The sequence below is a fragment of the Diadema antillarum genome, unplaced genomic scaffold (genome assembly GCF_040938485.1).
Source record: "Diadema antillarum isolate AM-2024a unplaced genomic scaffold, OU_Dant_1.0 seq00000682_RagTag, whole genome shotgun sequence".
Classification (NCBI taxonomy): domain Eukaryota; kingdom Metazoa; phylum Echinodermata; class Echinoidea; order Diadematoida; family Diadematidae; genus Diadema; species Diadema antillarum.
The window spans coordinates 2,364,968-2,509,146 of NW_027271587.1; the positions used below are offsets into that span (position 1 = coordinate 2,364,968).

The following is a 144,179-nucleotide window of genomic DNA, read 5'->3' on the forward strand; positions in this document are numbered from 1 at the left end:
AGAGAGATAAAGAAGGAACAGAGAGAAAGCAAACAGAATCTACGGGGGGGGGGGGGGTACAGAAGAGTGAGATGGGGGGGGGGGGAGGGAGAGAGGGAGGGTGGGGGTAAAGGTGGCGATTGAAGTGCTAGGTATGTTGTTCTGTCGTGTATATATTGACAGGTTGTACATCGAGGACTGATAAATATCACGTATACATTTTATATACTATAGTATGTTTATGCTGTATATGATTTCTGATTGAATCCATTCCCACAGTGGCGGATCCGGGGGGGGGGGGGGCGCACCGGGCGCGCACCCCCTTTTTATTTATTTGCGCCCCCTTTAATTTTGCAAAGGCGCCTCCCCTTTACGGAATTCCTGGATCCGCCCCTGTCCCATCAGATTTTGACATTTTCTCTTACTAGTACTTTGCACAGTCCTCGTTTCAGTTATTTGAGACACTGGGCTAGACCAGGGAGGGCCAGCTCTCTCCCCCTGGGTTATCCTCTCTCACTAAAAGGCCTCCCTGGTTGAATTATCGCATGTCATAATACTTATCCAATTGCTGTCAAATTCAGCTCGCTATCATACTATTTCGTGTGCAGAAAAAAACAAACAAACAAACAAACAAACAAAAACAAATTAGCAAAACATTACTTAGGAATTTCTTCAAGCAGCTATTGTCTAATTGTTTCTCCACTCCCCCGTCCTCAGCCCAGAAACCTTACATATTAGTATATCATAGTCTCCCTGCGATATTAGGATGAACAAGTACTGAACCAATTTTACATTGTTCTGTCATTATATCAGCTTCAGAAATACGTTTAGGTCCTACAGACACTTTTCGAAGTTTATATGGATAACTCATGCAAAGTTTTCATTTTTCTTTGGGGAGGGGGGTCTTCTAATTTGAGACCCACCTTTTAGCCTTTTCCAGAGAATAGGACTTAGAAATGTTGTAATCGTCAATACCGCTTTAAATATATTGATTATGTTATTGTCAGTGGCTGTTAATTCTGTGAAAAGAAAAAAAAATCCCCCATCAAAAACGCAAAAGTCATGCACAAAAAGGTGACGTGCAAGATCGTGTAAATATCCGATTAGATTGTAATGTGATACCGATGTTTATTCCACTGAAAATTAACGACTTATAAATTGTTCTTATACAGTTCAGATGCATGCTTCATTGGGCCTTCATTGATTATTTCATACACTGCACCTTGATGAGATAATACTAGTATTGGAAATGAACTTTGTTCCCTACATTTTCTGCTCTGTCTGCCGATTCTTGCGTGACGATGTGTTCACACAAACGATCGATTACTTGCGCATGCGCCTTACCATTGACTGACGCTATCGTTCATCAACACTCGATTCCCATACGATATGATGCGATGCGATTGAACTGCTGAGCTGGCCTCGATGGTATTAGAAAAAAAAAGTGTGAGAAGATCTAGAGTGACGTCCGTCGTGAGCGAGGAGATATAGGACACGACGCTTTGACATGTCTCATTTTGGATGCACCTACCTAGCTAATTAAAAAGAAGACCCACGGGATCTGTAGTATTGTGACTAGAGATACAAAACACATGAGGCCGAAACCATTGTCAGTGAGCGGGGTGTGATGCTTCTGCTGAATGGAACCAACTGTCAGTCCTTTCCGTGGCTACTCGTATTCCTGCGGTGAGCTAAAGCTAGCAACGCTAGTCAACGGCCTACTGCTGGGTACGGAGTGATGCCTCAGCCGCTTGGCATAGATATCCGCAAAGTGACACATTGCATTTTAGAATTTCATCTGTGACAGTAATGTTTACGCATGCTTGGAATTAATATTATGTTTTTATGTTATTTACAGTTTCTATCATGTTGTTTTTAAGCGCCTGTGTGATGTCTTCGTTCAATTTTGTTGAATTTATTGTGGAGTAAGCGAGGTCAATTTCAGTATGGCATCTCGTGGGAACGGCTACAGCGGCTATCACCACCAGCAGCAGTGGCAGCAGGCGTCGTCGGCAGCTTCGCGACGCCGGCGCTTGGGCCCGGCTACTCCCCAATATGTCGGCGGAAGCAGCAGCAGCGCGGCGATGCCTGTAGTAAGCTCCAGAACTCAACCACGACGGTATTATAACATTCCGCCTCACCTGTATCGAGGGAGGACCACATATGATTCAAGGGATCATTCATTCTCAGGGAACTACGTACCTCGTGGCAATTTTGCCACCGATTTTGCAACTTATGAAGACGATGTTATTGTCGAGGAAATCGAGGACAAAGATTGGGAGGAGTATGCAGCAGAGCCAGAGAGAGGCAGAACTTGTAGTAGTAGAACTCTCCGACACAGCATCAGCTATGACTCGGACCTCTCTGGGAGTCCATCGAACTCCAGCATCAAAAGGGGCGCAGAAGATTGGCACTTATTGTTTGATACAGGAATGTCTCAACAAACAAATGAGTTTTCTGTGACAGCAATTTTACCCAAAGGACGAAGAGTAACGGTAAGTTTATCACTAGATCACGGATTATCAGATTATGATATCATGATACCGGTAATTGCATTTCAAGTTACTGTCGTTACTAATGTTTGTTCTCTAGATCAGATGGATATCAGTCATCAATAATCTTTGACATATTTTGCAGTGTGGAATGTTTTCTCATCCTCCAAATCTAGTGCTCATGTCTCTCTTCAGCAGCCAGGAAGCCATGTGATGTAGAATCTATCAATAGCCGCCCATAATTCAACCACAAGACCGTCCAAAATTTGACCGCCTGCTACCTACATGTAAAACCTATGCTTTTGCGCCTGGTCGAACCTTGGCAGGGGAGGTACATGTGTACATGTACATACATTGTATGAAACCTTGGTGCGGGTGCCAATACAGCAGAAGATGTCTTCCGTCTATTAATGTGAATCCCATCTTGTCTAAGATCTGAAGAAATTACAATTACACTGTAGCAGCGACAAATGCCTTTTCATGCTCAAACATGGAATATTTGCCTATAAAATTTGATATGACCGTATGCCCCCCCCCCCAAAAAAAAAAAAAAAAATTACAACGGGACTCTCTGCAATGATAACTTTAAAAATAGTGAATCAATCCATACAATTTCAGGGTACGAAACTATAACTCATCGCCCACATCTTACAGAAACCCATATTTGATTTGCTTCAGTGGTCAAAGAGAAATGAGGAATTTGTAGAGCATGTCAGGAATCTCTTCCCTCCAAGTTCTGTCCATTGTGTTCACAGTCCAAGAGCATCCAAGTGCTAAACTTAAAAGAATCAGACTCTTGACATGCTTTACAACAAGCCACATTTCTCTGTGACTGTGTTTACAACCAAATTGAATGGGGTTTTCTGCAAAACAGAGCTAAGATGTTATATTTCAAGACCCTGAAGTAGCATTTAGACAGTTAATAGTCATATTGGGAGTTATCAATGCAAAAATCTGATTGTAATTCTTAAATTGTAGACATACTGTATGGTGGCTTTGGGAGAAAGCAATTTCATTATCGCAACTCCTATCTATTGTACCTTTTCACTGGGAAGGCCATGAACGCAACTCAGAAATGGACAGATTATTATCTTTTTAAAAATCATCTGTAATAGGAAAGAATGACACAAGTTCAAGATACAGAAGTCACATTGTAATACCCTGGTACAGTATAATATGTATTTCTGCCAATAGTTAGTGAGGATTTTCTGTGGTACCTTCTACCAAGAAGATGATATGAAAAGGGGTTTGATAGGATCTGATTTGTCAAGATGATACATTGTAGTTTAAACTGCCATCCTTTGACTAAATTTTCGCGCTTGGCCAGGTAAGAAGAGTTTCACGTTTTTTTCATGTTTTTTTTAATTTTGCGTTTTTTTAACTCCGCATTTTTTTAATTCCGCGGAATTCCGCGGACTCAAGACACAAATCAGACTCAGAAGACTCAACCTTACCACTCTGGAAGTCAGAAGGAAGAGGGGCGACCTCATTCAAGCGTACCGCATCATAACACAGTTAGACAACATCGACCCAAATTCCATCTTCCAGAAAACAACATATCAAGGTACTCGAGGACATTCCCAGAAACTTGCAAAGACATGCCCTAGACTGGATGTAAGAAAACACTTCTACAGCCAACGAGAGGTAGACAGCTGGAATAAACTCCCAGAAGATGTCATCCAGTAACAGACACTCCTCACCTTCAAAATGAAATTGTCTAAATTGGGTTATTAATGGGCTAAAAAGCTCCCTAAACCCTGCCACACTTGCAATCTATCTATGTGAAGATGGAGGTATGGCACTTCAAGGTAAATCAAAGTACAGGAACAAAGGGCAAGCAAAAATATTCATGATGTGCTTTTATTTTCGTGCTAGTTTCTGGTTGCGTGAAAATGTGCAAAAATTTCACCACCGCGAAAATTTCCACTTTTACAGTATAGCAAAATCAGCCCGTCCTCAACGGTTAATCAGGTTTGGATTCTGCTCCTCCGTGCTTGTTAACACAAAACAATGTTAGTCATCTCACCTCGTTAGCGCTATGACAAAAGGGCTGTTGGTGCTGTCTTGTTTATGACTGGCTTCCACAGGGAGAGGATGGCTGTATTATTAGGCCGAGAATATGGACGTCTCTTCTATTTTAAAGGACTGCTCTGCGGTGTTTACATCATGGATGTAGCGAAGGGGAAATCAGAGCATGCCACTAATTAGAATCACTCTGGGTGATAGAGATTGAGGGAAACCAAATGTGATGCTGTCTCAAACATGATTAATGCCGGGCGATTTATGGATAGACATGAACATATACACACGTGTACAGCTGTATGGAGAACAGGAAATGTACTGAGAGAGAAATAGAGAGAGAGAGAGGGAGGGGAGATTGTCTTGGAAGGTAAGGGATTGATACTGAGAGATAGGATCTGTAAAATTGACAAGATAAAGGACAATTTAAACAGTGTCAGTAGGCAAAATTATATCGGTAGTGCTTTGTTACAGAAAAAGGAGAAAAAGATGATAATGATGCTTTTATCATTTAAAGTTTTTTTTTTTTTTTGCATTTACTGCAGTATACATTGTACTCTATAGAATCTGTTGTGCTACTTGAGATTGGGACTCAATTTCCTTCAACAATAACCCCCCCCCCAAAAAAAAAAAAAAAAAAAAAAATGCTAATAAATCTATGTATTGATCCCATGCATACTTCATGGTCCACAACTGCCAAGAGGATTGCTCTATGGGGTTTTAGTTTTCTGCTGTTTCATATCAATATGTTGCAACTATTATGAAAGTGTCAGCCAAAAGATACTTTATTCAACATTATCATTGTTTGTTCTTTCTGTTGACGAACTGAAGATGCACTAGCTTCATAAATATGGAAGATCAAGCCAGGTGCAAGTAACTCAATTTGAAACCGCAGACTGTGGGAAAGAGAGATGCTTGATTTTTGCCCACCGTAACGGCTGAATTTTACATGCTGACAAGCTATAAAATTACAATGGCGTAGCGTGTGTGTACAAAGAAAAAGTTGTTGTCAAGAGTCCTGTATCAACCTTGTTGCCACTCTGTGATTTTTGTGATCTTTATGTAGATCCTTTCATACCTTCAGAGCTCATTGATGTCTTTAAGTTACAGCATACTACAGATCTCTACAAACCTATGTGTATCATGCACTCATAATTTGTAATGTTGACACAAAGTCAAGGGCAAGGTGAGTGCTGGATTCAACTCCATTTCAAATGGTCGCCCGAAATGCTCGATATTGACGAAGTAGCGTCAGCAAAATACTGCCAGAGAGGCTTTCGGATTTGTCAAGTGCAAACATATCTGATCCGGACAGCATCAAACAGAAATTGTATTCATGAATTATTTCTCAGCAGCAATTGTGCGGACATTCAACCAGAACAAGTGGTTAGAGGGGAATATGCTTTTGTGTGTATGCTGTAGCAGGTTATGTACATAGCGTGTGTGTGTGTGTGTGTGTGTGTTTATATGTGTGTACATGTCTTTTTCATTTTTTTTTTCTTCTTTTGGTTAGGGGAGAAGAGGTAGAGTCATCAACATTGTGATGTGTAGTAAGTATGACAAGAGGAAATCACAGCCAGCCTGGTGAACCTGCATGGTCACTATTGCAGCATACTGTGTACTTTGTGTTTGGCCAAGTAGGACATACAGTTGTACATTTGTAATACATTGTACAACTGTCCAGTGACTGTACAGGCAAGCCTTGGTATCTGTTCCTTTTTATGACATGAAAATTTATATCTGTAGATTGATGATGGCATTGTCATTTCAAAATTCTTTAATGATTTGTACACGACAATATTATTAAATGTAATGCGATTGAATGATGATTGAAAGCAGCCACAACCTCTTCTCTAAACATCATTTTTGCTCTGTTGTCATGACACACACATACACACACACACTCACAAATTGATGCATAAGATTCATTTTTTTTTTAGGTATTAAGAAAAAAAAAAGAGAATGTATTTATTGGCATGTACAAGGGAGACTTGTGAGATGATGACCATCACTTCATCGAATGCCCTTGATAGTCAGCACTAAAAATGGCACTGTTTCATGTAAACATGTACATATGTGCACACCTTTAATTTCTTGCACTGTATGTACAAACTGTACTTCACACTAAATGAGAGTTTCAAGTAAAAGTAGTAGTACCATGGGGGATGTGTATGTGTACCATCAAGTTCATGTTGTATAAAAGCCAGTATGTGATTGTGATACATGGAGTGTGTGATGTATTCCATTTGCTGTACCCTAGAAATACAGTGTATGCACAGTACATTATGTGGGTATACTATTCAGGTATTCTGTTAGTATTTAGGGAATACTGGAAGCACCTAAAATTGGGACAGAATGCTCTCTTGGTGTGCCTTATTTAGGTTACAACTTCCAAAGAGCTGCAGAAATGCTGAAATGTCCAGAGTGTGTGGTAGCTTACATACGTAGATGCAATCAAGCTACAGTAGATGTCATTTTTACTCAGCTTTGCCTCATTAGCATTAATTGAACCAGTGGGACATGCCACTCAACCAGCTCAGGTACAGTGATGGACTGTGCGTATAGAAAACAACCTGTCATGAGGCTGAGCAATTCAAAATGTGGGTTAGGTAGGCTCTAAACAATGTACAATGTACATCATAATTATGCCTAAAAGTACAATGACAGTCTGTATTGCACATGAAGCAATTAATTTAAAAGAACCTAGTCATGCAAGTACATGTATGTAGGTTGTGCGACCGTCAAGTACAATTGTATATTGCTGACTTGTCTTTCGTAGCAATGCTGTAAAAGTTAACCCATTCACAGTGGCTGTAATAGATAAGGTAGGCCTACATTACAAGTACAGATGATGGGAAAACAGCCATGTTATGTTGTCAAAAGGGATTCATGAGTTGTTTGCCACAAGAAATGTGGTGTTGCATCTACAATATTAATTCATTCCTGCGTAGGATCAGCAATTGATAGTGAGAGAAACCAGAGCTCTTGTATTTTGCATATTTCAGTGCTTTGTTTGTTATCTTTGATGCAAGTCCTCTTCTCAATCATTTTGCAAAATCAACACAAGGAACATATTGTACATTGTACAATGTACTTGTGCACAGTATTGTATGTGTGTACATTTGTATGGAATGTACAATGCAGAAATGGTACAATTTGCTGAATATTGACATGGATTCCTATATGGGGGAGGAGGGGGAGCGGCTGGATGGAGCTCTGACTTTTTGTCTTCTTGTTTCAACCACCATGTGAGATCATGAATCAGATGAAATAGAATTTTGGCCTTGATATATAAAATGATATCCTTTTTTTAGATAACCTGCATATAAAGCATTCTGTAGGCCTATATACAGAGGATATGTTTCAAAGTTTACTTGAGTGTTTTTCTCAAACTGTACATTATGCACACATATGAAATGAATCTCACTCTGACAATGTAATAGCTGGTAGAAACTGAAATGTTATACCAGGGAGCTTTCTACCTCCCTGGTTTCATTATGTATTTTTTTTTTTTTTTGTACTTGGACATGTACAATGATTTCCTCCGACATTGTTCCACATCCTGTGATTACCAACAGAATCCTGAGCCTAATGAAGCAAGTCATTTTGTTGCAGTGAGAAAACCAGAATATTGCACTCGACATCCATGTACAACTTACAATGTTCATAGTACAATAGCATTGATATGATGTATACCATAGGTGCATCCCCGTCAGTTGCCTTTGTATGAAATGAGATTCTTTTTATTGTACATGTCTAGCTTTAATACCACATTGGGTAAGGTCAAATGATTAACAATTTGAATTTACAGATATTCCAGAAACCAGATATCTGAAATGTAGAAAGAATGTTGATGTTGGAGTGTGCATGACATGAAGGTACAGTTAATTATTTGTGATGACAGAGTGCAAAGATTGCAGAAGAGATAAGAGCTGCCGTACATAGTGTCACTTGTGAAGTGTGCACCTTGGTGAAAGCGTGGACCTTACCGCAAAAGTATAGCAAATGCAGAAATGGTTGGGAATGGAGTAAGGAAAAAAAAAATTGTTGAGACTCCCTTGTAGGGCTCAGGGGTCATGCAGGGCTGACTGTGCAGGTATGCAGGAACCATTCCTGTCCAGATCAAATGTCAAATTATGTCAGCACCGAAAAACAACCCCATCTACCAGTTTTCTGCCCGAGCCTGTTGACAGCTCACATCTACACACATGTACAGTACTACCGGTACTACTACTACTACTACTACTATACAGTACCACCTCAGGAATACAGTCCTACAGTGTACCAGAATGGGATACCATATGTCATAAAGAACATAATTTGTTGTATTCTGTATTCATGAGTTATGCATGGAATAAGAAGAAGGGAAAAAAAAGACGTCAACTCATTTAAGCATTTTCATTGCGTAGATTGTTCTGTTGTGAACAAGTACAATTGTAGGTCTGATAGAAGACTTACATGTATGTGTATTTGTGAATAATCGCTACAGGGATGACAAGGTGCAGCATTATAGGCCTACATATGTCACACATTGAATTCACTTTCTTAGCATTGACCGCACCGTGCCAGTGTATCTGTAGTATTGCATGCATACATTCACCCTCTTCAATTTTAGGAAAGTTATATGTTGTGCAGACAAAGAAAATTCTGCGCAAGGAATGCTGTTCTTTAGGCCTTTTTAGTTTGTTTGTTTGTTTGGTTTTTTTTGCTGATACTTTAATAGCTCATGTACACATGTACCTGTATGCAATGTTGAAGCCAAAAAGGTCATCCTCAAGTAAACATTTCAAAGGTAAAACATGTATGTAGTTCTGGTAAGGGGTTTGAGAACCTGTCTTGCACCATTTCATATTTGCTTTAAATTCATAATGGTTTACCATTAGTACCAAGAAACTTACCTGGCTAATGCGATTTGCCAGGATGACAGGTAATTTTGGAGTATTTTGAGATTAAAAGAACATAGAATAATAAAAGTCTGTATAACCACTTTTATTCCATGGAGAATCCAGGCTGACTCAGACTCGGGGACAACCCGGCCCTATTTCATACAATTTACAAGCTGTTTGTGATCGCCATGAGATAGGCGCACATTCAGTTTGTGGTGTGCCAAAGGGGTTCTTTTTTAGAACCTCTTAGATACATGTGCGCGTTGTGTCAACTTGGCCCCTGACTGCTACCAGCCAGAACGTGAAGCGCTCCCATCGTACAACTGTACAATCCAGAGGGACAACTCGGCCCCGCCGTAAGAGCGAGGCCGAGTTGTCCCCGAGTCCGATGGTGCAAAAGGTTGGTTATTGGAAATCAAGTGTATGATATAGGCCTACTGCCAGTCCAATTATTCCACAAAGGGAATGGGATGTGATGTGTAGAACAGGTAATATTCTTTGAGGGTTTATTTGAACAGCTGTTTAGTAGTACCAGGATACATGTGATTCGGTATACAGTCCCATTGCAGATGCACGGTGTATTGTCGAGTTCTCATCTTATGATCTGTAATTTGTCAGGGGAAAACAACATTTTTTTCCCCACACACATTGCAGCAGTGCCAATGTACTGTGTGTCTGCATGTAAGTTCAAATATGAATTCTCACAGGATAGAAATTACAGTTGCATGTGCGGTTGCATCATTGCAATGACAGGACAACATGTACATGTAGTTATGGATTTCTGTTGATGAAGGACAGACACATAAAAACTTGCCATATTAAAGTAAAACATTGTCTTTCTTTTTTTCAAGTGTCTGTACCATTTCAGTGAATCATTGTGTAACTAGAGATTGTAATTTGTCATCACTGACAAATTAAGGTGATCCGATTTTTTTTTAATCAATGATTCGAGTCCTGATCGTAATAGGCATGACAATACAAGTTTCATCTGTGTTTAGAGACATTGGCCGTGTGAGGTTTGGATTCTCATTTAGAAAAGGGAGTCATATCTGCCATCTTTGGTACCAATTCTGTATACACTGAATAACGAAGATACAGCAACGAATACATATGACCTTTGACCCACCTTTACACTCCCAAGATGGCATCTGAGGAAAAAGTGGTTATTTTGTGAAATGATTCTTGCGACATCGTCTATATTCGTGTGCAAAATATGGCAAAGATAGGACAGGTATTCACCAAGATGCAAAATGCAAAGTCTTAGGTACAACATAAAATCTGGGAGAAATTCACCGAAGGGTAAGTGAGAGCTAGTGCTCGATAAAGAAAAGCATGTCGATTTTCACATTAAAAAAAAATCCCTCCCATAGAGATAACACGTCATAACGAAAATACAGAAAGAAGTACATATGACCTTTGACCTCACTTTGCACACCCAAGATGGCGTCTGAGCAAAAAGTGGTTATTTTGTGAAATGATCCTTGTTACATGGTCTTTGTGTGTGCAAAATATGGGAAAGATAGGACATGTATTCACCAAGATACAGGATGAAACATTTATGACCTTTGACCCTAATTTACATACCCAAGATGGTGTCTGATCAAGTAGTTGTTATTTTATGAAATAATGTACGTGACATGAACTAAACATGTGCAAAATATGGGATTGATAGCCATTGTTGTTGTTCATCTATTGCACAGAAAGTAGTAGAAAGAAAGAAAAATAAAGAAAAAAATATGTTATTTTATAGAAATTTGAAGGAGAAGCATAAAAAAATCAGAAAAAGATAAAGTTAGGAAGGGAGATTAAGACTAACTAAAGAAAAAGAAGAAAAAAAGTGTTTAAAAAAATGAAAAAAAAATATTGGCAGGGGTGAGCCTCGAACCAGGGACCTTAGGATTACGAGTCGGATGCGCTATGCAATGACCTATTTCATGCTCCATAGGCCCTGTGTATTAAGCAAAATGACGCTGCATCGAAGCCACGTGCCATTTTTAACCAAGTTTTTCGACGTGATGCCGACGTCGTATGAAAAAATGAAGGGCACACTTACGATAGCCCAAAGTCTCAGCTACAACATACTAAAATCTGGGAAAAATTCACCGAAGCAAAAGTGAGCTAGTGCTCGAAAAAGAGAGTCATGTCAATTTTCACTGCCAGAAAAACTGCTCTCCCATAGAGATAACACGTAAACTGGTCAAATTCTACAAGGATACATTCAACCCATTTTTACGAGGCGATGACGTCATCCAATCAAAATGTTGTTTTTACATTAATGAAAGAACATTTCATAAGCTACAACATACTGAAATATGGGAGAAAATTGGCAGAGGATAAGTGAGATACGCTCGAGTAAACTTGTAATTTGATGACGTCATTTTGAAAATTTACTTTTTTTACTTTATTAAGAAATTTGATATCTTTTAATCATTTTGTCAGCATTGCCTACCCATGAAATGACATGTACAACTCATCAGCTTTTAATATATGTAAAGAAAATGGGGGGTCACCGTCCATCCTGACGAGTAAAATCGGATTTAAAATTGGCAGTTTTTTGGCATAGTTGCACTGTATATCGCCATTGACGCGCGCGCGGAATTTCAACTTTGACGGCCCCGTATGACGTCATATTGAGTCGGATTGACTTGAAACGTGGTATAAATATTCCTTGACATTTCAGACATGCGATCAAAGTGAAAAAACTGGAAATTTCAATTGCATATGAGCTGTGCGTGCGTATATGCGCGCGCGCGTACGCGTCCGTCCGATTTTTTCAATTTTTCAAAAAATGCTCCAAATGGTCTGAAACGTGTGCAAAAAAATTTTGAGCTCGATTGGAGCATACAAATATTTCAACGCGCGCGTACGCGCACGTTTTAAGAGAAAATATGAATTTTGAGAACATGAGTAGAATGCGCATAACTTTAAATATATGTGACGTAAATTTCATTGAAAAATTCTATTTCATTAATGAGATATGATTGAGAATGTGTTTTCATATAATGACGTCATAGTGACGTCACGGTCGACTGATCACAATGATACATTAGATTTGCCGTCTTTGGGACATGATGCATACATGATATAATTTTGAAATTGACAGGCAGCGGACTTTCTGAGCTAACCTCTGCACAACTTTTGAGGAGAAATAAAGAAGAAGAAGAAGAAGAACAAAGAATCCGTACAGATACAGAAGGTGATCCGAGAGGATACTCGGATCACCTAATTAATGTCTGGGGCCAGTGATGAATGTAGAGTGTCAGTAGTTGTTGCCAAGTAGATGGTTGTCAAGCTTTCCACCAGAGTTGATTTTACCATGGACCTATTCGTTGTAGGTCCATGATTTCACAAGGGTGATTAGTAGGGGTGTTCTCAGGGTCATTAGAGTTCAGACAAGGTAGTAAGTAGATTTAATCCTCAGCTTCCCACACTGTCTGGTTGTCAGGTATCAATACCCATGTAATGCACAAGCAATGTACAATGTACCATTGTGGTTTATCATTTGTGCACTCACTGTAATATAGTCCACAGAATTCCATATTGCATCAGATATAGCAGAATGCTGCCAAGTCTCCCTGATTTTGCAGGAGGCATTCTGAGAACTTAAAGGGATAGTGTAAATTCTTGTAGTTTTGGTTGAGGAGAGGATTGAGCTTTTTTGCAAGATACTAAGAAACCACTTTATGAAATGATAAAGAGCACACAATTTCTATTTGCAGAATTCAAAGTTTATTCTATGAAAATCAGTTTTGAAATGGCTGAAATATCAAAAAACAAAGTAAAACAGGGGATCCTAATGAAAGGGTGGTCCCACTTTTCATTGGGGTCGCTTCGTTTTGGATATCTCAGCCATTTGAAAACCTATTTTTATTGAATAAACTTTGAATTCCTATTAGAATTATATGCTCTTTCATATTTCATAAGGTTTCTCATTATCTTCAAAAAAAAAAAAAAAATCATCATCAAAAACCGTTGGAAACCCAAAGCCCCACCTCAACTGAAACTGTTCCATCCCTATTAAATATGTCTGTCATGTCCAGATAACAGAATAGAACAATCTCTGTGATTCAGGACTTAAATTTGCCAATTGAAATGCATGCAACACGCATGATTCTCCCTGATTGCTCTTTGGAATCTCCCTGATATCAGTGGATGAATGTTGGCAGTTTTGTTCTAAAGGCCCTTCTTACCTCATGTAGAACAAATACGATATTTCAATGTTTCTTCATAGATACTGTTTGCTTTTTATAATGCAACTATTCTGAGGCTTTTCATTCATGTGCTATTATATGACAGGAGAAATAAACATTCTGAAACTGCACCAGTACTGAAATATCGATAAAGCATAACAAGGCGCAGCGCACTGTTTAGCACATGACAATGTCCAACAGCTCAGCATAATGACAAGCCCATGAGGTCAATGTACTTTCAATGTGCAGCTGTCATGTACAATATTGTACGAACAGCTCCTCATGTACAAATGTATGATCCTGCTGCTCTGTAGTCATAGAAATCAAATGAAGTAAAATCTCTACAGAAAAAAAAAACAGTTCATATCATTTTGAAGAGCGGTTAGCATTTGGAGCGTCATAACTTAGTTTACAGTGTTCTCCAGGTGGGTACTGGTACATTATACAAATGTCCCTAACAAAAGACAAAAAAAAAAAATGTGAAGGCAAGCCCATTTGTGTTGTGCAGCAAGGGCAGTAAGAGCTTGCAGTTCTCATGTACAGTGTAGAGAAAGCCAAATCAGTTTTCGATTGTGTGATTGAAAACATAATGGATTGGGATGAATCACTCGAAAAGCCCCCCATAATGATGATACATACAGGGGGGTTGAATGAATGATAGGAACTGAATGATTTTATCCTCGCTTGATTAATGGCTGCATCTTCACCAGGTGTCTAGCCATGTGCAGCATCAAACATACCCCACAGTGATGTTTTCTGATTACAGTGTATAATGTGTAGACTTAAAGCTAGTCTAACATACGAGACCCTTCTGCGTACTGTGTGTAATGCTCTTAAACACATTGTATTTCTTGTAACAATGGAGTCTGTAGCATGTTCTCTTGCTTTTTATTGCAGTGTGGTCATGCCCTGTTTTTACTTCTTTGATTCTGATGAGATCTGTCCAAGGGGCATATCATGATATAGGCCTACTGTCTTATCTCAATCTCTGTAGATCTTTTTTTTTTTAATGATAGTGGTCCTTGAAACATTCTTAGGCATCATTTTATTTAAATTCCACTGTGTTTCAGTTTACTCATCATTAATTTAGTAGTATTGTATGTACCTTGGAGATACTGAAATTTTGAACTTTATTAAAGGCAATACAATTTCTCTTTGATGTGTGCAAAAAAAATTAATATGGGAGAATTGATTGGCAGTTGTTTATATCCATCGAGTAGTATTTCATAATATGTTTCGATTAGCAGCTTGTACATAGTACATTTCATGGCCAAGCTTTGGAGTGAATCAATCTAGGATAAAATGGCAACCATTTCTTAAAACATGATTCCTGTCTATTGCTGAGGTGAAATTTGTGGATAGTTAGTAGAAGTTGTAGTGCAAGAGTAGAGAAACCTACATGCTATTCTTCCATTGTGATTGGCATTCTGATGTAAAGCAATCTCAGTTTTTCAAAGAGAAAGAAGATGGCATTTGGTATGCAGAGAATATTTCCAGAATTTCAGTTCAGACTAACATTTGTGTTGATAGTGAAATGCATTCTTCTCATATATAGTGTGCATGGTGTGCATGTGGACAAAATAATGAATACTGTACATGCCATATACATTTGTATTTAGCGAGTCTAATATTTCCCAAATTGAGACAAATTACATCTACAATTTCGCGAATGTTTAGATTTACTAAATTATGGAGTACAGTTCTGAACCTGTGGGGAAATGTACACATGCACATTTCATTCACATCTGGATCATAGGTACAGTACTCTCCGCATAATCGGGTGGGCTCGGGCAGAGCGTTTCTTACAGTACCCGACTATTAGGCGGAGTACTCAGTTAACAGAAGAACACGTATCATTCACATTGACACACACAATGTGCATGTACATGCATTGTACACTATACTAAACACCTATGGTACACTGTATGCTTAACACGCGCTTGCACGGCACATTATATGTACCTTACACTTGCTCAGTCACGGGCAATAATTTATACTCTTTTTTTATGGACAAATATGTAGTTATTGTAGTTTGACTATAGACTCCATGCTAACACGCATGTGTTTTCCGAAACGAACATGTCTCTTTGCGTGCGCTAGTTATGTAGAACATTGGGCTACTTTTCGAGAAGTGACTGGGGAAAAGTAAATTATGGAGCTGGTGCATGGCCTGATTTTTGTTGTAAACTTCTTGTATGGTGAGTGTTGTTGCGGAGCAAGGGAGGAGCGCAAGTGTGTTCAACTCATGTCTGTCTATGTAATCGTGAGTGCCAGCTACATGTGTGATGTTCGTTTACGTGTGGCAAGTCAGTACGTGTACATGTGTTTTCATGTTTAATCACTCCCCAAATGATCGGTCTTCTTTGCAAATTAAGCAGAAAATGCGATTAGCCATGGAAAATTTGACATTCATGATTTCTTAAAGTGATATGTCAGCGATAAAATGTGGGTAAAAATTAGATTAGAAGAAAATTATTTACCCATTTATGCGGAGACGCAACCCGATTATCAGGTAATTATAATTTGCATTGGAAGTGATCGATTGTGACATTACTGCCCAGTTACATGTAAATGGAGTACCCGTTTAAGCAATACCCGATTACACGGAGGGTACTGTAATATGCTCGCATGTTGTTACACACCATAAGCAACTTGTTAGTTCCTAGTCTGTGACAAAGTATTTTGAAAATGAGGCTGGCCAGTTAAAATCTGTCTCACCTTGTTTTTGCACACAAGGTGTGTTTGTTTTGTACTGTTTTCTGCATCACACCTTGTCACCTGGCAGTCCAGAGATGGTCTGGTCAGTCAGTCAGTCGGTCATGAGTGGTCAAACATTTCACATTCCTTCACCTCTCTGGAGGGCAGGTGAGCTGTCTGCTGATGGTAGACTGATAAGATACCAACTCATCTTCTCTTAGATTGCTTCCTTTGTGCAGTCATGCATGCAGTTTGAGATGATGCAATGGCTGTTAGACACCTGTTGTTACCACTAGCAACCATCTTAGACGTACAATATGTGGTACATATAAACAAGCAGTTGAGGGATGTAAAACAAAACTTGCATTACATTGTGTGTGTGTGTGTTTTTTGTTTTTTTTTCTGTTTTTTGGTTGTTGTTTTTTTTTACCGTAGCAGGTCCAGATCATGCTGCCAAAAAAAAAATGGTTTTTATTCTACAGCTTTGCATATAAAGTTATAAGGAATGTACTTGGAATATACATACCATTTATAGTAAATTTCACATTTTACATGTACTTGAATGATGTAGGCATTTCTACACACCAGTCAATTTGTGATGCAATTTTTCCAACCTGGGAAAAAGAGGCACAAAAACTCTTGTCTAATTTCCCATCAGTCACGTCAATGTCTGTAATATGTAATGACAACTGACGTTTTATTGCCACCCAATTATGCCTGCCCCATTTCTAGAGGGTTTAATTTCTGACGTGTATTGAATCTGAAGTGAGTGGAATTAATTGTGTAATACTGTAATGACAGGCAAATAAACTTGTCCAGGGTTTTCATTGTGCGGTCTAATGGAACAGGTGACTCATTCACCATCCACCTAGAGAACAGCAGAATTTACTGTGTACAGAGCATTGTAGTATTATAATATGCTATTATTATTATTCCAGTTGATGGGCTTGTTGTGCGTATAAGTACTTACATTCCATTTCGTAGTTCAGTCCCAAATTAGGTGTCTTGCATGATGGACTGAGACTGGTTAAAACGTAAACCAAGAATGGGTAATAAATTTGCAATTTATGCCTTTCAATACACAGTTCTGTATCTACTTTCAAAGCCCCACTACACGTATTTCATCAATGAAATGTGGTGCAGTTTGATGTGAACATGTGTCATATTTCTGAACATTTTCTTCTTTCAATATGTTTTGCTCTGTGTTTTGCTCTATGCTGAGAAGTCTGGTTGCATTCAGGTGGTGTTGCCGAGGTTTAAAACCATTATCAATTCAAACATATTTTAACCTAAAATTGGAAAAATCAAAAGGGGGGGGGGGGTGGTGCTATCTCTTCATCTTCATGATCTCTTTTATTTGTTAGTATTTTTCATGAGTTTAACAGGATGTCAAACTACAAAGTAATATATTTCTGCCACAGTAATCTCCTGGAGCTGGTTTGCACAATTCATCATTAATATTGAATATCGATACTAAAGTATGACTTCTTCAGAGATATGTGTACTGTACGCATGCATAGATGCCATATATTTTGCAGGGCCTTTATTGTCATGAATTTTGTGAAATTAACAACACAAAAAAAAATTAACTTTGATCTCAACATGAATGTGATGTACACGCGTATATTTCTCTGTCATTACTGTATTCCATGATTGCAAAGTCAACCACTTGCAAAATTATTGGGAGGTTGTGATTTGTGACAAATTAGACTCACTGCAATGCCATAAAATCATCATATTACAATTGTACATACAGACTGTACCTATGGATGCATTGTATCTCTCTGACATTCCCAAAAATATACTGTACGTACACAAGTTCTACTACAGGTGAGGTGACTGACTGTATGACATGCTATGATATTCTGTGGCTTTCCATACAGTTATTTGCTATATCACCCTATGATCACTCAGTATGTGACTTTTAATGTCTAGGCATTCTGTCTTCTGTTAGTTACAGTATATAGGTCTGTATTGATTTCTGCAGGCAATAATTTGTGATGTATGCACAGTGTGTATATCCATATATAGCATATGGGAGCGAAGTATCTGGGGGTGTGTGATGAGAAAACTCGTGGAGTGTTACACTATTGACTCTTCAGCCTTGATTAACGCTGAGTGAAGTCGTGTGTATAATATTATGTACACTGTCGTGACATCAATAGCTCTACACAACCTGAACAACCCTTGTAGAGGTAGTATCCCTGGTAAGAGTACATACCTGCCTGTCAGTATCTGAAAATTTGTATCTAGAGAGCTATTGCATACTGTGTAATCAGTGAAAACGTGAAAGGAGAATTTTGGCGCAGAGAAGGCTTGAATGTGACCAAGGAAAAAATGCTCACAATGGGTTGTCAAATTGTATTGGATGATGATCATCATCAGGATGTGAACAAATCAAAGTGCCCTGGGAATTTGTTTTCCAAGTATTCCTTGTAGTGGGTGAATGTGTTTATAAAGAGGAATACTAAACTATGTTTTTTATCAGTAAAGAAACATTATATTCCAAACCACAGGTGGTCACTGAAGCAGTACTTCATAATGGACTACGATATGGACACTACGATGTGCAGGTTTCACCCAAACATATTGAAGGTCTCAGTTTGACACATTGAAGATTGTAGTGTGAGAATTTAAGGCCTCTGATTCCTTCATCATATAAGTTATCATTATCATAGTTATAACTGTTGTCACCTTGTTGGTAAGGTGCAGACAAATCAAAGAATTATTGCAACTTACATCCCATACTGACTATATCCATGGGTGCCTTGATGGGTTTGTGGAAGTGAGTGAACTCATTTGAATTTCAGCTGAATGGTTCCTTTAAGTTTCTTTTCACCATGCACCCACAGCGTTTTTATTTTGTGTTTGTTCTTCTTTCTTTCTTTCTTAGCTTTAACAATAATGGAGACATTGGTCAGAATGACACGGAAGAGTTCCCTTGCGTGCATTCACACACTTATTATGGAGCCACAAACTCGCACGTCACTACTCCGGTTTCTCAACCTGTACTGTAGAGACATGGGCAGAGAACTGGTGCGTGTATGGTGTATTGTTAGCAGTCGTCAGAGTTATATGCACTCTTCCAGGCTTTAACCCATCATCTACACAATGAGCATTTTGTTGTTGTTCTTTGGTTTAATGGTAAGGTCTACGGGGTGAGATATGGGTTCAAATTAGTTTCCCTTGGTTTCTCATGATATATCTCTTTGTGACAGCAAGGAATGACGATGTATGCTGTTCCCTCTTCAAGAGGCAGGCTTATTCGGTAGACTACTTTGTAGTACACAGCCAAATGTTGTAGTCTTTTTAATTCCGTATTAAATGTTGTCCGTGGCAACCCACTAGTAACCTTGCCGGATATAGCATCCACCATGTAGCTGCATTCAGTATTATGCAACATTGCACTGAATTCAAACAATAGAATGCTAGTGGTGTGCAATGTGTGAGCAGGGGGAGCCTACTGTCAAGGGCTGTCAAAATGGCAAACCCAAACATATAGTTTCTTTTTCTATGCAATTGCAAAGTACAGTTGTGGCTGGTCTATCGTGTAATCCTGCTTGCTTTTATTGAAGTACAATACTGTGAGTACATTTTGTGAGACAGAAAATTTTAGTCTACTCTTTGCATCCCATTTCATTCAACAGTACTCATAAAAACCATTTCAGCGTACAATGTACCACTGTTTCAGTTTTGCTGATAGCATCAGTCGACAACTGACGAGTTTCAAGTATTGTAGTCTGTTGCTGTCATGTTTTGTTTGAAACTGCCATTGCTGCAACTTACAATAACTGTGAATCTCTTTGGGGGGGGGGGGAAGAAGCAGGAGATGTCTCGACGATCTTTTGCCAGTGTGACCATCAATGGCTAGTGTCTCATCTGGGAGAGGAGAGGTCTGGATGGTCTTTACAGGCAATAAGCCAGTTTGCAGCTCCACTTTGCGCATGAGCAGAAGAAAGGTCATTCGTATCAACATCTTGTTGGTTTTTTTAATTCACTGGGATAAGCATCTGTGATGTAATGATTATTCATGTAATCTTTATAAATGCTGCTTGCCAGCACATCCACCTGACTGCAAAAGTGGTATTTGGCAATATCAATAGAAAGAGATTGTTAATACATCCAATGCAAAATAATGAAACGGATGCTTTCCCAGGTGCTAATTGACAGCTCATTCTAGTCATCTGGTCTACGCAAGTTCATTCTTTTGTTGGACAGGTTCAATGAATTCCATAATATTTGTTACTTTAAGTTTATGCATTATGTCACTAGAAAATGACTGAAGTGCCCCTAACCGACTGAAAAAAAAAACCCCAATGGTCATTTGGACCAATGTGCCCATGAGTTAACTCTGAACTGGCTTATTATAATCTTGCAATTTTTATTTTCATTGTAATTATTGTATCTGTACAGAGTTTATGTACATCCTGTCAAGCATAGTGCGTATTATTAGGGTCATGTGATGAGAGGAAATACCGAGTACTACTTGTTGTGTATTTTCTTCATGGATTTTTTTTTTTAAGGTAATGCATTGGGATTGAATCATACAATACTGTAAGTTGTCAGCTATGACAAGACGAAGGGCATGGCTGAGCTTTGACTGGACATGGACAGTTGTATTGCTGCACTTGTATCTTCAGCCGCAGCCTGGCTATAGTATTTGTTTAATAGGAGAGCTTATCTTGAAAGCAGAGTAGGGCTTCACATTATTTACTTCTGGCCAAGAAAGTGCTTTGCTAAAACATTAGCGGTGGGTAAACATTGCTCAGTGCTGCATTTTAATCCCCCCTCCCCCTTCTCTCTTTTAATACTGGACCAGCATTTCCCCCCAAAATAGAGCAGCTTTTGTCATCGGGCATCAAAAGATCTCTGATTGTAGCAATATTTCTGGCTTGGGTTTTCTATGCTCCCACTTCAAGAAACGCAGTCGTCTGCAGTAGAGTGTGGCCGGGCCTGGGGTTGTCTCTTTTGTACTGCAGAGTGCAGACTCGCCCAATATAGCCTGATATAAAATGGGAGTCTCTGAAAGTAGTACGTACATTGTAGGCTATTAGACGACGACGGCATGATGGATCGAGTTTATAGTGAAAGTAGTAGGCTAGGGAGCAAGCCTTGAGCGTGCCCATAATATCTGGCTGCCCTGAAATTGGTAAATAAACCAAAATAGCCAAAAAAGGGCACGAGACAAAAAAGTGAAACAAATCAAAACAAAATGACAGAAGCTTGCTAGTGAATGTCTGAATGTATGTGGGAAGAAGTGAATAATTGGACCTGCAGTGAATGTGACACCTCTGATGTATAGCCTGCATTCAAACCTTTTTTTTTTTTTTTCTCTCTCTCCCTCCCTCTCTCTCTCTCTTTTAGAGCAGAGTTTGGGATCAATAAGCCATAAGGGTAATGATGTGTAAACTGTAGAATATCTGTGATAGTGAATATGATATTTTCCACGATTGTAGAAATGATAACAGTGAAAAAAATGACATAATGACATCCATGATAGTGTGATGATAGTGATAACAATTATAAAGATATTGATAATGTTGATGATTACAGTTTGCGCTTATACATTTTGTTAAGATGAATAGGATCTCAACAGGAAAATGTAAGTTACCATGCCAGGATTGTCATGCTAGAGTAGCTTGTCCTTGATTCCCCTAGGCATTTAATGTGAAGACGCACATCAATTGTACTAAGGTGTGCTTGTTAATTGATTAAGTGAGCTCTTGCTTTCTGGAGGCTATACTGTTTGCCACCAGAATGTGTCTGAATCGAGGTCAGCCCATGTTGCGGCTTGTTTTGATTCGGGGAGAGTTGTTTCTCGTGTCATTGATGATCCAAGAGAATGTTTTCAACATTAAATAGTTGAAAGTTAGTGACACAGAAGATAATAACTCTCTTAAATCAAGACAGAGGCAGTCGAGTGCAAAAGTGCAGTTGAAGTATATCTTGGGAAATCATTGCTCAAGCGGTTTCATTTTTTGAAATGCACATATGCTTGAAAAGAGAAAGTAAATATTTTGGCAAGTTGATTGTGATTTATAATATAATTTTTGCCATTTTTCACACATTGTTTCAGAGTAAACGTGGATGATAACTGTTAACAACATGTACGTCTTGCCAATAAGCAATTTTACATGTGTGTCCACAAGTGTCCACTTTAGTAATTACCGTACCACTTTTGTGACCAAAAATTTGTCATGTTCTGATTTTTTTTGCTGCTCCCCAACATTGGATTTTATTCAAAGGCAGTTGAGTCCAAAAAGGCACCTCAGCCAAATAAGACCGAAATGAGAGGACGGTTCTTTAGTCAGTGACGATGCGCAACTACACGAGTACACAATCGTTATTGTCCAGACATCTGAATGTAACTCATCAAGATGGGCATAATCAGGTGGTGGTGACGGTGATGATGGATCTAAGAAAGACCTGCATTCACACTCCATGTGTTGTAGGTCCACATTCATACCAAGTAATATAAAGTTGTACCATGGAGCTACAAGCTTCGTGGCTATACAGAAGATGCAGAAAAGCAAGTCATTTTCACAGATGACAGCGAAAGGGGTCTGTACCTTGAAACTAAGGAGCAGTTGAAGCCGTGTATCTAAAAGTGGACAATTGGGATAAAACTGCTGTTTTCTTCTTCTTCTTTTTTTGTCACAAGGGAGAATCCTTGATTCCTTGTTCGCCAGCCGAGAATGAGCATTGGCCATTCTTACTCACCTTGCCGCCCATCTCTAAGCAGCTTAGTTTCGCGCGAGATTCTTTGGGTTTCCGCATTTTCCCACCAAAGAGCGAGAGAAGGGATGAAAGAGAGAGAAAGGAATATATGCGGCTTCCCTCAGTTTGTGAAAAAAGAACAAAACTGGGTCTCACCCGGTAAACAAGATTCCATACAGCAAGCAGTGTTGGTGTGCTGCAACATCCAAATCAGTGATAATCACTCAACCCTGATCCAGAGAAATACTACCAAACTTGTATCATGTGCCCAGAGGGGTACTGCATTGGTATTCTGCTACAGTGTATCCTTCAACAGCTACAGTTGAGTTCTCAGTTTTTTCCAGTGTACCTGGAATACCTGAAATACAACAAATATGGTTGTTCCCATGATTTTTCAGTCAATATACAGTATCACTTTGATATGACCTTCTTTTTTTTCTGATACAAAATTGTAAATTTTGGAAAAAAAGTATGTATCATACATATCATATCCAAAACATTGGTACTTAATTCCTTTGAATTAAGTTCAAGTGTTAAGATAAAACCTTTGATTTCCCTGTTTGCATTAAACTCAATAAGAATTCTGCTGATCCATTTACAGTTTACTATGGTCATGTGACCATAATACAGCATTGAGATTTAATTAATTATTTTTTATTAATTAGATTAAATTCCCTGTGTGATGCCACAAATTTAAAAATTATTTTATTTACTTGTGTTTAAGGGTCTTTTATCTGTTTGAATACTTGTCTAATTTTGCTCAGTCATTTGATATGACTGCTCTTGATTTTATTTTTTTACCAGTACTATCTAACACAAGTTTCTGTCACCAGGTCTACAACCAATTATTCCTTTAAAGTAGCAGTGGTGGTGACAACATGTTACAACTGAAAGGGTGAAAAGACCTTAGAGAATTCTTTGAGTAACTTGAACTATGCCAGCACCAGGAAACCCTATGGTAATTGTGCAGTCATTAGGGAGTGTTTGATTCAGATCAATCCATCAATGTCTGCTACAAAGCTTTAGAAAGTTATGCTCTTCTTGCTTTTGTTCCTTGATGGGGTGCCCACCCCAAATCCCATTGTGAAGCATTTAAATGCTTGCCGTTCCTCAGTGTTTAGTCACATCCTACACAAAAAGTGGGTGGTATGTTGGTGCACTTGTATGAATTCATTCACAGAATTAGTGAAATTCCGCACCATTTGTTTCAGCGGATAGGGTACTTGAATCCACATTACTCGCTTTCAGGGGGGGCAGGGAAGTGAATGTCCGGTACAAGGAAACGTGTGAGATTTTGGAGAAAATTGGGAGTATTAAAGTGCGCTGATCCTTCCTCATTCTTGTCACGGACACATTCATCTTCTTTGGCCAAGAATGTGGAAGTAAGAATGTCAAGAATTACAAGTTTTTTTTGTGTGTATTACATAATGTGATTGAAAGGAATGTGGGGGCATTGCTCCAATACATGTACTTTGTAGTTTTCCAGGACGAACTGACCAATGCTTCAAAACTAATTTGATTTAGATGATTTGGATAGATATGTTATATTGTACAAACATACGCAGTATAGTCACGTGTAAACTTGTCATTACTAGAATACTGTATTGATTCATATCATTAGCGAGAAAATTAAAGGAAGTGGCACACAGTTATAAAAAAGCTTTATGGAAAATTAATATAGAAACATAGAGGGCTTAAATATTAATTCTGACTTCTAGGAAGGCATACTTATATTATCATTTTTTATTTTTTATTTTTAGGTGGGGGGGGGGGGGAAGAGGCAGTGGCAAAGACTTTTGACAACAGGCAACTTGGTTGTAATTCTGGTTTGTCTATTATCTGATAAGAAATTTGTCAAAGGTTTGTATGAATGGTTGATTTCAAAATAGGCATTGAAATATTTGAATGGTGTGGGTGAGCATATATCTGAAATAATATAAGGAAAACTTGCAGATGTTGCAGTTGTGCTAACCAGAGAGAAAATGGCATGGTTAGGGTATGCACTTGCTTGATATTCCATTTTCCAGCATTCAAGGTTGGATTGCACATAAACAGGTAGGTTGCTGTAGAAACCTACATGAAGGAGCTTTTTCATTGTGTCTATGTTTTGGATGGTATGTAGTATGTACCTTTTGCTTTCCTCTGTGGTTCTATTACCCAAGATGAGGAATGTTACGCTGTGTTTGTTCTCTGGACCTTGTCCGGATGTTGTCAGACAAGGTCAGTTCAAACAGCACTTCAGCCAAAAAGGAAAACTACTCCGTCAAGCAGTAATATATAGTTAGAAACACCACAGCCATGAAGAATCGGTGGTTGATTTGATTTCTTCCCTTGTACTCAGCAATTGGTTGCATTGTCAGCAGTAATAGATGTCTTTGTTTATTTCTTTTCAGTTGTAGACCTCCTTGAAGTTTTTCAATATGAGACTTACAATTGTACCACCATTTGATGCAGAAAACAGGACTTTTTGGCAACAAGATATCGGTGGTGATGTATGAGCCATGGTTCAGGAGCATTATGTTAAATACACTACAGCTGTGATAACAAACACGGCTCATAACATAGCAAACAAACTGCCAAGAAGAATATAACACAAATCCAACCCAACTCTGAATTCCCAAGTTTTCATTTTTTGTTAATGCGCAGTGATTTCGTGGAAACGATATATCATATTTTTCTTGAGAGTTTGTACATGTAATAGTAAAGGAGTTTTCTTCCATCGTTGAGAATAGTCGAGTTTTAAGCCATTCTTGTTTGAAGCCGATGCTGTAGGGTGAATTAGAAGCCAGCCAACAATGTGACCGAATTGATTTCTTGCTCGGCAGTTATTCTCCGCCCGGCCGAATTAGTTTTCACAACACAGGGATAAGAAGAAGGAGAACAAGGGCCGTGTGTGCAAACTGCCCGTGCCCGGGCTGATACCCACCATTCACTGACCACTGCAGCCCTCATTGATTTAATCAATTTCAGAGTTATTAGGATTCCAGCGAGAGACTTTTTGTGCCCATTCTTCCAAGACCTTTGTTTGCCCTCTGAGCAGTGACAAGCTTTTTGGCACGTACTTTGTAACTTGGCACAAAACTTTGCTGTGTGCCCCAACCCCCTTCCCTTTAAGAGATACCCCCGACTAGTCTCCCCTATTCAGACTTCCATGTTGTCAAGTTGTCTTTCTTGAGGACTGTTGAAATATTTGCTGATTTGTGCTGATATCCAATTCTCACATCATCATACTCCAAAACAACCTGTCTTTAGAAGATACTTTGTAATGACCAAAGAAGTAACATACTTATTATCGCTAGAGGGATGACTATATAAAACTTCTATCCACCATTACTGACTGGGGCAGAAACGATGTTACAATCCAAAGAGGTTGTAACCTATGTCATATAGGCCTATAACCTCTTTGTCACAAGTTTGCCAGATACAGATGCTTTGTGTGAATGCTATTTGTTACGAATAATGCAAACCGATAGATAATTCATATTAGTAAAGAAAAGAAGAAAATTGAGAAGGAAAAGTTTTGCTTGACAGCGGAGAAACTACATGCACATATTCAACTTGTTGAACGACACCAGGTACTTTGTGGGAGATGTGGTCATCTACATTGTAGGTAATGGCGGAATTCACTCTGTGAACTCACAGAGTAATTGTACAGGCTGTCATGCAAGTCAACACTAATACTACTGTAAAACATGATATATTCGCGGCATGAAATTTTCGCGAATTGGAGCCGACAGCCTTTTTCGTGGCATGAAATTTTCGCGAAATGCTACTGGCATTCAATGCATGTAGTGTAGACAAAAGCTTTTGCGTGCATTTTAATTTCGCGAATTTCGGCGTGAATTTGCGAAATTAAAATGCACGCGAAAATTCCTCGTTTTACAGTATTATGAGTATATATATGTAACCTCTGTTATAATATAGACCCAGAGACTCCAACCCCAAGCACCTGCTGATCTGGAGATTCTCCCGCCCGAAACCCCAAGCAAACGGGAGACTCCAAGTTGATGTGTGCAAAGCACGAAGTTCCTAGGGTTCTAGATGTTCTCTGTGCTATCTAAGGCTTATTTTTTCAACATACGATAGCAATAAGTACGAAATCCTTTCCACCGGGAGACACAGAGCCAGGGCGGGAGAAATCAAATCTCCAGCGGGAGAACGGGAGATTTTGCAAAAATGGGTTTTCGGCGGGAGATCTCCCGTCGAAAACGGGAGAGTTGGAGTCTCTGTAGACCATAGACGGAAAATGCCTTTTCATGTAGAATGACTTTGTCATGGAGAATTATGATGTCCCCCAGTTATTATGGGTGTGCTTATCAACTCACTTCTGGTATAGAATTAAGGTTTCAAACTTGCAAGGAAATTGGGTACAGTAGTTGATAAACATGAAGCTGTTCTGGTTATAGGGTTAGAAATTCTTGTGTGTTTTTGAACTTCGAAGGAAGTTTGATTGGGAACACAAACACGTTTCTGGAGAGATGATAAATGCAAAGATGTAATATTGAAATGTGTATAGCTTGGACCTGCCCACGCCAACCTCTGCTTACTACACACTCTCCCATCTTCCACAGTAGAGCTGTGCAGTGACAAGGCCTCCAAATCGACTCACAATAGAGATAATAAATGCTAAAACTCGAGAGACACAATACAAAAGGCTTTTGAAAACATGTTTTGATAGTGGGTATTGAAACATGTTTCAAACATGGGAAAGGTGATAAATGCAGCCTACAGGGTGTATGTGATGGCGTTTGATAATGCCCATTTGCAGCAGGTACATGGGGTACATTGTAGCCATACATGTGTGAAATGTTATGATGTGTTTGCTCACATGTTAAAGTCAACATCTGTAGCAATAAGGAGGCTATTACAGTTTAATGACACCGACCCCGCTTATGTCATCAAATATTGAGGACAAACTAACTAATTAAATGCATGTGCCAGACTACAAAAACCAGGTTTAATGCAATTTGCTGGAGCAGTAAGGAAGACAAGAAATAGGATGGTGTAATTTCTTCATGAGAAATTTCATGTCATATCTTTTAATCTACTTTGATGGATTTTGAAGTAGTAATTTCATCCCGGTTAGTGGCAAAGTGTTGTAGGCACACCTAGTTGTGAAAACATGGTCTATGATTTTAGTTCCTGAGGGGTTTGCCGTCCAGCTGGAAGTGACACCACTTTGTAACTGGTTCCATGTGATCCTCGATGGTCTGATGTCAGAATGCCGCCACTGATCGCTACTAACAAAGTCAGCATGAGATCAGAGTAGATGTGGGCAATGGGCGAACTGATGTGATTTCTTGGCCAGTGGATTGGGCTTGTGAGAGCAGGCATGGTGTGTGGGAGGTCACACCATGGGCGGATTGAGTGAGAGATGCCTGTCAGATTAGATCCATCAGTCAGTACTAACAAGCTACTAAGATTTTTTTTTCCCTCAAAAGTGTACCAATACCTTGGAAATTGAATTTATGTACAGCTAGAATACTCCAAAAACAGCCATGATTCACCTGTGATAACCCCTGAAAGTATACATATTTCGATAAATCGGATCATAAAGATCTCTTGGCACTTGTGCTCCATGCATACAATGTACTTCCACTCTGCTCTGCAAGTGGCGGTACTGATGTGTTCACGTTCTAGCTGTACGCATATGTTTTTACGAATAATATCGAGATTTCATGTCGATTTGTTAGCCAAATTGCACACACTCATTGCATTTTTATATCTTCATTTATGGTTTTAGACATATTTGGACAAAAATATCAATAGCGCAATCGTTTGATTGAAAGAATCAGGTGATTGACTACTATATTTCAAGTCATTTTTATTTTTGTATGCTCTACTCTTCAAAATTAACATTTTAAACCCAATAAACCAAAGTCAGAGTGACAAATATTTTGCAGAGGGCATGTCTCAAGTATATTCTAGAAATATAGCAAACATTATACTCAGGGTATTGGTACATATACCATGGAAACCATGGGGAAAAACCTCTGAAACGTTTTTCTGTATTTTGCCATCAACACAAGGAGTACTGCTAATATAAAAAGTTTGATAAAGTTTTGACAGAGCTACACTGCGTTGAGAGCCAAAGTACAGTTTTAGAAAACAACCTGCAGAAATGTTTTTTTTTTCCATTTTAATGGAATCATGTGAAAGAGAAATCATGTGACCTGTATATATTATCCCCATTTTGCTTAGAATTTATATTGTAAGTACTTCTTTGTTTATTCATCTTTCTTTCTTTCTTTCTTTCTTTTACCGAAGAGGACTGCTATACATTGTATATTGAAGCCAGTTATCAATTTCCACGTAAAAATAATGTAAGGCCAAACTTACACATAAATGTGTGAACAATTTGGTAATGTGGGAATATATTACTTTGGCCTGAGATATCATAATGATCGCCATGTCCGGTCTCGCAAAGTTTAAGTGGACCACCTTGCTTAACTCAGATACCATTCCAATATGATGTGAAATACCAAGACAGAAAAAAGCGACCAAAGTTAAAGTAAGTCTTGATATACTACAGCTTATACAAAATAACCAATCACTTTCTTTGTTTGCTAGTAAATTTATAAAGGTGTGTTCATACTGCCTTGTGGATGTATAAATTCGTTTGTGCTGTTGATTTGTCATGATTGCTTTGCTAAGTTTGTAAGATAGTATTTCCTTTTTCTGTGACTGATCGCCATCAGCTGTGTGTGTTTTGTTTTCCCCCTTGTGTCTGAAGCCTTCGTGATAATCTCCAGTCACCTTGTATGAACAGCTCGGCTCCGTGTTTTGACAGCCATGTGTACTTTTCACTTGTACCGTCAATGGGCAGCCTCACGCCAGCCCAGTGCCGTCAGCCCGCGGGCGAGGCTGTCTCCCCAGCCAGGGGGCGAACGCTTATGTAACCTTCTGCCGGCATTCATTCGGGGTACATGAAATGATTCTCCTTTTAAATTCAAATCAACTGTCCTTTGATTCCGCCAGCCCTCTTCCATTGTATCCCGTATCCTTCTTCTCTTCTCCCTATTCCCCACCTACAACCATGGTTTATCCGCCGAGGTGTGAGGGGAGCAAGCCGCATTGTGTTCCCCTCTAACATGACGGGAAGGGGGAGTCGCATCTCCTTCATTGATTGACCGGGATACAAAAGCGTCCCTATTGATCCATTCTGACCTCATCTGCTTGAACTTTTGTAGATTCTCTCTCTCTCCCTATCTCTCATTCTTTCTCCTTTTTCATCTGTCTTATCAATGTAACCACTGGGTGTGACGCTGTGGGGGTACTAGCACAGCCACACTCCGTGGAATGTTAAATGCCGTTAATGTTACGTGTATGAGCCTATGATATTGCTTTGTAAGAGGAGAAATGTGTTTTACTAGTGAATGGCCTGTGACTATTGAAAGGGATCTTGAATGTGTGAATCTCACTGTACTGACTTGCAGTAAAAAAAACCAAACTTCATAAAGCATTGACACGACAAGATATTGTACTGTAACTTGCAGTTTACTGTATTTTACATACATTGTAAGAATCAACGAACACACTCTCAAAGAAACAACAACAAAAACAAATCAACAGCATCCAGGCATATGTTGTAAGCAACAAAAGCCTCATTTATAATGCAATTTTAAGTATTGTACAGAAGGTGCCCTATCACATGCACACTAAGAAAGAATTGCAAATTAAAAAGGAATTGAAGTAGTATTCTTCAATTGTTTTTTATTAGTTCTGCATCCTTTTGTGCAAGTCTCCCTGATTCTGCAGGAGTCTCCCTGAAAATGTCAAAATTTGTTCATATCTAAATAAGAGAATATTAAAATCTCCCTGATTTGGGAATTATTTTTGCCCATTTAAGTGCATGTAACACACAGATATCTCCCTGACTGCTGTGTAGAATCTCCCTGATTTTGATGTGAGAATGTTGGCAGACCTGATGTTGTACATGACATCCCATTTTATACCGGTCATTTAGAGCAAAGTACTCCAGGGTGAGCTCCTGAAGCACTCTAAATACTGTATGAACAGATGATTAGGCCCTGAAGCGCATTTTTAAGTTGTGTCACTCTCGAGGCTTTGTACAGGACCATTCTAAACTCTTTATAAACTATCACCAATGTTTGAGCGCTGTTCAAGCGTAAATGTATGCAAAATTATTTGCTAAAAAGACATGCTAGCTAAATGTAGTAACAATGTACATACTGTAGAAGCTGTTATTTTGCGCATTTTGCAAAGAACAGTGGGACTGCGAAATTAACATCATGCAAAAATATTGTCATGTGCTAGGTTTATGGCGCATTGACAATAGCCTTGGTGTCAATTCAACATCTTGCAAAAATGTCTGTGACCTCCCAATTTGTGAAAATATTTTTAAAATAACAGCCTAGTAATTTACCATTGTAGTTATGCCTCATTCAACTACTTCATGAGTAGTCTTGGTGGACTGACTGTATGAACATATGAAGGTTCAAGAGATGGAGTTCCAACTGGTTATGATTATTCAACCAGCCATCATTTTTCTATGGATGCTCAAAAGAATTCCACAGGTGCATATGTGCTCTTGATCTCGGCAGTTGGTGCTGCAAGCTTTCTGAGCAATCTGTAGATTCCTTTTGAACGGTAATATAATGTCGGGCATATTTTGCTTGTTTATTAATTGGATGATATGAAACTTTACCTCAGGTTAAAGCAAATGAACAAAAGTCATGCTTCAGAGTATATGTAGACATTTCTATCTATCATACTTGTGTCGCATTACACAATAGTCATGGTCTCTGAAGTTTTGATAAAATAGTTATAGTGCACTGGATGCAAAATGTAACATATTCAGTTTATATTGCTGTTTAAGAATGCAATTATATTGAGCAAACTTTACCCAATCTCTCTCTTTTACTTAAGAATGTTTGTCATCGACACAGTAATGGGACTTTGAACTGAAACCTGAACCAGAACTGTAGCCACATCTGTTATCTGAGGCTAATTCCAGTTTAACTGTCATAGTCATGTTCATATTTACTTTATTGTACTTATCAAATATCAGCTGATAACAGTTGTCTGTTCATGTATCCCTAGTGAAATATTTGTAGAGTATGATTGTTTATTTTCATTTTCTGAATTGCAGGGTTTGACAAATATCCTGTATAGTAAAGTGAGCATGCTGTGTGACACTATATCAAGGACAGTTTGACACATATCCAAAACCAATATAGATGGATATCCTTTCATAAAGTTCAAAATTTCATAATTTTTCTTTTTGGTGTATGAAATTTGACATATCAATAGGCAATTTTTGTTTTCAAATATCAAATAGACGCATACATATTATACACAGTCAAACCTGTCTATAGCGACCACCGTCTAGCAACCACCGCCGTATGCGACCACATAACACAGTTCCCCCCAAGAGGAAAGCCATATATAATTACCTTGTCCATAGCGGCCACCTGTCTACAACAGCCACTTATTTTTTTTGACTCCCTTGGTGTGGCCACTAGAGGCAGGTTTGACTGTATTTTTTTTCCTCCTCTTATATACACTGTTAGAAAAACAAGTGGGAAAGAGTCTACCTTCCCTCCAAGCTAATGTTTAGGGCAAGTAGTGGGCATACCCAGCTCCTTGTCATGGAACTTTTTTTGTTGTTTTTTTGATGGAGATAGTGACCCAATAGGTACATTCATACACATGAATAGGGGGGTTTTGCATCGCGATGCTAACACTTGTTTGCCACCGTTCACACATGTCAGACGGACAAACAAACAAACAAACAAAAAATCACTTTGCTGCAAATGAAGTGCTTAGAACCTCTAGACTGTGAATGCCTTTACACACTACAATAAGAGCATTAACCTGGTCACTGTTGTGTGCAGATCTAGTGTATATTATTAGATTCAAAGGGATGTTATAGTTTCGGTTCAGAAAGGGATGCAGGTTTCCAATTTTTTTGTGTGTTTGTGTATTTGTGAGATAATGAGAAACCTCCTATGAAATATGAAAAAACAAGCAGTTCATAGAAGAATTCATAACTTACACTGTATTTGATGAAATTTGGTCTTGAAATGGCTGAGGTAGCCAAAAAAGCAATCCTAATAGAATGCGACAGGCCACAACATTTATTAGGATCTCTTTGTTTTACCTATATTTTTGGATATCTGTCATTTTAAAACCAATTTTCATCAAATAAAGTTCAGTTTCCCTTAAAATTGTACGTTCTTTAACATTTCATAGAGTGTTTTCTAAATATCTCACAAAACGTTCAAAGCTAAATCCTCACCTCAGCCAATAATATATAGGCCTAGTCCCTTTAAAAGAAAAATCTTTTGTTCACAAATTATTGCTAAATTTAAAAGAAAACAAAACCAAAGCAGGTTGGAATGATTTTAAACAATTCCCTGCTTATCTTAAGAAGTAACTTGTGTGTGTGTGTGTCTTTTTGCAAAAATCTATGAATTAAAAACCTGTGGAGTTTTGCTGTGTGTGAAAGCAGCTCTTGTGACGAGTTTGCCAAAACACTTGACTTGCTGTGACAGCGGATACAGTGCAGCAATGTCAATCAATTGGAAGATCAATCTTTGCTCATCCAGCAACCGAGGTCAGAAAAAGTGAAAAACACCTTAAAGGGATGCAATCTTGAAGTGTTACAATTTAAAGAATTATGCTACTGACCTGTATACAAATTTGAACTAATGTTGCTCTTTTGAAATGAAATCCAAAAAATAGATTGCCATTTTATCAGTGTGATTATTGTTGTGTGATTATTGTGATAATCAAGCAAATGTGACTCTTTAGGGGAAAGGGGTGCATTTGCTTTTATAAAAGTTGATCATGAAAGGTGATTATGATTTGTTATACATCATCCCTTCCAAGAGTTGTTAGAAGACCATATTGGATCATCAAATTTGCGTTGTGTATGTGGTTGCATCAACCACTTTTAGAAATCACACAAGATTTGCTATGAATTCTACATGATTTCAAAGAAACTTCTGCCATTCCATTAAGTTTGAGTTTGGCATACCTATGAAAGTCAACATCAACATGAAGTGGTTTAGCACTTATATAGAAAAGAAAAGATCATAACTGTACTAGAAATGATACTAAAATGATATCCATGCTCTTGTCCTACCATTTAAACAGAGGATATAATCTGTTCATGTTTTTTTTTTTCCTAAATTAATGAAATAGCAGTATACATGTAGTTGAGCACAATATTCAAACCATGATTACTGGAGATATATACAGGGTACCGGTAGGTATCTATGCAAGGTCTTCAGATGGAGGTTGGTAGTCCCACTGTGCAATGGGTGGAAGTGGTCTTTTCTTCTCTCAGTGAAAAAAAAAGGGGGGGGGGGGGAGAAGAACCTTCTGTCTGTGTTGATTTAGATGAGTTGAGAGATCTTGGACTCAAGTACATAACCACTTTGGCAGATTTCAAGGTCATCGGCGGGGTCATTAAAACGTTTTAAGGGCCTCCAATAAATATTATCCTTTCACAAGATTTCTATTTGCCTAAGAATTACCACTCCTGGATGCATCGCTTGTACTACAAGGGGAAAAGATGTGTTGTACATCACCGACCAAGCTTGCCTGATGATCAGTGTTGATTTTGGAGATTTTACAGAAATCTTGGTTGAACTTTCATACATGTTTTACAAGCTTTGTAGTGCATCTATACTTTATCCCCAAATTGCCAGGATGGCTGTAACTCTGCTCCTTTTGTGATGAATCTCTTTAGTTTATAAATGCTGAGATAGCAGAAAATGGGGTTCTGTCTACGGGTCAATATTTCCCAAGTATTCGTATGCTTTGAATGTGCAGTGCATTCTCTTGTGCAGCTTGAAAAACATACAGACTGTGTAACATGAATTTTGCAGAATTTTAGCAACCATGGCAGTACAGTTACATTCAAAAAGGTTTATTTTTGTGTTGGATTCTATGAAAATGTACATCAATTTAAAAAAAAACAGTCTGTGTTTGAAGTTTCTTCATGCATATTATATAAAGGTTGAATTGATATTAAAGTTTCTTATCTGAACATGAAAACAAGACCATAATTGTACTTGTACATGTACACTAATATATGTCTAGTGTTGTAATTTAAGGTAGTAGAGGTTAATACATGAATTGCTGGTAATTATTTGAATTACTTTCTGTTCACTGTCTCTGCCAAGAATATCCATATGTAAAGACCTCACTCTAAAAGCTTGCAATCTAGCTGCAAAGAGTGCAATATATGTGAGGCATCATTTCAAGAAGTAATTTTTTATTCTTAAAAAGAATATGCTTCAATCCCTTGAGTAAATCTGCATCAAAATTCTACCATAGTCTTTATTGTTCAGGTTTACCATTGTGCATTATATGGGTTTGTGATGTCAGCCATATTAGCGAGGTGACTTTGCAACAGATTTTGTAGTTCATAAATTCAAAAGATGTGGGTGTTTCCAATTTAAGGTTTGTGTGCTTTTGAGATCATAAGATATGATGTCACTGATTGAATCTATTGTGAAGTTTATCAACAAGTCATGCTTTTGTGATTTTAAGTGGAAATCATTTTAGAATTACTGTAATCCTTCTTCACATAATTTGACATTGTGCAAACACAGCTTCGTGAGGATGTGATACAGGTTTTATTTTTTTTTTTTTACTGCTTTGTGTTTCATTTTCTCCGAGTAGCAGATTTGTTCAAGACAAAATAAAATGGATCGATACCAATACGAACAATGAGCCAATGAATAAAATTTTCCACCCGTATGATTATTGCATTAATTCCACACCACAAATACTTTGTTGCACTGTAATCATTCAATGCCATTGGCATTACAACTGGAAATCATGATTCTTACAGTACATCTCGTCAGCAGATTTTGTACTTGTGCTATTGTACAGTTTTGTGGAGGTTGTTTCATTATGTTTAAGTAAAGTGGCAGATACTGTGATAGACTGAGTAAAAGACTAGGTCAAACTACAAAACATTATGTGCAGCAGCACATAAACACACACAAATAGATCATAGAGGGTTTCTTTGACTGTGATACAATAGGAACTGCAGTTGTGTTGGAAAATGTGCCTGGTATTTTAAAGATATCCTGATACATTGTACATCTTGAGGTGTTTTGCACATTATGTTCTGTAATAAAAGTTCTATTGGTTCTGTAATAAAGGTAATGCATGATATCATGGATAATTGAGATGAAATATGATGACCAGAGTCTGTAGTAATACAAACTGTTTATCTCTTTTCAAATTTATCTCACATTTCAGGAAATTTGATTATTTTTCTGCACTTACAATGTATACCTTCCTTATTGTTGATTCTCCTTCAATAGAAACAGCAAGGTTATGATCATTAAGCAATTCGCAGAAAGACTTCCTCATCCAGAATTGTTCTCGGAAAATTATTTTAGGTTGGTTGAACAACCCACTCAGGAGCACCACATACCATATCTGGTGTGTAAACAGATAAATGATCTTGGAATTTTTGATCAAAGGACATTTTGGATTTGCCTTGTGAATACAGAGGAAATCAATTAAGAAAATATAGATAAACACACTGGTGGCTTAACTAACAGGTCATGTGATGTGACTCTGGTGAATGAATCGATGAGTACGTGCCAAACTGGACGCTTGCTCTCTCTCACGACGACAAGGCCCGGCGTAAACTGCGCCGAATGTTTGCGGAGATCACGGGTCAATATGAGAAAAGATTTTGCCACAAAGGAGCGAAGGGGCTTAGCCTGCTCAGTGCTCTGCTGCCATTCTCTTTCATCCTCTCCACAGACAGAGAGTCGTTTAAATTCTCCGGCTTCTTTAGAACTGACATTGGACTTTGTTTGTTGAGTGGTACTATTGGACTGTGCGGATATATTCCCTCTCCCCACCCACCCCACCTCCCATTCAACCTTTCTTTTCTTTGCAGCAGATGAGAATTTGTGTTTGTATTTAGCAAGTACATTTTCTTTCTGACAATTATCTGACCAACAAAGTTGGCGAAAATTGCGCAGTGGCCCAGAATGGTGATAAGAATCTTGCAATTCTGGATGGAATATTTAAAAAAACAGGAATTCCGCTCTGATTCCTTACGCTTTGGAAGATGGAAAAATGTTTTACTTATCGGTATTACTTTGTTCTTATTGTTTGTTAGGGGTCTGGGGTTAGGAGGGGGCAGGTGGGGTTTGAGAGTTTGTTTTGGCACTCGCTTAGCCTCAGGATTGTGCATTCTTATAGTCAATGAAGTTTGTTAAAGTAATCGTATAATGTATTGCTGCATCAGTTCATCCTTTATTCATTTATTTATGTTTTGTGGTTTTGTGTGTTTGTTTGTTTGTTTGTCTGTGTTTTCATGGACGAGGGGTAGAGTTTAGTGGATTGGGACTTCGGCTGAAATGAATTTGGATATGATCAAGAATCAAGTCTGTGATGAATTCATAAGTATTAGGAATCAGACTCAAAGGCATCAGTGCACCATTGTTTTCTGAATGAAGGGTGAATATATTTGTTAATAGTGCTAAGTATAAGTGGCAGTAGAAGTATTGTTGCTGAATTTCAACTGCCATCCATGTTTTGTTTTCAGTTATTATTCTCTTTAGAGAGCTCACAGATACATTTCAGTTTTTAACATTTAGAAGCTATCATGTGAGAATGAAGGATGTATAGAAAATGTGGAATATTGTCTCTTTGAATGTTATTCCATACCACCCCCCCCCCCCCCCCCCACAGCTTGGTCACTTTGATCCATCAGGCTTGGTCGCTCCTCTCCCTCATAGTGTCTCATTCCAAACTTTCACTCATGGTTGGCAGTCCTGATGTCAGTTGGATGTGCATTATATTATCTACATGTTGGACCATGTAGCTCTGAACTAGAAACATCATTTAAACATGATCATATCCAATCATTCTTCTTTCTCTTTCAATCTCTTTCCATCAGCTTCAGTGTATAGACGGCATGCGGGTACGGGACCTGACAGCGGCAGCCATGTTGGAATACAAGTTGCCGGACTGCAGGGTGCGGCTGGCCTCAACGAGGGCGCTATTGAATGAGGACGCCGAGGCCTATCTACTCAGGAATAAAGAGATTGAATTTGAAGAGAGACTGCTAGAAATACCAGTAGAAGGTAAGAGAATTATAGCTCTGTTTGAGCTCCATATAAGTCTTGAAGTGCGTAAACTCCTCCTGCAACTACCACTCAGAATACAATGTATAACAATTATCTGTCTATCTGCTGTTTTATCATTCATCTTTGATCCCCCCCCCCCCACACACACACACACACCTACTATGTCATGATGCTCCTCATGTTATGTGGTTTGTTTGTTTGTTTGTTTTTTTTTTTGCAGTTAGTTTAGCACAATTTTAGGGAAATGATAACTGTGTTCAACCCTCCTAAAACTGCAAAATCCATAAAGTTTATTGGAAGAGCTGATATCAGATATTGTAACCAATGTGTAACAGTACAAGTTGCATGAACTTTAAAAAGGTACATGTAGTTAATGTGGTATGGTTGATTGAGCACACTTTAAAGATGAAGCAAGAAATTCAAAAAATGTGCTGTTAATATCACATAGGGGGTCGATGAGGAGGATGAAACAACAGTACTTACCATATGTCCGAAACAGAACTTGTTGAAATCTTTAAAAGACAAAGTCTCCAATATGACTCTTGTGACTTTTGAAAATTGACCATTTTGTGTACAATGTGTCCTCATTCATGCACGACTCAACAAATCATTCTCATTTTCACAAAGGTATTAGTCAATAAGTGTAGGAACATCCCTGCTAAATTATTTTGCTCAAGACTTTTTTGTTGAAAAGTTATGCCATTTTGAATGGGGGGGGGGGGGGGAGAAGGTCTATGTATGTGTATCTTATCAGCACAAATCACAATTTTTGCTTTGATTTTTGCTGATTGTATGTAACTGTATATGTATGTAAATGATATGAAATAGCAAATGATGAATGAATACAGTGGCCTTTCATGAAACTGCCGAAAGCACAAGGCAATAGTGCACTATTCTTTCCTGCAACTGTTTCATTCTCACAAATATCTCTTCTTTCTATACTCTACAGGAACTTCAGAAAGGTGCTTAGCTCTGCTGCTTAACTTTGTCATATCCCAGCGAGACTACTGCGACTTGCTTCGAAGCTATTTCAACACATATGAGGAACCCCTCTGGTGAGTTTTCCTTTCAATACCAAGCACGAGCTAGGAGTTGTACTGGGACACTTAAAAAAGAAATCATTCTATAATGAATAAACTTTGAAAAAAGAGAAAAATATTCCCTGCAGAATGAAACAAAAATGACAAAAAGTGGATAAGAAATAAGGAAGTTGTGACATTTGAAATTTCACATTTTTTTCGGAAAACATTTCTTGACTAGTCCTTATGAATGTTGTGGTCTTGAAAGGAGACACATTTTAGTGCCTTGATTGTCTCTTAACTGTGAGCATAACATGAAAAACGTTTCGCAGAAATCATTGCACATGGAGGCTTTTGTTTTGTTTTCATTTTGTTCTCGCAAAACAGACATTTGTTAAGTATTCGCTAGACTCTTATTGTTTATTGTACGCTCAGCTGACAGTTTTGCCAACAATAAACTTGCTGTAAATATTAGAAGTCAAGATTTATTAGTGCAGACTGTGATCCTGCTGTGAATGGGATGGGATAGAAACCAAAACTAGATAGTGACTTGGCTGACGCCAAATTTGAAGTGATTTGACAACAATTGGTGTCTTGTGTCGTGCCCTTGTCATTGACACTGGTTGCATCCCACTCCCATAGATTACAGTGAGTTGACTCATGGTCATAAAAATGTGTTGAATTATGTCCATTAGGCCATGTTTATTGGACATCTTTCTTCCTTTGTGTGCCACGATAAAGTCAAGAGTTTGCACTTTCCATCATGTTAAGTGTGTGTTTACTGTCTCTGCAGTTCTTTGTGTAAACCGATATTCAATATCAAAATTGAAAATGTTCTCAACAGCATATGTCTTTCAATTATTGACACCAGGCCATTGTTTTGTTTGGCAATCAAATCATGCATTTTGTAATAAGCAACTTTTGTGGTAAATTGATGGTGAAGTAGAATTTACCTCTCTGTGAATGATCTTACGAATTACAACGAGTTACGAGGTAAAGGTTGAAAAAAAGAAACATTCATCTTTTGTAAAAGAACAGTTGCTAATGAAGTATTAAAAAAAGCAGCAAATCTGTGAAAATATGCAAACTTAGACATATTATGGAACAACCAAGACTGTTTACACTTGAGTACCAATAATTCTCTTGCATGATGCTGCTGTAAAACCAGAAATTTTTGTGTGCATGAAATTTGGGGGAATTTTGTGAGAAGCCAAGATTCACAAAATTTAACTTCTCGCAGAAGTTCATGTCTGCATTATATGCATTAAATGCCGGTGGTAAATTGCGAAAATTTCATGCTGCAGAAAAGGTTGTCAGTTCCATTTCACAAAAATTTCATGCCGCAAATAGTTCTGGGGGGGGGGGGGGGGCGTTTCATGAAGGAACTTGTCGGATAAAATGTCCGACAAGTCAATTATATCCGACAACTTCAGAGAAATCAGCCAATCAGACTAAAGAATTTCTAAAAACTTGTCGGATATAACTGACTTGTCAGATATTTTATCCGTCAAGTTCCTTCATGAAATGCCCCCCCCCCCCCCCCCCCGGTTTTACAGTATTTTGACACGTCAAAAGGCCCATCATTTGATCTGATGTTTACTCGTATAACTGTTGATATTTTTGTATGCAAGACTCCAAAATTTATTTTAACACTATATAGGGATAGATTTACTTTCCCCATCAATTTGCTGCCAGAAAAAAAGAAAAAATTGTGTTATCGTGATGCCATTGATAAACACATACTTTGATCTTGCATAGTCTTTACTAGTATGATTACATTGTGATCATTTGCATACTGGAGTAACAATCTTATTGAGTGAGCTATGTAGCAGATTTTTAAGTTGATACTGTTACAATCAGTTCCAGTGCAGTCATGAATATAAGCTCAACAACAAGCTTTCTCAATGTTGTATCATACACAAATCAAAGTTCAACACTCTACACCATGTTCAAGACTGATTGTATGATGAAATAGAATGAAATCAGAAAAACAAGCAAACAATTTCCATCAGAATTAGATGTAATAGAATAGAAAAAATCAGAAAAGAAGTACTTAGTTTTCTGTGTTTCATGAGACATGATTATTATTTTCATCACTTATGAAAATAAGGAATTTTATGAAAATATATTTTTTTGGGGGTCAGCAAGCTATGAACTGTAATCCCTTTCTCCCGAAGTTAGCCTAACATGAATTTGTTTGGAGGGAAGCATATTTTTCTGTGAGTCAAATTTGTCTGATTGTTCTGATATCCTTGTTTCACATCAACATGAAGCTTTCAAATGTTTGACAATATCATTTTGATGAAACTTCCACCATTCTGTGTATTAGATTTTCCCTTTTCTTTTTAAACTCAAAAGACAATTGGACAGAAAGGAATGACACATTAAAAATTATTCTGTGTTTTCTTATATCTTTTTTTTCCCCCCACAGCCAACTACCATCATTATTAACCACCCACAAGAAACTCCTGTTTTCTGACCTCAGACCCCTTGTTCGATACAGCACAAGATTATTAGCGCAGGTAAGATTGATAAATTCATTTATTTTCATGCCAAGATAACATGATTAAAGGAATGGATTATCATATAACAACCACACTATGTGGCGTCACTTCAGTGACAGGTATGGCATCCTATCATTCATACTGTCAAAGATGTACAGAGAGCTAGACAAAAGTACAGTAGTGAAGTTGTAAAGATGCCTTCCAAAGATGAGAATGTAAAATGAGGTGTGTGACAGGAAAATAAAGGCTGTATTATCGAGAGGAAGGAATTCTCACTATATTCTTGTGTGTGTGTGTGTGTGATGTGGTCCTCAAATTATTTCTATGGAAATGAATTAAAACCATTGACAGAAAAGAAAAGAAAGGGTGGTATATGAGTGTGTGCATACTGTGTAGGTATCGATATCCTCTACAAATTGCAAGTGGTTTGACACAGGTAAACTAGGTAGCAGGACCAAAGTGAAATGCTGCCCTCTTGTGTCCACTCTCTGGCATTCTCATGCTCACTCAGAAATAACAGTACATCCATAAACAAGTGCTAGGGTAGTTGTTTGCCTTGCAGTGCACATACATGTAATTTCCAAGAACTTAGATATTTTGTGCAAATTTGGCTGAACAAAAAAAAAAAAAAAAAAAGGAGAGAGAAGGCATTTTGCATTTTGCCCCTTGATCTTTTTATTTATGATGCATGCCTGACAGAGTCTGTTGTGTTGCCTTTTCCCCTTTCAATCTGTCAGATGAAGTACTTATAGTGCAAATGCTTCATCAATGAGCCCCTGCACGTATTGTGGTCTAGCGCCCTCTTTTGTTTTGAATCAGATCTGTGTGAGGTGTTCTCAAAATCTGTCAAAGCTGTGGTTGATAATGGCAAATGAATAATTTTTCTGTTTGTCTTTTCATCTCTGTCCTTAAAAAAAATGTCTTAATGCAAAAGATTTGAAATGAAAAACAAACATCAGAAATCAATTTGAAGGTGGGATCATATTCTTGGTGGTTTCATTTGCCCCAAATTTCCAGTGTGAAATTATGTGTTCCCGAGTGACACATACTCTATCATTTTCTCACCAGCACATTTGAGTCAGTGCGAAGTAGATATTAATGTGTGTTTGAAGAAGAAGAAGAAGTGCAACCAATTTAATCAGAGAGGGGATTTCCCAGTGTGTCAATGCATATAGCATATATCTCCATTGGGGTGAACCACAATCCATTCTTAATATCAAGGACTTTTGTACTCATATACAAAACATCCAGGAAATTTGACAGAAAAATGAGTTCATTGTAGTCCAGGATGACAACCTATGAGGGTTAAAATGTCAGGGCAAGGAGGCTCATGTGCATAAGCACAAGATAATATTCGTATTATATGATATAATTTTTTTTTTCCTCTGGACAAAATGAAGTTAAGATAACCAAGCATTGAAGAAAAAAAAATCTATGGAATGGTGGCAATACGCTTGAATAAATTGGGGCAAAACAGGAAGATAGTGTATTTGCAAGTGTAATGCATCTTATAGTGATGTTATTTGCTCTCTGAGGTAAGATTTCATAGAATTCTGATGGGCTTCCCAATGAGCATGCATTCTAAGCACATGTGAAAGGATGCCCAGTGGTACAACGGATCTGAATTTGGTTTCGTGGCTAATTGAAGTTTGTGGTTTTCTCTGATTATCCACAGTGTGCTTTCCAAACCAACATCCTTGTGGTAGCTTCCACATATATGTCATGTTCGCTAAGAGAGAACAGCTGCTAAATGTATTGAAGGTATATAGAATAGTATTTCCTTATACTGTATTGTAATCATTTGATTTATTATTTTTTTATTTCATCCTTAAGTGTTGATATATTTTTGTGGATTTCTACAGAATTGATTGAGCTTTACCTTCCACAGAGCCACCAAGTCTCCGTGATTCTGCAGGAGGCTCACTAGAATCTGAAAATTTCCTCGTGTTCTGAAAATAGAATATAAAACTAACCAATCCAACCAATATCTCCAGGAAAATGTTGCGACGAAAGCATACCTGACATATCTTATCGTATATCTATCATCCTAAATTTCGCAAGTTGATGGACAGGCCTATGTGCTAGCTAACATTAGAAAAGATTTAAATTAATTGCTTCATGGATCATGATGCAATGTGCATCATCTCCAATGTGGGAAATCACAAAGTGCTTTGTAGAAATGGGGTAGGCCTGATACTTATGATACAAATTCCATCACTGCGTTTCTTAATTGTAAATTCAACCTCACACAAAGTTGTCTTGTAAAGTCCCAATAACCGATATCTATGGAATGTACGGTGAAGATTCATAACCATTTCCCGCCAGCTAGCCCCCATCCATCCTAGTACCAGGCCAAGTACCAGCAAAATATGAGTGGAGTGGGTAGGTCCAATCAGAGCAAGCTAAAAGCCAGCAACCTTGAGGGAGGGAAACAGCCCTGCTCTTGGCTCCACACTCTTTTCTTGATGTGGGGGCCCCATTCACACTGACAGTAAAACATCACAATATTTGGATTCCGATACCCCTTTCTCTAACTCTGTTGGCTTAGGACCGTGCCCGAGCTAAGTTGTTAAATTTTGAGTTGACGAATGGGTCAGGCCAAAGTGGCCCGTGCCAGGCTCGGGCTATTTTGGCCCTGCTGTAAGGTAGCACTAGGTGTGCGCCAGGCTCGGGCCTGGCACTGATCAAAGAGTTTATGAATGATAGCAGCACAAGGCTCAGGCTAAAGTTCTTGCCTGGTCAAAGGTCTCAATTACCTGGCCTTGCCTCCGTAGGAGCGTGCATTCAGTTACCATGGTAGTTATCCCTTACGTGGCCGAGTTCGTGAATGGGTCATCGTAAAAGTAGCGTTGCTCAGCTATACTTACTGAATGCAATCTTTACTGCTTGGTGCGGGCCACTATTTAGCTCTTGCCAGGAGCTGGCCAAAAAAGCATGAGTTACTGAAAGGGGTATAAGTTGCTAAGCAACCCCTCCAAAAGTCATCTGAAACATGACGAGAAATATTGCACAGCAGAGCATGAATCTTTCCTAAGTTTCTGTGAAATTTCACTGTTATGGTTTTGCAGTGAAAACCTTCTCATGAAAGAAAACTTGTGATTTTTGCCACATGACTTCCCTACATCCAAATTTTGAATGCTGAGATGTTACGTATAGCCCAGTAAGAAATGGGCCCAAAATGTTGGGCTAGTTTGGACCACGGCCCAGTATGCAGCTTCCTGTCAGCATGGTGTGGTGTGTCAGTGCACATATTGTATGTCATCTTGCTGAAACCACTTTGGCAGGAGGGGTGAAGTGATGGCATACCCTCATATGTCATTTGTCATCAATTTTAAAGGGAGCAGTCCACTTTGTCATGGCCCTTCCAATATCTGCAATCATTTCATGGCAAGATAGAAGTTAAAGTACAATGTATTTTCAATGATTTAGCTGAGTATAGCACAAGAAACATCTAAATTACAAGTCCAACAAAACAACATGTAGCATTTCTAAGCTTGTAAAATCAAGCAAGGTTTAATTACATTTTATTATGAAAGTTTTGGTTCTGTTAGTAAACTTTCTGTCAGTGTTGTCCTGCAGTGACATTACCGTACATTGTAGTCTTCTCATCGAAACTTCAGGAATTTGTAACTTTTTGAACAGATTGTCTGATTTTCAGCAAACTTCAGTGATGCATTCTACTGATATTGTTCCATTCATTCAGCCCACATATTTTGTTATCGTTCTCCTTTCACCTGTCGAGGACGGGCTGATTTTGCTATAACATGCATTTCCCATAGACACCTGCCCGAGAATACTCAGGACTCATCTTCAATAGGTCAACATTTAAAAAAAAAAAACCAAACCCCAGCACCTTTACCAAACAGGTTTATATAAATCTAAACTAGTGGCAGTAGTAGAACTGAATGCCCAAATACCATCACATTTTCATGCTACGGAGTCTTTCTTGGTGTCACATCTGGTTGGTCACGACCTTTTATTATTCGCAGATTTGTACGAAAGTTGGAGGCGCTTGAAAAGCTATGAACATGTGTTGGATCTCAAAACCCAAACAGAAGTAATCTCTTTGTGCATTTTTTCTCTCTCTGTCGCTCTGATGGTTGTACAAGACAGCAGCAAAATGAATTTTACTTTTGTGGGAAAGAACCCTCAAAACTGTGAGTGTGTTTGCTGTGAGAGTTGTGAGTTAATCTGGCCACCCCGTTCTTAGGTACACACATAGACCAAAATTTCATTTCATTTCATTTCATTTATTTCCACATCCTGATAAAAAGCATACAAGGAATACAGGAACAATACATACACAGTAGAACCAAGGAGGTTCGAGAAATGGAGTCACAGCAGTCTTATTCGCTTTGATCCCATGCTCGAAGCCGCCACTCAAAAATATTTAAGTATGTGTCAAACTGGATCTGCTGCTCAGATGCGAAGACAATTGACTCGTGTCTCATTGCATAATCACCAGCCACTTTCCAAGGAAGATATGTCTTTGTGATGGTAATTAATTTTCGCTATCCCTACTTACAAACGATGGGTGGTAGACAATGGTAAAGGCACGGGGGTGCGCGAATAGAAATTGCTCAAATATTGCCGAAATAGATATCAAAATTATTCGAATGTACGTGATTTTACGCTAATCTGACATATTAATTTATAAAGAACTATACTTGAAGATGATACCATATTAGTTTCATTTTGCGGAAATAAGGAGAAAAGTGATAAAACCGGCTTTCCATGAGGGTAAAATTTCAAACACTTTCACAAAATACAGCTCAGATTTACACTTTTGCACACATTTTCGAACGGAATAGACTTTTGTTTTATATTCTTTATCATTAGGTGAAATTTCATTGCATTTGATATATAAACGAGCAGCATATACCTGATATTATGTTAAGCATTAAAAATGAATCTTCAGATTGCTCAGAAAGATGGCGGCTTCAAGCATCAAACATCAAAGGCACAAATGCACCTGTGGAATTCTTTTGTCCATCCATAGAAAACTGACAGCTGATTGAATAATTATAGTCAGTTGTAACTCCATCTCTCAAACCTCCTTGGTAGAACATTGGAACAATACAGGAAAATGTTCAACTTGTAACATATTCCACACCAGACAAACACAACATAAAAGCAGTTGGTGGCATCATGATAATGATGATGATGAAACAAACAAACAAACAAACAAAAAACATGAGCTATTATTATTTCTCAGTTGCAGACCTTTTTAACAAAAGCTGTCATTATTAACAGAAATGTACCAGACTCTAGCAGCAGTCAACAATGTGAAATTAGTCGTAATCTCACTGGCATTGAAGAGATTCTTTGGTAAAATATTCCATGCGTAACTCTGTACGAAGTCACATGAAGCGGTGCCCAGGTGCATAGCTTTCTGTGAATTATCTTTTAACCTCCAGATTTCTCAAGTAATACCTGGCATGCCTTTTCCCATTGTGCCTTGCCGTTTCTTAGAAGTTTGAAAATGCCTCTTGCAGAAGCCGCAGAACTGAGAAGGTACCCATGCTCTCCCACTGTTTCGTCCCCGCATAGTTGACGATGAAATTTCCAGAAGACGAGGGATTATTGGTTTCACGAGTCAGCTATCTCATCTCACCTGCCTCTCTACCTGCCAACTACAGATAGTACTCTTCTCTGATGGATACTTGGCTAGCATATTTGCGGTCTTAACTCCATTTAACAATTTGTGCACTCGTACAGATTCCATTAGTGCTCGGGTAAGGAGGTGTAGAAAGCAATTACGCAATAGAGGTCAAAGGTGAAAAGAAGAATCCCAGAAGTTTGGGAGACTCGTTCCTCAAGGGACTATCAAGAATTTCATTAGTGATGTAGAAAGAGTGCAGAGAATACTGGTTTAGCTAATTGGAAAAACTGAAATATTTGTTGGAAAAGGAACATTGCAGAGGAAGCCCTGAAAATTGTTGGCTAAGGATGGTGATCAAGAAAACACATTTCTATTGAAAGGTTAATGACATGGCAGAGTGTGCTTTGGCATGTGAAAAGTTATGTACCAAAGCTCTGTTTAGGTTTTTATTTTCTTATAGTTTTGATTCTTTTCAAATCACCATGTATGCAGTCTCTTTTTCCTAGACCCAGCCTTCTTATCTGAAGGTGACATTGATATTGATTGGATCAGCTGGAGTCAAAATTCAGCTGAAACAAAAGTTGTATGCAACGCTGAAAGTGATTTTTGCATTTACTCTGAATGTGTAGTCTTGGCCACGATAAAGGCTGAAGGCACTTTGTCAACTATGTTCAAGTTGTTGACAGTGAAAGGGCAAAAGGAGGGATGGAAATTGAACTCAATATTGAAGTTACTAAACAAAGTTTCACTGTAAATGAATGGGGAGGTTAGTTGAGAGGTAAGGGGGGCCATCCAAACTGCAAGAGACAAATTCCATCCACTCCCCCCCCCCCCCCCCCCAATAAAAACAGACTAGAAGAAATTTATTTTTTTTTTCAATGTAAAGGGATAAGCCTATATCTTGATTTGGTAAATAATGCATGAATAACCTTGCAATAGCATGTAATCCGTGAGTGTGATGATGGTACTGATTAGGAATGAGAACATGCTTATAAATGCAGCTCTCAGGGCATTGATAATGAAAAATATCGAAATGATTTACCGGTAACCAAACTCAAATGTCGATATTAGTTCTGAGTAAAAGTTGCATAAAATGTTTTTTTTTTTTTGAGCATTGGGGTCAACAACCTATTCAGGAAGTAGTAGGCCTATTCCCTTGAAGATGGCAACATAGTTTCTTGCAAATTTAACAATGCGGTGACAGCAAGAATTCTGCTGATTGTGTTCAGCCTGTCATGATGCTCCCTAGCCCTTTGCTGAATGGAAAAGATGCAACAACCACTACAATAAAATGAAGCTTGAATGTGTCATGTTTTTACCTCTAGGCTTTGTGATCTGTAATTTAAAAGCAGTTATGTTACTTCGATGTTGAATCATGTTCTTAGAAACGTGTTGGCCTGGGAATTATGTTCAATGGCAGAAAAAAAAAAGGTAAAAAGGAAAAAAAAAGGAGGTGGGGGGGGAGAAAAGGAACTGTTTAGAGAGTTGAGTAAATGATAAAGAGGTTTAGGTAACACCTCAGTGAAACGTGACCTTTACTAAACTCCTTTCAAGTCTTATTCCTGGTAACTTGGGGTTGACAGGTTGCAAGAAGAAAGGCCGAAATATTTCTCCCTTTTTGTCTGATTATCTGGACAAACGGGACTCTCTAATCCTGGCGGGGCATTGACTGGTTCTGCACAAACCAGCTCTCTGTTGCCTTAGCAGAACTTTCGTCATCGCAGCCCGCCACAATGGGATGAAATGTAGCCAGAGGAATGCTGAGTTATTGATTTTATTTCCTCCGTAAAGTCGGGAGATTAGGAAACAAATGTCCGTCATAATGAGCCACACTTGAGTTGAAATGTAAATCAATGAGTGCGTGAAATGCCCATTCAGGAGCACTGGAAAGTCACAGTAAGTACGTTAAGCATCCCTAATTGCATTGCGTGAAATTAGGCCCAGAAGAAAAAAAAGTGCAATCACCCGAGAGGTCGTACACTTGTCACAACGGAAACAAAAACACTGCAGGAACAAGTGGAAGCCTGTGGATCATATTATAGCAGTTCAAGTAGCCTATTATCAGTAATAGGAATAATATTGTGCATCTTGTTAGAAAAGATAAGGAAGACAGGCCATCTCTACTAGTATTTGAATGCTTCTTCAGCAGTTTCACTCATTACCTACCAGATGGATTTTTTCCTACATTTGCTAGTCTAATTTCCTGTGACTGCAGAGTTTTCATGTTTCTACTGTATGTTCTGGTTGTTCAAAGAAAACTGAAAAGGGGGGGGGGGGAATATGCTGTTATTGCTCAGAGAAAGGCTGATAAACAGAGAGTGTGTGAAGTGGTGAAAATTTCCAACTGCTTGAAACTCAATTTATGTCACATGAAATTAATGACCAGAATTTGTGAGTAATTTTTTTTGCTTAAACCTTTGGAACTTCTTGTCATCGCAGAAAAGCTTCAAGGTATACACCTGCATTTATTTCTCAGGGTTTTCAGGATCAAAAAGATGCTTCCACCTGAGAAACGCTTGTAATGATTTGGAACTAAAATGAAGTATCAAAAGAACACTCTGAATTTTACCTTCTTCTTTTTGAAAGATTGATTACATTGTGCGAAGGGTGTCATGTTGCCTGAAGTCTGGACACCTGCGATCAGCGTGTATGAATGAGATCGTGTGTCGGATTTGTAAACAAACCGGTCACGTCGAAGCTGACTGCCCAACCCATGACACACCCACCTCTCCAGCCAATCAACAATCAGGAAAGAGACAGCCCTCTCGATGGTCTCGCACAGAAGACCAAAGAGGTCGCCACGAAAACCGCCAAGCAGATAATGCTCTATCACGGGACCGGTATGAGACAGACTTCCCTCCTGCCGAGAAACTGACCCATCGAAGAAGCAACAGCCTTCCCCGGACAACACGGAGTAGCAGCAGAACAGCATCTTCTACGTCTTCATACCGACACCATGCTGGTCCACGGAGAGATCACGAGGACAGCAGCAACATGCGATCTTCGGATGCAGTGAACCCCCAACAGCTGGAATCCACCGCTGCGTTTCGTCCCGCTGAACAGAAGTCAGAGACAGCTAGTCAGACCGCACCCCAAAAACCGTCCAATCAGCAGCAATCAAAAATTACGCAATTCATCGAGCAAGCTAGGCAACACAGCGACGCTATTCGCGAACACAATGGAAAGCCAGCTGACACCAACGCACTGAGCGACCAACACTCAGCTGACAACAGTGCCTGTTCTGAAGAAGACGAGTCCGAATCAGGTGAATATTCAGAGTGCGAGGAAGATAACATCACTCAGCACCAGTCTGATCTCTCGGCAGAGTCTCCAGAAACAGGAAAAGTGCGTGGTAAAGTGAACCAGACATCTAAAAGAAAGCAGAAACCCAAGAAGAAAACCGCGAAAAAAAGATGAAAGCATCCACTCCCTAAATGTCTTCTTCTTTATGTCATTTGCTTAGTCTGAATGTGAGAGGATTAAGGAACAAACTTAAACGAACTCAGATATATAAATGGTGTAAACAGCAAAAAGTAAACATAATGTTTTTGCAAGAAACATACTGGACAAAAGATATGGAGACAATTATCCAAAGTGAATGGAGAGGTAAATGCTTCTTCTCACATGGAACCAATCACTCTTGTGGTGTGGCGATATTTATAGATAATAGATTTGACATAGAAATAAATAAGATAGATTCACAAAATGATGGAAGAACTCTACTTTTAGATGCTAAGATTGGAGGTTATGATGTTATCTTAGTAAATGTTTATGCACCCGCTAAAAAGATGAAAAGAGAAAGTTTCTTTATGAAAATTGATAAATGGTTGAGTTATTATACTTCAGAAAATGAAGTCCATCTTATTGTAGGTGGGGATATGAATTGCGTTCTCGATATAAAGAAAGATGTACGTGGTAGTCAAAGCTCATATTATAAGACACCACAAAGTTTGCGCCAACTTTGTAAAGAAAGAAAACTGATTGACGTGTGGAGAAATACTCATACCGATATCAGACAATTTACTTGGAGAAATTTGTCGTTAAATGTAGCATCAAGACTTGACTACTGGTTAGTCAGTAAAAATGCACAGGCAAAAGTTTTGTCAAATGATATAAGACCATGTTATAAAGCTGATCATAATGCTATTTCTCTTAAGTTAAAGATTTCAAATATTTTTAAAGGTCCAGGGTGTTGGAAAATGAACACAGAAATATTAAAGGATGAAATATATCAACAAAAAGTTAAATCGCTCATCAGAAGCATTCCAGGTAATGCATGTTTTTCCTTTACACAGGTATGGGAACTCATAAAGATTAAAGTATGTGAGTTCACGCAAAAGTTCTGCAAAGATAGAGCTTTAAGAAAGAAAGAAGCAAAATTATGCTTAGAACAAAGATTCAGTGAACTTCAGAGAATGATTGATGTAGACAGTGACGTCAAGATACTGAAAGAGTATATATATGTTAAGAAAGAACTTGAACAGGTTAATGAAAGAGAATGTAGAGGCGCAGCTGTTAGAGCAAGAGTTAGGTGGCTGGAAAAAGGGGAAAAGTGTACGAAGTATTTTCTAGGCTTAGAAAAATATAAATCAGAAAGAAAAGAGATGAACCAGTTGTTTTCAGTAGAAAAAGACAGATGTTTAACTGAACAAACAGAGATACTACAAGAAGTAGTGAAATTTTATTCACTGTTATATAAGAAATCTAATGCTGATGAAAATAAGCAAAATCAGTATATAAACTCAGTTCAAATTCCTTCATTGAGTGAAGAGGGAAAGAATAAATGCGAACGTCTGCTTACAATTGCTGAATGCAAACGTGCGGTTTTTTTCAATGAATAAAAACAAATCACCCGGTTCTGACGGTATACCTATAGAATTCTATCAAACTTTTTGGGATGAAATTCAATTTGTATTGTTAAATTTTCTTAATGAATGTTTCAAAAAGAAAGAAATGTCCGAAACTCAAAAAAATGGACTCATAACATTGATCTATAAAAAAGGAGATCAGCGATATTTAGAAAATTGGAGACCAATTACACTGTTGAACTGCGACTACAAGATAATTGCCGCAGTTTTAGCCACACGCTTGCAATCAGTGATTAGTGAAATTGTAAATGAAGATCAAACTGGTTATATAAAAAATCGATTATCCGCTTTTAATATACGAATGACAATCGATGTTATTGAATATATGAAAAGAAAGGGAATAGATGGTGCGATAATGATGGCAGATTTTTCAAAAGCTTTTGATGTAATTGATTTTGATTTTGTGTTATTGTGTTTAAACAAGTTCAATTTTGGTAATATTTTTCAGACATGGATAAAAATACTGTATACAGATATTCGCAGCTCAGTGTTAGTAAATGGCTGGATATCTGAGTCTTTCTCAATACAAAGAGGCATTAGACAAGGATGTCCACTTTCAGCTTTACTCTTTGTGCTTGCTGCAGAATTTATGTCGACCCGAATAAGAAATAACAAGTATATAAATGGTATTTCTGTTTTACAAATGGAGGAAAATTTTGAAGTAAAATTACTACAATATGCAGACGACACTTTATTTTTTGTTTCAGATAAACAATCATTAGAAAAAGTAAGTGAAGAGTTGGAATTATTTGGAAATGTAGCAGGACCAAAACTGAATAAGAGTAAAACATCTGTTATGTGGCTGGGAGCTGCCAAGTCAAAATGGTCACTCGATGATCTTGATTTAGTGTGGACAGACACACCCACAAAGTACCTAGGGTTTTATGTTTCACCTGATATGAATAAAGCACGAGCATTGAATTGGGAAAACAAACTTACGAAATTGCAAAGACTTTTGGATAATTGGAGAAAAAGAAAACTTACTCTTTTTGGTAGATTGATTATTGTCAAAACCTTAGCTTTAAGTCAAATAGTTCATATACTTATGGTTGACACAATTCCTGAGAAAATATTGAAACAATTGAATAATCTGTTATATATTTTTATTTGGCAAGCAAAAACTGAAAAGTGAAGCGAACTACTATGATTAAAGAGTTTGAAAAAGGAGGCGTTAATATGATCGATCTTTTTAAGCAAAAACTCAGTTTCCGATTGAGATGGCTTGGTCGCACTATAGGTGCAACGAAAGGAACATGGGGTAAAATGTGTTTTTATTGGTATAACTTTTTCGGTGGATTAGAATTGTTGCTAAATTCTAATTTGGATTGTTTGAATATGAAGAGAATAAGTAAAGATCAACTCCCATTGTTTTATATTGAAATATTAGAAGCTTGGTTAATGATAAAGAATGATATTTGTTTAAAATTTCAACCCATGGTACACGGAGTACAATATGAAATTTTGTGGCATAATAAAAATGTAACCTTTCATAAAAAGACCTTATTTTATGATGGTTGGTATCAAAGTGGAATTGTATTTTTTAAAGATTTTTCTAAGAATGGTAAGTTTATATCCATTCCAGAAATTTTGTATCAACTTAAACGACAGAAAAGTAAGCGAACATTAATTTTTGATTATATTTTATTACGCCAGGCTATCCCAAAAGCATGGATAAGTAATTACGAGGAATCATGTATAAAGTTTCATAATAGGTTATTGGAAATTCCTAAAATAAGAATAGGAAGAAGAGAGCAGAAAAGAAGCATTCAAGATGTTTCAACCAAACAGTTTTACAAACTATTGTGTACACAATGTCCCGATAGTAACAGATGTTGTATATACTGGGAAAAGATATTCGACTCATCATTTGATTGGATGAATATATTCAAAAGAAACTTGTGTTATTGTAAAGAAAACAAATTGAAAGAATTTAATTTTAAGATTTTGTATAATCTACTACCAGTAAAAAAGAATTTGTACAGATGGCAAATCAAAAGAGATGGAATATGTGAACATTGCGGTGTAGATGAAGATAATCTACATGCGTTTATTGAGTGTAAATTGAATAAGTTTTTCTTTTCGTATCTAACAGTTATAATTAAAATTATATATAAAGTTGATTTTAAGATAACAGGAATGCATCTGTTAAAAGCTCATAAAGAGACTGAATTAGATTTGTTTTTGACAATTGCCTTTTGGTGTATTTATAAATATATACTGTTAAGAAATAAAACCGGAAAAGAATGTCGTGAAACTAATTTGCAACATTTGTTTGGAAGAGAAATTTGTAAAAGAATAGAGGATGATCTAAATAGTAAGAAAACATATTATAATTTACCAAAGCAAATGAAGTATATTGTGTAAATAGTTTGTGGTTTCCTTTGATCTCAGGAACCCCTTTTGAAGCTCATTGTATTTTTTTTCTCCATTTTTTGTATAATGTGATATAGAATGTTGAATTATGGAGGCAATAAATACCCTGTTGGGGTCAAAAAAAAAAATGTTTGTACACATCCTCATTCCTGTATATAGAGGGGCAATTTGATAGAAAATAAGATGAAATTGCCTTGAAAAAGACAATATGTTTGATTAACCCTACTCAGCTAACAGACTCCGACCAAGATGACGATCCTCCAATGTACCCTTTTCCATACTTTTCAGTGCTTTGCCAGTCTTCAAGTGGCTCTAACTTTTGTTATCGATAGACCATTTCCCCCAAAGATACCACTGTTATGTTCTGTTATCCACCATTTCCTTTTAAGATGATTATAACTCCCATTGGTATACAGTCTCCTTTCATTCTTCCCTTCATGTCATTGGAAGCATATTTAAAGATTAGCTGCAAATTTGCGGAAACGAGGCGGAGAATTTCTTCCTTTTCATCCTCCCTGACATTTCACGAAAGAGGAAGATATCTCTTTCACAATCAAATCACTTGAAATGCCATTCCCTACCCGCCATCGATCTTCCTGTCAGCTGCGCCTCCCATTCTTCCCATCGCCGAGGACCTCTTGGCAGGAAATCAGACTGACAGCCCTCATTGTGGCTGAAGGGGATCCCTACCAAGGTGTGAAGTGGATGGAGATCGCCGATCCCATAGACTTCCTTTAAATTGAGAAGATGCAGTACCCCCTCTGTGGCGACATATTGTCAGGCGACACTGAGTTGTCATGTGTTTTTGTGCCCTCTGCCTCCCCCCCCCCCCTTTTTTCATCTGTGGATTGGGAGATGGCAGAAAGATATAGCAATCATTCCTTTCATACCATGGACCTTTTTTTGTCAGGTCCATGTTCATATGCAGCAGGCCCTTGCATAAAATTTGGTGAGGAATTGGTCGAAATAAGATAACACTAACAGAGCCTGAGAGATGGAAATAAAAGACATGATGATTTGTAGGCATTGTGGAATCAGCTAATTAAAATGTTGATATAATGCTTTATAAAATGGGTTCAAGAATGTAGCCAATTGGAAGCGCTGAAATGAGTCACGTGTGCGTGGGTTAATTTCTCACTAACATCCACGTAACCACGGCCTGACGTACGTCACAATGTTTACACTAGCAGTGCGCACTCAATCAGTTGTTACAAGTGCGTCGCGCGCTACTATTACGCGCTGTCAATCCTGTAAACAACTTCTAGTTCGGGCTGCCTGCCGGCCGGCCTTTCATGTGTGCATAACATGTGTGGCGTACGTATACTCTTATACGTACAGTACTTATATGTGCGGGATTTCCGAGTGCGACGTGCGTAAATATTTGGGACGAACATCGACGAGTGCTACATGTAGCTGACTGGTATTGACCCACAAAGGTACGTGAAAAATGCTGTTAGTTTTCGACCCATTTTATAAAACAAATGATGCACAGGATTATTTCGTGGCATTAGTGGAGATGCAGCTCACTCTCGGGTATTTACAATGTAGTGCAACATGCACTCGGCTTCGCCTCGTGCATGTTTCACAATTGTAAATACCCTCGAGTGCGCTACGTCTCCACTAAGGCACTCTATCCTGTGCATCATTTGTATATTATAAAATGGGTTCAAGAATGTAGCCAATAGGATGCGCTGAAATGAGTCACGTACGTGTGCTTTGGCTATTCTAGTCCCATTGCATTGCGTGTTAAATCCTATTGCCGATCGTCTGTGCGTGCGGCGGCTCCTTTGAATTGCATGCATACGCGCTGTCAATCCTGTCAACAACTTCTAGTTCGGGCTGCCGGCCGCCGGCCTTTCTTCCCTTGTGCATAACATGTGTGGCGTACGTATACTCTTATACGTACAGTACAGTAGACCAAGCGTTGTGGAACTGGATGCATACATGGAGTCACTTTGAAGGGCAAATCCAACGATTTAGCAGGTTAATTCTCACGCCGTTTTCAAAGTATGTTGTCTAGTAGGCCTATATGAGGAGTCTATATCAAGTCTTTAAGGTAAAGGGTGCATATTCTATGTAAAATAAGTAAGTTTTCATGCGGGAACTTAAGTGTCCGGAAACCCAACCCCCCATTAACTTATACATGTATGTGCGGGATTTCCGAGTGCGAGGTGCGTAAATGTTTGGGACGAACATCTTCGGACGTCTTTACCCACAAAGGTACGTGAAAAACGCTGAAAAATGCTGTTTGTTTTCAAATTTTCGACCCATTTTATAAAACAAATGATGCACAGGATTATTTCGTGGCGTTAGTGGAGGCGTATAGCTCACTCTCGGGTATTTACAATGTAGTGCAACATGCACTCGGCTTCGCCTCGTGCATGCTTCACAATTGTAAATACCCTCGAGTGCACTATATGCCTTCACTAACGCACTCTATCCTGTGCATCATTTGTATAGTAATGGATTTTTTACTCTAAATTTCTGCCAGTGCATGAGGAAGGAATGACACCTTATGACAAAATAAATAACACACAAACACACTTTCTGAAATGCATAAGGTAAGGATTACACCCTGCAATGAAACAAGCAAGCAAGCAAACAAACAAACATACCAATTAAAAACTCTCTGCTCAACAAACAAATTACTTCTTGTAGCAGAATCTGCTCTGTTTTGCTTATGTTTGGTATTAGGATCATCCTGACTGTTTTGGAAAGCATCTTTTAGATGGTTTAAAAAAAAAAAGAAGAGACTTCTGATTTCTTTGTTTAGAATACATGTCTCCAGCATATGATGGAATGAAAGCTCACCATGCTGTGAGAGTGTCAACCAACAATATAACCGCTTCATACTCAAGTGTGTCTGGACCCTTTTTTGATATGGGACTAATGAGCGGGCTAATGACGCCTGGGACTGAGCTCATGCTGTTGTACCTGAAAAGAAAAACGCAGATCCTGAAACCATCCACGTCCATCCCTCGGCTGGTCCTTGCGTCCTGGTGCCTCATTGTCTAGCGTCTCAAGAGCCTGTCTCTATAGGACCAAAACGGTCCCCTATACTGTGCCTAATCCACCCCTCTCCAAAAGCTGCGAGCACTTTAAGGACCCTCATAGTCCCCATGGACCAAGCTACTCTCATCAACAACAATAGGCCAGGACCCAACTTCCATATCACGCACAATAGTCCAGGACCAGTCTCTTGTACCTCATACAATAGGCTCATAGGTAGAGTTGTTTGTTCTTTCAACATATCTGACGAATGCATGTAGGTTATTACTAATTATAGCATCCTATCTGTGTGTGTGTGTGTGTTTATCTTAAAAAAAAAAAATAGGACAGCATCTACAGTTGTCAAAAGAAGGACCTCGCCTGAGATCTGTTTGAAGGTATCCCTTTTCTATTGACTCCGTTTCCGCAATGTGATCTACGGACACGTTTTGTTTTGATATGCCATTTAGAGCTCTTCTCCGTGGAGGGTACAAGACATGGTTTCTTGTTTATTTTTTGGACAGACCTTGGCTGAACTGTGTATATGGTTCAGACTCTATTTACAACCAAGGAGCTTCCAGAAGCGCCTTGTTACAACTCACTTTTAAACAGCCACCATTCCCCCCCCCTTTTTTTCCTTCCGTTATAGTGTGTACAGTGCCCTAAACATGCGTGCTCAAGGCTTGCTTCTCAATCAAAACCAGACTTAGAGGAGAATGGTCGAAATGTCTGTAGTACCAGAGCATGATGAAGAAAATATTTCAGCACTGATTGCTTTCAGTTTCAAGGGAAAAAACAAAAACAAATGTTGACTCTATTCATGGTGACATAAATTCTATACATTTTTGGACTGCTATGCATGTGAAATTGAGACTGTGAATGTCTTTCCATCTGATGCAACATTACCAGATCTGTGTAAGATGGAGGGAGGGGTAGGAAAAGATGATATGATGAAAAGAAAAAGGAGAGAGAGAAGGATGGAGGGAGGGAAAGGGAATGACAGATAGGGAGAGTTCACTGACACAAGAGAGCTGAATTACTGTAAAACGAGGAATGTTTGCGTGCATTTTAATTTCGCGAATTTCGCGAGCGCCAAGATTTGCGAAATTTCTTGTCTACACTATATGCATTGAACACCAGTGGCAATTCGCGAAACTTTCGTGCCGCGAATATGTCATGTTTTACAGTATTGAGATTCTTGTGTCCAGGGTGTGCATTTGAGCAGACATGTGGTAGCCTGGCTTCCAGCCTGCAAGACTTTTCCGTCTTCCTTCTTGTGCATTTAATTTACATGCTGCGGTAGTCTCTTGGGAAGGATTTTCTGTCCATTTCTACTGTGGCAGGTGCACCAATATATCATTATCAATCATTTGTTAGTCATGTCTGAAGACTTGATACAGACATGCATTGATTGGATTATGCAAGGTGATAAGTTTGAAGAAACTCTCCCACAACCTGGTATGGAGGCTAACCAGTCAGGTGGTAAGAGTGACCATGCCTACCCAACGTGATGTGCCAGACACACACTTGTCACACCTAAATCTTCCAGGTTACCTTGGCTTCTGGTCCCGTGGTGGTCCTTTGTGGCTCCCGGGGAGAAATGCTGTAGGGAAAATTTCTTGGAAATTAAGTACACTTGACCCCTGCCTCCCAACTTGGAGTTTTAACACATTACAAGAGGCCTCCGAGAATTCACTGGTGGTTAGGGCAGGATTCTCTTGTAAGGTCAAGCTGATATAATACTCATCTTCAGAAGATATCGAAGTGGGGTCGTAATGTCATGGTAATGCACATCTCTCACAAGTTCCTATTTCTACCAGATGTCCCTGGAAAATTGCAAGAGTCTCAGCAACTGTTATATTCAAGATTAAACCTAGCTCTTTGGAAGATTGGAATGAGTGAAGGTCTTACATGGATGTGTCTAGTTTCTGTTTGAGTGCATGCAGCACATCTTTGCACATCTTTGTGCGCTAAAATATGGCTAGTTCCATATCAACGTTGGACAATTCCATGACAAACTGTCCCTTCAAGAAGAACAAAAAATGCATGCCTTATCTGGACGATACATATGGTAAATCACAACATCCATTTCAGGGTGACAATGAGCCATTGAGCAGCGCTTCACACTGGCACTGATCAGATGGTCCAGGACCAATGAAAGTTACTGTCAAACCAGTAACTTTTTCTGGAATGGGCCAATTAGAAATGGAAAAACTGGGTACCTGCTGGTCTGACAAACAGGTTGGACCAGTAGAAAAAAAAATGGGTTAGTGTATAACCCTGCATTGAGTCTTGATTAATTTGCTCCTTAATTTCACAGCACTATTTTGCAAGATACCTTTATCATCCTTGTGATGATGGGTACAGTTCTGAAATTTGACTTTCAGCATTCTGGTCCTCAATGCTCTGTTTAGACTTGATCAATGAAACGTTTTTGAGTGCATGCAGAAGAGGACCTGTGCCTCCAAACTTGGCTGTGTTGTGATGTCACACCTTGACACTGTTGTTCTGTCACATGTAGCAGGGGCATATAACTGCCTGCAGGTCAAGCATGAGAATTCATAAGGGAAGGGAAAGGGCAGGGGTTGGTGAATGGACTGGTTTTTATGAGGTACCTCTTTTTTTTTACAAGCACTTCTAACTTTATAGGTAGACAAGGAGTTTAAAAAGTGGATTAATTGCTCGGGGAGAGTGAAGTTGGGCAACATGTGTAACGTGGCGAGTCGTGTGAATACCAGATGCTACCATGTATCAAATTGCCGATGGGGCAGTGGCAGTGTTGATGAAGGGCAACTGTTTGGAGCAGGTGCGTGATGCGTGTTTGTGAGTGTGTCATAATTTCATGACTAACACTGTTAGTAAACACTTGAGAGAAGGTTGAAAGTTGACTAGCTTGGATAAAGTGTCATTTACGAGAATTATGAGGTCATAGTTCAGGTACACTTTGTCATGTTAAAATGGAGACTGATGCAATAATGTTAATGTAATGATGATGATGATGATGATGATGATGATGATGATGATGATGATAATGATAGCAACAATGATAATATGATAGTTACATAGTTTTCTTTGTCTAGGGTAGCCTCTTCAGTGTTGCCACTGCTAATATCTGAGGACCCTACCACTATTATTACCATCCTTGCATTGCCGGGTAACCATTTGTAGAGGAGGATCCAAGAGAGATGTGGTGGGTGAAAAAATCATGTCCAAGGATGTTGGCATGTGACAAAGTTTGAACCCAGGACTTCCTATTGAATGTCAAGAGTCTTATCCACTATAGTCCTTTTTACACTTGTGTTTCTTAACCCCGGACTTTCTCTGACCCAGGACTATCGTTAGTCCCGTACCAATTTTTTCAGCTTTTTACACTGGCCAATTAGTCCCGTACTATCTCTTGTCCGGGGCTAAGGAGAAAACTGACCTTTTTACACTATTTCTTAGTCCGGTACTTTCCAAACCACATGAATATTCATGATTATGTGTACTGTACACGTACACGCACGCACCGGCAGCACTTGATTACCTCGTTTCTGATTGTTCAGTGAGGGTCGGACTTCGTCTCCGTCACTTAGCCCAGGATTATTTTTTTGTTCTGTTTACACTCACTGCTTGGCACCGCAATTGCGATGCTGCCAGATAGTACCGGACTATCGGTGGGGCTAGCCCACTTTGGCAAAAACGAGTGTAAACAGAAAGTGGGCTAAGGATAGTCCCGTACCAATGGTGGGGCTAAAGCCCCCCCCCCCCCCCCTTAGCCCCACCGTTGGTACGGGACTAAGCAAAAATTTACAAGTGTAAAAAGCCCTTATGCCACAGTGCCCCCACAATTCTCCTTTTCCCTCTTCATTTTTCCATTAAAGGGATGATATAGTTTTGGTTGAGATGGGGATGCAGGTTTTCACTTTTTTTTTCTTCAAAATGGTTAGAAACCACTCATGAAATATTAAAGAGCATACAAGTTCAAGAGGAATTAAAAGTTTATCTGATGGAAATCAGTTTTGAGATTGTTGAGATATCTAAAAATAAGTAAAACAAAGTGTCCTTAATAAAAGATGGGTCCCACCTTTTATTAGGATCTCTTGGTTTCTGGATATCTCAGCTACACATGTAGGGCCTATTATAAAACTGATTTTCATCAGATAAACTTTTCATATGAAGAGAATTCCACAAAGTTAATTTTTCATGAAAATTACAAATTCCATCAACTTGATACTGATAATAGGGGTAGTAATTATTCCCCCTGCTTTCTGAAAGCAGTTAGTGAAGTGCTCTTTCATTATGCGAGAAAAGTGAAAGCATGTTGAATTTTCTTTATATTTTCTTTATATTGTTGTTCACACATGATGTCATAAACTCAAGTAGTCTCCTTATCCAGTGGTTCCAACACCAAAATTTTTAAAATGCATAACTTTTGCATTGATTGTCCAATCCCCAAACTTTCACTGATGTGCTCTAAAGTAGCTGCTTTCACACAATCTACATTTCTCTTTGGGTTTTGGTTTCCTTTAACACAAAGTTCAGTCTAATTTCCACCTTGTAATTTATGCCCTGTATTTAACCCCTGCGACATTTTCACATCCAATTGAAGTATCATTTCAATAGCTTACGAGCACATCGTAGTGAAATCATTTCATCATTGGTGCAGAGACAATGCGATAAAGATATACAAGATATGATAAGAATAATATCATATACCTGAGAATATGTGAGTTAAGCAGTTAATTTGTGCAGAGCTTTCTCATGTGGTATTATGCCAACTAATGTGCCATTCTCTGTTATCACATCTATTTTCCATGCCCTGAATATTACCCACGTATATGATTCGTGTGTAGAATGGTAGTGTAAAGGAGATGATTTGATATAAGATTACTGTGGTCAAATGGATCGAGGTAGTGATACCAGTACTAGCAAAAACTACCAAGGCCTACGTGGTAACCGTACAAACTGAGAATAGGAACAAGATATGAGGGTAGTGGGGAGGAGTAGTACGCAATTGAACTTGGAATTTAAATATTTTTAACCCTTGTGAACGAATCTGTATTGCTCTTCCATTCAAGGACCTTGGGGTAAGGTTGAGCCCAGTAGTTTAAAAGATGCTGGTGAATCAGATCTCAAGGCCTCTGTTGAAGTCGTATGAATTTATTCAGATTACAAAAATCCGAAAGAGGTCATTGATGAAAGACAACCAGATGTTTTGGGAAAAATGGATGTGACGAGGAAAAGAAATAGGAGCAAAGTTTTGTATCATTTTGCCTCTATTCTCAAGTAAGTTTCAGCTTTCCAAACATGCAAATACTGTCCTCCTGGTTGGTCCCATTCAGAGGAAATAATGCCTAAATAAAGAAAATTTCATAGCAATAGATTGAAATGAATGTGTTGTATCTGTTGTAATGTGATTGCAGTTTTTTAATCTCATGAGTGATTATGAGGTCTTCTGTCCAGTTAGCATAGACCATTAAGGGCAAGTTAAGGCCCTGGACTTGCTTTCAAACAAATGATTCAACATTAGCAACAATTTGAATGCCGTGTTGATGTGCGTTAGTGCAGCTATCAATTAATACCAACCAGTCATAAGCCTGCCATGTAGCTGTACAACATAATGACCATAACAACAGTAGCAGCATGTGGGCATCTATGTTTTCCAAATCGTATGCTTTTGGGGCTATGGTGTCAGAACATGAAATGGTTGGATATTCTAACAAAATGCTCAGGACTTTTGCGCAGACACTCCTCAACGACAGCAGGAGATTGCTCAGGGAAGCTTGATGTATAGATTGTAGAAAACAAGCACCCCCTCCCCCTTTATCATTTCTACCTTTATATGTGAATGCTTTACAGATTATATCTTTGAGAAAAAAGAGAGAGATGTTTGTAGACTCACAAAATAAGAGAAATTTGTCATGCAGAGATAAAGAATGTTCCTTTAAATATGTGTTGTAAGTTATGTTTATTTATACTTTGTTTGGCTTGTTAAACTGGAGATAGAAATCTACTGTCTGTCATTTCCAGCACTGCAACATGATAAACAGAAGCATGATCAGTCTGACAAGTTTGGAGTATTCTTGGCAGTAAGCCAAGAATGCCCTAGAATTTGAGGTGAAGTCAAACTAGTATTTGGCATTCTTTGAGGAGTGGTTACATATTAAAAGATATCAAAGATTTCTGTGTCGGTAAGAGATGAGTGTTCGAGTGATGAATTAAAAAAAAACAGAGAGAGAAAGAAAACTTGTGCTGGAAGAGGTGCCATGGTTGTCGACATCAGCAGCGAGCACAGATCACCTTCTTTCAGCGAGGTCATCTGTCTGACATGGCGTGATTTGCTGGAGGTGAACGGTGATAGCTCCCTCGTGTGTTGAACATGCAGGAATGCCATGTGGCAGCCTGTCTAGGCAATTACAAGTGTGTTTGATGGATATATGCAGGTATTTTACAGACAGCTCCAAGTCATGGTTAAAAGGAAAAACTATATGTCAATCTTTCTGCTCATTTCAATGACATATTTTGATCAAAAGGAGTATTTACAGAAACAGTGGGCAAGACAGTAAATTTTTTGTAGATGCATATTATTTCTTTAATCAAAATTGATATCGAAGACAATAGATGAAAAATGGTCTTTAAAAATCTAACAGATATTGCACCTCAATCAGCATTTGATGATCAAGATGCTAACAAGTTGTTACTAAAGCTGGTATTTGAAATGAAAGTTTAGTATAAAAAGAATGTGCAGTGACAGGAGTTAAACAAAGTGAATGAGACCAAATATCTCAAGAGTCTTGGAGGGAGGCTAGGACCAGAGGTTTAGGGTTCAAGAAAGTTCTCCCAATCCTCCACCCTTCGCTTGTATAATAAACCCAGTTCATCCAGCCAAGCTGACCTTTTACCTATAATTGCACAGACCTGTTAATGCAGCAGAATTTCATATGAAACTAATACTCCACAGCCCCGTGCTGATATATATCACAATGCGTTGACCTAAAGTGAAATGAGACACATTTATGGACATGGCTGCCACAAGGAACAAATGGAAATGCACCCAGGGGTACAGTGATTAAAGTCAGTCCTATGAATGAAAAAATTGTATCAGAGATGAAGCAATTTGTGAAGGTCACTTACAGGCCAGTGTCCAAAAGAAACATGACCCCCCATTTGTGATTCAATAACTGATTTGAAAAACTATCATTAAGTTCTGCCTTTAGATTTCACAAATGGGATGGGGGAATGTGGAGCTAGACAGGATTCCCGTGAGTGATTTATACCATGGTACAAATGATCATGTTCTACTCGCAGGTTAACATGCAAGGTGGAAGGTAATGTCTTTAAAAGTAGATGGTTGAGATATATAAGTCTATGCAGATCACTGGGGATGCAGGAGAAGAGGAACTGTAAAGCTTGAAAGTTTATTCAAGCCCATCCATACACAAGAGTTATTGGATTTTGGGTCTAAATTTGAAGATCATTTTTATGTGCTGCCATTCACATGTGGCCAAAAAAAAAAAAAAAAAAAAAAAAATGCCCGCAAGGAGTCACTTTGAATTGTCAAAACTGAACATGCCCAAGCCATGGCAGTAGCATGACTTTGGGGGCTATCACCGTGGACCTAGTGTGGCAAGATGAGGTTAAAGGTGCATTTTATTTCATCTGAAACATTTTTGAGGCAGACTCATGATCCTGAACGTGTTTGAGGCATTTTCGGGAGATGAATAAATGCACCCATGTTTTCAAATGCATTTAGGTATGCCAATTTGAAATGCCATTCAAAGGGCGATTTAGAATGCGTTTGAAACCACGATCACCTTTCTGCGAGTAGATAAATGCAGTGCTGTTTTAAAACACATTTGTATCTCCAAGATACCCCGGGTCAACTTCCAGCTGGGTTGCGGAGGAAGTGTACAACCAGTTGATGAATTGCATGGCCATTTCAGTTGACCAGCAACAAAGTGATATCGTGAATTACTGCCCTCTCTTGCTCACAGTTGCTCAGGTTAAATATTTTATGCAGCAGGCCTTGGGACTGATTTCATTTCCTCCTCGGTTGTTCAGGATGAAGAAATGGTGGATGTAGAAACTCTTGTCACATCCCAACTCTTCCAAGAATGAAAAATAGAAATGTACTTTATTATGCAGAACAGTATAGAGAAACCATGATTACCCAACTGCAAAGTAATTTTATCTACTGTGTACCAGGTTCTACATCTATAGGCCTGGATATAATTTCAAAATATAAAACCTTCTTTTGACCCCCTGATATCTTTTATTCGCATGAAGTACAAATCAGAACACTTCATTGCTTCTAAAAATGGTGTAAGATAGGCGTACATTTTAAAAAGTTTGTGTTTCAGATTTAGTTTGACCAGATGCTATACAGCACTGCTGTACATGTTTATGTATTTCTGTTGTATATCCACTTGTATTGTTATATTGTTTGTTTGCTACTCATTAAGAACATTCAAGAAAAAGTACTGGGATAATGTTCTTAGCTGCCAGAAACGGGAAGTAACATTTTAGAAAATGTTAACTGACTTCACTGAGTTTGCTAAATTTGATGCTGGTGGGTTCCAATATAGTTCTCAACTATACTTTGCCTCAAGAATTTCTGGTTAAAATAATAGGCAGAGGCGACTCCAAAATAGTACTAATTCATTTGCAGTGTATCAACTGCATGCATATTCCGTCTGGAAAATTTTAAGAAAAAAGGGGTGCTGTTACAGAGAAAAGTCAGTTTAAAAACCCAAACATGATGTCATGTACCATTGGTGAAGGTTTCGGAGTATCTAGCTGTGACTGGCACCACTGTAGTGTGAGTAAATTATGGTAGTTGTTTACCTGCTGCTGAATAGCCCAGGGAAGTGGGAAATCCCATTTCCCCTGGTTAGCATGAGCTGACCAGACACCTTACGAGCGAAACTTTGTGATAGTGCTACAGTGGATTATCTCATTGACATGAAGACTATGTAGGTAGAGACCTGGGGGTTGTTTCTCAAAGCTGTTCTTAAAGTTACAAACAATTTAAGAACGACAGATGATCAGTTCTGATATGCTGTACTTAGCAGAATTTCAATAATTCAGGTCATTCGTAACTTTAAAAATAGCTTTGTGAAACACCCCCCCCCCAGCAACATTTTCCTCCTACACGTATCAATGAACAAAAAGTCCTACACACTGACACATGCAAGGGCCACATTCTGTCAACCAGCATATCTACATCTCTTATAGTTTCATGATAATGACAAATTAGGGGAAAAAAAAGAATAATCATGTGAGACAGTAAACCCAAAAATTTGCAAGAAATTTCCAAATAAAGACAAAGTGCCAGACATTGGAGAATAAGGGCTGTTTACCTTCGAACAAAAGGTTGTCATGCAATTGTATTACTTGGGATCGTAAACAGAATGGGAACAGCGACAAAATGTCTAGAAGATAGAATCAAGTCAAATACTGTAGGCATTATTTAAAGCATCATTATTCTTTATTGAAAACGTCATGATTCTTTATTTAAAGCACCATGATTCTTTATTTAAAACATCATGATTCTATATTTCTTTCTTCTGGCCTAAACATGATACATTGCAAACAGTCAATTTAGGTAATGAGCTGTTCATTCAACCCTGAAAAGAAATTACTCTTGAATCAAATGTCAAGAAGAATATGAGGAAATATGACAAGGCAAATATCACCAGGAAATGCTTCAGTTGCGTGTTGCTGGTGTTGCATTACATGAGAGCTACCAATACTTATGCAGCACACATTATGGCAAGATCCTGTAAAACTTCCTGTGAACTCACACCTGGCAAGACTGCATGTGACTACTTAAAGTTTGATGGAACTTTTGATTTAAAAAAAGACTCAGAAGAAAACAAAATTGCATGGATTTCCATAAAGATTAAAGCTCCAACTTCAGGTTAGGTTTTCCCTTTTTATTACTCCCAGTTTCTTCCCTTGTATTTTTCCCTTCTCCAGGATTCAAAAGTCAGGTGCAGTTTATACACCAGCAAATATGATAGTCAGTTAGGGGTGCTCCCAATAGCTGGTATCTCACTGAGCGGTGAACGTTTGCGAACGTAGCGAATTTGAGATTCGCCAACTTTTCTGACGAATGTTTGCGAAAAATCAAGGTTCGCTTCTGCCATTAGTGACAGTTAGCGACTTTTAGCGATGTTCAGCGACATTTAGCAACACTTGAGCGAATGTTTGCGACAGTGTTTGCGAAAGTGTTTGGGAAACACGGGTGGCGACTATTAGCGACTGTTAGCAAATGTTAGTGACAGTTTTGCAAATGTTAGCGACAGTTTTGCAAATATCAGCAACTGTTCGCAAAGAAATTTTGAACATGTTCAAAATGTCTTTGCGACAAGAAAAACTGCTTGCGACAATAAAAACCGTTTGCGAATTTTCTTGCAACTGTTAACGAAGCTTTTGCAACCCTTTACGAACCCTTGCGAAATCCCAAATTCGCTACGTTCGCAAACGTTCACCGCTCAGTGAGATACCCCCTTTAAAGTGAATTGTATAGTTGAGTCTTTTGAGTGGGTACCTCCACTTTTTTTGGCAGAATGTATAATATGTCTGTATGAAAAATGCCTAAATTTGTAATGATTATTGACAAATGTTATCCTTTGCTATCTATGTATCATTCCTTCAAACGTATGTCGAATCTATATTTTTTGTACATTCTGTTGAAAGAAGTGAAAATAAAACCTTTGAATTGAATTGAATTGAATAAAAAGAAAAAAATTAAAATGTATGTGTGTATGTGTGAATGCTGCTAACATGTAATTATCTAAAATACCACGAATTTTTCTAACCATTATTGTGTGTGTGTGTGTGTGTGTGTGTGTGTGTGTGTGTGTGTGTGTGTGTGGTTAAGTCATTGAAAGTTCTCATGATAAGGGATAGGAAAGCAGCATAAAATAATTACATATATATATATATACATGTATGTTATGATTTCTGCAATTGTTGTGTTGTGTTTTGTTCCAGAAACAATGAAAGAACTAAAAAAGATAGGGAAGAGCAGTGCATCACATATGATTAGAAAGAGATAGCCTCTTTCTCATCTATGCAGTCTTTGCAGTGTCAGCAGCAAGTTGTGTCAAGTTGATCGCAAGCCTTGAACTAAGGCTAGGCTGCCGCAGTTGTTGCATTAACTTTTCGCACCTCTGGCGTGCTGGGGGCAGCGTGATTCAGCGTATTGTGGATTCCTTTAATGCAAGTGCCACGGAGTGGATGACCACAGAGATTGTCTGTTGCTTTTATACCAACGTTTCACACCAGTCATCATTGCATGCCATGAATTTCAAGCACGCCTGTTGTGTCATCGCATAATACTTGGTGTGAAGTATCATTTTTATGATGAATAATTTTGATGTAATAAGACAAGGCTGAGTCCCAGTAGCATGCACTTATGCTCTAGATTAACAATTCTGCCCAGTCTCTTTTTTTTTTGTTATTTGTTACTATTTTCCTTTTCTTATATGAAAATTCTAATTAGTAACATTGAGGTTTGCCTGAAGAGCCATGTCTTTTTCAAACTGGTAAGGAAGTACGGACACTAACAATATTGTGTTTCTGTGCATTATTTTTTTACCGAGTCTGTTCATCTACAGTCATAAAATTTTCACAAGTTGCCTCTAACATTCAATGCATATAGTGTAGACAAGTTCATTTCTCTTCATCATCAAGGGTAGAATAAGACACCATCTTCGTGAAAATGCAAGAAGATGAAAGTTTTCTGGTCTGCTTTTGTGGGAAGCAAAAGAAGTGTAATCTGCAAGAGTTTTTTTTTTTTTTTCTGCAAGAGATCTTGTAGCATGCGATCAGGGTGGCACTGCTGTTTTGTGCAAATGCTTGCTGCGCTTGAAAGGGAAGCGGTTGTCACAGGCAATGCAATGTTCGTAATTCTGCCATCAAACAGTGCTTGCAGACTGATAATATCTGTGAATCTTCTCATCGATGATAAGCACCTTGTGAACAACCTCATAGGTAAGGAGTGATTTCTCCCTGAATTGATAGCCAAGATTGATGGTTAGGTAGCTCTGAATGTAATGTAGAACCAGAAATTTTTGAAAATTTCACAGGAAGGCAAGATTCAAAAAAGTGAGAAGCACGCAAAAGTTCTTGTCTACACAGTGCATTGAATGCCAGTGGCAATTCATGAATATGTTATGCTGAGGAAAAGGTCAATGGCTCCAATTTGTGAAAGTTTCACCACAAATGTTTCTGGTTTTACAGTGATTTTAGTGGGGTAGTACTGAAGATGTTAATGGGGACTTTTTGATTGTGTAGACAGGGATGTCGTTCTCATTCTCAAGCCATGCCAAATGGTTGTGGTCCACTCATTGTGTCCAACCAGTTAGTAATCTGTTAGGATTTTCAGAACACATGCTCATGATGTGGACATCTTGAACTTATGGATACACCCCCAGCCAGCCTGATTTTTACATCCAATAATAAACATAAACCGTCCTGGAATCTAAGAAGCAGTGAAATCCTTCATACAATCATGTTTATCTCAGAGTGATAGTTGGAGTCTTGAGTGAAAGTGATGAGAGTGATCAAGGTGACGTGAGGAAGGATGATCACAAAAAGGGCTCCCTCTATGACCCAGTGAAGGATTTATAGCACTTTTCTATACCCGCTTTTTTTTTTCTCCCTCTCTCCTTCCTTTCTATACATTAAATCCGCATCAGATTTGGGTTGGCAATTAACACTGACATGCCTGTCTGTTGACGGCACATAGAAAGTGGGTGGGGAGAAAATATGAGTAACCTACCAAGTTCCATAGTTTTGTAGAGTTTTTTTTTTTTTTTTTTTTTTACAATGCTTTGCTTGCTCATTAGCAAGGGATAAAATGAGAAATGTGATGTATATGTATCTTCAGACACTAGTATTAAAAGGCGATGAAAATCATTTACTAACACATTCATATGCATTCGTACACTGATGAAATGATGCTTATATAGTTTATATAGAAGGTTGATAGTGATTCTTCTGTAAATGAAGACAAAAAAGAAATAATGACAAGTCTACTTCATTTAGCACTGTGTCATGAGCCAATTTACTACATTGAAATTAGCATTCTTCAAAACTGGTTAATCCACGGAACATGCCAGTGTAGAATACTTATTTATTGAAAGTTCTAAGAAAAATGGGCAGTGAAAATGTCATCTTATAAACTAAAACAAAAACAAAAAACACTGCCCAAGCTGATGTCTTAAAAGAAAACAAAAAAGATGCCCGCTGTGCTTTGCCTCACTAAACTATTTAAAATCATGTGCTGCAGAATTCTCTGATTAACGTAAAGACCTTAAACTCTCTCCATTTTTTGGAGTCCATGGGAGGAGAAGAATAGGAGGATTAAAAAGCCACGCCCATGAATCCTCCCACTACCCTGTGCTTAGCTTTCCTTCCAGACTGCCCTCACTTTTTTTTTTCTCATGTATTGGTACATGTACTTTGATCTGCTGCATCTCCATAGGATTTTATTCTTCTTCGTATGTATACACCTCTATGGGTGGTTCGAACAACATAGGAGATTAGCCTCTCCCCAGACTGATGTTTTAATTTAAATCTACAAGGGTGCAGGTAGGGTTGGAAGAGAAAGTTGAAGTCATAGAGCATGGAAGGCAGGCTATGGGATCCGAAACATTATGATGTGGTTCTCACAAGACTCGTAGTATTACACAGCCCCACCTTGACTTCAACAGCATGTGCTGTTTTGATGGTGAAAACAGAGCGCATGATCTACCCAGTAAGATTTTTGTCTTTTCTTCTTTTTTTCAAGGGGTATGTCTAACATTGAATCACCCCATTGTCCATGCTCTCTCCAAAGACCAAGGAGTTACATATTTTGTACACTTCTTCATTATAACATTCAGCAGAGGGTGTGTATGCTATCAGCCATCATTCAAAATGAGATTTTGTTCAGAGTTTCTGTGATGAGTTGCTTTTGTATTGCCCCTCACATTCACTATTTCATATCAACTCACCTCATCAAGAATGTGATGTCAATAATCTTAAACATGGTTATATACCAGACCTGAAATCTTGAAGTTTACATAAGGGAATGTTTACATCATTAGCAACAAAGAAACCTGGCTTTTTCTCACAGTTTGACTTGTTCAAGTTTGACATCTGACTGCCAGGACATTCCAAAGCTTTATTGTTTGCCGTTGGTCCCCATACCCCTCCCTCCCCCTCACATGTAAACACTTTCCAATCAAATATCCGTTTTTCTTTTTGTCACCTGACCTCACCTTGAAATGAAGGAATGGTCACTGCACTCATAAGTGTGTGCACATGCACCTGAAAAACATAATATAAAAACTGATGATTGTGTGTGGACACACATGCACACACACAAATTTGCTAACTATTGTGATCTGCATTGTGTTGCATTAATTGGCCCATCTTGATATTTTTTTCTTCTTCTTCTGGAAGCTCTTGCAATGAATTTTCATGGGTGGTCTGTCAACAGCATGCAAAGATTACTGTAAAATGAGGAATGTTTGTGTGCATTTTGATTTTTGTGAATTTCGCGAGAGCCGAGTTTCGCGAAATTAGAATGCATGCTAAAGATCTTGTCTACACTATACACATTGAATGTTAGAGGCAAGTCGCGAAAATTTCATGCTGCGAATAAGGCCGTCAGCTCCCATTTGCAAAAATTTCATGCTGCGAAAATATCGTGTTTTACAGTAATTGTGTTATTTATGCCATGTTTTAAGTCCATATGAGGGTGCTTGGAGTAATGCTGTGGTCATTGTTAATGCTGTGTAGTATGAAGAGTGAAAGTGCTTTAAGCCTGTAGTGAGGTTTAAATGACTGATATAAAAAAAAGTAAAACAAAGTGATCCTGATAAGAGGTGGATCCTCGGCCATTTCAAACAAGTCTTCATCAAATTAGATTGGAATTCCTCTTAAAATTGTATACACTCTTTCATATTTCATAAAAGGTTTCTCAAACTCATTACCTTACAAACAAAAAGAAGTTGAAAACCTGAAGCCCCATCACAACCGAAACTTGTACTGTCCCTTTAAGTTCCAGTGTTAGCCGTCCATCTTTAAACTCTAGGTTTTGCAAATTTGGTTAAATTTGCCAGTGTAAATGGTCTATGATGTATCATTGCTGGGATGGGGAATGCGTTTCATCTCGCCGACACACGTGACCTCTGGTGGTGCCCGTCTTCCTAATTGCTCCTCATTACTCGCCAAACCGTCGACAGTCAGCACTGTTTACACACACAGAAACGCTTACACACACACTTGATCTCTTTCTCTTTGTTTTGCTGAACTTGGCCTTGTGCCATCACATCTGCCTGCTATCAGTAACATATTTCCCCCTAATACATGGTTTTTTTATCCATGAGAACTATGTAGTAGGCCTACTAGTAGATGTTCTGGATGAAAAGTAAGGTGCTCACGTTTCTATGACATGAGCAGTGAGATATTGTCCAGAGATGAGTAGAGAGATAAATAGGTAGGTATTTAGGTAGGTAGGTAGATAGATAGATAGATAGATAGATAGATAGATAGATAGATGGATAGAAAAACAGATAGTTAGGTAGATAGATAGGTAGATAGAGAGATGAGTTGATGTTGAAGTTGATACACATATTGTGTCATGATACTGATTTTTTTTTTTTTTTTTTTGCTATCTTAAAAGCAAAATTATCACTCTTGGTGGTGGATCGCTATGATATGACTTTTTGCGAGATGTCGATGAATAGGATTTGTTGGCTATTCTTTCATTTATCTCATAACCCTTGTCCACCTGAGTGGATTTACCCATGATGCAATAGGTGAGGTGAGGGAACGAACCATGGTCTCAATTTTCAGATTTCCAATGCCTATAAAGCCTACAAAACAATAATAACAGCAACAAAATGCCTTGGAACCTCTTCCCGACAAGCATTATTCACATATGTTCAGCTTTGGCAATCACATACTGTAAAAGTGGAAATTTTCGCGGCGTTGACATTTTTGCGCATTTCGCGCAACCGCAAGCTTGCGCGAAAATAAAGGCACGTGAATATTTTTGTGTGCCATATGTTCTAGTTTTTAATGCTTTGATTGGGCGGAATTAAAAACACGCGAATCTCTTCTTACGTGGCCAAGCGCGAAAAATTAGTTGCGCGAAAATATCCACTTTTACAGTAACAGAAGTTTTTATGGAATGTGTGTGTGTACATGAACTTCTGGACCCTGAGTGTATGTATGATTGCCAGGGTGCTGGATAACGTTTCTGAAGATGGGCAAGTTTGCAGGCAAATGTCCCATTTGTAGCACGTTCTACACTCGAACATATAATGCAATTCTTCTTTCTTTTATTATTTTTTTTGTAAGTGAAATGTGAGATGCAAGCTGTCATTACTATTTCTCTCTAGAGAGACTTATTGGCAGAGAAGTTCTATCTTTTGTCTTTGTTCGTCGCGCTGGCTCTGACCGCAGATTTCTTGCGAAAATGATTCAGGCGACATTGGAAAGTGACTATGTATCAAGGGTGCCAGCATTGTGATGCTGAAGTACCTCTGTGCCCAATTATTTTTGATGTGATTGAATAGTTTCATGTTGCCCAAGGTTTTATATGTGAAATGTGATTCTTGCCAGGTGATGGGGGGGGGGGGGCAAAGTTATATGCATGATTGTATCAGAGGAAGTCAGTGATTTGATTTGACCACAAACGTTTGTCCATGAGGGAGAGATGCAAATGGGAATTGGGAGTACAATGTAGCACCATAGACTTTGTGTGCTGTTAACACCCTTTTTTTTCTCATTTCATGAAACTCTTGACTGTGACGTGTGTTCTTTGCTATTCCCTTGATCGATCAATCACCAGCAGTTCAGAGCAAGGAGAATTGTCACAGTGATTTTCAGTATCTTTTGCAGTGTAACTGATGACATATAAATTGGTTCTTAGACTATAATGCTAGTCTGTGATGGGCTTTGGGATATAAATCTCTCTGTGATTTGTGTGTATTCATATGTGTGTCTACCTGTCTGTCTGTCTGTTTCTGTGTGTATGTATTTATGTATACGTGTGTAAGTATGTGTGCATGTATGTCAGTGTGTTTGTATGTGTGCATTTTGATGATCTTCTGATAGTCAAATAAATCATTGTTATCACCACACAAGAGATTTATTATTTCAGTGAGCTTTGGGAACATTTTTTTTTTGTTCCTTGTTTTTTTTTTTCTCTCTCTTTTTGAGTCATTTCATGCTCAGAATCTCCCTGGGGGAGAGATTGAGCAGCGTTAAATCAGCCAGGCTATGAAATCATATTTTGATTTGTGAAAACTTGAGCCTGAGAGAGGGATCAGCCATGATGTTTGTAGAAACATGGCTAGGGGTCAAAGGTCACGATGGGGTACGGAAAACATTGATGTATTGCCTGTAATTGGAGGACAGGGAGAAGGGAAAGGGAGTGGTTGAGATGGCTAAGAGAGAGAAGGAGAGGATGTGTGTGTGTGTCAAAGAGATAGATAGAGTAGAGAGGCACATACACATACTGTAGACTTGATAGGTAACATAGCTGAATAAAGAAAAATAACTAAGAAGGTAGAAAAATATGGAGAGATAAGAACACAATACTGAAAATTCAGACAATTATTAGCAAGAGGGAGGAGTATGCAGAGTTTGCAATCAAGGGGGCTGTCTACACACTTGTCGTTGCTTGATAGTTTAATCGAAGTGGTATCTAAATTTTCGGTGCAGAATTTCTCGTGGAGTCATTATAATCATCGCGACAATCACCTCCCCCCCCCCCCCCCATAATTGATATTGTAAATCAAATTTGTGATATCTTAACAATATTTGATAGTTTTCTGTTCATAAATCTCCTGCTTGTGAGTGAGATGCCAAGGTCTGCCTTTTATTAAAATGAACTCTGTGTAGTGGTAGCTCATGAACCCTGCAAGACACTGGAATAAATCAGGATCTGAGTGTATATTAGAATAGACTACCATTATGATGGTAGCCAGTCCACTCTTTTCATTCTTTTTGCTCATTCATCCGCATAATATCTTCTGTTGTGTGAATCTGCTGGTATTATGCAATGATTTTGATTCAGTACAGATGCATGCAGTGGACAGCCAGATGAGTTGAAAAAAAAAAATTGAACACAGTGTAGGATGGAGAGATTTTGTACTGTACAATGCACCCCTGTTAAAACAAACACAAATGCAATGAAATTCTTGTTACAACAGAGCAAAAAATCACATCCCCAAACTGTCATCTACAGTATCTAGGCTCTTATCTTTATTTGCTTTACTGTTTGGCTACTACAAAATTTCAACATAATGAAAGAAAAGTGCTGGTCAGGAAAAGTGGATGAAAATGATTGCCCTGTGTAGTTCTGATCATTCTTTGAGGCTGCATGTGCCCGTCAGTGAATCTGGCATTCATGCCTTTCAAACAAAGCGAAAAAAATGAATGTAAATACATAGCCATCTTTCATAATAAATTGTTAAGGATAAATGTTAAGATTATAACCAAAGTCAGTATGCATCTCGACAGAAGAATTTCATGAATTTGAATAACTGATCACTGATCAATTCAATGCTTATTTACGTCAGTGTAGGGCAGTTTGTCAATCAGTTGCAATAAAGTCAGTATATTAATCACATGAGCCTGTACACTAGTGAAGTCAAACCAATGACTACTAGTATCCTTTCCTCAAGACCTGGTAACAAGACACTCAGTCCACTTGTTCTTGTGGAATACATTATGATACTCATATTCCAGTTTGATGCAGTGGTCATTGCTATGTTAGGCAAGCCTGAGATAATCATTCTGTCTGTTGAGAGCAACCATTTTGAATGAAGTAAACTAGTGTGTTGTGATAGGTTTGATGTTTTGGGGCTCCCTCTGATGTATGAAATCTCTTTTCTTTTTTTCTTTCCAATCAACAGCTGGAAGAACTAGTGACGAGTTGGAACACAAGGCACAAACCTCTAGGTAAGAAATCTGATTGTGACACTTGCAGTCTTCAAAGAAAATTGGCCAATTTGCCACGTGCAGTCGTGTATATTACAAATTTTCATAACATCCTTGTATTCTTTGCTTGGCAATGAAAATATTCTGTGAGTGTGTGCCGTGCATATGCCACAAATTCCCATAAGATTGACAAGATAAGCAATGTTTGTTGAATGCTACATGTAGGTGGCAGCATAAAATCCCACATCTGTGAAGTCAACAAGTCATGAATATGTAAGTTTGTTATCTCCTTCATGCTACATGGCTAAAATATATTCAATATCCATTGTATACTGTAAAATGAGGAATGTTCGCGTGCATTTTAATTTCGCGAATTTCGCGAGAGCCAATATTCGCGAAATTAAAATGCACATGAAAGTTCTTGTCTACACTTTACGCATTGAATGTTAGAGGCAACTCGCGAAAATTTCATGTCGCAGAAAAGGCCATTGGCTCCAATTCGCGAAAATTTAATGTTGCGAAAATATTGTGTTTTACTGTACTTGAATCAATCATTTGTGAAGAATCTTCATTGTGTGGGTATACTAGCTCTGAAAATGGTTAGCATCCCATGCAAAAAAAAAATAAATAATAATAAAACAGAAAAGAAGAGAAAAACAGTGAATGTGAAACTAGTTTTTCATTGAGTGTAATATTTTGCATTTTATCTTTCTTTGGTCATATAGGAGTCATATTCTCAAGAGAACTGTGGCAAGAACATCGAAACTACTACACAACTTACAACAAAATCAGGAGGTATGTTCAGCAGTTCATTAACCTCTGTGCAGTGCAAGTAGATCTGGATAATTAAGACATTATGAAGTAAACAGAGAAAGAAAAAAAAAAGTGGCGAAATTAAAAGCCAGCAATGATGAAGTACAAATCAACAATTCAACTAATGTATCACATTATAAGAATAGATTTACAGTGTCAGATTAGAGTTAACAATAGGTTAGTAATGTAAGTTTAGTTGATTCCCAGTTGATAATTTTATCTAACCTTTTTGAAAAGAAAATGAACAGTTGCCCATTTTGATGAGAGCAGTTTTTTCAGAAGTAAAGGAACAAAAGATACCGAAGGAGCAGAAGGATATAGAAAGTGATTTGAAAAAGAAGAAGAAGAAATCACTGGCAGTTACACCCTTCTGCTTGTCAAATGACCACATGTTAGGAATCTGCCGACATGGCCCTGTCACAACGTGTGTCATTGAACTCCAAGTAGTGTCAGCATTAGTAAGCAATGCTGCATGGAATGACTTGTGTGGCATTTCTGAAGGGTTTGTGGAATGTGAAAGCGATGAGGGAAGATGTGATATTTCGCGGTAATGGAAGACAACCCAGAGGAGACGAAAACATCTGGAGCAAACTGTTGTGCTTGAAACGGACACCCAGGGTAAACGCATCATAGGGTGATGAAATGATCCCCAGGGAGAGTGCTCATCTCCTCCCCTCCCCCCCCCCCCTCCATGTCTCTTGCTTGACCTTGCCCTGGTAACATTCATGAAGAGAGGGCATCACTTAGCATCATCTGTCATGGGGGTCGAACCCTGGCGGGGGATGACCTTGGGAGCAGACCCCGCCTCCATAAAGCCGCAATGAGGAGATGTTCGCAAATTGCCATCTAACGATCTACTTCATCATCATCCTCTAGGCAGCATCTTTTGGCAGTTGCTGTGGAACCCAGAGCTCTAATGATTAGTCTGCTAACGGGACTGACAGATCTTACAAGGGTGACACTATTGCTCTTCGACATTCCTACACGAGTCACGAGACTAACAAGTCTGAAAGGGGGAGAAGGAAAAATACAGAAAAGGAAAACAAAACAGAGGAGCCAAACAGTGCTGGTGTAGATGATTGTTTAAAGGGGATTTATCCCTAACTGTATGATTATATGGATTGAGTGGATGCAGGAATATTACTTGTACAAATTATTGAAGTTTGAAAAAACTCAGACAATCCGTACAAGAGTACTGAATCTTTATTGAAATTTCGGTTAAATCCATGTGCCTTCATTGCTGATTTAAGAAGCTTTCAACAACTTTGTGATGTTAAAGGTCCAGTTTACCTTTGGGAGCAGTCATTTGAAAAATGTTCAAGATATCGCCTTTCATGCATATGTGTAGGTCTGTTGTACCACAAAACACCCTCCCATATAAAAGTTTTGCTATAAAGCCTAAGATAAAAGGAGATGTCAGCATTTTTCTCAATAAACCGTAGTGGTATACGGTTTAGTCTGCAAACATTTTCATTATAACTATTGTTCACATTTTCTATATTCAACAATACTTAGCATCCATTGTACTGATTCAAATTTTCACAGTGGTTGTTTCTACCCCTAACTCACATTTTAGAACTATCTTAAAGCACTAATGTTGGGTTTTTGTTTCATCTGCAAATGGTAAATTATGCCTTTAAAGTACGGTGACAATACAAAGAAAGTAAAATGAGAATTTCAAACAAGAAGAGACCGATGATCACTTTCTCCTCTCTGTATCTCTTTTAACTCTCACTTCCTTATTCCTTGTCTCTTTGTATGATCTTCATAAAAGGTGTCATGACTTTTGTTTTTTTTTCCCTGTAAGAGTATTGAACAAAAGTTTTCTGTAAATGCAACAGCAACAACAAGGACATATTGTGTTCATGATAATATGTGCATGTATGTGTGTGTGTGTGTGTGTGTGTGTGTGTGTGTGTGTGTGTGTGTGTGTCTGTGTTTGTGTGTGTGTGTGTGTGTTTGAGAGCAGAGGAATGGAACCAACTAACTTATTGCTGACCCTTTGATCTGACATAATTTCAGGTAACTCCCTTGGTGTGTTATCCTTTGCTCATTTTTCGGTACCAAAATTGGCCGCGTCAACCGTTAGGAGTGAGTATGCCACAGCGGAGAGCAAAAAATATGGACGGTGATGATTGATTGGTTTCTTAGCTGCCTCGGCCATATAAAGTCAGTATAATCCCCCAAATTATCCAATTAGATGTAGGAGACTCACATCTGGGGCTTGGAGGGTAGCGGGGATGCGCCCCAAAAGAAGAGCCCAGCCCTCTAGGGTGGTGCCGTGGAGTTCACCACGTTGGTCTGTCTCTCTTCTCTCTCGCTCCTGCGCTGGCCTCTTGTGAAACCAGCTTGTGCATATAGGCCTATGGTGTTCGTTTGGAAAATCACACTCACATAATGGAGTGTGCAGTGTAAGAAGGTCATACTTTAATTTTCTGTAGGACCAGTATCTGTTCCCTTTTTGCTCTAAATTCTCTCTTTACCCAGAAGAAATGGGAAGCAGAGCAGCTTCTGATCTCACACAGCACATCAATGCCTTTTTGGTTTTTATACCCACAAGGCACCCCTGCTTCTCACCCCATTTCTCTATTAGTGCATTTCCAATCCGTGTTCAAGTTGACTTTGATATCAAGAGAGTAAAAATAAATCAGACAAATAGTATATATTAGTATACTGTAAACGTGGAAATTTTCACGGTACATTAATTTTCGCGGATTTCGCGCTACGTTCAGCTAGCGCGAATTCAAAAACGCGCGAATAAATCTTCGCAATTTTCTATGCATATTTTGAACGGCCTGAATTGTGTGCGCTTCGTCGATGATACTGCTACGTAGTACAGAAATGTTTACGCATATAGCAGTATCATCGCACGCACCGCACGCACCGAGCCCACAGCCGATTGGTGTGCTACATCCCCGCGACTACAAGTGATACATACACGAATGTATGTACTACATAGTTGAGTGCTTGTACTCGCACTCGCGCTGCTCGCTATGTCGCTTATCGTATGCTGGCATCGCTGGATGAAAACAGCGACTGTGTATTAACCCGCTGCGGAGCGCGAATTTAAGAACCCGCGAATATGTTTTCAAGCAGCTCAGCGCGAAAAATTAATCGCGCGAAAATATTGACGTTTACAGTAGGCCAAAGTCAAATAGTATAAATCAGACAAATAGTATATATGGTATAGGCCAAAGTCCCATGCAAATTTGAATTAGACTGAGGAAGTTGTTAATTCTGACATGTTTACACCAAAAAGTGGTGGTGGTCGTAACCACGTCTGCAAATTAGCAAAGATAATGATGTCATCAACACAACACTCCCATTGGTTTGTGCACAAACATGTTATAAAATCAGGTTTTGGATGATTCAGCTATACACCCTATACTATAACCTTTTCCAAAAAACATTACCGTTGTTTTTCACAATATAGAGCGTATATACTTATCCAAACACCTTAAGAATTTGGCATGAAAAGGAAGAGTAAGTTTTTTTGGTTTTTTTTTTTATACTAATTCTCTGTCAAAACCCTCAGGAATTCAGTGAAAAATTGTCTGAAGATCAATGGGAAACTTGTTTGGTAATGATATCATCATTCCTTATTGCACTTGTAATTGAGAATTTAAATATCAATGTTATCATGAAAACATGGGAAACTTTGAAATTCAATAACTCTTTTACTGTGTATAAATTTGAGTACTATGAAATCTACCATTCTTCTTGTCTCAGTGATGGTGATTTTCCCCAAGCAGACCCACCCAAGTCCCTTCTCATATCATCTAGATAATATTTGTGTCAAAGAAAGTATCACATTGCTCACATTTTCTTCTTATTTCATTCACTTTCATTGTTTTCTCATGGCTTTCTTTAAATGTATAATACATCTGTCCTTCAGATTAAAGGGAAAAGCCAATCCATGTTATAGTAGACTCTGAATGAATTCAGTAAAATCAGAGACAGACAAAATGGTAGAAGTTTCATTTATATAGGACAGAAAATAGGGGAAAAAAAGAATGATGAGAGTAGATATCTAAAGAGTGGAACTGCGCTTTAAAGGATGAATTGTAGTAATCAAAAGAATGTAGTGATAAAACAGCAGTTCTGTCCTTCGCAAAGAAATGAAAAAAATCCCAGTATCACAAAGAAAAGACAAAAACAAAATGGAAGAGGTTCTTCAGAGTGTATCATAATTGTGTGCTTGAGCTGAAACTTGATCAGTTGCGTCTTAGGATTTTATTCTTCTCTCTGAGAAACATGAGCAGTTATTAGGGTGCGTCCAGAGATGGCTTTTATGGTCTCCCGCTCCTGACAGCTGAATTATGACCTTGTTAAACACGCCTAAAAGGCACGATTAGTAAGAACATTCCAACCCTAAAAACGGAGAAAAAGTCTTGAAAAGAAGCTGAAGGAAGGAGGCACACCATTAGTGGGTGAAAAATGAGGCAAATATCTGAAGGGGGGAGGGGGGTGGAGGAAAGAAGGGGGAGATGGGATGCAGGTAAATATGTTTTTGTTGTACTTTGCTTTGTTTTGCTTCTTTGCTGAATATTACTGAAAGTGTTCAGAGAGAGACAGAACAACAGATTTAGCTGATGTTAGCTAATAAGAATGTCACAACTTTAGACTTACTCAACCTGATCTTGACTTCCCTCCATTCTTTTGGTTTGATGACTTGCATTTATAATTGATTTGTTTAGGGGTGTGCCATTCTATTCTTTTCCCATTTGATGTAATTTTTTGACCATTGCTTCTTTTTTTTCGTATTAGATTAAAATGTTGAGACACCCCAAGATCTACTCCATATATACTCAGTCTGCATTCTGTAGATGTCCTCTGTAACCTTCTGAGAATTGTTACAAGTGCAATTTCCTTCCACATGAGCTTGATAGATAGAGTGAACAAACAAAGTTTCACTGGAAATAATATCACATTTGAATCAAATATAGGCTCTGCCAAAAAAAAAAGAAAAAAGCCAAGTATCCATATCATTTAACTTTCTTCATTACACAATGCAGGTTTTGACAAACAAAATCCGATCAGAAGATTTCCTTATATAGGGAAGTGCCATGTACAAACATGATGTGACTGAGAGTAATAGGTAGTGGTTGCCCTTCTATGAAATTCTGGTGATTTCCTCTGTATTTCATCCAAAGGTGACAGTTGAGTTCAGGATAGAATCATCCAGATTTAAGTTCATTTTTAGCCAGCTTTATGTAGTATGACAGTGTTTCTTTTCATAATTTTTTCATTCTTTAACGCTGTATTTTTATTTATTTTTTTTTTTGTTGCATTATGACAAACCGGCCACGGGGTTTGTTCAAATCAAATTTATGAGCAAAATTCACAGTGGAGAGCTGTTACCTCAAGCTAGACTCTAGGCTGCTATTTTCTGCTAAGGAGCGCTTCTGTGTTGAAGATAGCTGCTGTCATTTGGGAATCTTTATGTGGAATGATATTTCTGTGAGGAGAATGATATTTAGGTTTTTAGACTTAGCAAATTTCTTCTGTTGAAAAATGCACCTGCTTAACTGGAAGAATAATATCATAGGTTTCATAGTAATACAAGTGGCAGGGACTGCAAAAGGTTCAAATGAAACCAAAAATATTTTAGAATCATGCTTGTATCTTGCTGCAAAAGCAGTGGGCAGTTTCAGCTGAACTGTGTGTGGGCTACCACTCCAGTTATAGTTACTATGTGCTAAGTTAAGACTAAACTTACTGGTGATATGAAAGTTTTACAGCAAGGGGCAAGTGCCTGAGCATATGAGGAGCCCAAAGCAGGATTTCAAATTTACAAATACGTCAACACTAGATTTTTTTTTTCATTCTTCCCCTCATTAATGTTTCCAAGAAGAAAGGCTGCTGGTGCAAATTGAGGATTCTACCTTTAAAAGTGAGATACACCCCCAGACAGGATCAGACCTAAGTGGTACATTCAACGCCTTAGTTTAGGGGCAGAACACTTGCATGGAGGCATTCATCATCACCTGTGCTCTTTTCGGCAACCAAAAGTTGAATGCATGCCTCTCACCTTCCCTTTCGAGTTACTCTAGCTGCATTCAAAAATAAGGTCTTGAGATTAAGAGGGCTTTCAGACTTGCTTCTAAATGTTTTCAGACTCGTCTTTCAAATGGTTAAGAAATAAACTTCATGCCCATCTACAGTTTTATTTGTAGCATTTTATGCAAACTTGAAGCCCCAATTCTTCCCAAACATGTTTCCAATAGTGTTTTTTCCCAGTTGTGGTCTGGGGTTGTTTTCCAATCAAATTTTAAAAGTGCATTTGTGGCATGAACAGCTTAACCTACACAACATGACTGAGAAGGTATAGGTTAGCTTGACATCATTATTACTCACTTGTTGTCATACATGTAGGTACAAACTCTAACATGTATTAAATGGATGTAAGGAGTTGCTTGTGTGAGTGGCAGGCTAGATTTTGTGATGCAGCTATTGCATATGGCATGCTATCTGCAGAGTCATTTTTTTTTTCATCTAAACAATCAATAACTATGTATGCTTTGACAAACACAGATTTTGAACATGATTTGAAATTAGTTCTTTTACAAGTCTGAAACTCCTTGGGTTGCCCTTTCTATTGGACTACCTGCTGCAAAGAATTGCATCATCCCTTCTGGCAAATTGTCCCATGCCATTTTGAGATGACCCCTTACTTTCCGGAAGTTTTTTTAAATGAGGTGCCAGGTACAATTGTAGACAGGCTTCTCCAGTTTTGCTGGGAAAGACAAAATAGAACAAAAAATACGCACATGCACAAAACACACATACAAACACAGACAGACCGATTCACAGCACACATACACATCCAAATATATAACACAATGTACGTGTGTACTGTGAAATAAGAATTGTTTCTGTGCATTTTATTTTCATGACTTTTGCTAAATCAAATTCACGAGAAAGTTCTTGTCTACACTGCATTGAAATGCCAGTAGCAATCTGCAAAAATTTCATGCCATGAGAAGGGTCATTGGCTCCAAACTGTAAAAATTTCATGCTGCCAAAATATCATGCTTTATCGTATATTATGAAAATGATAAGTGACGTACACAGGCGATACCATCAGGCAAGAAGTTAGAGGGGTTCACAGCTTAAAGGACAAGTCCACCTTCATATACATAAGGATTGAGAGAATGCAGCAATATTAGTAGAACACATCAGTGAAAGTTTGAGGAAAATTGGACGATCCGTTCAAAAGTTACGAATATTTTAAGTATCTGCACAGTCACTGCTGGAAGAGAAGACTACTACAGTGTATGATGTCACATGTGTAGAACTATATAAGGAAAATAAAAAGAGAATTTCACAAAACTTTACTTTTTGAATAAAGTGCACAGTTCTTCGACTTGCTACTGACGTATGTTAAGGGTAATATTATTCCCCCTGCCTTCTGAAAGAGAGAAGTCGAGCGTTCTTTTGTTATGCGAGAAAAATGGAAATGTGTTGAATTTTCTTAATTCTTTCTTTATATCGTTGTATTCATGTGACATCACAAGCTGTAATAGTTTTTTCATCCAGCCGTGACTGAGCAGAAACTTCAAAAATTCATAACTTTCTAACGGATTGTCCGATTTTGCTCAACTCTCACTGATGTGTTCTACTAATATTGCTGCATTCACTCAACCCACATGTCTATGAAGGTGAACTTGTCCTTTAAAGAGTGTGTTATAGAAATGCTTTCAGCAGTACAGTAATTGAAGAAGTAATAGTAATAGTAGTAGTAGTAATAGCAGCTGCAGTAGTAATAGAAGAAATGGAAACAGTGGCAACAGTGTTGTAATAGTCAAGCTATCAAAACTAATGAATTTTCTTTTTAATGATCTGAGAAAACAGGGTGATTACAGATGTTGACCACTATAACTCAAAACAATGCCCAGACATACAAAGATGTGTACAATAGGCTTTATAATATTTGACAGTATCAAACATACATCTATGAATTATTTTAGAAAATATGAAAAATACAAGAAGAAGAAGAAAAGGCCTGTAAATATGAGCTTCTGTTGTGATTAAGATGTGTGCCAGAAATATCAAAGAGTTATGGCAACATGATACTTTTGGCTTGACTGATCCATTTTATGGCCCAGGTGGTAGCCCAAATTTATGTCAAGGTCGCCAACCCCTCTTTGGAATCTGATATGACTCAAACTTGAAAACAGTTAATGCTGCCACCCAAAAGGCCTGTCTTCATCAGCCCGAAGTTTCAAAATAGTGCGCTATCTTGCAGTTACCAAACTAGCCCGATGTCAAATAGCGCGCTATTTGTGTAGTGAAGATGCAAATAGCGTGCTATTTGATCGGAAAATTTCCCCCCAAATCGTGGTCTAGTTCGTGAAACAGCGCGCTATTTTGGGTGCGTCTCCATCAGCCCGAAATTTTCTCGATACCTCCACGCTTCTGGTTAGCCAGCTGGCTGTGGAAAGCGCATGTACTAGCTAGTGACTGTGTACAGTACATACACGCATGGTGTATTCAAGGATCAAATGTGTATACTAGGCCTACTGTCATTGACATCTTTAAAACCAGGGAGGTGATTCCTCTCACCTCCCTGTTAAAACTCATTGCTGTGCATGCTGGTTGTTGTTTGTACTTCTTCTTCTGGTCCACTCTACTTAAGCTGAAGATTCTTGCAGATTGTGTGTATTTTGGACTTGTTTAAACACTGCAAATCGTTAAATTCATATAAGATGTCTCACTGGACAGAAGAAAGCTAGAGTAGCGTTATTGATATCCCTTTTGAGAGAATATGCTGTACTGCTCACCTCCCTGGTTGTAGTATCATACATGCGATGATATAGGAGATTTTGCGCAGGGAAATCCACTTTCGAACCACGAGCTAAGCAGAGTAATGATGCAAAGTGCGCATGCGTCAATTTTCGGGCTAGTTTCCCCAAGCGGGCTGTTCGAGCTGATGAAGACGCACATTCGCTGTGTCGGCTATTTTCCAAGACCACAAAATATCCCGCTAGTTTGAACTTCGGGCTGATGAAGACACGCCTAAATAGACCGTATTCCCCATAAACTTTGTAGAGTGTTTATGCTGGCATTCATTTCGTATTGATGAACTAATGATGTTGGCAATTATTGCCTGATTTTAAAGGTTTCGTCCTGGTGCAAAGTGTCTACACAGTCTGATGAGGTGGATGGAATGCAATTGGCTTGTAGAAGCCTCACATGGCACTTCATGCAATGATTCATGAACACCATCATCTATCTCATAAAGTTTGCTAATTAAATAGGATGCTGCTGCTCATTTTTGTGTATATGGCTGGAAAGTAGGTAAGAAAGGGATACTTTGATATGCAAAGTTGCTGTAGGAATGTATTGTTTGCACTATGTGCAAATGTGTGATATTTAGGTAAGCTGCATATTCGATAAATTAGAAACTAGAAGGCTTATGTAGTAGAGTTGCCAGGTTACTTTTGCTATGTGACCCAACTAACACCCCCTCCATGCCAACATCCTTTGTAGTAATGCACATGAATCACATTGTTTGATTCAGTTTCATCTGTATTATCCAGTGACAAAGCTAAATGAATGCAATGTTTCGCATTATATATTACATTTAGCACTAGTCAAACATATCATATTTCAAGAAAGTCTAAAAGGTTTTTGAAGATTGTACAGAGAAAAATAAATTGAAGATTTTTACATAGTCATTTCATTAGGAACTTAAAAATTGTGAACGAAATTAAACTTGCCATGAATTTTGGGGAGATATCATGGACTTGCATTTGCAAATATATGGAGGGAAAATCCTGTTTTGTGTTGTTTTCTTCTTCTTCTTCTTTTAAGCAAGGGGAAATAATTTACTTTGCTGCTCCAGACATCAAGTGTGCCATTTTAAATCAATTAAATGTATCAAGTAGACAAATAGATCCGGTATTGACTTCTGATAGTGAAATCGATCCTGACACAAGCATGGGAACCCAGACAAACATGATTTTATTCTTCCTCCTCACTCTCTCTCTCTCTCTCTATCTATCTCTATCTCTCTCTCTCTATCTCTTTTTCATTCTATCTATTTCTCTTTCTCTCTCTCTCGTTCAAGCACAATCTGCTCAGAAGGCTGGAAGCTGATCGGATTTTCTGCATTGGCATTGCCGTCCAGCCCCTAGGAAATAATTCATTATATCATGGGAAGGAATTGAAGGAATCAACATCCTTGCTGGATGACTGGCATTACTACAGCGGCAAAAACAAACATCTCTCTCTCTTTCTATTTTATCTCCCTCTAAATCTTATAATCGTCTATGATAACATATTGGTTGTCAATTATTAAATGAATTGCACGTTGGCTTCAGGTCAAATCAGAATTGTGCTTTCATCAATGCCTTATCTATTATTTTCATCTTTATTAGTTCTTTATACCACATCTCTTGAATTAACTGTTGCCTCTTTCGTTATGGTGAGCAGAAGTTGCAAATCCCCCCCTCGTAGGCATCCTGCCCCTTCCCCATTCATTCAGTACATGATTATTACATTGGGATTACTGATATCAAATCATCTGAAATTTCTTTCCTATGGGCATTTTGTAGAGAAACAAGAAAAGCCACCTAATTTCCTGTTTTTTTTTTTAAATTTCCTTTATTTAGTTTGCTCAAAGATGAAAGGATCGTTTTATGTTTTAGAAATGGAAGAATGCAAGACAGATATGTTTTTTTTTTACTTTTATTTTCCATAAATCGGCATATTTTTCAGCTATGAATCGCCAAAACATACGTGTGAATGCTTTTCTCTTTTGTTATTGGTGCATGGACGAGTCCAGAACCATTTGTTCTGGATGGCAAGCTTGCGATTAAAATGTATTAGCAGTTATCTAACATATTTACTTAGAGACATAGGACAAACTACTACATATTTCTGCTCCATTTTTCCCTTGTCCATTACAACCAACAAGAAAAAGGACTTGAATATATACAAATGTTTATGAATCTACATTTATCTTTTTGTGTTTATAGATAGATATCGATATGGAAATAGTTTATGTACCATAACTCCAAGCAATTATCTAGTAAGAAGACTCAATGTAGTCATGTAACAAGAGTAATTGACTTAAATCAGAAAATCTTTTTCGGCTGGCGCAGGATTTCGGCACGATCTGCCGCATTTTGGTATCATAACAGGAAACTCTACATCCTCGTCAAGATACAGCACACCGTGAGTGAACATGGCAAGGGTAAATTTCATGGTGATGAATAGTCTTACTTCCAGACTCTGGACTGCTTGCTGATAAGCAGGAGCATGGATCAGCTCTATCCCAAGGGGAATTTTGTGGTTTTTTTTTTTTTTTTGTTTTTTGTTTTTTGGATAGAAGTCCAGTTCAGTGGATGCTTACAGCTTAGCTCACATCTGTGAATCACATATCTAAACACAACATTGATATGTCGTGGTAATTTTATTGAATAATCGTAATGATTATTATTCTCATCACTGATTTATCATAATATTATCATCATCCTTTATGATTGTTATCATTATCACTACTACTGCAGCTAATAGTGCTATTACTGTTATCATTGTAATTGCCAATTATTGCTGCTGTTGCTGTTATTCATCATTATTATTGCTGTTTCATTCTTTTATGGTTTGTAATTTTGAATAACATATTTTTTTTGACAAAACAATGTAAAAATGAATAACAATAAACACACACACACCTTGTAAACATGATATTGCAAGTCTTACAAGACTCTCAAATTCAAGGCTGATATTTTTTTCTCTCTTTTCTTGAACTTCAAGTGAACTCACCAGGTGGCAAGGGCATGGGGGGGGGGGTACACTTGAAAGAGAGAGAAAGAAGAAAAAAACCCAAACTACTTGAAGGGGATGTTGGTCTGTGCTGAAATTCTCACTTTTCTCTTCGGCTCCCCTCCTTCTCTCGTTATGCGAGGCCACGATGCGGTCATGTGAAGGAAACAAGAGTGTGGGATGCAAGATAAAAAGACCTCTTCCCAAAAATGACAGCACATATTATTCCCTCTTTTGTTCGTGGCGCTTGTCTGGGTCATGGAAGGTGACTGTCATCAAGCCACAGAAATCACACCCTTTTTTTGAAGTCGTGTTTATAATATCTGGTCTGATAGAATACTTTGAATGTGGAAGAGGATGTTTCAAGGGGGTCATTCAGGGAATCAATCTGTTCATTTTGTCCATATTTACGAAGAAACAAATGAAAATACAACTTTGGCTTTATGAACACACACACATACAGTCTTAGATGTAACTACATACCTTATTTTTAATCTATATTAACTTGAATAGTTGCATCACTTGATGCTTTTATTTCATTTCTCTCAATATAACCCCAAATATGTCATTTTCCATCAATCAGGAACCACTCTCTTATATTAAAGCAACTTTAAATATATATATTTTGTATATATTGCAGATATACATATATTTGTGATGTGTCACCACAAAAGCCATAATAATGTCAGGAGATATATAATAGGCCTACTCTATGATTAAAGAAAAACACAAAATTAGAAGTTAAAAAACTGTAAAGGTTGAATTGCCAAAGTTGGCTTTATGTGCATTTTTCTTACTTTTATGATCGCCGACTTTATACGGGTATTGAATGTGATGACACATTACCTGTCATCTTACTTCAAATGATGTTTGTGTTCCTTTCCAATGTATAAACATTGTTATTTGTTTATGAAAGAATACATGAATCATCATTTTTAGTATGAAAACAATGAGTGCGTGTTTGTCAATGATTCTTAATCACTCATACCAAATTCACACTTGTCTCTCCTTTCTAATCTGTGTGAAATGTGTATGAGTACATAATATTTCCATATTGCATTTCCATTATTCTGATGAGCAATGCAAAGCGAGGTATGACCGCTTTTTCAGCCATCAAATAAAAAGAATAGTACATCCATCTGTTTGTGTGGGTGTGTGTGTTTGCAACTGTGCATGTGTGTTTATGTGTTTGTGATACACAGTTTTCAACAACAGCAAACAATAAGGGCAGTTTCTACCTCATGATCAACCTCTGAAACCATGACATTATTTTCTCTCAATGTAAGCAAACTTTTCAAAAGCCAACCCCATGTGGAAGCTGAATAGATCATCGTAGAGGTCCAGCCATATATTTCAGTCTTCTGAGGAAAATGTAGTCAATCTGGAGATAGAATTGTAGGCAAAAAAAAAAGAAGAGAAAAAATATATGAAAGCAATATAAGTGTCAATGCTAAAATAAAATGTTATTTTGAATTTTTAACAAAGTTCCATTTTTGCAATATCTTCCACATTCAAATTCATGAAATTCTTCTGTTTGAGATTTATTTATTTTATTTACGTCGATGTAGGGCAATTTGTCAATCCATATCTTCCACAGTCATGTATTTTAGAGCTATAAATGTCCAGCTTTTGCAATTGATAATGAAATTCCTATTGTACATCTTCCACAGTCTTGTATCAAAGAGTTTGAAAAGTACATCTTTTGCAATTGATCACAAAAATCTTCTGTGATTGATATATTTTCTTTTATCATTGGATATCTGTTTTTCTTACTGTGTATTAATATGTGTATAATCCTCTAAATGCTGTGATTTATTGCTGTTATAAGTGAGCTCACGAAATCACCTGTCCAGATTAGGTTTAAAACAGTAAATCCTGAGTTGTACACCAGTATGCTAAAACAAAATCACCTGTCCAGAACAGGTTTTAAACAGTAAGTCCTGAGTTGTGCAGCAGTATGTTAAAACAAAAACAAAGCTGATCAACTGCAGCAACAATAACAACAACAAATCAAACCAAACCAGAGCACCCTTGGTTCATCAATCCAAAGACAATACAAGCTGGGAAGTATGAGGGTTACCAGGAAAAAAAGAGAATACACTAGACAGAAAAACAATATTCTGAATCCCGAATGAAGAATTTTTTTTTCTTTTTCCCTCTGAACATCTTTTAGTGTCCTGTTCTGTATATTGATGTTTTGCTTGGATTTGTTTGGTTTTTGTAGGATCTGAAGACAACAAACCTTGCCCTGGTCCTTGCTCCTTGGACTAAAGGAAAAAGAAGTGAAAATAAGACATGGGGGGAGGGGATAAGAAGAAAAAAGTCACAAAAATAAGCAAAAGCTTGGGGACTTCATTTATTTCCCCAACCTCCTGAGGGTGTGGCTATGTGGTTTATACTTTGGGATGCTGCTAAAGGTGGCTAGGAACACTTAAATGGCCCTGAGATGAAAAAATGTCATGACACATTTTATTCCATCACGATATAGTCAGGCAGTGTCAGTTTAAAAGGCCTAAAGACAATATCAGATGACATGTTATAAAAAAAATGAAAAGGTTTCCTTCTAGTACTCCCTATAAAGATTTTATCGTGTCGTAATTTTTGGTGTTATGTTTCCTACGAAAATGATATTTCTTTGCAATCTCACCAAGTATTTTTTAGATCAGTAGCAGTACAAAGAAAACAAAACTCCAATCCCCTCCCCCCCCCCCATGGGAATATTACATACTGTAAAATCAGAAATGTTCGCCTGCATTTTAATTTCACAAATTCCACGAGAGCTAAGATTCATGAAATTAAAATGTGCGCAAAAGTTCTTGTCTACACTACACACCTAACTGTATATATGCATTGAATGTCATTGGCAATTCGAAAACACTTCATGACATGAAGAAGGCTGTCAGCTCCGATTTGCGAAAAATTCATACCACAAGAATATCTTGCTTTACATTATATATTCTTTAAGACAATTCTTCAAAATTTTAATCTATAGGAATAGAAGACAAGAGATTGACAAAAAGGATTTAGATGAACACACACACACAAATGAGTCAGTGTAAAGAGTACGCAATGAATGAAAAATGAAAAAGATTGTATATCATGTGATTCTTGAATCCTAGTGAGCCAAATATACGCTTAACAGTACCAATAAAAAGAAGCAGAATTTTTTTTTTTAATCAGTTTTTAAACTGAACAGTATGAAGATGAATGGTGACCATGGGGATATAAGATTGAGAGTTTCATATTGTGTTTTGGGCTTGCTGGTCATCCGTCTTTGTTGTTTTTTGTTTTTTTTACCCCCACCAAAAAAAGAAAAATAATTAATCTCTTTATAAAAAGGAGAATGTAGTATTAATTGCATGTATTGATGTGATACTTTCCCGTAAAATTTCAAAGTCAGCATGCATTTCTGTTAGGACTGGATATATCAAAATGTGGAGGAATGACTTTTCATCATCTTTTTTAAATGTTTTTATCGATTTTCAATATTCATAACAACACATCAGCAAAACGATAATCAAATTACATGAAATACGGAAAATGAAGGAATTAAAAGGGGAAAAAAGAGAAAAAAAAGAAGGAAAAAAGGCAGTGTGAAACGATCATTCTTTGTCCTTCCTTTGCCCCATCCTGCTGGAAGTTACAGGTGTTGAACAGAAACTGATGGTGCTGTCAGAGGGAGGAAAAGCCCTCCGGCTGATGGGGAGTAGCCCTGGCAAGTGGAACTTTTGGCAGCTCCCAAGAGCCTTTTGTTTTGTGGAAATCCCTTTCTCTTTCTGATTCTGTTCCAGTGTGTGAATGCCTGATTAGAGAGGAACATTTGACTGCTGCGAATGTTGGTTGGATTGTGTGCAGTCCTCCTCCCAAGGTTACAGCGGATGTTTATGTCATGCCGCCTGGCCAGCAAACATGGATGCCTGTTACCATGTAATTTGAAATCTCTAAACAATGTCTGACAGTGACAGCTCGCGGTCGTGGGTCCAGGGGAGCGCTGGAGATGATATCTGTACATTTCTCATGCTAGCTGTGAGCTCTCCCTTTTTGAAATGATGCCAACATTCTCTTTTTATTAAAAGCTCCAACGACTGTTTTCAAAAGAAAAAAAGAATCACCTCCCGAAGTTGCCAAGTTGCCACGAACTGTACAGAAATTCACCTCCCTGAGTTCTACTTCCAGCAGCCAAAGAATCAGGATATGAAATCAGATCGGTCAAACTAGAGCGTAGGGAAATAAATGACCGTTTCTGTTATCAAATCCATAAATTTCAGATAATGGCAATTACAGCTCCAGCAGGTTGAGTTAGAACTGGATCGACTGCGAGAGAGACACACGTAGGGAATACTTCCTTGTGGGTCACTCTGCTTTGCAGTGTCTACTTGGTGTGCAATTTCTGTGAAGCACAAACCATGAAGTTCAGATGAGTGGAATATCATTTTCCTCACAAGATTATGAAAATGTCATGAAACATTAAGCAAAAACTATACAGTAAAGTTTAGAGGTCAGTCTGCAGGAGAGTACTGTAAATAAAACGAGGAATGTTTGCATGCATTTTAATTTTGTGAATTTCACAAGAGCAAAGATTCACAAAATAAAAATGCATGCAAAAGTTCTAGTCTACACTATACGCATTGAATGTTAGAGGCAACTCACGAAAATTTCATGCTGCGTAAAAGGCCGTCGGCTCCAATTCGCGAAAATTTCATGCCGAGAAAATATCTTGTTTTACAGTAGGACCTATACACGTGTAGAGAAATATTTGGTCTCTAGATGTGATATCAGGTGCATAATATCAATGCACATTAACAGTGATATACAGTCGTACGATTGCATAATGTGAATGCAGATACACAGCACCGATGGACATCGCCTTCATTTGCTACCAGTGTGGGACTGCAAACTAAAATATTTTGTCAATAATTCAGCAAGTATATGACCATCTGTACTTCATAAGGTCATCACTTCTACATATTCACAATTTGATGCTTTGGATGTAGTTACTTCGTGAAACCATGTCCAAAAATAAGATTCAATAGGAATGTGTATTAACCCATCGGCTGCATTTATCATCTTTCCCCAGTTTGAAATGGACCTATACAAGTGTAGAGAAATATTTGGTCTCTAGATGTGATATCAGGTGCATAATATCAATGCACATTAACAGTGATATACAGTCGTACGATTGCATAATGTGAATGCAGATACACAGCACTGATGGACATCGCCTTCATTTGCTACCAGTGTGGGACTGCAAACTAAAATATTTTGTCAATAATTCAGCAAGTATATGACCATCTGTACTTCATAAGGTCATCACTTCTACATATTCACAATTTGATGCTTTGGATGTAGTTACTTCGTGAAACCATGTCCAAAAATAAGATTCAATAGGAATGTGTATTAACCCATAGGCTGCATTTATCATCTTTCCCCAGTTTGAAATGGCTTTCCATACCCACTATCAGAAGTCGTTTCCAAAGCCCTTTACAAACGCCTTTCAAAATAAGTTGCGTTTATCAACTCGTCGCCAACACGAAAACTGGCCTTGTCACTGCACAGCTGCATTGCGCCATCTGACCCGAGGAAAGGGGTCACATGCGGCGTGCTCAGTACAACGTCGTTTCAAAACAGCTTTGCCGTTTATCTCACGTCTAGAAACATGTTTCTGGCTGAAACCTGTTTCAGAAAGCACAAATTTGCGGTTTTCAAAAAGACTTTCCAAACCCCATAATCAAAACAGCTTTGCGTTTATCGTCTCTAAAAAAAAATCCCTGAAAGCCGTTTGGAAACTTGTTTCTGCTTAAAAAAATTAGTTGATAAACGCACCCATAATCACATCGTATCATTGTATGTATGGTAGCGACTAATTGATATCACTATTTCAGTAAAACGCATAACTTCAAAGTCCATTTGCTTTCTCATTTCATGATTGATTTTGATGACTTTTTAACCATTCTATTTGTATCGTTTTATTACGTATGTCGGAACAAACTTGAAGGTGGAATGGAGTGTGCACTGTTAAAGAGATTCACCCTTTCATAAGAATTAGCATAACAAAAACATATTGATGATCATTTGCTCTTTGTTCTAGTCATATGAGGAACATTTCTGAAGGCATGTCATAGTCCTGTAACGAAGGAGGTGGATGGCTGTGAGAAACATTCCCAAATCAGTGATGCGCTCACATCTAACTGTTTATGAATATATTTCAGCATTTCAGATCCTCACTGATCTCATAATTCATCTTCAACATGACAGCTCTCTTTCAGATCAACTTTCTCGTTCATTCTGAATTTTCTCCTGTAAAAATAGAAATAGCGAAAAATTTGGACGGTGTGTGAAAAGATTTGATGAGATAAAGGAATTTCTCCTCAAAATTATCTTCCAAGATCTGATGTTCTGTCAGTTCCAAGCAGAGAAGATTAATTTCATTGTCCATTTGTCAAGTGCCATAACTGTCAAAAGAGCGAGTCTTCAATCTCATTTTGATTTGGGGTCCATAAAAACTCCCTGTCACTAGCAAGGAGGAGTGAGCGTTTTTGACTGGATGCTGACTGAACTAGATTTTTCGCCTCATCTTTGGTGGCGACAAGTTGAGGGTCAGAGCTATTAGGGTCACTCCTTAAAACCTTGACCACTTTCTCCGGGGTTATTCCCCCTCTTGACATCCCAGATTCCAATCATGCCGCTCCCGTAACGACGGCGATGAGAGAGTTATCTATGCAAATGCTGACGTGACATGCTCCCGCCCTTCTTCTGCAACTGTGTTGTTGTCAAATAAGGCTAAGAGTAGTTAGTGGTGATGGTCTGTGAATTATGACTGGGCTGGCATGAAGAACCAACCCGGCTTTGAAAATATTGTCACTGTACACATCGTATTTGTGAGGTTTGACCCAAATATGAAGTTCGTGAACCCTTTCGTGGAAAGCAGCTAGATAGTGCGTAGGTTTGTCTGTCATAACAAAAGATGGGAAAGAAAAAATATGCTGAACGAGAGAGGGGGATGTCAGGAGGTGACCTATTTCTGTGCAGTATAAAATATTTTGTTTGACTTTTAGATCAATTTATCGTGAAATGCTGAAAATGTTTTGTTTGTTTTATTTTTATTTTTGTTTTTGTTTTATTTATTTCTTTTGTACTTCAGAACAAATCCCAAAACAAGTTTCACAAGGACAGTCCTCTTTCAAAATGTCAAACTTGTGAGGCATGATGGAAAGACAAGAATTCACAGTGGATATCCATGTTGAAATTCTGCAAATATATGTAATGATATGCTCAGCTATGAAATGAGAATTTCATCACTATTGAAATGATATATGATTTCATTTAGATTCAGTGCAGTATGTAAATGTTTGTTGGTAATTCATCAAAAATTCATATCTTGGTACACATACTGTATATATTACAGAGAGGTGTAAGGGAATTCACATTTATTTATCTTAACTGTTTTCTTCATGGTATTGTTTACAAGTATTGGACTTTTAAAAAATGGACTCTGAAATATGGTAATGTCTATCATTTTTACAGTTGATTGTGTGTGATTTTAGAGAGATGTCCTTGAAAAATAGTGGTTGAAATCAAGCAAATGCATTTGAGTGTCTGTTCTTGAAGTCCTCTGTGGCATGACTTTGTGGACAAAGAGTGAGTTCACACAGAGTGATGGGCAATCATATTGGTTATCATGCCCCCGGCCACTGAATTGTTCGTCTCGTCTCTTTACGAGAGTAGTAGTGTTACATTTAAAGAGTTCAATTATTCATAACTCCATCTGTGTAAAGATCTCCCCTTGATAAATTCTCTTTTCTGTAGCAAGTTTAAAGAACACAAAGGGGAAATAAATGGATTGTGTAGAAAAGTCAAACAAGAATTAAGAATAAATCTGGAGCAGAAGCTAAGGTCAGGAGATCAAGAGGTTGAAATCAAGTTTTTGTTGTGAGCCAAACTAACCCTGTTAGAATACAAAGTGAATAAAGTGATGTCTGACTTGGTTTGGTGACCCGTCGATTTATATTACCCAGTTTGCTTTGTCCTTGTTGTTTTCTCCCAGTTTAACGAACTACCTTCGTGGACACAACCAAGAGTTCATCGACCTGTGCCAAGAGCTACGTGGTGCTGCAAGACATTCCTTTGATTCCCTGATTCTACTTCCAGTAAGTGGACAATCTCTGTGATGATGATGGTTGTGATGATATTTTTGATGATAAGAGTGATTAGGCCCATGATGACAGTAATTACACTGGTCGATGACAGTTGTGACCCATTTGGTAATTTTCATGTTGATGATGGTGCTGATTGCTATTGTAATGGAACTGACGGTGGTAGTAATGATGGTGATGGTGGTGGTGGTGATGGTTGGTGGTGGTGATGGTGATGGTGATGGTGATGGTGATGGTGATGGTGGTAGTGGTGGTGGGGGCGGTGGTGATGGTGATGGTGATGGTGATGGTGATGGTGGTGGTGATGGTGATGGTGAGGGTGATGGTGATGGTGATGGTGATGGTGATGGTGATGGTGATGGTGATGGTGATGGTGATGGTGATGGTGGTGGTGATGGTGATGGTGATGGTGATGGTGATGGTGATGATGGTCGTGGTGATGGTGATGGTGACGGTGACGGTGAGGGTGGTTGTGATGGTGATGGTGATGGTGAAGGTGGTGGTGATGGTGATGGTGATGGTGATGGTGAAGGTGGTGGTGATGGTGATGGTGATGGTGATGATGATGGTGATGGTGATGATGGTAGTGGTGGTGGGGGCGGTGGTGATGGTGATGGTGATGGTGATGGTGATGGTGATGGTGATGGTATTTATGATGATATTGATCGATAAATGAATGAAGATTGGCTTTATCATGACAGCCTTGGCAGAAGAATGTGGCAATGAATGCAGTATATGTTTGTCTTCACGGTATAGTGGTTATCAGAATTGGAATGATGATAATGTTCACACTGGTGATGATTGCAATAATGAGTTGACCTGGTGCTTGCTTGACACGTACTGCAAAATGGACGGATGAACCATGAACCATGTAATCTATGTGCAGAAAATTATATGAGTGGGACATACCATATACAGAAAAGTTTTGTGTGTGTGTGAGTGTGTGTGTGTGTGGCTTTTTCCTTGATGCCGGCAATCACCTACAAGGCTTTCTCTGTGCTGGAGCAAGTTTCCACACAGAGTATTTCAGAGGTATTTTTTTTTTTTGGTTGTTTTTTTTTTTACTTTGTTGCTTTATCACTGCAATGAATTCCACATAATAACCCAATAGCACAAATAGATGAATGAAAAAACCTTATTTCCAGTTGTATGGTCAGGATGTTCACATACATTTTGTGCTTTTTGGTTCCTAACAGGAAATTGAATTCCTGTAATCTTGTGATGACATTGATATATCAGACTGGCAGTGGTTGATTGTTGGGTACAAATTATATTATTCATTCTCATTAAGGCTATCTACTCTTACCAATTTTCAGAATCATCCATTCTGGATTTCTATGCAATGGACTGGCTAATCTGTCCCATACTGATAGTGCAATGTCACATTTTTGGACATACTAATTGGATGATTGCCACTCACAGGTGTATCTATCAATTTTGCAGCTAGGTTCAGACCACTGTAGTAGGGAGACGCAGTTAACACAGTTAAAGCCAAAACAAAGTTCTCAGAAGGGCTCAAAATTCATCTTCCACCAAGTGGAATTTGCTTGCAATACATTGAAGGGGTTTACCAAAAACATCATCAACAACAACAACAACAATAACAACAACAATGAAACAACAACAAAACTTGCCTGGCTGACATAATTTGCCAGGATAATGAATTGTTTTAGAGTACTAAGAGATGAGTAGTGTAAAATGATTACAGTCATGTGCATACAACTCTATTCTTGAAACAGCCTCCCCTTTTCAGTAAATCTTCAATATGAGAGGATGTCAAGGCCCTGATTACTTAGTGCAACATTTCATTTCTGTGAAGTCTCTCAGGCCCCATGCACCTTTCTACATTACTTTCACTTGTGGCATTGTCTTACCGAAGTTGATTGTGCATTTTAGGGGGATGCATTTTAATGCACAGTAGTGACAGTGAATAGAAGCAGACAGGATTTGAACCGGGAACCATCAGTGTCTAGGGGGCAGATACTCGACCATCAAACCACCTGGCCTATACAGCAAACATTTTTTGTCTCTTCGGCAGAAGAGCGGCCCTTCACTGGCGAGTTCTCGTTCTGAGGCAGAGCTCGGTCACTTTCCTCGGCCGTACACTGGCCACTCCCCTGGGGTCTTGACCTTATTCCGAGTCCACTCCTGGTCTTGGAAGTAGTTCAAGTTCATCGCACTGATACCCCCCTGTAGACCATTCTGTACTCGGCATGACTGACATATTTAGTATTTGGTGAAAGTTCTTCGGCCTGGGCAGTGTTTCTCCCAGAGCGAATGCATCAATAAAAGTGATACACTTTCTAATGGTCAGTTAGGAGATTTCACCTTCTTACCCACAATGTCACCGGGAGATCTTTCGTAGTTACATGCTAGAAATCAGTGATTTTGTAAAATACTTTTTTTGTTTTTGAAATCTTTTTTGAAAAGAATTTTGTTCTGATAGTAGTGTTTGAATAATTTGGTGAAAGATCAATTGTTGTGTGCCTTTTATGTTGTAAATGACTGAACTTTTTGTAGATCACCCATTAAAAAGAGAAAGTGGTTGTCTTTTCATATGATATCCTGTTCATCAAATTTGTTTTTAAAATTTTTGTTCCAATTGGATATATTCAAATTTGTGAGTAGTCTCTTCACTAGCTGCTGAAGCAGACCCTGTTTTATGTGACACAGCAGAATGATGTGAGGTTCTTGTGTGTGTTGATGCAAAGTCTAACCATGGATCTGAGGGAATTAATAGGTCAGTACTTTGGCAGACACTACTGCTCACTTTTGTCTAAAATATCAAGTTTATGTGGTAACGATGTGCGTGACCATGGTCCATTTCTGCCGGACAGTCAGTTGCCTTGCAAGTTTATGGTCCGACCAAACGTAAAGGTTGCATTGTAGTCTTGACCGTCGCTTCTGGTCATCTCTCTGATGCGCCTTGACTGTACCACCTTTCACCTTCGCTTTAGCAGTATCCCCTCGGTCGATGCTTACATTTCAACACTGCTGAGTATGTGTGCTGCTTCAACTCCCTAGGAAGTGTGGTATACCTGCCCTCACTCTCCCAGTAGACAGACAGACCAAGAACTTGAATTTTGCTGGGGGTGCATGCGTTACATGAGGTGGACCTTAGTGACAGATTGAAGCGACCGTGTGAAGGTGCTCAGCTCCACTAAGGGTGGGGAGGGATAGGTCTAACATTTTCCTGTATGAAGATCAAGTTTTAGATGCGTTGGAGGTATAGAGATTGTTGATCTACACATCGCATGGCTTTCAAGTTCCACTGGTGTCCAGCTCCTTTATACTCATCTAGCTAGAAAGAATCAACACTAAAGTCCCATTGCTTGACCCCAGATTTAAGCTCTCTCCCTTACCAGTTAAACAGAACAACCACTGAACTACTTAAAGGACAAGTTCACCTTCATAAACATAAGGATTGAGAGAATGTAGCAATATTAGTAGAACACATCATTGAAAGTTTGAGGAAAATCAGACAATCCGTTCAAAAGTTATGAATTTTTGAAGTTTTTATGCAGTACCCGCTGGATGAGAAGACTACTGCAGTGTATGAATAACTTAGATGTCACATGCGTACAACAATATAAGGAAAATATAAAGAGAATTTCACAAAATTCCATCTTTTGAAAAAAGTACACATTCCCCTGACTCGTTACCGACAAATGTTATGGGTAATATTATTCCCCCTGCCTTTAGAAAGAGGCAAGTCAAGTGCACTTTTATTATGCGAAAAAAGTGAAAATATGTTGAATTTTCTTTTACATTTTCTTTATACTGTTGTACGCATATGACTCACAAGCTGTAGTAGTCTCCTCATCCAGCGGTTCCAAAACAAAAATTTAAAAAATTCATAACTTTTGCATCGATTGTGCAATTTTCCTCAAACTTTCACTGATGTGTTCTACTAATATTGTTGCATTTTCTCAATCCTTATGTTTATGAAGGTGAACTTGTCCTTTAACAGCAACAAGTATTAGGTTCACACATTGTTTGTCATCTTCGAAGACTTAAACTTTAATGATTAGGTGTTTTTTTTTTATTATGGCATGTGCCCACATAACACCTAATCTTCAAGACTGAACTTTCAAGGAAAGCCCTACTCAATATTAAACCATAGAACTGGAAGAAAAGCATACAGGCAGTGTCAGAGACAATCCCAATGATGTGTGGTGGTACAGTAGTATACAACTAGCAGTAGAGGTTGACCCAAAGCTTCTAAAGGGGGAATGGGGTTCATGGATAAGTCATTGATTATCATGTCCACACAATGCTGAACAATGCTGAGTGGCAAAAGTTACTAAAGTTTGAAGTTTATTTGGGTATAACGAGTTACTGATATTATCGCTAGCTGATTTTCGAGTAAGGCATCACATGAAGGCCTGTGCTTGTTACAAAATGGTGTGTAATTATTACGTGCATGAATTTGTCCTCAATCATGGTAATGGTGAAGGGTAATTCTGCCATTCAATATTTATTGCAAGCTTTGATTATTATTTCTTGTCACTTTGTAAAAAGGTGAGGGTAGGAATTTTATGTACAAGCTCATCCATTTCAATCCAATCAAATGTAACTCTTCCTTGACTTCTGTTCGCGGACGGCTTTTTACGAGTGAGCGGCGAGTCACGTCTGAGACGTCTGCAGGCAGTGGATTGAAAAAAACAACATAAAAGACGAGAAGAAAAGATGTCACTTCTGCTACTGTTTTTCGCGTCTTGAGCCCAAAAGCAATGAGGCTCATGCCCCTGTCAAGGTTTGTCCATAATCAAATCTCCGAAACACAACAGAGCGGTAAAACAAAACAATAAGACGGCGGAGACTTTGAAACAAAGGGCTAGGAAGAGTGTGGATGGCAGGTGTGTGTTGATCAGCCGACAAATCCTCTGTTGACAGAGAGATCAGTCCAGAGGTGCGGAATTTCACCTTGGAAGGAGTAGAGGGAAAAAACAGGAAAAGCGAGCACATTTTTGAATTTTTGAACTTGGTGTGCAATGAAAAAAAAAAAAAAACTCTGCCAAGTTCATGTTTCTCCACGTGAAGGGTTAGGCAGCAGCTCCAAGCATCTTAGCCTTGTTACCAGCCTTGTGACATTTTAAACTCCCCCTCACCCTCCCCCCTCACCCTCATTCCCGTCCTGCCAGTACTTTTTGGTGCATATGTTTCATTCCCATTCATGACACACGGTCTTGACCCTGTTTTGTGAAGGTCACACAACAAGATGTTGCTTGCATTGATTTTAATAAGTGGAGCATTAGCCGTGAGGCTCGGAGGTGATCGGCTGTCACACTTGTCCCGAAAAGTAATCCAATCAGGGCCCTTTATGATGAATCTTGGATGGTTATGCCACTTGTTTTAAAATCATCATGTGAATCTCAATGTGGAAAATCCAAAGCAACGAACAACCAGATAATATTGTCAGCTGAGAACCAAAAGGTCACTATCGCGTTCTGTGATTTGAGCATAAATAAAAAGGAAACAGTCCATTTTCATGAAATAGAATTTCTGTTTCATCAAAAGTGGGTAGATTTATAAGCATTGTTCCAAATGTAGATTAAAACAGTGCCCTTGTGGTTTTAGTTTTTAACATTTTACTGAACATAAAAATGATTTAAAGGGATTGTACAGTTTTGGTTGAGACCTGATTTAAAGTTTCTAACATTTTTGGGTGAGATAATGAGAAACCTCTTATGAAATATGAAAGAGCATGTAATTCTATGAGAAATTCAATGTTTATTTGATGAAAATTGGTTTGAAATGGCTGAGATATCCAAAAAAAGAGCAATTCCAATAAGTGTGGGACCCACACTTTATTACGATCGCTTTGTTTTACTTTGTTTTTGGATGTTTTAGTCATTCCAAACCCGATTTTCATCAAATAAACTATGAATTCCTCTTAAAATGGTATGCTCTGTACTATATCATAAGTGTTTTCTTGGTATCTCGCAAAAAGTTAAAAGCCCAATTTTCATCTCCACCAATACTGTACTATCCCTTTAAAACTGACACCATAATGTAGAGGAGATCGAGCTCTATATGCAACATGATACCGATAAGTCAATACCCCTTCCCCCCCCCCCAACACTGCGATAAAGCCCTGCTTGTTCATAGCCGACGAGATGTAGACTCACTGAAGCTAGAAGTAATTGTTAACCAGAGTAATAGATTGAGGAATATTCCACCATCTTCAAAGAACAACAATGTCATAATCACATGGCTTGAACAATCATGTATACACACAATACAGTGTAAGCATTTTGCTCCAGTAGATTTCACTCCCCCCCCCCCCCCTCCAATATTCTTGCTTGATCAATGCTTAATTCGTGTTTTTTTTTTGCATGACTACTTGCACAATAGCCTGTAGTGACAAGAGTGGAACAGCTTATGACATAGTTTTAACCTGCTGAGTGACAGTACCATAACCACCTGGCTCTGTGTGCCATTGCAGTGAGGATAATGTAAGTGTAATAAAGTCTGTCACAGTCTGAGAGTGAGGCTAGCAAATTATTCCTGGAGATCTCGTGAGTAGAAATAGAGGAAAATGCTGAGAATGAAACAAAACAAATCAGAGGAGTGAAAGCTCATCTGTCTGGAAGTGGTAACTCCTACGCTGCCTTGACTTTCATTAATCATCCTCAATGGGGGACAGAGTTATCAGTCACAACAGTGAAATTGACTATGTATGAAGTGTATAAGGAAATCAGTCCTTTGTCTTTCTGTAGCCTGAACAATGCTGATAAGATCTTGGCATTCTTTGAATTCCATCCCGCTCTTTCTGTAGCCACAAGAAAAACAATAGCAAAAACACATTTGTGGAAAGTAGCACAATATTTTTATTTTTCTTACATTATCTCATCTCCAAACAATGCATCAGCTTTATTTTTCCCCCTTGAATCTTTCCTCACTTATTTTAAGACTCTGTTGCAATTAATAATGACAAAGATAAATGGTATTGTTTGGCTTTATTCCAGTTTTGTTGCCAAACAGAACTGCTTCAGAGGTAGAAGAGAAGACAAATGTGAATAGAATGGCATGAACAATTGAAAATCCAAAGTAACTTCCTTTCCTAAATCTCTCAGTACAATACTACCCCCCTGTTAAAGTAATAAGCTGCGAATAGAATGATGTCACATGAACAGAATGATAGAGAGTACATCAACATTGGATGGAAAAGAGTACACTCAAGGAATTTCAAAAATTTCACATGCTTTCATTAGAAAAAGCCCCAAACATGATATGAATAGCTAGCACAGATACTGTACAGCAGGATGGAGGCGATGATGTCATGGCCTCAGTGTCCTATAGGCCTTCTCACGAATCTTCATCAATTTCCCTTCTTCTGTTGTGAAATCTAAAAGGAAAATTGATATTATTTGCATCAGTAGTAGCAATGATGCCCTTTATATGGCGTGGGAGGAGGAGGAGGGTAGTTACTTATCTGTCACCCATCAAGTGGTTGTTACTTCAGAATCAAGTTGCAGGTGTTTCTGAAAGATGTAGACTTTGCGGTTCACCTTGTGTGTAGGTGTGAAAAGGTCTGTTTGGGTGTAGAAGGAGGAGTATAAGAAGATTAGAAAGTAAGAGGAGACAAGAAAGGAAAGAGATGAGAAAGAGGGAGAGAGAAGGAAATACATGTAGGTATTGAAAGAAAAGTGGAGGGAAGAAAAAGAAAAAATGAAAGAGGTAAAGTATGTCATGTAGAGGAAAGGTAGAGTTGGAGAAAAGTAGAGAAGAGGTAGAAGTAGAAATAGTCAGTACAGACTAGAGGTTACTGTAAAACAAGGAATGTTCACATCATTTTAATTTCGTGAGCGCAAAGATTCGCGAAATTACGCTGCATGCGAAATTTCTTTTCTACACTATATGCATTGAATGCCAGTGGCAGTTCGTGAAAATTTCATGCCGCAAAAAAGGCTGTCGGCTCCAATTCGCGAAAAATTCATGCCGCGAATATATCATGTTTTACAGTATTCTTTCTTGAGGAGTCCTAAAAAGGACTGGTGGAAGAGAGGAAGCATTCTATTCTGCATCTGTTATGTTTATTTCGCTGTACAAACTACATGTATACCTCGTACAAGTTCATAGATTTCTTGATAATCTGTGTTTCAGTGCACGGCATAACTTAAATTGGTGCTGTCATTTGAATATATCTTGATTGATTAACTCATGCGATCCCGTGTTTATGCAGAAAAATGGCTTCACCATCTTAACGTAATCTTAAAGTTTAGTTCCTCCAGCCTTAATGGGCAGGTTTGTCTTGTCTTGAAGCAAACTGGAAATTCTTCTCCCTCCCCCCCCCCCCCATCTTCTTTGTCTTCTGCTACTCTAAAATTTTACTTCATTTGTTCTTTTCCTTTCTAAACGATGTCCTAGCACAAAGTTAACTGACATCATTTTTTTCTTTCTCTTCTTTTTCTTTAAAGACATCCTTGCACTAAGTTAACAGGCATCATCTTTGTCCTGGGCCAAACACATTTCTGAAAGACAAATTCTCTGTCAATTTTCCACCCATACAGATTTCAAAGTCTGATTTTCTTCCTTTTTTCATACAACAAATTGTTTGCTACTATAAAGTGGCATAATGCACTGAGGATTTAAAGAATTAAATAGAGAGAGAAAAAAAAGTAGAGAATTGTGCCACATTTAGAATCCATGAAAAGACTGCAGATAATGAAAGAGAGGATTAAGTACTTAAGGGAAAACATCCCCTTTGATGAAATTCTTTTATTGTGAGGCGTCACAGAGGCCACACACTCCGGACAGGCGCCTAATCAATGCCAGCGGTTTTGGGGATTGGAGGCGACTGCATTGATCCTGCAATTTACCGCACGCTTTGATGTGGCTGGGACTGAGGTGTCCCTTGTTTGGGGCTCCAATATAAACAAGGGTTTCCCTCTGTCACGTGGCCAGTACTATAGGGGCATAAACAGTTTTGTCTGTCTAAATTTCAGAAATACAACACATCTCCAGAAGGCACATTTTCAGCAGAGTGCATTTGCCACATGAAATTTCTTTTGGTGGACACAAGAGGGCCGAACATTTCTCATTTATCCAGCTGTGCTATGTTTTCCTGGCCATCAATAGAGGCCATGCCTGTAGTTAAACTATTTCAATGTTCATTCCATGGTCATATGTGTAATTTGCAAACAGATTTTAAATCCTTATTCCTAAAGTAACTGGAAGACGTCTGAACTTTTAGGAGAAAAGAAAAGGGGAAAAAAAGAAAGAAACCTGACATTGTTATCACTTCAGTAGAAGAATAGAAGTTCAATTGCAGCAGTGTGATTTTCATAAATATTATCTTAGAGATATATGCTAAATGTATCCTGTATGTTTGATTATCTTGTGACCTTCCTCATATTCATAAGCTTACTTTGATAAAACAAAACTGACAGAATGTGACGTCATTGGACTTGTCACATCTCATTTTTCCATTTTAGCAATAAAGTTTTCAGAATTTGTTTTCAAAATTTCTTCTTCAATATATATATTTCTTAGTATATAAATTTCATTTTTCCAAATGGCATCTTCCAATAACATCTTGACTTCCCAATGTCATGCTTTGGGGATAGACTTATTCTTTAGCTGATGAAAATTTTCCCCTATAAGATGCCATGTTTACAGCTATGGCACTGTCACCTGCTAGCCTCCCCTTACTCTTGGTATGAGAGAAGGGGACAATTTTCAGACTGGAGGAAGAGCAAAATTATAAAATCAATTGATCAATATCATCCAGGATGGCCATATGTGCCAGGCTGATCAGCAGTGTGGAAGAGATTAGGAGTCAGTTTGGGTTTGGGCGACACCGAGATTTGGAACGGTCTGTTGACCAGTGCCAGAATGACGGGGAGCTCTGCTGCGCCACAAAAGTCCGACTGGTGGCCAGCTTTCTACACCGATGCTCTCCACCCACGCTCACAAACGTGTCTCGTGTTGTGAGTGCTTTCAAACATGGATTATTCCAGGAATACACGCCTGCTAGTGTTCGACATGCACAGTTAGCCATCAACTCTTCTGTTGGTGGAAAGTTGGTGTAAGCAGTAGCTCTTTTAGAATGCAAATTATATGTAAATTACATATCAAAAAGTCTGTATTCATTGAGTTTTCAGTTTGTTCATGGTGTGAATGTCTTAATTTGTGTGCATTAAGCCCCATGGTCTTGGGGCCCTGTGGTAGTAGGTAAAAACAATACATTCTGCAGGTAGAATTTTGACAGCCTCGTAACTGTAACTAAGTATTCATACATTCTTCTTTTTTAGGAAGGTATTTATGTTTGTATTTGTAAGTGCTTGTGTGTTCTTACAAAAATATATACAAAACAATTTCATATGTAAACAAAAGCAACAGTAGAATAACCGAGTAAAGAATAGAATTAAACTATCAACCTTCACTGGTCAAAGTAACGTGCCCAGTTGACTATTACATAAATACATTTAATGGACCCACATAGGAAGGAGGTTGAGTGATTCTGTTGCATAATGGAACTAAATAGAGAAAATATGCACAATTTCATGGTCTTCCGGAGATATCAGTGATGAGGGTCTGCAAAAAGCCAGAAAAATAAAGAAAACAGTCATGTGAAATTTGTTACACATTTTTGTTTGGGTGATAATAAAGAGCAAGGGGAGGGTTCATTATGCTGAAACTTTTAATCATCAAAATACTTTCACGAGGTATCATCTGAAAACTATTCCCCCCCCCCCCCCCCCCCCAGTGGCGGTTGAATCGAGTGTAGAAGATCGTCCAGGCATGTCCAGTGTTTGGAAACAGTTTGAGGGGAGGGACAATGGGATCCCCCTCTAGAGGTGTGATTAGGCCCGGAAACAATGCGGATGAGCCGCTTGTGAGACTGAGGGTTTCGGAGGGGTCCGATAATAGGGCCCTAAGCTCCACAGTCGCCCGCCTTAATGGCTCTGTTGCGGTATTTTATCGCCTCTCGAGTAGATCTTGAATCGATGCATGACGGATAGGAGATATGGAGGCTTCCTGAATATTGATCTCAGGTCAGTTAGAAGATTATGCAAAAAAAAATATTCAATAACTGGGATGAGAAGATTCTTTATATCAATGGTGACCTAGACTTTGTAACCAGACTCTGGAGGCAGGAATTCTGTCGTCAAAGCCACATGACCACTTATTCTGAGAAAGGGGAGGGGGGAGGGGGGAGGGGGGAGGGGGAGGGGGGAGAGGGGAGGGATGGGGAGCAGCCATGGAGGACTGGATGATGTTCAAACAAAGCATTCCAGGTATATATCATGTGGTCTTATTGGCTGGGCTTTGATTTGTTTCAATTGTCACACTTGCAGTTTTATAGGGAATTGATATCACTTTATCAGTACCGAAAGGATCAGGTTCGATCATGTTATCATCATGAAATTTCTTATCATTACCATGATTTTTAATGAAAATTGTCATCAGCAATGATTTCCAATTTAATATCTGATATTTATGAGTAGTATATAGATCTACTGATCTTTGAAGCGATATGTTAGAAGTTTAAGCCTATACTGACATGAAATGCTTGTAAGGGACTGAACTGATATTTTTGCATCAAAGGGATGTTCCCTGCGATGTACAACAACATAATTACTTATAGTCATTAAATACCTCAAAAATGTTTAGTCACTATTACCCAAGAGTCTTCCAGAAATTATTATTTCTGTGTTCTTGATCTGCTGTGAATGCTGCTATGAAGGAGCGATATCTTGTGTCATCAGTGAATATGAATTTAGTAATTGAGGGTGATAAACTTTCAAGAAAGAAAGAAAACACATGGGCTACAGAAGAAAAAAAGTATTTGATCCTGTAATGCCAGCAAGATGATTTCCTCGTAGCATCAATAGGCCCGTGCACACACAACAAAAATCGAAATTACAATCGCGATCCAAATTTCGATTTTTTTTTTTTTTGACCGTTCATACCCAAGGAAAAATCGCACTTTGCAGCAAGGAAAGAACGATCAGTGGCCAAATTGCGCATGCGCAAAACTTGCATGACCGAAGACTGACCCCGCGGTCCCAAAGTGTTGACGTTCATGCGCTACGAACGATGGGATTGAAAATACTGATTTTGGAATCTCAATCGCGCTCACACACACAACGCTTGGCAAAATAATTGCGATTATTCTGAAAAATCGCACTAATAGTGCGAGTTGGATCGCGATTAGGATCGCGAAAATTAGTGAAATTTTTCTGTCCACACAGGAAAAAATTTCGAAATTTTGATCGCGATAAGAAAATCGATTTTTAAATCTCACTTTTTCCCTTGTGTGTGAACGGGCCTTATGCCTCCTATCGGGACTTACATTGTACTCCATCTGTTTTTGGATCACATGCATCATGACATACCATGCATTAGGGTGATAGAGATAAGCACGGCCTGTTGAAATATCTTCATATCATCAGCTGAGAATCAGAAAGGCGCTATCACATTGTAATATTTGAGCATAAAAAAGGTGAAACAATCACTTTTTCTTGAAATGAAAAGTTTATTTAATCAAAAGTGGGCAGATTCAGATGCATTGTTCCAAACATAGGGTAAAATGGCACCGTTGTGGTTTTAGTTTTGTAACATTTTGATGACAATGGAAAAAAATTGAATATTGACGCTGTAATGTAGAGGAGATTGAGCTCTACAACATCATGATATCAATAACCCATTACTCCCCCCCAAATTGCAATAAAACCCTTCTGGCTCTCTGCTGATGATATGTCCTCTCACTGTCATGAGGCAGTTCATTGCCATCTACACTAGATGGAGGTGAAAAGTTATCTTGGCAGATGTACATGTAGGTAATGGATAAAAGCGCATGATGTCAAAGGTGATGATATCCTGTGGGTGAATGTCCTCCCTTGAATATGTACACTGCTCTGTCATTCACTGAGCAAGAAAATGTAGATTTTAATTGAGTCTAATTCATGATATGGTGCATTATGCAACAGGGGGGCAAAGAGCAAAATAAGAAAACTGTCAAGTCATAATGTCTGTCTTGTCAGGCCACAATCATTTTCAGTTCATTGGGGAAGAGTAAAAAAGAGAGAGTTTACTGTTTATCGTGATAGTCAGTTATGTACACCTTGTATGAAGATGTGTAGCCAACCAGAAAATAATTTAATTGCTACACTGGCCTCCCCATGTATCACCATGCATTTTGACTGTTAAAAAAGTAATGATAATAATGATGATAATAATGATAATGATAATAATAATAATAATAATAATATTAATAATAATAATAATAATAATAATAATAATAATAATAATAATAATCAAACATGTACATATATTATCTGATACAATTTTTAAAGTAAAGAAAGTTTCAGAAGAGGCATTTGATTATGTGTTTTGTGTGTGTGCGTGTGTGTGTGTGAGAGAGTTTTGGAGGGGCACACTGTCCGCGTAAATCACATGCAGGACTTGGTGTAACAAACATCCTGTAGGGACGAAGAGGCAAGTGCTAGACAGTTTTTCCGTACACTCATTATCACATCTAAAACCAATGCTGTGGGGCTGTAACATACATGAAAGGGGCAAAATGAAGAATGCAGGAAGGTGAGAAAATAGTGTCATAAGAGAGAGCGTGCTTGGAAAGTAGAGCTTAGTATTACTGTTTGCCCCCCACTTGGAGATTTCCTATCACAGTATAATGAATTAAGATACAACTAGATTGAATGAATTTCGGCAAATGCAGACGAAGGCTTTGTACGTGGAGCGTGACGTGATTGTTAGAATTTGCCAAAAATAACAGTTTCCTATTCAGACATGGAGCAGTCTTAGCTAAAGCTTAGCACTTATCAAGGATATAGAAGAAAGACCTTTATGCATACTTTTAAATTTGGTTCTATTTCGGTTTTGGCAGATAACTTTTAGAAGAGCACTTCAGTCCATCCACATTTTAAGGGCTGTACGTTGACCCACATGTAGGTTGTGATTGTAGATTGTAGAGTGTGATTATATGTCAAGACTTGAGTAGGCCTATGCGTGAAGTCTTCTCCATTAATATTCTTTCATTCTGTCCGACTTCACCCAATTGTGATTCGGAACTTGTTAATGCTGTCACTGTCAGTAAATCCCAAGGAGACGATCGGTTTTCTTTTTCCGTTTCCTGTTGTGTAGAATGAAAAGGACAAAAACCACATTTCCCATGAAGGACACCTCACCTACATAGTGTGTGTATGATTGCAATATCCTTGATATTTCATATGCAGTGTTAATTTGAATAGACAGGATTTTCCTGTTTTTTTTTAGTTGTAAACTGTCAAATTAACAAGAATTCATGCACAAAATGACACAAGAACGCCAGGATTTGCAGAGGCGTGCTACCACAGTCAAGCAATTGGAATACTCAATTACATGTCAGCTTGAGTTCCTTTGCAATCTTAGAAAAAGCTATGTAGACTTCCAGTGGTGAGAACCTTTCTTTGTAGCCTATATCTGATTTCACTCAGTGATTTTATATATGCCTACTTGTTCCTGATGTCTCACACTTGTCATTTTGTGTTTTTGTGGGTTGTTGTTGTTGTTTTGTTTTTTTTTTGGGGGGGGGGGCAAAATTATCTTTTTGATGTCATTACCCGCCTGTATATCATATGCTATATGAATTGAGAAATGAATAAAACAAGGTGCTGATATCAACTCTGTTTATGTTTGAATACAAATGTAAGAAAAAATCTTTTTAAATTCTTATTAAAAAGATAACAAGGATCTCTTAGATGTATTGTGGAGAATTTGTTTATTTTTTCTGGGTGCATGCAGCATGTTCCGATTGCTGAATACCAAACCTTTTTTAAGTCCTCATGATGAATAAATCCTTGAAGATCACTATAGATGAATTATGAGGCTTTCTCTGTTCAGGCTCGCATGTGTTTCAAAACAAGACACTTTAGCCAATGGGCTGGCTCTCCTAACTGTGCGTTCATGTAGATGGATATTTCTACCTCCAGAATATGAGGCCTCCCACATATCTACAGTTACCATGAATGTTTTTTTTTTCTTCTCCCTTTTCCTATGATAAATTGCATACCTTTCTTAGGTTTAAATTTTAAAAATTTGTCCTCATTATATTTGCTTTGTCTGTACCTTTGCTTTTTTCAATTTATTTTCTTTTTTTTTTAAGGTAATGTAGCAAATTTGATCTTTAAAGCACATGTTGTGCCTCATGATTTTCACTTTTCATGAGGTGGAATGATTATCTTTCTTTTGAACAAAATGATACTTTTATAGGAAAATATTTGGACCCTGCAAGAGGTGTAATGACTCCCTCTGAACAAAAGAGGTCATAAAGTCATGCACAAAGAGTGGATATGGAGAGATATGTCCCTTTGACAGATCAGTAAAAGGTGATGAATTCCAAACTTGAACCTTTCTGTGACAAGTCTTTAAAAAGAGTAAAAAATATGAATAAAAGTAGGGCTCTCAAATTGCATTAAAGGGAAATTCACAAAAGAGCTGAGAATAGTTACCCTTTTGTACGCCCCTGGATCCATTTGTTTTCACACAGTCAGGAATTTTGAAAAATACATCAAACAATTCACTATCTTTTAGCAGTAGCCAGACATGCTATTAACAAGGAGGTCACAAGTGCAAAGAGGGTTTTAGAAGCTACGAAGAGCACTGTCGCTCACAACGCAGTGCGAAGTAAATATGATATGAATTTTTTTTTTTTTTGAGGTGGTGAAACAGAGTTCAGAGGGACCATGCCCAAATTTTGTGCTTGGTTGGGTGTGATTTTGCAAGTCTGAGATATACTTTGGCTTTACTGATAGCTTTAAAATGCTAAACAAACTTTGAAAAGTGCTTGATTAGTTATTAGATAAGTCACTGTGATTATTTTTTATGTTTCGAAAAAGGTCATGCTTGTGCAGGCTTGTGAACTTTTGGTTTGAGACCCCAAAATCTTTTTGTCTGCAACGTACTTATGAAACAATATGCAAATGAGTCATATGGTATTTAGAAAAAACAAAGCTTTGCTATGATATCATCTTTTCTTCCTGTGGCTCCCATTACTATGCAAATAAGATTTATCAGGTCTTCATTTATATGAACTGCAAAAATTACTTGAAATTAGAAGTTTATGAGCGAAGCAAGAAAATTTATCAGATTCTGCAGCTTGAGAGCATGGCTCATCCACTGTTGTAAATCTCATAAAATTTCTGTCTTTTATTAAAGGCTGAATTTAGTAAATAGATTTTTGTGAATAAACACTTTTGGTATTTATAATGCAGTGATGAACAGTTTACATAGTATATATTAGTTAATGTAGGTATGTTTATTTCTTTATTGATTTTCAAAGGGTATGATATTACCCGTGGTTGTTTGATTGCACACACAATGTATGAAAAGTTTTTAAGTTGCTGAACAATAAATTGTGAAAATGTGATGACTGATGAGATGTCCTTAATACAGAAATAACATGGCAATTTATATGTAGTAGTATGCTGTATGCATCATACATTTTGCAATGGTTTTTATTTTCAAGACATTTTTTGTGTTGACAGATGTTACGAGATAAGAATATCAAAAAAATATTACCTCCAAGGTTGGAAACATATCAGATTTACTTTTTTGTAAAGGGACTGTAGTTGTTGGTTTTTTTCTAATCCCCTTGTGGTGTCCTTGATCATAAATTCAAACAATTGCAATATTGGCAGAGAAGTGTTGATTCATGAAATAAAGGATGTATACAGTGTCTCTGCATTGTTTCAGCATTATTCTTCTTATGAAGAAATTTCCTGAGTCATGAAAGATATTTATAGATAAAAGATATTATTTATTTATATATTTCCATCAAAGTGTTCGCACTTAAACTCAGGATTTCATCCCTTGCTGCCCTCGTCATGATAGACAATGATGAAAGTGTATCGCTGGCAAGTCTAAAAATTGGACCAATACACAACAACGTCCTATTAATAGGATGCACAGGATATGTTTAATGACTGGCGATGTCATTAAGCAGCAGCATGCAATATCATCGTACTCTGTAGAACAATGTGCTCATTGTTCCCCCCAACCAGGGGGTAAAGTAATTCTGAATGTTACTTTGAAATGTACTTTTTTTTGGTAATGTGTGTAACAGTGAGTCACTGCCATGGTCGGTGGGGGGGGGGGGGGGGGAGACGGTAGAGAGTAGTTTGACAAATTAGCTGGTTTTGTTCGCCTCTCAGGGAGTATATACAGTGACAGGAGTACTTTCCATTGAATCAATTAGCCTGATATCCTGTCCAATTTGGCTGCCAGGCCAAAGGCAGAGAAGGGAATACCTATCTAGTTTGTCTGTTGCCTCTTCAATCTCTCCCTATCTTTGCCACCCATCCCCCCCCCCCCCCCAATATCCTCACTGCTAGTGGGACACATTAACCATCTCATCCTCTATCCCTCCTGCGGTGTATGACAGCACACTCCCCCGCTGCGCTAGTGGTTCCGCCAAGGAGGAGCCAGCAATTTGCCCTGGGTAAATTGGGTTAGTCCAAGTGGCAGTGATGTCACGGGGGTGACCCTGATAGTGTGCCTCCAATATGGAGAGGCTAATAACTCAATGACCTTGTGCAATTCTCTTAGGGGAAAAATCCATGTATTCCCAACTGTAACCACCCCTCCCCCCTCCCACACACACATACACACACACACACACACACACACACACACACACACCTTCCTGTGTGTTTCAGCATTTTCCACAAGTTGTGAGCAACTATGGTGAGCTGATGTCGGCTTTTCAGTTTTGAGGGGCTTGATGTGGGATAGCTGTCGTCTGAAAGTTATGACACTTTCAATAGGCCAGCAGTGAGTGTCTGCTGTTATCTTGTCTTCTCCTAGCAGTCTGGCATGGGTCTCTCCTTCTCTTCAGTCGTTAGCATCTACCACTGTAGCATTGACCGTGTGGCACTGTAAAAGAAGCAGGTTTCACTCTCTGGGACGGCATACCTATGAAAGTCTGGAGTGTGTCCAGCGGATCTTCTTCTCTTTCAGCTTCACTGTGCCAGACGGGATCCATGCCACAGTTAGATGCAGATGCCAGTCATTAACCTGTGATGAGGAACCCTCCTCAAGTCAAAGCCAGTCTTCTGCAATAGTTGCTTCTCATCGGGAGCTGGAGATAATACTCGCCTCCACAGACCTATGATCTGGGACCCCCTGGTCCAGTCAGAAGGGGGCACTTCCACCCCCTTTGCGGAAAATCTTTTCTCTGAGTGGAGCCAGTCAAAGGATCGCCTTTGTCCCTCTTCACTCAATCGACCTAGATTGGGAGTGCGTTATTGCCCGGTGCCTTGAAATCCCCTAATTTTGCAGGATTAGTGGTTTTATTTTCTTGTGCCAAAATTATTTCAAGTATTCTTTCTTCCTCCGCTCTTCCCAAATAAGCAGATTCTGTGTGTTTTGGGTTTCCACAGCAAGCGTGTATTATATCAACATCAGTAACTTTTCACATAGAGCTAGACTCTTGCAAGTGTGACTTGTAACTTGCAGTGCTGTGAGATTTGATTAAAGCTATCTTGGACTGTACTTCGGGGAGAAACTTGGATATTACTCGAGAGGATGAAAATCTCTTTGAACAGCAATAGTCAATTCAGAATGGATGTTATTGGCCTGCGTTTTTGTCTTCTGTAATTCATGGAATTATTCATGTTTGAGCGTCTGATCAGTGGGAGTGCTTGAGCATCTGTGAATAGTCTGTGATTGCCCAGGGAGGAATTTTTCCTGTTTGCAACCATGTTCGGACGGAGGAAGTCACGGCGCTGCCGGTCTCTGGAGCGGAAACCCCGCCGAAAGTCCGTCCAAGTTCGCTTTGCGGACGCGGAGAGCATCCCTCGAAAGGTGGAGATCTCGCAGCCGCTCCACGTGCGCCGGCTGCAGTCGTACTCGGGGGATGGCTCTGACTTTGCGGAGATGTTTTCTCTCAAGGAGAAAAAGAATAAGAAGGAAACCAAGCCAGTGGTAAGACTGTACTCTCTTTTATCTTGCCTGGTTCTGAACATTTTATTTAACTCATCCTAGTACCATGGCTGGATACAGTGCTGGTGCTACATTAATTCTTTAGACCTGTATACTTACTAATGTGTTTAGAATAAGTCAAACTTGATGCGTATGCCCATATGTTGAGATTCAAAGTTTCTGAGCAATACCCATGTAGTGTAGGGAATGTTGTGTTTGATCGTGGTTAGATGTGATGAGTGTTCTTTTTGTTTATGTTCATTGAATATGAAAAGTCTTTGTAATCATGTTGGCATAAATAGGGTTCATATATAGTCATTTTTGTCAGTGATGTGTAGTGTTTTTGTGTCTGGTTATTCAGTTCACACAGAGTCTTGGTAGGAAGGAAATCTCACTTTTCTTCCCCCAATTCTAAAATTATCCTGATTGTCAATTGTCAGAAACATCACCCAAGAACCCGATTGTTGCAATGTCTGTGAAAATTTTCTTTGATTTAAGTTCATACATCCTGCTTCTGTATAGAACAAAAAAAATCCTCATGTCAAAAAGAAAAGTGCCCATCACTTTGGATTATCTCATAATTGTGTAAAGAGTCCTGACAAATCCTGGTGTGCAGCCACAGGTGTCGTGTTCTTACCCATTATGATTTGGCAGGACATGTGATCTTCACTCAAAATGGTCTTGACCACACTGAGCATCCCCATCAGTGTGTGAATCAATGTGTAGAGTAAGTTGTGTAAAGGAACTTAAATATGATCCTGCCAAGTTCGTACACAACTTTGCTTCCACACTGAATGATGGGAGACTTCGGTTGCCATTATTTTCGGAATAATGCTTGTCAATTTTAGCACAATATTCCTTTAATATGATAGGGGAAAAAAAATGAAAAGACAGCACAGAATTGTATTGTGTTTTTCCTATTGTATCACTGTTGGGTTGATGCCACTAGTGGTAAGGTGAATGTTCAAAATTTTCTTATCAATTTTTTTTTTCAGTCATAAGGAGTGAAGTTGATTTCTAATCTTTTCCTTCCCCTTTACAGAGTAGTTTTGCCAAGCATACTGTATATCACGTGCATCTGGAGAACAAAGAATGATAGCGAAACATGAGGTGAAAAGGAGAAAAATCCAGCAGTCTGTCCCAAACCCGAACTTTGAAGTTCGGACAAATTTCATGTAAATCCACATTGGGATAGGGACTCACAGAGTGTTTTAGAAGATTTTTTGCTATCATGTTCATGTAATACACACAAAATGCTCTTTATCCTCTGTACTGTAACTAAGCTTATAATGACTGTCAATAGTGTGTCTACTCAGAAGTTTCTCTCTCTTCCGTGGCAATGCCCAGTCCATTTATTTTATATAACGGCAGTTTCAGTTTTGATCAAGGATAGCCCAGAAGGCAGTCAGCATCTAATGATTTTTAGCAGAGGGATATTGGCATGTTACCAACACTATTTAAATCTAATTATCACCTCTTCAAAATTTTGCAAGAGAAAATTTGAAAAAAAAAATACTAACTACAGCCCGATATTGAATTATTAGAAAGAATTATATCGATGTTTGTTGTTGTTGTTGTTTGTCCTTTGCCAGGAAAAGTTCACAGTTCACACGGTTGTCAAACAATGGGTATATTGAGGAAGTTGGTGTTCATTGCAAAGTGCACTTGTGTCGGTAATAATCATATTACGACACATGATTTGCATGGCATGGTCTCTTGACGGTACGCATTCAGCCTGCTTCCTGGCAAGTGTACTTTTATGATACATCTACCTGCGCCCTTTGCTTTACAATGACTTTCAGTTGTAGTTACTGATGAATTGATATGTGGGAAGCAGAGATCCTGTATAGTCTTCTTTCAGGATATCCTATTTCCTATTCACTGGAAATACGTTTTTTATGTGGGTTGTCATTTTTTTTTTAAGGGGGAAGGAAAGGAAAGAGTCAAATTGAAACTACCATATAAGGACATTCGACAAACAGATCATAGTAATTACCAAACTTAAAATTATGCAGAACTGTAGTTATGCTCATTTCAAGAGATTAATATACAGCAATCTAGAGTCCAATCAAATTTTCATATAGTATAGAATGTAAATGCAACTGTTCCTTTCAAATTTTGACTTTTATGGAGACTACATAAAGGGCAAACAGACAGGATGAAATTATTCCTTGAAATAAGACTAAAAGGAGATTTACATATAATTCTTTTTAATTTTAGTATTTTCCATGTTTCCACATTCCAGGAAAACAAAGATATTTGTCTTGGTCAGTGAGAGTTAGTCTGGGAAGACATTCATTAGTCATCAAGAAGATTGATACAATACACTTACTATAAGTCTCCATTATCTAGTACAATGAATCAGTGAACATTGTAGTTGTGTATTCTGCTATGAGGAAATACAGTGTGGAAAACTGCAGGTATGTGGAACTTCCATTGGCTTCATATGAATAGTGAGTTCCATCAACTTTTCAAAATGGATTATGATGCTAACACAGTTGCTTTATAGACATAACATTTGATGCTTTACTCAAGTGTAGATGGAAGGGAAAAAATGTTCTTTTAAAATCTTTCCTTAGTATGATTGGGTACTGTATTTGTCACAGTTTTGCAAACAAGGAACAGGCAATTGTCAACTTTTGATTGCTTCTCTCTTAAAATACTTTAGAAGAGCTGTCCATTTCACTTTGATTAGTAAAGGAGAGCTGTTTGTTTTGTTGTGATAAGAGCACTGGAACATGACCTGCATGGGATGTTTTCCTCTTTGGCTCCCTAAACAGAGGATTCTGATTCAGTGGTTTATATCAATACATCTGCATTTCACCCATGGGTAGATAAGAAGTGGAGTGAGGATGGGGGTAGGGGGGCATAGATGGGAAGAAGGAGAGGGGAGGAAGGGGAGAGGAGGGGAGGGGAGGATTTCTTACCTAATGGAGATGCTACATCACGTCTGGAAAATGGGGGGGGGGGAATCAGTTTCCATGGAAACATCCCACAAGCAGACACTCTTTGCTTCTTGTTAGTCCCATGCATGGTAGATAAGCTGCCAGACATTGATTCTTTCAAATTTCTGAACATCATCCATCTCCTGCGTGATAGGGCTATCTTGGAAACGTGACTTACAGCTTTTTTGCGGCTCAGCGACATCCATGCTGAGGTTATCCCCAGTGGGTATATGTTTCGAGGAAGAGTGATAAGCACTTTTTTTAAAGTGATTGGGTCCCTAACCCACTTACCACACCACTCAAACAATATCATAGATGTTGTCCTGAACTCTAGGTATGCTGATACTGATAATGATGATGATGATGTTAACAATAGTGGTAACAATGATGATAATGATGGTGATATAATATGATAACAATCATGATAATTATTATCATTATTGTTATTGTAGTTATCATGAGAAAGAAAAAGGATAACGTACACATAAAAAAATGCTCCAGACTCACCATGGAATCGCAGGTTGCTTTCATTTGTGTTTTTGTCTTTAAACTGGTATGGCATTTATCATCATTGTTTTTTTTTTTTGGTTTTTTTTTTGTTTTTGTTTTTTTTTTTTTTGGGGGGGGGGTATCCTACATGGGGATTCATATTGTTATTACTTCATTTGCTTTTCTTCCATTTCAGTTTTCTCTTTCTGACCAACAATCATGCCAATACATAGGTAATAAGATTGCTTCAGAGTGAAAGGGGTAAAGGAATTTGTTGTGATGGGCGATACGGGCTGTTGGTGTGCCAGAGGGAACGAACACAATCACTATCTCTTTCCTATTCCTCTATCTAGAACATGGACAGTCCTATGAAACTTGTTTCTGTCTTGGCACAGCTCTTGCCCCCCCCCCCCCCCCATATAATTCACTTAAATGTCATTGTCTGTAATGAATCAAACAAGTATCACACACCTTGGAAGAACTGTTTATATACAATTTGAATATCAGGAGTATTTCTAGACAGTGATGCTGAGAGAAGCTGAGAAGAGGGCACTAAAATATTGTGTTGAGATAGTAGCCTTTTCTTCCTTTTCCTTTTCTCACCCCCCCCCCCCTTTTCCCTAGCATCATAGGGTCAGATAGGAAGACAATCAACAAAAATCACCCTAGCTAATGGTTGTATAAGTAGGGACTAACAAGGATGTGTTCTCTTGTTTTGCTTTCTTAGGATTCAATAAAAGCGGATGCATTTTGTAGTACCTGGTATGGTATCAGGGGGTGTGTGTATATATGTGTGGGGGGGGGGGGTGGATGGAGGAAGAGGTGGGGAGGGGGGAGGGGGATCTGAACCGGCTGTGTATATCCTTTTCCTTTCTCAGCAATATAAGTTTGTTTGTTTTGTGTTCGGTTTTTCTCTTCCTTGCCAGGAACCTGGAACCAAAGAGGGGCAGGGTCTAGGAGGGGTGATAAGGGGGAGACAAACCATCCTTTGAATTGATTGTCCCTTGTAACCCGCTCCCTGGGGAAGCATCCTGCCCCCAATCTCCCTGGCCTGTGATAATGAACTTTTAATCGGTCCTGCCTTTGACATGAAACATCTGGTTGGCAATAAATGCAATGAGCTGGAAATCTCTCCACCCTGTCATCAGAAGACCCAGTGTACAGTTCATCCCAAAAAGTGACATTGACGATACTTTTCAGCAAGTTGCGTTGGGGCAGTTGTATACATAGAGCATTGTTGATTTAGGCCTACTATTTCCTACTGTGATTTACATAATATTTGCAGTTCTCTCAGAATTCACATTATGTGGAAGCTGATTGGTGTTCTACATGATCCCTTCAAATTTAGTTGTGTTTGTAATGGGGCATACTGTAGCTTCCAAGCATACCTATACTTACGAGAAGAAAGCTGACTACCATGGTATGTTTTCCAAACAACACGTGGATTTAAGTGCACATGTTATTGAGTACTACATGAAACAATGAACTCCTTATGATGTATACCAGGGTAATGACATTGAGTTGAGGGGCCAAGCCATATGACCAGACCATTTACACACACACATGCAAAAGATGTGTGGCTTGGCCAAGGCTGAGACTACCTCCAGAAGTTGTCCCAAATTTGGCCGAGCTTTGGTTGTCAACGGGGTCCTACTGAAGATGGCTTCTTTTGAGAACCCAGTATACTGTATAAGCTGTTCTTTTCGCGTACAGATATTTTCACGAATGAGGAGGTCACGGACATTTTCGCGAGATTTTGATTTCGCGATGTGACACCCAGGCTATCGTAAGTGCACTATCACCCTAGTGTACGGCGACATTTTTGCGTGTTGTTAAATTTGCGGTCCCAGCCGTGATTCGCGAAATTCGCAAAAATTAAACCCTTGTGAAAATAACAGCGTAGACAGCAGTAGGTGCTCTACGAACTCTTCTGACACTTGTCCAGTTTTGGCTCATTCCCTTCTCTGATCCCCTTGCTTTGATTTTGCCGACCGCATTCAAAAGACTCTCTCAATTCGTCGAATTCACTTATGATACTATTTGTATCCTGTCTCATTCTGCAATCCACAATAATTCCTCCGATTCTGAAAATATGTCTGTTGTTATGTACAGGGAGCAATGTTTCCTGAAACAAACTACATGACTCTACCATACTTCTTCATTTGCCAAGGATGTATCTGTTTTCATGACCTTCTTGACTGCATTTCCAAAAGAGTCCAGAAAGATTCTTACCAAATGCAACAACCAAAGATGCTGTAGTAACCTGGAGTGGAAAGGACATCATCATGCCTTCTACCATGTGGGATTATCCCATTTTGAGACTATAGAAACTCAATTTTCTCTGCTTCTGCTTTCATAATGAGTCCACTCCAAGGTTACTCTAGTGGCAACTTTTGTGCACATGCAAACCCATGCTGTTTACCACCTGTTATTCATCATCTTGTTTTCTCCTTAGGTTGGTGGATATAATTGGAATGGATGATCCTCAAAGGATTTTCCGGTTGGATGTTAGTTTGCTTCAATGTGTTTATTCATATGTCATCAGAAATGATTTGATGCTGTTTTGAAGGTTTCGTAAATTCATGGTCAGAGAACATAAATCCTGCACAACCGAAATTCACCAATTGGCTGGTAAGCGAGAGACACCCTTGAGACACATACCCAGATGCCCACTCGGCCATCTGGGATGAACATTTAAAAATTGTGGCACCACAATTGGTCCTGCTACATCACATGGATACTAGATGGTCCTCTTGAGTATCCCCCAAGAAATTCATATCATACTAGGTTTGTTCAATGACTGAAATCATTACAAATATGGAAGTCTTACTAATTTGCTTTCATTGAAACTAGGTTGTTTTGTTTTGTTTTTTGATACCTGAAACTGATAGTTTGTCTGTTTCATATGTGGCATCTATAAGCAATCTTAATGGACTTTAAAGCAACAGAAGCCACTCCACTGCCCAGCCCAAATCCCCAGGGATAGACTTTGGAGGGCTGCTGGCAGGGACACCGGTGTCTTTGAGAATCCAAAGTGTCCATCAGCGGCAAGAAAATAATGAAATCATCTCTTATGCTCTCTCTTAGAAGATATCGCTTCGAGGTCGTATGATACTTCACAAGTCACTTTTCTCACGTGGCCCTCCATGTGCTCTAGCATTTCTGCCTCCAGGTCTTTCCTTGCAATGCTTCAGAATTGAAAACAAATATGATATGATTTTCATCCTTTTTGCGTGTATTTTTTTTTAAACTGACTATGGGGTATTACATATATGGAACCCATCAAGGATGATTGATTTTCATTGTAGCTCACATTTTCTCGCAGACCCCTGCCCTCTGTAGTACGCTCTGGGTCAGTTGGAAAGGGGCTCATCCCAGGTACCGGTACTCACCTGACTTAGTTTTTCTTTATGGAGAACTTCACGTAGGAGCAATGAACATCATATTACAGAGCAGAGTGGATTATTTGTGATTGCATACAGGAACTGTAAACCCAGGTCAGTGTCAATTGCTGCCTTTGAGCGGTTTTCTTTTGCTGCATATATGGCCTTCAATGAAAGTTGATTTTCATACACTTAAGTCTGTCTCTAAAATATATCATCCATCTCCCGGCATTTATGTTTTGATAAAGAGCTAACTATCTGCCTGTCTGTTCGGCCTTCCATCAAACAACTTGTTGATCTACTCTGCTGTCTGTTTATCTGTGTGTGATTTCTTGAGGGAGTAGGAGTCTTCTTTGAATTAAACATCCGAAATGCAGCAATCTCCATTCATGAGGTCCATCACCTCAAAAGTTTAATTTAATGTCTATCTGGAGTTGCTTGCATTTCCAAAATCTGACAATAATAGTTTAATACTAAATGATTCTGTGAAAAATGTGAGACTGGCTGCTCGTGATATATCAACATAAGGGGGGGGGGGGCAGATGACATTTCTTTCAAAAAGGAAGAAGCTTGTCTATATGTTCGTTTGTTTTTCTCACGTGTGTAAGTGACAGGGAAAACCCCCTAAAATGCAGAAAAATAATAAAACATAATAAGAACGCTCTTGTAGAATGACTTTCCAGGAGATAAACCTTCATCACATGGAAACCGGATCGAAAGATACTTTGTCCTGCTCCACCTTGGCAAAAGTTTCAACAAAAGTGGACAAGCAGTGAGGAACCTGTCTTGTTATTTTTCTTTTTTTTTCCCAAGGCAAGGGTAACGCTTTTTTTTTGGAGTGGATTCATACAGAAAGTTCTTTGTGGTTATGTAGTAGAGAACAGAACCTATACACTACACCTGCACTGGGTGCAGGGTGTAGAGGCCACTTTACAAATGCCTTGTGGTATTGGGCAGGGCTATCATCAAGACCACCATGCTGCAGGCCACGTGATACCTCCTCCAGAAGATCAGAAAATCTGAAACCTGATGTCTGACATATGATTCATTTTTCCTGCTAAGTTGATGTGTCAAGGCCTGTATATTTCAAACCTGTGATATAGTTGGGTTGTTTTGTTGTTGTTGTTTTGAGGGGCATGCATTTGCCAATGCTGCATAACTTTTTTTTTTTGACCCCTCGCTTTTGTGTGGTCGATGAATTTGATGAAGTTTGAAGAAATTTCAGTAAGATGTTGACAAAGTGACATGCAGGGTTTCTATCACTTATTCAGTTATACAAAATCCTGATGAAATACCTGGAAATTGTCAATTCATATACTTCATTCATTTTTTTCCCTGAAATTTTTTGCTCTTTCTACTGGATGAATAACTATTTACCACACCAGCATTTCAAGGATCCTACCCCTTCCTCGCAATACCTACACACCTGACACTGTAATTCCCCAACTTTCAGGCATCTTTCACAGCCTTTAAAACCTGTTGAGGACGGGCTGATTTTTCTTCAACGCGCATTTCCCAAAGACACCAGCCTGAGTATGCTTGGGACTAGTCTTCAATGGGTCAAAGCTCATTCCTGATCAGGAATTAACAAATCTATAGGAGTAGGTCTATATGGACTCTGTGATCCTGACAGAGGTTGCTGTGGGTATTGTTGATCCTAGCAGATTTGGCTGTGGGTGCTCTGTTATCCTGGCAGAGTTTGTAGTGACTGGTGCTTAGTGTTTTTTGATGGCAGCAGAGTTTGCTGTGGTGGGTACTTGGTGATCCTTGCAGAGTTTTTAGCGGATGCTTGGATATCCTGGCAGAGTTTGGTGTATGTACTTGGTGTTCCTTGCACAACTTGCCATGGGTAGGCCTACTTCGTGATCGTGGCAGAGTTTGGTATGGATAATTGCTCATCCCTGGCAGAGTTTGTGGCGGGTGCTTGGTTATAAACCCTGGCAGCAGAGTTTGCTGTGGGTACTTGCTGATCATAGCAGAGTTTGTAACAGTTGCTTGGTTATCCTGGCAGAGTTTGTTGGGGGTACTCAGTGATCCCTGGTAGAGATTGTTAGGGGTACTCGGTGATCCCTGGCAGATGCAGGGGGTACTCAGTGATCCCTAGCAGAGATTGTTGGGGGTACTTAGTGATCCTTGGCAGAGATTGCTGGGGGTACTTGCTGATCCTGGCAGACTTTGCTTTGGATACTTGATGGTCAAACACAGTTTTTCAATATGTACATACCAAAATGTGATGCATTAAGCTACCTTCACTAGCATCAAATATTTACTTCTAAATCCATCTTCAATCAAATTCTTTTGTCATGTGAAAGGACCATGGTAAATTCTTCTCTGTTGAGATTAGGCAGCAAGGACCTGTCACCTCTGGTATTAGAATCAAGACAGCTAAGTTACTGTCCAGGATGATAGATGCTATCTGGTAGGATGAAGATAGGAGAGCATGTTTACTGTCAATGCAAAACTTTTAACCGCAAACCGTGAAAAGATGATCATTTAGGTCTTAACGTTCTCTACTGAAGACAATGTGATGCAGAGCATGAATCTGTTTGTTTGTCAACTGGAACCAAATAAGAATCTTATACTAAGCTTAATGGCTATAAAACTCTTAAACAGTGTTTGTGATGTAACTGCTCAAGTCCTTGTCTATAAAGCACAGAGAGCTAGAAATAGGTAGGGCCTATCCCATGCTATTTTACACGTGAAATATCAATGGACAAGGGCAAAACCCTTGCCTAATGAGCTTGAAAAGATTTTGTGATATCCTTGGGTGAAAGCAAAATCAGCCCAGCTGTCTTAACCCATCATGACATTTCATTTTACTTTGTTTATCCTAATCATGTTTATATATATCACGTGTATTACCATGAGGTCAGCTGTAATGAGCCACCATCATTATTTGTTGTATAAGAGTGTAGCTATGCTGTTTGCTATGTTTTAGATCAAATGTAGTTGTGTTAGCTGGAGAAATCTCTGTCTGTCCATTGTCCATGTGGTGGCTGATCATTTCATACAAAATTTCCGTCTGTTCATTCAGTGCTAGTCGTAAATTGAATACTAGATTATATTTATAAGAACAGCACAAGTACAAATTTGGCTATCATCTTTGGAGACCCCTTATAAGAAATGCAAACATCTAGATAATCATTTAAATTACTGTTTTGCTTTTGATACATGATATCCCCATGGCTGAATATGCATTCAATAATTTTTTAGATTAAGGTCATCAGTCCTGTCAGCTTGCCACGTGTGTTGCTGCTTAAATAGTTCTTTCTCAGTGTGTTAATGACAGCATTAGCACCTTTCCGAAGAGTTTGGATAGAGTGGTTTTCACCCGAGTCTTTTGTGACACGTGTCCGGAATCCTATTTGGAATTATGCTCGCCGGGAATGAGATTAGGGATTATGTTTTGAGGAAGCACAAGAAGATGCCTCCCAAGGGTAAACGTGGAGATTGCTTCGTCAGTCAGTCCGCAGCGCGAGCGAAAACGCACGTATTTATTCAAGTCGTATGCACGGCTGAGCGGTGCTTGCATACGTAATGAGCAGATACATGGTCATGAATAAATCCGTGTAGAACGAGTATTTCTCGTCAGTTTTCGACACTTTTAGTATCGACTGAAAGAAAAAACATAAGCAAATATGCTCATGATAAAAAAAAACAGAAAAGAGGAATATAGAATATCAAAATCCCTCTCGACGTTCGGTATTGTATTCAAAAATATTCCTTCACGTTTGACGCCAAAAAAATAACCTGAAATCTTTCATGCCCCTCTAAAATATGGTGAAGACTATGTCCGCTAAAGTATATAGTATCACAATAAGGGCACGTTTTCCCATCTTCATTTCAATACGGGTCAGGAACTAGCAAAATTCAGAGACATGTCTAGCGTCGAGTTTAAAAAGATTATCCTCGCATTCGCACCGGAATTCCGGGTCTGTGATTGGTCGAAATCTGTCGCAAGACGCGGCGTGTCGCATTGCGTAGTATCCATTGGCTGCTGACTCAATGCTGTGAGTTTTAAATGTTAGGTTCCAGATTGTGATCGAATTTTCACTCTCTATACAAAACTTGAACTTTACACAGGAACCAATGATGTGTATGTGAGTGCGCACTTACAATGACCCTGAACAATGGACCTGGCTGCCACCTGTCCCGAGCTCTGCTGCAAGGCACATGAATGCTTAATCAATTATTCATGTGGATTGCCCCGAGCACTGCTAGTCTGAATTCTTGACACAGGGTGAAATGCATGCACATGAAAGAAGTAAACACATGTTTCCATGTGCTTGCACACACCACATTTCAGAATGAACAGAGACTAGCTGCGATAGTGGAATTCCTCATGAAACATTCCAATCCTGGCCATTGTCCACGACCATTGTCTGGGTATCAACAACACATTCCACGCGTGTTCGTTCACTACCCCACTTCCAGTAAGAAAACGTAATTTGCCTTGTTTTCAACAGGAAAATTCACAACCTTAAAAATGGTGCCCCTCTTCGTTTTTTAATTGATCATACTCGCTCAAGTTTCACAATTGTGAAATCGAAGAAATTACGGAGATCTATTTTCAATACCAGTCAGGAACTAGCAAAACATCAAACTATGATCTAAAAGCTTCTTGAACATTGGCAAAATAATCGTTTACTTTGATGCTAAAATGGACTACTATATTGACATAAAAAATAGGGAAATTAGGTATCAAATTAATGTGCATAATCAGCTCTATAACTTGCCTAACCATCCTGGATCAAACAATGCACTGCGAAAGCTATGAAAGCTGTTGTTGCGACCTCTGCAAAAACTCTCGCAAAGTATCGCGAAATCTCGTCAGTCTCAAGGGCACAAACTGCGTAAACGTGATTCTGAATAAAATTGTCGTTCGTGCCTCATTATCGCACACGCTGCGGACTGACTGTCGTGCTGAGCGTTGGCTCTGAGCCATGTTACTGATCCACGTTACTTGATGATGTAAAGAGATATCAAGGAAGTGGTAGCAGTGGTATCAAGGAAGTGATAGCAGAGCTTGGAAGAAGCTGCTGATCCAAACTGGCTTCCAACGCTAGCACAAAAAGTGCAATTTAATGCCCTGTTTCTGGTTGACTCTGATGCATAGAGTGAAAATCAGAATGAAAGAACGGTGCAGCAGGTTCCGCCAAATTAAAGCTGAAAAGTAATGATGTTTTGGAATTTTAAACTTCAAATTCATGAAATTCTTCCATCGAGATGTTTTCATTGCAACTGATTGACAAATTGCCCTACATTGATGTAAGCACTGAATTGGTCAGTGTTTTAGTAGTAGCCATGATACGCAAACCTACGACCTCCTGATCTCTGGACAGGCGTCATCTCTGCTAGACCACCAAGCTTGTGCCTGACAGCAAGTGTTGGTTCTAATCCTTATAGCATGTAGCGATCGCCTTCTCAAACTGACAGAGGTAACAATGTCACCTCACCGGTCTTTCACTGTACACAAACCTTTACTGACTCCCCTTATTGTATGTGATATCAGTAATGATAAAATATATCCCAGGCATTGAATCATTGTGTTCTTGGTATTTTGCTTATTGAATACATGTATGTCTCGTTGGAATAGTTTCTTCCAGTTAATGCATTCAAGTTCAAAGGACTTCTATTTTTGGGGGAGTACATAATGGGATGGGATTTTTTTGGGGAGTACATAATGGGATGGGATTTATTGAAGCATGAGTTCTTATTCATTTCTAAGGTAAGGTAGAAAAAAATCATTTGCAGTCTTTCTGTCTACGGCAACATTAACAATCCTTGTGACCAACCGCTAACAACCTTATCTTTTAGTGATCGTGAATTCTGTAATATCATTGGTCAATCACGTAATTGATAAAATCCCGTATTACCTGTGTTACTCAGACCAACCGCTGAATATTTTCTGTATTCTGTGATATGACGTCATGATATTACACAGCTAGCAGCACGCATCATAATCTGCGCTACCTCATGCATTCGACAGCCGCCGATTTCAACTTCACTCGCTGCAAAAAATTAACGGGAACAGAAGTGAAATCCCGGATTGCCTGTGTAACTTTACCAATGAGATTACACTACAGAACTCATGTAGATCTACACTTAAAAAGATAAAATCGATACCCCCTGCTCGTTCTTACGAAATACGGGAAATATCTACGATTCCACGAGGCCTCCGGCCTCATGGAATATGGCACCAGACCGTAGATATTTGCCCATATTTCGTGAGCAAGCAGGGGGTAACTGATAATCTGACATACGCTCCCATTGGTTAGAGCTGGTTATGATATTTAACCCGTTGCGCACGGGCTGATTTTGCTAAAAACATGCATTTCCCGTAGACACTTGCCCGAGTATACTCCAGACTCATCTTCAATAGGTTGAAAAGGTTACCCATGAGGAAGCAATACTCAATGACATGCAGAATATTTATTCTGCCTCAAAGTTCGCCCCCTCTTGTTGTTCTCCTGTATTGTTTCATAGAAAATCTGTGGAAATGTCACGCAAATCATATTGAGCACGTGTTTTTCCATGTGATTCCGAGACTGAACATCTCCAAGCATATTTTTGTCTGTGCATTTTTTCCTCCTCTATTTCTGATTTGTATATTGTGTGTGTGATTGATACCAATGAAGATTGATTTTTATCCATCTACATGTTAACAGTGATTGTCATAATTACCTCTAAAGAGGTGGTACTGGTGTCAGTTGAAAGGCTTTTGCCCTCTGGTGTCTTATTATTCCATACTTCGACGGGATGAGCAACTTTTCATCACAACCTAGTTTTCCATGTTTTGTGCCCAAAATCTTTTTTTTTTTCTCATTCCCCCCCCCCTTCCCCTACTTGTGAAATGTCAAAAGAAAATAAAAGATGTTGTCTTTGAAAGTGAAAGAGGGAGTCTCATAACTGTAGATATAGAGTCAAATCTTTTGTTGCCAACCACAGGGTGTGGTAAGGGTTTAGTTGTGGGTCATCCTGATCGCTACTTGACTCACTTCATGTCTTGATGAAGAATAATTTGTGTAGTCTAACATGTCTGTAGTCATCACCGTCACTTTCCTTAGCATTATGAAGATGAGGTAGTGATATTGTAGCAATATTCTTTAATCCTTGGTTTGCTTTGAGTGCTAGTTAACACAGAAAACCCCATAGTGTTGTACACACTGTCCAAAGTCCATAGCACAGAAAGGGTTAATCGTAATCGATGGCAACTAGTAACCCAGCTGAGACAGTAGCCAAATTTCAGTAGGTCATGGTGATGGCCAATGTTTTTTATCTGTAGTGCGTACTTGACACAGTAGTTTCTTGCCAAGTTGAAATTTCTGGTCTGCCCATCTATCTATCCATCCTTCAGTCTGTCCAGGAATGGCTACAATGGGTTATATGCGCAACAAATCTTGAGTTGCATTCATCGCTTCTTTACTCCCTAGGGATATTAGGGGTGTTGAACGTGGGCTTTAGACTATCTTTCATGTGAACTGATGCATTTCGGCGTCCTGAACTTAGAAAATCCCTTCGAGGATTAGGGATTGTTTTGCAGCAAAGGGGAAATATTGTGCACGTGTCTTACCATGCTCTTGGGTTGTAGAGCACTTTATTCACCCATGATTCGTCTGTGTCACTTGAGTCGAACTGAATTGAATGAACAGTTGCTTTAGCATCTGATTGATAGAATTAAGAAGATAAATACTTGCTCTATTCATGATTTATGACCTGTGAGGATTTGGTGCTTCTTTTTGTTAAAAGGGCCACTGTCTTGTCCTGCGACTTCACTATTTGGAGTCTTCTTGGACATACTATGTGTCAACCTGTCTGAAAGAACACTTTAAACTCATCTGCAGCAGATGTTCCTATGAGAAGCCAACCAAGAATATGCAAATAAACAAAGCACTAAACATACCTTCTCAGCTTGCTGCAAGAAACTGAGTTCTGGTTTACTGGCTATTGCCATGGTCTTGGTTCTAGATTTATGCTTGGATAATCATTGGTATTCCAACAAATCATGTTGAATAGAATGCAATGACTTGCAACGAATGATTTAAAGGTCATATAAAGCATGATTGATTCTGATTGTGACATCAAAGTATGAACTTACATATAGGATCACTCTGACCCATGCATCATAGTCCATCACCTTATGTCACAGTGAGAAGATGTAAACCTTTTATGATGCTGACAATGCCAACTAGATAAATGCTGGGTGAATATAGAGGGATTTCAGACTTGTTTAAAAAAAAGAATTGTTTATAGTCATATTTCTACATATGTTTGAAAATCGAACCAAACCAGTATTTCATATGACAGCCATGTTACCACAATCACATTATGTATCTGTCAGTCAAGTGCATCAATCAAAAGTGCAACTCGTGATGTGCTTGTATGCTGGTATACTATCACCTAGGTATGTATTATGTGCTTGCTCCATCGCAGAAGTGAATACAAATCTGGAAAGTTCTTGTTTTGTTAATCTAAGGTATGCTCCAGAGGTCAAGCAGTGAAGACTGCCAACACACACCCACGATTGAGCCTGACATAATTGGCTAACCACAATTGGCCATATAGAATTTTAGAAACATGTTTAGGAGACTCTTGAAGTGCAAAGAGAGACAAATTTTAGAGGTTAACAACATGAAATTCTTTCTGATAGGCCTACCTCTTGAACCTCGATGCTGCCACACATACCAGTACTGATATAATAGGTGGGAGACAGACCTTAGAACGTCCCACAGGTGACATGCCTTGGCAAGGACTGTGGCAAACCTTCCAGGATGTGGGAATAATGGAAGTGGAAATTGAGCAATAATGAGGGGAACCACACTTCGTTTCCTTACCAGCAATGTTTCCCCCGATTGCTGACCCCGAAATGATGCTCTCCACCCCTCCCACTTCCCATCCAAAATGACCAAAATTGGTTCGGGGCATGTCTAGCCATACCCAGTGCGCAGTAATTAGGTGGGTTGGGGGTGGTTGGTTGGTGTAATCAGCTGCAGTCAAAGCCGACATAGTGCTCTAATTACTGCTAATCAAACACCAGACAATGCATTGGTTAGAAAAAAAAATGAAATGGAATTTAAAAAAAAAAAGGGTTTGATGGCACGTAGGAAGGGGGCGGGGTAAAAAGGATTTGCATTGATGAATGTTACAAAATAAAACAAAGACACATGATTAGTGTCATTTTTTTTTTCATCAATGTTGTTTAGGAGAAATAATAATTTTCTCTGGTGTGAAATGCTAGTAAAAAACATTAAAGAATGTCCTTCACTGTCATTTTAATTACTTTGATTGTGTTCATTCTGTCATAGACATTAAAGGCTGATTGGATAGAAACACAATGAATTGGTAAAAAAAAAGAAATGAAATGAAAAAAAAATGGTTTGAAGACACGTAGGAAGGGGGCGGGGTAAAAAGGATGGAATTTGCATTGACGGATGTTATGAAACAAAACAAAGGCATGTGATTAGTGTCATTTTTTTTCATCGGTGTTAGTTGTTTAGGAGAAACAATAATTATCTATGGTATGAAATGTCAGTAAAGAATGATATGAAATGTCCTTCGCTGTTATTTTAATTAATTAGATTGTCTGTCGCAGACATTAAAGACTGATTGGATAGAAACACAATGAACCATGTTATGGTAAAGTGAATTTATGAAACTTATTACCTTTGTTACGGGCTCTTACATAAATTTTTTGTATGCCAAAAGAGGTGAACTGGATTGTTTCGTAAGCCATCGTTCATCCAGCATTCAACCTACACACAAGCCGTGTTGCTCCTGGCGTGGTCGGTCGTGACAAACGTGAAATCACGGTTGGGAGAATCGAGGCTATCCAGGAAGTTGGATCTCTTCTCGAATTTCCAATTTGGCTGAGCAGGAGTCATGAGTCAGCTGTATTGCGCATCGAAATTTTGGGAGGCTCTTGTAAGTGAATTTGTTTTTAAGGGGGAGAGGGGAGGGAAGGGTGGAGGTGAGGGGGTATGGAAGGGAGTAAGGAAAGGGGGTAGGGGTAACCCCCTCCCCCCTTCAGACGAGAGAGCTTTTGTATGGATTGATGTATATGGATATATATGGGATGTTTTTTAGCATCTGAATGCCCGCATATCAGTATGATGTGTCAATACGGGACGTTTTTCGAAACATATGTTTTTAGCACCATTTTATACAATTATCATATATAGGATATATCCATACAATGTTTTATTGCATCCGAAAGCTCCCATATCCATATGTCGTATAAGTAGGTGGGACTAATTCGCAACGCGCGCTTAGGGCCCGACCTCTACTGCAGATGAGTTCAGCACAGAGTATTTAAACATACACGCAAAGCCTGCACAAAGTTCGTACTGCGCAACGGAGAGACCTGTACATATTCATGAGCTTCCCATGAAAGTTCAGCTGAGCGCGAGGTCTGGATGCTCCCATACTATTATCGGATAATGGGGTGTTGCGTCTGAACGATCCTACATCAGTGCGTCTTATATCCATACATCCTATGAAAATACCATAAGTCGGTACGTCTGAAAGCACTAAGAAAGGGGAAGGGGGTATGGTAAGATTTGTGAGGGGTTGGTTGAAACAGTTGGTTATCATCATTCTGGATATTTCCAGAGGCAGCAATTGGTAAAGCAGAGGCTGTCATGTGAATTGACTGATGTGCAGATAGCAGATAAAGGCTTGTTTTTCAGATTGCCAACGATGTAACTGAGGAGTGATTAATGATTGCTACAGCTGTGTACCTGATTGGAGATAGACCCTGACTGGGTCATGTCGGGCAGATTGTAATCAAAATGTTTTCGTGATTCCCCCAAGATATGTGGGTCTAAGTTTAGGCGGATGTCTTCATTTTTAGCACATTGATGGATTCATCTTTTGCAAGTCACCCGACTCCGTAGTGCAAAAGTAAGATAGTCGACCTGGAATGATGTCAAAACTTGGCTGATTGAGACAAGTCATTCTTCATCTCGCGTATTTGCTTCTTTGGGGATTCTGATGTTTTTAGGTATCTGAATTGGGTGCTGTATGAGTTGAAAATGAAGTACTAATAGAATGCCATTCACTATGAATCTTCAAAATAAGCTCTACTAAAAATTCTGTATCAGAACTTGATTGGCCAAGTTTTGTTGTTTTTTTTTCATCATGTTTTACAACCATGAAACTATATCATACAATGTATTTTTAATTTTATGGAGATCTACTGTCCAGCTATTATGAAGTACTGTACAAGCTAATAGTTTTGCGATGCTTTTATTTTCGCAAATTTTGTGAATCACCTTTGAACCACGAAAATAACGACACGCAAAAAAAAAACAACCACCAATAAGTAAGTTCAGGTAGACCCTGGCAACCGCGAAATTAACAACACGCGAAAATGTCCTCCAAGTAGCAATTCGCGAAAATATCTGCACGCAAAAATTTAAGCTCATACAGTAGTCTCTTAGAAGAGACACCCATTGCACAAAAGGTATGTAACTATGATTCAATAGGCATTTACATTAACCTGTTGAGGATGGACTGACTTTGCTACAAACATGCATTTCCCATAGACTCCTGCCGGAGTATACTCGCGACTCGTCCTCAACGGGTTAAAGGGACTGTTCAGTACTGGTTGAGGTGGGAATTCATGTTTTGAACACAGTAGTTACTTGCCAAGTTGAAATTTCTGGCCTGCCCATCTATCCATCCATCCTTCAGTCTCTATCCAGGAATGGCTACAATGCGTTACCTGCGCAACAAATCTTGAGTTGCGTTCATCGCTTCTCCACTCCCTGGGGACATAAGGGGTGGTGAACATGGGCTTTAGACTATCTTTCATGTGAACTGATGCATTTCGGCGTCCTGAACTTAGAAAATCCCTTCGAGGATTAGGGATTGTTTTGCAGCAAAGGGGAAATATTTTGCACGTGTCCTACCATGCTCTTGGGTTGTAGAGCACTTTATTCACCCATGATTCGTCTGTGTCACTTGAGTTGAATTGCATTGAAGGAACAGTTGTTATTGATAGAATTATTGGATTAATACTCACTCTATTCATGATATATAACCTGCAAGGATTTGGTGCTTCTTTTTGTTAAAAGGGCCACTGCCTGGTCCTGTGACTTCATTATTCTTTGGAGTCTTCTTGGACATACTGTTGTTATTATTATTATTATTATTATTATTATTATTATTATTATTATTATCATCATCATCATCATCATCATCATCATCATCATCATCATCATCATCATCATCATCATCATCATCATCATCATCATCATTAGTAGTAGTAGTAGTAGTAGTAGTAGTAGTAGTATTCATTCGGCAATTCAACATACATGTACAATACAAGCGGACATAAAATACAAACAGAAAATTGTATGACATGATATAAAAATTGTGATGATTCCAGGTACATGCCGCTGTATGTCATCCTGTTTGGAAGAACACTTTGAAGGGACTGTACAGTACTGGTTGAGGTGGGGATTTCATGTTTTGAACATTCCTAAGTGAGATAATGAGAAACCTCTTATGAAATATGAAAGAGCATGTCATTTTAAGAGGGATTCAACGTTTATTTGATGAAAATTGGTTTTCAAATGGCTGAGATATCAAATAAAAAGTGATAATAATGAAAGGCGACAGGCCACGCCTTTTATTAGATCTCTTTGTTTCACCTTGTTTTTGGATATCTCAGCAATTTCAAAACCGATTTTCATCAAATAAACTTTTGATACTCCTTAGAATTGCATGCACTTTGACATCTCATAGAGTAGTTTCTGAATATCTCGCAAAACGTTAAAAGCTAAATCCTCACCTCAACCAGAACTGTACATAGGCCTACCCTTTAACCTGCAGTACAGGCCTGTATCACTTCTTGCATCATAGTCCTAAATAGCTACCTGCTGTGTTCCACAGTGCAATGTCCTGTGGCTCCGATCCTGCTGCATGATGTGTCATACCATGGACCTAATGTCCATGGTCATACTGATACAGTTGGACATGTGTGAAGAAATCACAGACTGTTTGCTATAAATATCCCATAGAAACCTTCACTGTGGTAGCTGGGTTTCTCTCTTTTGTTCTTAAAGAAGAGTTCATTAGAGGCCTATGAGAATGGTCAGTACTTCATGTAGACCCAGTGGGATTGAGGTCCATGGTTTTTGTTTTTGTTTTTAAATAGGAGAATGACACCATGGAGCAGAACATTTCCAGAAGAAATTTAAGCTGTTCGTAAGGAGACCAAAGGAGCAAATCATGCAAAATTTGAGCAAGGTTGGACTTTCACAGAGAAAGTGGTAACCTTGCATGGGGGGGGGGGGGGGGGGGGGGGTTATGAAAGAGCTGTCACCATATGACCAATGTTGCATGTGTTAGACTAGTGAATAATTCTTCTCGAGCCAGTCCTATTAAAGACTCGAGCCTGAATCAAGGCTAGAGGAGGGTCGATGGTAAGAAGTGGTGGAAAGACAATAGGATGAGTCAAGTGTGTTTGGTGGGTCTCTGATCCTCTCATCTGGCAGCTGGCTTCGCCCTCCGTCACACCATTCTCATGACTCAACTACACCCAGCAACCCCGCCTCTGACACCAAGGGTGGCAAATATGCCCCCTTTCATGATTTAAAGAGATTAGCGTATGATTCTTGGAAGGTGAAAGTTACCATCTTGTATAGTCTTCTGCAGAGTAGGGTGATGTTATGTCCTGTCCATCGATGATCAAGAGCTTCGCTACCCCCTACTTCTTGCTCCATCTATGATCTAATGAGAAGTATTACATAAGCCATGTTTCAAGGTGCCTCCTTTTGCCTTCATGGCATAGAAGACAGAGACTCCAACCCTCCCGTTTTCGACGGGAGATCTCCCGCCGAAAGCCCATTTTCGCAAAATCTCCCGTTCTCCCGTTTGAGATTTGATTTCTCCCGCCCTGGCTCTGTGTCTCCCGGTGGAAAGGATTTCTTACTTATTGCTATTGTATGTTGTAAAAATAAGCCTTAGATAGCACCAGAGAACATCTAAAACCCTAGGAACTTCGCGCTTCGCACACATCAACTTGGAGTCTCCCGTTTGTTAGGGGTTTCGGGCGGGAGAATCTCCAGATCAGAAGGTGCTTGGGGTTGGAGTCTCTGAGAAGATAATTAAGTAGAGTTCTCTCCAAGTAAAATTGAGACCTGTAAAATCAAAGGTAGGAATTAGCAACCTCATCAGGTTTGCAAATTAAAATATAAATGATATCCCTGTTGGAGAAAAACATGTGTGTGAAATCTGAAGATTTTATGTTTATTCCCTGTTTAATCTTGAAAAAGCTTTCATGGGTTTAGTTTGTTTGTTGGTTTGTTTTTTCCCAAAAACTCACTCTGTTCGTGAGAGTCTATCTGAACATAGATTGGATAACTTGTAAACTTACATAGCAGTTAGCACTGCAATATTCAGACTGATAGGCATTTCCATAGCTTATCACAGTCTGACTCACATTTCTGTATTAGGGCCTTGTAATGGCCATAATGAGAGCACTAAATTGAGTGAATGAGTTGAGCTCTAACTCGCCCCAAACTAACATATTTGCAGGGAAATTGGTCACTTTGGCACAGTCCTGTAAATGAGGTTAATTGCGTTATTGACTGAAATCCGATTCATCAAAATTAATCCATGATTCAGAAAGATTTTTTTTTTTTCCATGGGAGTGTGAAATCCGGCATGTGATTGATCTGCAGAAAGAACAGCAAAGCCAAATCAGTATGCAATGATATTTATGGCACTTTGGCATACTTAGCCATTCCAGTTTTAATATTGCAATTCATTACCCTCGACGCAAAGAGCCACCAGTACACAGAGCAGGTGATTATTCTAAATCTCGATGGTTCGTCAAAATGCAGCGTTTGCCTTCTAATGGAATAGCCAACATATCTCACAGAAAAAGACTTAAAATATCATGTCAGAATGAGTTTTAAGCCTTTCCCAAATTCAGTCATTATCGGAATAGCTACCCTTTTAAGGGAATCAAAATGCCATATTAGAATTTCCGTAGTGTCTATTTAGAGTAGATGCTCTCAGTACTGTTTACAGCCAAAACAGGGAAAAATATGAAAGCTGAATTTCATTATCTTTGCAAGATGGTGGCTATTTGTGTGTTTGTGTGTATGTGTGTGTGTGTTTTTGTTATTGTTGTTTTAAGTGTGTGTTTAGTGCTTCAGGTTTGTTTAACGTTTATGGTCCCCAACTGTGATATAAAGCAAATTGGATGACTCTCGTTCTACTGGATTGATCATGCGATCATCACGTGTGAGCCTCCAGGAAGAAGTTCAACAAGTGTGGGTCACGAACGTCATTCGGGGCTCCTGCAGACAGTAGGGACGCAGATTTATGGGATGCCGGGAGAATTTCAGGTTCACGGCTGTCCTCTTGTCCTCAGCAGCGAATGCAAGCCACCAACGGCTGCTCAGGGAGATGCACTTTACTCCTGTTGAGGATTGGAAGTAGCAGTTAAAAGTCGCATGATTCTCTCTAGCCTGACTTCCAGATAGCACTTTGTACATTGTCGACATTTGTGTCAAGTCTTGAGTCAAGACTAGTTTGGTCTGAGTGTTTTCACTCTATGGAGAGAAATAGTTGTCTCCAAGATTGAATGATGTACATTTATTGATTCAGATAGGATAAAGATATTGCTTTGTAGTTGGGGGGGGGGGGGGGAGGGGCGAGGGAGAGCATGATTTACCTTCAGCTTTGAAGTCCATCTGGCGGCTCAATTCTCAAACCCGCCACCGGCATATATTTTGTGTTTTATTTCTTACTGGTACATGTAGCAGAGGATGCTGATGTGAAGAGTCGGGTAGGGCAATAGAACATTAGCATTAGTGCAGCTAAGTTTATTCAGTATTTTACCATGGTTAATCATATGAGGAAATCAGTGTATCATGATTTTTTTATACATCTCTTTGTTTTCTGATATCTATGTTAGGGTGTGAGTTGGTGATTTTATGAAGGTTGATTGGGCTTCCCTTTGAGTTAGTACATCAATGAAATTTTATACTACCTGTACTGAAAAGAGATATGACAAACATTACCTGTCGATGGTACAAGCCCATACATTATTCCTTTAAGCACATGCACTCCTGTGGTAAGTCATGAGCAGAGAAGCATCAAAACCGAGGTTACACGAAGACAGAATAGGGAGATGGGGAATTGAGAAGTCTCGACACTCTCCCCTAGTTTACAACATGGCACTGACCCCCGCCGTTCAAGGCTAGGCCTTGCCATGTTGCTCGCATGTGACTGCGGTGGAACATGCGTAATGGATGTGTGTTAAACATATAGGGCCTATTAGAAATCTTTGCAAGGTTTTCAGGGAGTAATGATGAAAATGGAGCATTAGGGCCTACAGTCTTCTGTGACACATGTTGTTTCAGCAACGCCTTGTGTCTGGTTTTCAGCCCAGACAATGAACCGACCCACTTTCTCCCCTCACCCCTCAAAATCTTCATCAGTCCTAAAACCAGTTCATATGATCGAATATTTGTATGATTCCAACCTACAGGGATGTCATCTTTGTACACATTGTGTTTGTTTGTTTGTTTGTTTGTTAAAGGACAAGTTCACCTTCATAGACATGTGGGTTGAGTGAATGCAGCAATATTAGTAGATCACATCAGTGAGAGTTTGAGGAAAATCGGACAATCCGTTCAAAAATTATGAATTTTTAAAGTTTCTGCTCAGTCATGGCTGGATGAAAAGACTAAGTAAGCTTGTGATGTCACATGAGTACAACGATATAAAGAAAGAATAAAGAAAATTCGACATATTTCCATTTTTCTCACATAACAAAAGAACACTCGACTTCTCTCTTTCAGAAGGCAGGGGGAATAATATTACCCTTAACATACGTCAGTAGCAAGTCAAGGAAATGTGCACTTTATTCAAAAAGTAAAGTTTTGTGAAATTCTCTTTTTATTTTCCTTATATAGTTGTACGCATGTGACATCATACACTGTAGTAGTCTTCTCATCCAGCAGCAATTGCGCAGATACTTTAAAAATTCATAACTTTTGAATGGATTGTCGGATTTTCCTCAAACTTTCACTGATGTGTTCTACTAATATTGTTGCATTCACTCAATCCACATGTACATGAAGGTGAACTTGTCCTTTAATGTCCTACGTGTATATCAATGAGGGGTGAATATCTTGTGACTTCAAATTTACATTGGCAAAATGTTGAGACTTCAGAATAGACAATACATTTTCCCCAGTAGGTTTTTTTTTTTTTTTTTCGGGCACCATACAGTTTATATTGTTAATGACAAAATATACAAAATCAATTCAGTGAATGTGTTGTTGTGCATGTTTTTTTTTCTGAATCATTTATCTGTATGTGAAAGCACATCTGTGGATTGCATTTTACACATTTTGGGGAGGCAAATCTCTTCATAATTGCCCTTGTGTGTATCACTGCATTCCTGTGTATGTTCAGAGTTGTCAGGCTGTAGTGAATGTGTGACCCGGTCCAAAATATCTACAAAGTGCAAGCTGGGATCATTTCACCTGTCAATTATCACCAGGCATCTCAAAATAGCCAAAATTTGTGGTTTCATTGATAAGATTGATTGTTTTACAGGTGATTTCCCTGCTGATCAAAAACATTATTGATTGTTTTACACCTAGATGCCTTCCCCCACCTGATCAGGACTTCATTTACATACAGTATTGATTGTTTTACAGCTAAGTGCATTCTGGTATCAGGCTCGCACTGTTAAACACACAACACGTTAACTCACAACGTGGGGTCAATGAACTGTGTCAGCAGATGACTTTTTCACACTCTCACCTCAACCACAAGTATGCTTACTGCTGGATGAATGAAGAATCGCATGTTTGTTTAGTTTTGTGAGGGTTTTTTTCTTTTTCCGGCCTAACCTGTCAAACTAGCATTTTTGTTTGATTAGCTCTTGTTTGCTTTGTGGCTTCTTGTGATGTGTGCAATAATGTCATGAAATGCACAGATCTGTCTGTTGTTCTATTTCAGATTGCAACTTATTCCAGGCTATTTGTTCATTACACTTTACAGAGCTAAGTGTTTGTTACCTTTCTAAGCAGGAAATTAATTCCCCCCTTTTTGACATGACCAGACTGATGGGAGAGGTTAGGATTAGATGCATTAATTTGTGTGAGGTCTTGAAAAGTTTCATGTTAAGAGTGTCACCCGTGAGTTCGTGAGAAAACCAGGGGATGGTTGGAGGGTAATATTTCTGAAAAGTCACGCGGCATTGTACCTGGTAGCTTACCCGCAATGCTTTTCATGCTACATCTTCACTAAGGAGTTCCCAGGAGATCCTGCATGAAATTTGCTAAGCGTGGAATGGGTATCAGATACACTCTTCCTCCCCAAATGACTACTTGTGTACAGTGATGAAATGCCTTTGATAGCATGGGACAAACAGCCAAAAGTGAAACTTATCTTCAAGCAATCCCGTAAATCTATGCCTTCCAGCGATGAATATTACAGGGATTGTAGTTTGTACACTGTGATGAGCTCAGAGGACTGTGAACAGATAACATCAAAGGGTCAGCATTGTCTGCGGTATCGAGAGAGGTCCTTTTGAGGTTTCGTTCACCAGCCTTTTGTGTCCATCCCGGCCAGAGAATGGTGTGTCACTATCATGTGAATTGGGGGGTCAGGAAGGCGTGTGTGAGCCAATGTCTTGTCATTCCATGCATTGGTCATTGTGGCATTTGCGGCAGAGTACAGTGAGAAACCACCAGACTTGCCAGGCCCCTCGAAATTTATTAAGCCGTATGGTCCACCGGTCATTGATGATAGATGTCCATTCTTCTGGTTCACAACTGTACCTTTTACTGATTGCTTCATCCTTGGGTCCCTATACTCTCTTTCATCATCTCGTACCTCTTTTGGCACCATGAACTTTAATTGGGAAATTGTAGCATTTTTTGGACGACAACATTTTACTCCCCTCGTCTTTTGTTTTATCAATCATGTTTGTCCAATATTTCTACAAGATCTTACTAACTAGAAAAAGGACAGATATCGTGTGCAAATGAAAGTCCAGCTTTCGGTTTTTACAGGAAAGGTTGATTGTCAAACTATATAACCAAGGATGTGTACTCCTTGGACTTTGTACAGCAGTAAAAATCCTGTAGGGGGATCATGATTGATCGTGTTACAATCAAGAACACATAAAAATGCACTGACGGGATTTGATGAAATTTTGAGTGACAAGATGTGGTTTTAAAACGCAAGAATGGGAATTTGGATTTACTCTGTGAGATCATTTCAAAGCACCTTGGGCACAGTTTGTCACAAGCATAAATTGCTGATGATGAGGGTCTAGTGAAGCATTCATTTTCACAGAGAATGCAGTTGAGTTTCATTTCCTTGCAACTTAAGTCTCATCTTCAGGCATGTGAGTGGACAGAGTAGACATATATTGTTTCATTCATTGCAATACCGGTACTCCTAGGTTATATTCTTCCTGTCTGATTATTCTGAGGAGATAGCAAAGGCTTGCTTTAACATCATTTGGCTTTTATTTTTATTTTTGTTTTGTTTTGTTTTGTTTTGTTTTGTTTTTAGAGGGTAGGGTAGACAACGGAAGGTTCAATTGAAGCCAGCCATCACACTCAATTGAGCACATTGTTTGTGATTTAAGGGATAAGCATTTTGCTGCCTGTCAATCCCACTTGGCTCTCCCTTCAAATTGTTGTAGATCATGGGGCATGCATTGAAAAGGGGGGGGGGGCAAGTGAAGGGTTCAGAGTTTATTGAATAAAAGAAATAAACTTTTGTAGTAGTGACTAAAAATAGTGAGAGAAAAACTGTATGAACAACAGCAGCAGAATTAAATTTATATAAGTCTCGAATGATAGCTAATAAACAACCTGTAGTCTCTGGAATAGGTCCTATCCTCATGTTACTAAATTCTGGAATATAGGTAATGAATGGTTTCAGTCCCCTCTTCACCCCCCCCCCCCAAAAAAAAAAACAAACAAACAAGCAAACAAACAAACAAACAACAACAACAACAACAACAACAACTGGAATGACAAGCAACAAACAAACCCAAACCCTTAGATGTTTATGTTAATCGTCAATGTGATGAAAAGACTGTTGAGGGCAATATTACAATGAATGGTCTTTTCCTTCAGCCTTCTAACTTTCTCTCCTGACCGACCCCCTTCCTTCCCCTTCCCTTTCCCTCTTCTCCAGTTCGGTTTCCCTCTTTCATCTTGTTTTCATAATTCACTTAAACAAGGACAGCAGATTTATTCATGGAGAGGGGTAGCGTTTTCCTACCTCCATACTGGTCGTTTCATAGGGAAAAACAAAAAACAAAAACATGCAGCTGCTAAGGAAAAAAATGAGTGCATCTGAGAAAGAAGATAGAACTGCAATCTTTTTGTTTTAAAGCAGGTACCAGAATTACGGGAATGTACGTATAAACACGCGAGGCCAAAGAAAAAAAAAAATAAACACGCAACACGTGAAAAGGGTGCACGTGCTAGATAGGAGAGGGTCAGCAAACAATATAGGACACATACAGGACATTGAGTTGATGTGCTGAATTGTTTGCTGTCCTTGTAAGGTGGGTCCGTAATAACGAGGGATTCATTGGCCTAATAAAGGCCGTCTGTATGGCGATTCAGAGCCCATCCAAGCCAGCCATATGCTGTTGCAATCCAAGACTTAGCAACCTCCATCTTCAGCGAAAAGAGGTGGTCCGTGTGACGGACATCGATCCAGCAGATCTAAGACATCCATGAGATTAAATGCAATGATGTAATTACGGGTTTATGGCATTGTTCTCTTTGTCAGCTGGCCCTTTGTGTTGGTACCTGGTTTGAATTGGAGGCTAGCTAGTAACTGCTTATTATCTTATTCAAAGCATTTAGAAAGAGCAGCATGTTAACTCATTCTCATACTTAAGTTCCCTGTTCATTTGTGAGGACTCATTAGTTCGTTGGAATTGGTGACCTTGCCAATTTTTTTTTCATCTTACTGAGGTCTTCGTGGGTTCCAATTTTTCAGGACAAAATATCAAAGGAGTATATGAAGGGGTTGTGAGGTTGCTGGCTGTGTGAAGGCTATGTTAAGTTTGCTGTGAAAACCCCTGTTTACATTTTGCAGTGATTTAATGTTTGTTTTACATGCAGTGGGACAGACTGCTTGGCACGCGATCAAGATGGGATATATTCAAAGAACGTATTGAAATCAACCATAAAAGAGAATTAGAAAATATTTATTTACAAACATAACAAGGTTTGTCTGTCTGCTAAAATTTGGAATTTGACCAAATTTCATAGAAGTGAAATGTCTTCAGTATGTCCTTTCAGGTTTTTTAATCTCTA

At 38.7% G+C, this 144,179-nt stretch overlaps 1 protein-coding gene across 1 annotated transcript; it reads left to right on the forward strand.

Moving 5' to 3' along the window:
- Positions 1–1,874: 1,874 nt before the first annotated feature.
- On the forward strand, positions 1,875–97,243 carry LOC139737102 (uncharacterized). Its single transcript, XM_071647780.1, has 7 exons — positions 1,875–2,474; positions 37,889–38,075; positions 39,028–39,133; positions 41,529–41,619; positions 76,341–76,386; positions 77,091–77,160; positions 96,995–97,243. The coding sequence occupies exons 1-7, from the start codon at positions 1,926–1,928 to the stop codon at positions 97,116–97,118; spliced, it is 1,173 nt and encodes a 390-aa protein (XP_071503881.1). The 5' UTR covers positions 1,875–1,925; the 3' UTR covers positions 97,119–97,243.
- The last annotated feature ends 46,936 nt before the right edge of the window (positions 97,244–144,179 follow it).

Excerpts from the sequence above, each read along its gene's own strand:
- LOC139737102 (XM_071647780.1), top strand. The coding sequence starts at position 1,926 with ATGGCATCTCGTGGGAACGGCTACAGCGGCTATCACCACCAGCAGCAG. Across the intron at positions 39,134-41,528 it reads ACATATGAGGAACCCCTCTG|CCAACTACCATCATTATTAA; the intron begins GTGAGTTTTCCT and ends TTCCCCCCACAG. Across the intron at positions 76,387-77,090 it reads CACAAGGCACAAACCTCTAG|GAGTCATATTCTCAAGAGAA; the intron begins GTAAGAAATCTG and ends TTGGTCATATAG.